The 140,081-nt window shown below is 52.3% G+C and overlaps 4 protein-coding genes across 14 annotated transcripts in view; 3 read left to right on the plus strand and 1 right to left on the minus strand.

Annotated features, from left to right (window-relative positions):
• Positions 1-2,948, plus strand: part of MLC1 (modulator of VRAC current 1) — a 23,997-nt gene extending 21,049 nt beyond the window's left edge. Inside the window, exon 12 of one of the 2 annotated variants that reach the window (XM_044777403.2) lies at positions 900-2,948. In XM_044777403.2, the coding sequence (XP_044633338.1) occupies positions 900-974 (75 nt within the window). In that variant the 3' untranslated portion in view covers positions 975-2,948. The remainder of the gene's footprint in view (positions 1-899) is intronic. The other variant, XM_044777388.2, reaches the window with a different exon arrangement.
• A 1,579-nt stretch (positions 2,949-4,527) lies between these two features.
• Positions 4,528-75,717, plus strand: TTLL8 (tubulin tyrosine ligase like 8). Of its 3 annotated transcripts, XM_044777426.2 has the most exons (13): positions 4,528-4,727; positions 13,159-13,250; positions 16,430-16,568; positions 17,361-17,434; positions 19,563-19,691; positions 21,009-21,123; positions 22,708-22,833; positions 30,283-30,469; positions 45,029-45,177; positions 47,392-47,635; positions 49,302-49,737; positions 50,359-50,854; positions 72,918-75,717. In XM_044777426.2, exons 1-13 carry the CDS (start codon positions 4,661-4,663, stop codon positions 73,076-73,078), a joined length of 2,415 nt encoding a protein of 804 aa, XP_044633361.2. In that variant the 5' UTR covers positions 4,528-4,660; the 3' UTR covers positions 73,079-75,717. The 3 variants fall into 3 exon arrangements, with proteins under 3 accessions (XP_044633361.2, XP_070362788.1, XP_070362789.1); XM_070506687.1 differs by lacking the exon at positions 72,918-75,717 and having other exon boundaries at positions 50,359-54,321; XM_070506688.1 differs by lacking the exons at positions 4,528-4,727; positions 13,159-13,250; positions 72,918-75,717 and having other exon boundaries at positions 16,506-16,568; positions 19,568-19,691; positions 50,359-54,321.
• An 81-nt stretch (positions 75,718-75,798) lies between these two features.
• On the plus strand, positions 75,799-118,628 carry IL17REL (interleukin 17 receptor E like). Of its 8 annotated transcripts, none has more exons than XM_070506690.1 (19): positions 75,799-76,080; positions 80,516-80,543; positions 96,074-96,223; positions 96,417-96,526; positions 96,800-96,914; positions 97,177-97,221; positions 97,432-97,571; positions 97,784-97,855; positions 97,937-97,991; positions 98,534-98,697; positions 98,767-98,811; positions 99,108-99,165; positions 99,341-99,758; positions 100,014-100,071; positions 101,436-108,866; positions 109,637-109,954; positions 110,046-110,270; positions 111,079-111,212; positions 111,407-118,628. In XM_070506690.1, exons 1-15 carry the CDS (start codon positions 75,979-75,981, stop codon positions 101,553-101,555), a joined length of 1,680 nt encoding a protein of 559 aa, XP_070362791.1. In that variant the 5' UTR covers positions 75,799-75,978; the 3' UTR covers positions 101,556-108,866; positions 109,637-109,954; positions 110,046-110,270; positions 111,079-111,212; positions 111,407-118,628. The 8 variants fall into 8 exon arrangements, with proteins under 8 accessions (XP_070362791.1, XP_070362795.1, XP_070362793.1 ...); XM_070506694.1 differs by having other exon boundaries at positions 110,046-110,151; XM_070506692.1 differs by having other exon boundaries at positions 110,046-110,137.
• A 7,371-nt stretch (positions 118,629-125,999) lies between these two features.
• PIM3 (Pim-3 proto-oncogene, serine/threonine kinase) lies at positions 126,000-129,761 on the minus strand. Its single transcript, XM_044777444.2, has 6 exons — positions 129,132-129,761; positions 128,799-128,908; positions 128,653-128,703; positions 128,189-128,558; positions 127,210-127,386; positions 126,000-127,127 (listed from the first exon to the last, which is right to left on the minus strand). The coding sequence occupies exons 1-6, from the start codon at positions 129,214-129,216 to the stop codon at positions 126,940-126,942; spliced, it is 981 nt and encodes a 326-aa protein (XP_044633379.1). The 5' UTR covers positions 129,217-129,761; the 3' UTR covers positions 126,000-126,939.
• Between the last annotated feature and the right edge of the window lie 10,320 nt (positions 129,762-140,081).

A 140,081-nucleotide genomic window follows, 5' to 3' on the forward strand; every position in this document is an offset into this window, starting at 1 on the left:
GGGCCTTCGTACTCGCCGGGCCACTGCCTGGGCTGATCCCCGCTCTTCCTAGGGGTGTGCTCCTGCCACCAACCCTTCCTCAGTGACCTGGATGTTCCCCATCCTTCCCAGCACTGTTCCTTCGTCACACTTCTCAGACATTGTCATTTTCATCCAGCTGTGGTCAGTCTCCTGTGGGGGTGGCTTTGTCCCCAGCCCTATGTGAGATGGACCTGGTTCTGTGTGGGGACACCAAGATGCAGAGTCAGGTGAATGAGTCCTCCCACCAGGTTCCAGAACTGCCACTTCCAGGGGCTCAGGGCCGGGCCCAACAGCTGCCTTAGTGTCCTCCTTCCCTAGGGGTCAGGCCCTTGGCTGCTACCTTCACACCTTCTGGGCCGGGTCAGACCCCTTCTCGGTAGGGTATCCGTCCCCTGCCCCCAGGAAGAGCTTGGAGGTCCTCACCCTGCCCCTCCCCCCCGCCCATTTATTCTCACATTGTGGAGTGTATCATTCCCACAGTCAGTGAGTATTTACTTATTGAGTACCTGCTGGATGCAGACACTTGCTCTGCCACTGCTGGGATGCAGCCCTGCCCACGGGGAACTGGCAGGAGGAGCAGGTGGGGATTCCACTGAGGTCCTCCTCGACTGAGGCAAGTGCCCACCCATGGCAGCCCCCACCCCAGCCCAGCCTCCATTCCTGTGGAGGATGGCAGAGACAAAGTGTGGACGTGGGCAGAGGCACCCGCACCTGTGAGAGAGTGGAGGCGCAGAGGCCTCCATCTCCCTCTCTCTTTCCTCCCCCAGGTCCCTTCTTTCATGGCTGAGAAAAGCTCTCAAATTGATAGAGCTTTCCTCCCTACCCTCCTGCACATGGCTGGCCGCGGAGAAATAACGCTTTGCCTGTCTTGGTCACAGGTGTCCAGAAGCCCCCTGAAGGAGTTTGACAAGGAGAAAGCCTGGAGAGCTGTCGTGGTGCAAATGGCCCAGTGACGCGGGAGGGGAGCCTGAGTGTGGGCCGGCCTGGCCCCAGCACCCTGAGTTGCAGACTGGTGTCCCCAGGCCCCTCCTTTCCAACTCGCCCTTCCCCTTGTGAGGGTGGGCCGGGCTTCAGGTGGTTTTCACTTGTTATTAGTTTAATTTTGAAATAGGCAAATGTTGACCATTTGTGCTTATTGGATGGTGAGTTCAGTGCTCCCAACGTGGCCCGACCACAGGGGCAGTGGCTCCGGCCCCCAGGTGGGAAGGGGCTCAGGGTGGAGCTGGACCATCCAGGCGCTGCTGTTCAGGGAGACTTGGATCTCTGGGTTTCCATTTTGTGGCCGGCTGCCCTGCCCACTTTGGTGAGCACATATTGTATCCAGCCAGTAGACACTCTGTGCTCAGCCCTGTGTGGATGCACCCATTTTGGTGTTTCTCTTCCGAGAGGTGCTCAGATGGAGGAGCCAAGCCTACTGGGCACTGTCTCCTTGACCAGCAGCCCCACCCCCTGCACAGGGCTCTGCCTACATGAATCCATGGTCCCAGCCTGCCCTCCCTTCTTACTCAAGCCGAGTTATTCAGGAAGGACCCCATCTGCTCAGTGGCACTGGTCTGTGTCCGCATGTCCTGCATGGCGTGTGGAGACCCAGCTCAGCAGCTGCTCAGTCTGCACATGTCCCTGGGTCCCCAGCTCCTGAGCCCGTTGTCAACACCCACGCGTAGATGGACCCCTGTCTGCTGTGACAGTGCAGTGTTCTTTGGGTGGGGCTGTGTCTAAGGCTTTGAAAACCAGCTGGACCATTTCTCAGTGTCTCGATGGCCTTGGGGACCTGGGCAAGGCTGGGCCCTCTCTCCTGCCGTGGTGGCTCTGCTCCCACTCCCAGTACTTGGCTAGAGTGCAGGAATCCTCACAGGCGTCCCGGGGCCTTTTCCAGTCCTCTGTCTCCTAACAAGTAGGTACCTGATCCTTACTCACCGGAGATCTATCCCAGACTAGGCGTCCCCTCTGTCTGCCCCTGCCCCCTGCCAGACAGCAGGGACGGTTTGGGTGTGAGAATAACATTTGTTTTGGTTAAAATAATAGCCAAGAATTAGTTTGTGTGCCATCTTCCTGTCCCTGAGTTCACCTGGAATCTTCTAGAAGAACTGTTAGCTGAAAAGGGCTAGTAACTCCAGGAGTCGGGCGCCCTTGTGAGAGCGCAGTGTCCACGGCTGTAGGAGTTGCTTTCGGGCAGCACTTTCATCGCAGGGGTTGTTTTTTTCCTTCTGTAGCAGGAGGTGAGCAGCACCGTGCTGGGAGACACTAACTTTGCTCTTTACTAAGTTGAGGGACATTCATGCAGCCTTGGGCTGGCCGTCTAGACCTGGTGAGGGGATTCGAGGAGCCTCCCTGGTTTCTCACTTTTGAGCAGGAGTGACTGGCTCCAGGGTATCCTCACAGCACTTGTGACAAGTGGGTCATCATTTTCAGTCAGACAGCAGGAGCGCAGGTGAGACACTTGAACGGCGGGTACTCTGACGTTGCTCTGTGAGGGGCCAGATCAGCCCCTCTGCTGTCCTCGGCAGCTGCAGAAAGCAAGGACAGCGTGAGGGGCTGGGCTGCAAATGCCTTCGCCATGTCCCCAGCAATGTGCACGCAGGAGGCGGCTCTCCTGCAGACCCCACAGCAGCAGGGCCACGTCCCTTCCCGTGGCTCCCAGCAGGTGGCAGCTGCTCCGGGGCCTGCGATGGGAGCCCCAGGGGCAGCGCGGGCAACGCTGCATCTTCTTGGGGTCCGGAAAGCCTGAGTCTTAGAGCCAGAATTAGGTGCCCAGGGCTTAATACTGGCTCGCACTTTCTTATGTTAGAGAGAGCTTGAAAACTCCAGACAAATGGCATTTAAAAAACTTATAATTCTGTCTCTGTCAGTTGACATTTTTGTTTGACACAGTTTAACGCTCCGTGAACAATAAATGCTAACATGTAAACGTGGCCGAGGCCTGTTTAATTGTGTCTCAGGTGTCTCCTTGCCTGGGTTCTGAAGAAGCTATGAGGGAGAGCACAGGAGGCCGGGTGGAGGAGAGGGCCACCTTTTAATTTATTTACGATTTATGTATGCCCTGAGGCCAGCCTGGAGGTGGCATCTGGTGAGAGCCAGTGGCTTTCCTTGGGTGAACACGGGAAGGGGGCACAAGGGACCCATCCCCACCCAGGAGAACCGCCCACCCGCAGAGTCTCCACGGCTGCTTCAAAGTGGGAGCAGAACCACACTTTTGGGCTATCTTGGGAAGTTAAATGCAAAATAGAGATGACATCTAGGTTTCAGAAAGTGACTCATGAGCTGGGTGGGTCTTCCCTCCACAAAGATGCCGGTTGAGAGGCGGCGACCAAGAAAGAAACCGAGTGCAGGAGGAGTCGGGGGCAGCTGGGGGGCGGGGTACCTGGGTGCGCTTGGGACACCCTGGCGGTGGCGCGGGCCCCATGAGTGACCCTGGAGACGCGAGGCCGCCCCGAGTCGCTCCACGGGACAGGGAGCTGCCCCGGCCGCCCGGACAGCCCGCAGGCCTCGGCCCCGCATCCCCCCGCGCAGACTGTGCGCGCCGTCTCCGACCCGAGGCCGGCGCGGGATGGGGGCGCTGGGGGGAGGCCCGGGGTGGGGGTAAAGAGGCGGGCGGGGAGGGTGGCGGGCGGAGCCTGCTCGGCGGCCGGGCTGGTCACTGGGGGCCGGTTGTGACCCTCGGGTCTTTATGACTTGGGGGCTCCGAATACCGGGCGGGTCTGTGTAATCTCGACAGCCGGGCGCGGGGCGGGACTGCGGTTCCACGGGCGGGGCCGGGGCGGCCACTGCTCTCCGCGGACACCATGGCCCGCGCGGTCCTACGCCCCGGCCCCCGCCCCGAACCCGGCCCCAGCCCCAGCCAGAGCGCTACCGACTGCGGCCCGTCGCAGCCCGCACCCCGCGCGCAACGCCGCCGCCGCCGGAGCCGCGCCCGCCGCCCCCAGCCGCCCGCGCGCCCGCGCAGCCCCACGCCCCGCGCCGGCCGCTTGCGCCCCCAGCGGCCCCGGCCCGTTGCTCCGGGCAACCGCGGGACGCAGGGCGGCGCGGCGAGGGGCAGGGGCGCAGCGCGCGCCTCGGGGCCGGTCCCGGGTGAGCACGGGTCGCACCTCCCCTCGGAACCGGCCTCTGCTCCCTGCGCATCCCAGACGGGACCCCGCCCCGCCCCGCCCGCCGCGGGATTCTAGTCCACCCCCTTCGGAACTCCAGACCTTCACCCAACGCCAGACCTGCCCACTCCTCCACCCCTCCACCCCTGACCCGCCCTCCCACTCCCCTTGGGGCTCCAGGCTTGCCCACCTCCTTTCTGTCCTTGGAACCCGAGATCTCCTCCTTTTTGGAACTCCAGACCTGCCCCCCAATCCCAGACCTGACTCCCCAATCCCAGGCCTCCCGCCTACCCCAGACTTTCCACCCGCTCTCCCCCAACCCCAGACCTGCCCCACTCCCCTCCCACCCTAGACCTGCCCCCCATTCCAGATCTGCCCCGACCCCAGACCTGCCCTGACCTGGCTTCAGAACCCGGACGCAGCCCTGGCCCACCCTGGGATCCCCAGACCTGCCCCGCCCCACAGGGCAGCTCCCGCTTGTTCCATCACTGATACCCCTCCCTGCAGGGGCCCCCGCGGCCAGAGGGAGGAAAGGCAAGCTGCCGGCGGCCGGAATGGAGCCGGGGGAGAGGAAGAAGCTCCCGTCTGCCTCGTCGGAAGGAGACCGGAGAGAAGAAAATAGTGAGTGTTGTCCTCCCGGCCAGGTGGAGACCCAGCGTCAGGGCTGCCCCCTAGATGCCCTCGGTTTATCAAGCGGATGGGGTGGCCGAATCAGTCAGAGACGGCGGCTGGCCGGTCCAGGGTGCTCATGTGAAAGTCAGGCAGAGGTCTATTCTTGGGTTCTCCATTCTCTCCTATACTACCCTGTTTTAATTCTAGTAGCCATATAACAAGTCTTAATGGTTCCTAGTGTAAGTCTTCTGACTCTTCTTCAAGATTTGTTTAGGTTTTCTTGGACTTTTGCGTTGCCATATAAATGTTAGAATCGAATTGTTAATTTAACCCCCTCATCCCCTCCCCCCATCCTGCTGGGATTTTAATTTTTATTATAATCAATCTATAGATCAATTTGGGTGAGAATTAACATCTTAGCAATATTGTCTTCCAACCCATGAACACTTAGTTCTTTAATTCTTGTCAGGAATGTTTGTAGCTTTCAGCGTATTGCTATGCAAGACTTCTTTTGTTAGATTTACTCCTAGATATTTAATGTTTTTAATGCTGCTGTAGATGACATTTTTGAGTTTCATTTTCTGTGTTTCTAGTATATAGGAATACAATTGATTCTACTATGCCGACTTGGTATTTGGTGCCCTTGTTAAATACACTTACTGATTCCAATGGCTTGTAGCTTCATTTAGATTTGTTACATACACAATCAGCACCTGCAAATCTTTTCAATCTTTATACCTTTTATTTCCTTTTCTTGCATAATTGCATTGGCTAGTACTCTCAGTGTAACGTTGAATAGAAGTGGTGCAGTGGACATCTTTATTTGTTCCCAAACTGAGGGAGAAAGTGCTCAATAGTTCACCATGAAGTATGATGTTGCTATAAGCTTTAAGGGAAACCCCTTTTGTTCCTGGTTTACTGAGAGTTTTAAATGAAGTTATTACATTTTATCACATGCTTTCTTCCACATCTATTGAGATGATAATATGTATTTTTTTCTTTAGTCTATTAATGTGGTAGATTATATTGATGGATTTTCAAATATTAAGCCAATTTTGTATTCCTGGAATAAACCTCATCTGGTCATGTTGTGTTGTTTTGTGCATCACCAGATTTGATTTACAAATGTTTTAAGATTTTATGTCTATTTTTATGAGTGAGATTGACCTGTATTGTTCCTTTCCTATGATGTCCTTGTTAGATTTTGATATTAAATGTACGGCCTCCTAAAAAGAGTTGAAAAGAGTTTCCTATTTCCTTATTCAATGAAAGAGTTTATATAGGTATTTTCTTCCCCTTAAATGTTTGGAAAGATTGATGTGTGAAGCCATCTAGACCTGGAGTTTTCATTGTGGGGAACCTTTTAATTGTGGGATTAATTTCTTTAACAGAAATAAGACTATCTGGATTTTCTGTTTCTTGTATGTCAGTTTTGATAAGCTATGTTTTTCAAGGAAAATGTTCATTTCATATGAACTGTCAAATTATTGGCGTGTGGATGTTCATAATATCTTACATTTTAATATGTATAAAATCGATGATGTCTTTTTCATTCTTGATATTGGTAATTCATGTTTTCTCTTGATCTATTTAGAGGTTTATAAATTTAAAAAATTGTTTCAAAGATCCAACTTTTGGTTTTGTTAGTTTTCTTTAGTACACGTGTTTTTACTTAGTTGAATTCTGTTCTTGTCTTTATTATTTCCTGTCTTCTACTTTCTTTTTGTTTGATTGTTGTTCTCTTTCTAGCCTCTTGGGATAGTGGCTTAGATAATGAATTTTCAATTAGTTTTCTTTTCTAATATATGCATTCAAATCTATAAATTTCCCTTTAGTCACTATGTTAGCTGCATTGTAATGCTTTGACATGTCATATTTTCATTATCATTCAATTCAAATAATGTTAAAATTTCCATTTGCTTTCTCCTTTGATCCATGTATTATTTTAAAAGTGTGCTGCTTAACTTTTTAGCAGTTAGAAGAATTTCTAGTTACCTCATTGTTATGAATTTCTAGTTTGATGCAACTGTTGTCAGAGATTTAATCTGTATCATTTCAATCCTTTGAAATTTGTTGACACTGTCTGTAGCCTAGCATGTGATCTGTGTTGGAAGATGTGTATGTGAAAAAAATGTGTGCCTCAAGTTGTGGGACATGGTGTCCATGCATGTCATTTAGGTCCAATTCGTTAATCCTAATGGTCAAATCTGCTACATTCTACTGATTCTTTGTTTTATCTTTAATTTACTGAGAGAAGCAGACTAAAATATCCCAATATGATTGAGTTTTCTGTCTTTGTTTTTGTTGTTCTGTCAGCTCGTGTATTTCTATGCCTTGAAGCTCTATTATTATAGTCAACTTAAAAAGCAAATTCACCTGTTATTTTAGCCTCAAAATGAGTTTATTCCAGAATAGCTCAAAGAATTGCAATTCAGTATGCATACTATGGCAAACCACAGACAAATCCAGAGAACAAAGGAGGGAGCTGCTTTTATAGAGAAAAAAGGGGAGTAGGGTGGGGCTGTCCTAAAAGAAAGTCCATTGGGGAAAAGTAACAGTTCAGGGAGCAATGGCTTCTCATTGGCTGGGCTGTGGCGCTTCTGATTGGCTGGGCTGTAGCACTTCTCATTGGCTGGGCTGTGGCATTTCTCATTGCCTGAGCTGTGGCGTTTCTCATTGGCTGAGCTGTGGCGTTTCTCATTGGCTGGGCTGTGGCGTTTCTCATTGGCTGAGCTGTGGCATTTCTCATTGGCTGAGCTGTGGCGTTTCTCATTGGCTGGGCTGTGGCATTTCTCATTGGCTGGGCTGTGGCGCTTCTCATTGGCTGGGCTGTGGCGTTTCTCATTGGCTGGGCTGTGGCGCTTCTCATTGGCTGGGCTGTGGCGCTTCTCATTGGCTGGGCTGTTACCGGGCTGGGAGAGAAATCTTCCTTTGGTACCAGAGTGGTGTTACTTGGGGTGGAAGATACAAGCGTTTGTCTTTTCGTGTTTGGTGTAACTGATGTGTGATGGGGCTGAGAGCTCCCCCTGCAGGCCTTCCCCATCCAGTTTAGTTAAGGTTTCTTTTGTTAATTTCCACAGTATGCACACATTTGGAATTTTTTTTTGTTTTCCTGACAAACTCATCTTTTTAAAGTCTTTTTTTTGTAAGATTTTATTTTTCCTTTTTCTCCCCAAAGCCCCCCAGTACATAGTTGTATATTTTTAGTTATGAGTCCCTCTAGTTGTGGCACGTGGCATGCTGCCTCAGCATGGCTTGATGAGTGGTGCCCTGTCCGTGCTCAGGATCCAAACCAGCGAAACCCTGAGCCGCTGAAGTGGAGCGCACAAACTTAACCACTCGACCATGGGGCCAGGTCGAAACTCATCTTTTTAATATTACGGACTATCTCTCTTTTATCTTTAATAATGATTTTATTAAAATTTTATTAATATTTTCTAAAGAAATATTAGTATGTGTCTAGATATTTACTGTATATCTCTAAAAATGACGTTTATTACATAACCAAACTCTTTTTCACACTCAATAAAATGAACAGTAATTCCTTAATAAAACCCGATGCCCAAAATATGTTCATATTCCCCCAGTTTTCCCCCAAATAACTTTACTGTTGGTTTGTTCAAATCAGAATCTGATCAAGGGCCACACATTGCGTTAGGTTGTCTCTTTTAATCTAGAATAACCAGTCCTCTTGACTGGGGTTTTTAAGACATAGACTCCTTGGTGCAGACAGCCTCTTGTTCTGTAGAGGGTCCCACCTTGGGGATTCGTCTCAGCACTGCATCATGGTGGCATTTAGCCTGTTCCTCTGTCCCTCTATGCACCTTGTGACCTGGAGGTGGGATGTAGAGCTCCATGGCTTTGGGTTAAGTCTTGCCAGGACTCCTTCAGAGGTGGGGCTCTCGTCTAATTTTGCCCACAGTGTCTGTCCATCCCATCATCGGTGCCATGACTGGTCACTGGGACAGTGCTGGCCAGCCCTGTATTTCCCGTGGCCACTCTGAAGGGTGGTGCTTTGGCCCCTGGCACCTGTCTGAGTCCCCTGCTGTGGGAGGTTCCCTGGAGAATCCTTCTGAGATGGGATGAGATGCAGGAGGTTGCTTGGAGAATACTTCCGAGTCAGTGCTGGGGTCATGAAGAACCTGGGCCTGGCCAAGGGAGGTGGGAACTATGATGTGATCACAACCCTGCCCACGGCATGGCCACCACAGCTCCTGTGGTGCCCCACCCCCTCCCAGGCTCGGCAGCCTCCTGGCCCTTTGGTGTGGGCCGTCTCTCCCACATGAGGCACTGACTGGCTGCCCTCCTTTCCCACAGGGCTCTGTGGCCTCAGTGGAGTTCAGATCCTTCCGGAAGTTCTGCTTAAGTGCTTGTTTCTGCCATCAGTTACCCATTTCCAGGGAATGTGTTGGCATATCCGGCTTTTCCCACGGCCTTGGGTGAGATTTCTGTCTGTGAGGCTTTCTAACTTTTGAGAATCTTTCTGACATCTGGACTGTGTCCAGTCAGTCACCATCGTGGGCTCCCATGTCCCAGATCAGGAATCACAGTCCTGAGAGCTCTGGTCCCTCCAGTCGGGTGCAAGAGTGGGGTTTAGAAACCAAATCTGGGTGCTGGGGGGATCTCTGCCAGCCTGTTTATGTGCTTCCTAGCCCCCCCAAATTTTTTTTTTTAAAGATTGGCACCTGAGCTAACAACTGTTGCCAATCTTTTTTTTAATCGCCCCCAAAACCTCCCAGTACATAGTTGTATATTCTAGTTGTGAGTGCCTCTGGTTGTGCTATATGGGATGCCGCCTCAGCATGGCCTGATGAGCGGTGCCATGTCCACACCCAGGATCTGAACCGCCGAAACACCCGGCTGCCGAAGCGGAGTGTGCGGACTTAACCACTCAGCCACAGGGCTGGCACCCCCCAAAAGTTTTCAGCCAGAATGGAAATTAAGGTTTATTAAGATATTTCTGTGTCTATGGGGGTAGGTTTTATGATTTTTATTTCTTCTCTTCATGTGGTGAATTATGGTGCTTGGTTTTCAATCCAGCCTTTGGGTAACCCGAGGTCACGGGGACGTGGTGCCCTTTCTGTGTGTCGCCGGTGTACTTTGCTCATTATTTCTGTCTGATTTTGTCATCCGTGTTGAGTCCCATCGGGTTGTGATCTTACTTTCTTGTGAGGTGTTAGGAGCAGACACGCACTTTCTGCTCCCAGAATAAGTTGTACAGGATTAGATGCTGGTGGCATTCACCCATGAAGCCGTTAACTTGGAGTTTCCTGTACGGGAAGGAGTTAAAATTCAGATTTAGTTTCTGTATTATATATATCTTCTAGTTCTTCTTGCATCTGTTTTGGTAATGTGTATTTCTCCAGGAATTTTTCCGTTTCACGTAAATTTCTAATTTGTTGCCATAAAATTCATGATATCCTCTTAGATTTTAAATACATAAAGAGTTTCCCTGTCCTGTTAGTACTTTTTATGCCTTTTCTCTTTTTCACTTGTCGCTCTCACCAGTCATTCATTAATTTATCAGGCTGAAACCCTGGCTTGGTTGGTCCTTTTTATTGAATTTTTAATAATGTCACTAATGTCTCCTCTTTAATAATTTTCATGTAATTTCTTTGGGTTTAAATTTACTGTGTCCTTTCTCAGTCTTGAGATGGATGCTTAACTCACTGTTTGTGTGTGTGTGTGTGTGTGTGTGTGTGTGTGTGAGGAAGACTGGCCCTGAGTTAACGTCTGTGCCAATCTCCCTCTATTTTGTGTGAGATGCTGCCACAGCATGGCTTGATGAGCAGTGCTAGGTCTGCGCCCATGATCTGAACCTGCAAACCGCCGGCCGCTGAAGCAGAGCATCCAAACTTAACCACTACGCCTCTGGGCCAGCCCCTTAACTCACTGTTTTTAGCTTTTATTATTTTCTAGTATATGCAGCTAAAAGCCTCTTTGTAAACATGCTTAGCTGTGGCTCACAAGATTTAATAATTGGTATTTTTTGTTTGTTTGTTTGTTTTGCTGAGGAAGATTAGTCCTGAGCTAACATCTGTGCCAGTCTTCCTCTACTTTGTATGTGGGTTGCGTCTACGGCATGGCTGATGAGTGGTATAGGTCCACGCCTGGGATCTGAACCCACGAACCCAGGGCCGCCAAAGAGGAGTGTGCCAAACCCAACCACTACGCCACAGGCCAGCCCAGATAATTGGTTTTTAATTGTCATTTAGTTAAGAAATATGCAGTACTTTCCATCTTGGTTTCTTCTCCGGCACAAGCGTTGTTTAGAAGTATGTTTGGTAGTTTGTTCTGTTACTGATTCCTGATTCCTGACTTCACGGCTCTGTGATCGGGGACAAATTGGTGTGATTACAACCCCGTTTGAAATTTTCTGCGACCGTCTCGGTGGTCAGTTTTACTGAATGTCCCTTGGGACCTGGGATTCCTGTGCCCAGCGGCTGAGGAGTGAGGTGGTCCGTGTGCTCGTGGCGTGCAGTTCTGACAGTCACGTTTGTATCTTTGTCCTCACCGACCTGCGTCGCCAGTTCCTGAGAGCAGTCTCGTCACTTGGTGTGGCTGTGGCTCTGATTTGCTCTCCTGGTCGCTCTGCTGGCCCTGCTTTGTCTGCTTTGAGGCAATGCTGTTAGGCCATTTGTACCGTCCAGTCTCTGCTCTGGCTTCTGTCTCCAGAGGTAACCTCGTGGGCTCCAGAACTTCACTGACGTGGGTCACTCAGTGCGCGCTCCCTGTGCCTGGCTCCGTCGGACGTCTGCACTGTGAGCGTTTCCTCCAGTCTGTGGCCCACCTCTTCTTCTCATAGTAGACGCAGCGTTTTGATTTTGATGAGTCGATCCACCCACTTTAGCCTGTGTGGTCAGTCCTCGTGTGCGGTCTTGGGACTTTGCCTGACCCGAGGTTGTAGAGTCCTCGTGTGTTTAGCTTTCGCATTAGGCCTGTGGTCCGCTTCACATTAACTGTGTGTCTTCTCAGGTGGGGTTGTCATTCGCTTTCCCTGTGTGGACACGTAGCTGTCATGGCACCACCCGCCTTGAATTGGTTTGGTGCTTTAGTCTCAATCCGTTGGCCCTGTGGACATGGGATAACCGGAGCCCACGGGGTGGAGGGGCTGCAGGAGGAGCAGGTGGTAGGTAGATGGGGGTCTGCTGCCAGCCTGTCCCACCTGCAGGGCTCCTTGGACATCCGGAGACCATGGGTCCAGGAGGTGTGGGGAGGTTGGGTGGTCTGGGCAGAATACGTAGATTCCAGGGCATCGGCACGGTGGAATTAAAAGCCACCAGACAGGATGAGATGGCCCAGGAAGTGGTCATGGAAGGCGAAGCAGGGAGCTCTGAGGTCCAGGCCTGGGCTCCTCCACGGTTAGGGTGTGAGGAGAGAGAAGCGGCTGCAGTGAGAAGGGGTGAGCAGGAGCCCAGGGGGGGAGGGTCTGCTGGCTGCACGTCCACTGCTGCCAGAGGCCAGGACCCAGGGGAGTGACCACAGATTGGTCTGCGCCTGTACAACCTTAGCACGAGCCACGTCTGTGGTGGGCCCAGCAGGTGGGGGTGTGGAGGGTGCCAAGTCGAGGGAGGAGGGTTTTCACTTTTATGTTTTAGGGTGGATGCTACAATGCCTGGTGTATGCTGATGGGAGACTGGTGGCCAGGGTCAGAGAAAGGAACTGAGCAGGGGCTGGTGGCGGGGAGGCTGGCCCAGGTGGAAGCAGATGGGGTCATGGTGTGGCAGCATAGCGGGTGGGGACCCCAGCAAGGAACGAGGGTGCCCCAAGGCCAGAGCTGCCGGAGCGTGGGCGGGGGGCACAGAAAGGGTGAGGCCAGGGGCTTGCAGGCTGGGGAGGGTGTTGAAGAGGTGCAGGAGGAGGGTCTGGGGGCGAGTGGAGGCCGGAGGAGGGCGGGGAGGAGGGCTGCGCGGGTGTGGAGGAGGGCTGGCTGCACCGGCTGCTCCCGGCTGTGGGCCTGGGTCAGCCCCAGGTCTGCTCAGGACAGAGCAGGTGACAGGTGCGTGGCAGGTGGCGGGGAGGAGGGCTGCACCGGCTGCTCCCGGCTGTGGGCCTGGGTCAGCCCCAGGTCTGCTCAGGACAGAGCAGGTGACAGGTGCGTGGCAGGTGGCGGGGAGGAGGGCTGCACCGGCTGCTCCCGGCTGTGGGCCTGGGTCAGCCCCAGGTCTGCTCAGGACAGAGCAGGTGACAGGTGTGTGGCAGGTGGCGGGGAGGAGGGCTGGCTGCACTGGCTGCTCCTGGCTGTGGGCCTGGGTCAGCCCCCAGGTCTGCTCAGGACAGAGCAGGTGACAGGTGTGTGGGCAGGTGGGCAGTGGCGGGGGATGGTGAAAAGTTGATGGGACCCTTGTGATTAGGCCTGGGGTCTCCTCATCCGAATGTCGCTGTTTAGAGCACTCCTGGGTCTCTTTCCTGTGCCTTGATGTCTGTTTCTCTTTTGCAGAGTTAAAACAAGGAATTTCCCGTGACTTGACTTCTTCCCCCAAGTTAGACAGATACAAAATAGCAAAACAATTAACGGAAAAAGCAATCAAGGTAAATGCTCTCCCGGACTCGGACTCTGTAGGGAGGGGTACTTTTTAACAATGAAAATTTATTTTGGAATTTGTAGAGTGAATCTGTTGCCTCTGACACTCCTCGGCCGAGGTTCCTGGCTGTGGACACCTTGGCTCCTGCCCTGGGCCTGGGCCTGGCCCCCAGTGGAGGCTCAGGCCAGACTTACTTTCTATTTTAGCTGTTCTTTTGAAATAGGTAGTACTTTCAAAATTGGAAATGTGCAGACACGTGAATGGTGAAAATCTCTCCCCCAGCCATGAGGTAGGCGTGTGGCCCCAGGGCGATGCACATCCCAGACGAGGTCTGGGACAGACTCAGTGACTCACAGAACCCCTTGTATCAGTTCCCCACGCCCCAGGCCCCTTGGGTGACACAGTGGGGACAGATGTCGCCTGTGTGTGCAGACGGGGTTTGCACCTCAGGAGAGGAGCTGGGAAGTTATGACCCTCGGAGCTCACTTGGGGCAGCTGGCACAGTCACCCCTCCTCAGGGATGGGTATGAACACTGGGGTCTGGGGGAAATAAGGAAGGTGCTTGTATTTGTTAAATGGGAGCAGATGGCTCCACATCTGCTGCCCTGAGAACACGAAGAGCCTTTTCTGGGGAGGAGGCTGCATTCTCGTATCTTTATCATGCTTGGCTGCTCAGAAGCCCAGGCCCGTGTGGGAGCACTAAGAGGTCCAACACATATCAGTGCGTGAGAACGTGCTCATTCCCTTCACTTTCTTCTGAAGCACAATACACACACACAAGGTCCACCAATCCCCATGCAGAACTCGGCTGTGCCAGCCAGATGCACCTGCAGAGAGAAGCACAGCGCATGCAGATGATGTGGTCAGTCATGACAGGAACACTTCATCATCTCAGAGTTGCTTCTGGCCCCTAGTCATTCCCCTCCCCCATCCCAAATCCCAGTGCTTTTTAAGCTTCCTATCACTGTCCTTTCTGGGATTTCATGTAAATAGAACTATACCAGCTCATTAATTTTCAGATTTTCTTCTGAAACCTTAAAACATGTAAACATTTAGGGCTACTAGCGTCCCTCTGAATACTGCTTTAGCTGCATTTCACCAGCTTTCATTTCAAATATTTTTGTTGAAATGTGGTTCAAGGTATTTTCTAATTCATGTCATTATTTTTCATTGATCATGTGTTACTTAAAAGCATAGTTCTTTTTTCTTTTTGAGGAAGATCAGCCCTGAGCTAACATCTGCTGCCAATCCTCTTCTTTTTGCTGAGGAAGACTGGCGCTGAGCTAACATCCATGCCCATCTTCCTCTACTTTATATGTGGGATGCCTAGCACAGCATGGCTTACCAAGCGGTGCCATGTCCGCACTGGGGATCTGAACCGGTGAGCCCCAGGCTGCTGAAGCGGAACATGTGCCCTTAACTGCTGCACCACCAGGCCGGCCCCAAAAGCATAGTTCTTAATTTCTATACCTGTGGATTTTTGTCTAGTTTTTTTGCTATTTATTGCTAGCTTGATTGCATTGTGGTTGAGAATATAACCTGTATGATGTTATTCCACTGAAATGTGTACAGACTTGCTTTCCACGTCACATTTTGTTAATTTATATAAAAGTAGATGTAGATGCCCTATTCCTGGTCATCAAGGTAGAGTTTGTTTTTTGAGTGGTTCAAATCTTCTAGTCTTATTGAATTTTTGTCTGTGTGTTCTGTCCTTCACTGAGAGAAACATGTCAAAATATCCTGTTAAAACTGTGGATTTGTCTACTTTGTAGTTCTGTCAATTTTTGCTTTATATAATTTATAGTCCTCTTAGTGTATCTTTCTGGTGAATTGAACCTTTTGTAAAAATTATGCAATGATTTTCTTTACTTCAGTGATATCTATTTTTCCTAAAGTCTGTTTTGTCCCCATTTAGACTCTTTTATTTCCTCCCCATCTGCAGGCGTGTGCTTTTGGTTTTCTCTTGTCAACAGCATAGAGTTAGGTTGAAAAAACTCTGATCTGTACACTTCCCCTTTTGCTGAAGCATTTGTGTCTGTGTCTATAATTAACCTACTGGCGTTCACAGACATTCCTGAGTGTGCCCTCTCATTTCAGTCACTCGGTTTGTCCTATCTGCTCTGTTTTCCTCTCCTGCCTCCTGTTGACCGATTACTTTTTTAAATTCCATTTTCCCCCTCTCTTAAATGTTAGAAGTCTTATACTCTTTTTATTCTTTTTATAGTTCCCTTAGGAACTGTTTTCTGCTAACTTATTGAAATTAATCAATTCTTCTGAAGTTGTTCAATTCGACTACAATTAAGCAGAGTCTTGGGGATGGCCAGATGGCTTTGCAGGAGCTGCCCCTGCTGTGAATCAGGCTCATTCACATCCCTCTTGTCCCTGTGCATGGCCCTGTTGGGTGTCAAGGGCAGGCTTTGGACCAATTTTCCAAGTAGGAGGAGGCTCAGGGAGGTCTTCTGCCCTGCCAGGTCTTGCCTGGGTGCTGGAACTTGGACTCACAGCTTCCAGCCACAGGCACCAGCATCTTGACGTGTTTCCAGATTCTTGATGTAAGCATGCCCTCCCATTGGGACCTGTGAGCTATCAATGCTGTGTAACAAATCACCTTGAACTTGGCTGCCTAAGCACACCCATTGATTATCTCAGTTTCTGTGGGTCAGGAGTCCAGGCACAGCCCTGCCAGGTCCCCTGCTCAGGGTCTCTCAAAGCTGGAATGAAGTGTTGGCTGGGCTGGGGTCTCATCCAGAGGCTCGACTGGGGAATGGTCCGCTTCCAAGCTCCCTCAGCTTGGTGGTAGAATTGATGGTAGAATTGTGGCTGTAGGATTTGCAGCACCTTGCTTCTTCAAAGCCAGCGGTGGGGAGAGAGTCTCTGCTGCTCTGAATCTTTAACCTCAGGGAAGCCCTGGACCCTCTTTTGAGGGGCTCACCTGATTTGGTCACACCCACCCGGGATATCTGTGTGCAAGGCTGCACAAGGAAGCAGACCCACACACCACAGAGTGGGCCCTGCCCAGTGGCTGCCCCAGCCCTGCGCACCGTGTCTGTGTGTTCTCGGGTGTTCTGGGAGCATGATGTGGGTGTCCTGCTGGTGCAGTCCATTCTGCTTTGAAAACCCCTCTTACAGAGAAAGAATTAGCTTGTCTTTCAATTCTTTAATTCAAAACATGCTCTTCAATTTGAGGAAAAGAAGATTTTCTCCATCTACGGACACTACCCAGTGATCCGGGCCATCCTGCGGAGGAAGGGCTGGGTGGAGAAGAAGTTCCACTTTCTGCCCAAGGTCACTCTGAACGTGGGAGATGAGAGTGCAGGGACGATGGGTAAGGTGTTTAAGGCCATTGTCTTCTATTGTCAGACGCTTGCCTGTTTCTGTCACGAGGACCCAACTGCGAGTTGTCACTGCCCAGGAGGGATGCTGGGATGGTCCTGCAGGTCCTGTGCCTTAGGCCTCCCCCAGCATGTGTTGGGGTCTCCCTTGGGGGGCAGAAGACCCTATTGCCTGCCCCAGAGGTCACCCTCCCAACCTCCCTGACCCCAGGTGTCCACATCCTGGGCAAGCACTCTCAAACCCTGGTACTCGTCACTCCTTCGTGTCCCCACTCTCCACACCCTGATGGTCCCTTTTCTGACCTCAGCTCCCCACAGGTCACTCCTCAGCCTCCTGTAGTGCAACTGCACCCTGGCCCCTTGTCTTGTCCTCCCAGACCCACTGCCCGTGGCCTGGCCTCCTGCTGTGCACCAAGTGTCTGTCCTCTTGGCCCTGGAGTATGCACGGGGCCAGCTCCCACATGATCCTTGAGACCCACAGCAACCCCCATGGTCCTGCATCCCTGTGCCTCTCCACATGCTCACCCCCTGGCCATCTTCACACCCCACACCCAGGGTCCCTCATCCCTGGCATAGCACCTGGCAGATGGGTGGATGTGACCTGAGCCTGACTTGGCCCTGCTCCATCTCAGGACCCACAGAGGCACCTGGAGACAAGGTTGCTCAGAAGTCAGCCAGTGCTGTGCTGGCCTTGAGTGGCAGGGGCCATCATGGAGAGTGTGCCTGTGCCTGGGCTTTTGAGCTGGGAGGCCATCTGATGTCTCTCCTGCGTGTTGTGTTTGCAGAAAATAAACGTGCCGAAGGCAAAGAAAATGAAAACATGGCTTTGGAGAAAACAGACGACATCCATGATGTGATGGTAGGTCCCCACTTGTGAGCTCCCCCAGGGGCCTGTGGCTGAGCCGCGACCTCACCGCGCTTCTTCGCAGGGTTCCCTGCCTCAGTGCCCGCAGCCCTGTCCTGGGGGAGGGCTGACAAAGCCAAAGGCATGCCAGCCTCGCGAGCTGGGCTGGGGAGTAGGACAGCCCTGGCAACAGGCTGCAGAACATACTGTGCATGTGTGTGTGTCCCTGTGTCCACCCCTGTGTGTAAGTTGACAAGCTGTGTCTGTAGCTCTGTGGAGGTTCTGTGGGGGGATCAGAACAGCCCAAGGCCCTCGAAGAGCAGCCAGGAGAGTGAGCCCACCCTCTGCGTGGTTGCGGTGGTGACGGCCGCACGTCCCAACTGCTCAGGGAAGAGAGCGCAGACGGGAGAGTGAGCCCACCCTCCGTGAGGCTGCGGTGGTGAAGGCCGCACGCTCCGACTGTGCGGGGAAGAGAGCCCAGACGGGACCAGCTCCTGTGACCTTGATGTCAGCTGAGGGGCAGGTCAGCTGGCAGAGGTGGACTTGCCAGAGATGTGCTGAGACAGGAGGCGTCCACACAGGGCAGAGGTGGGCCCTCCTCGCGACACACGCAGGTGACACCGTGAAGCCTCCAGAAGATGGCACAGGGTCACTTGTGATTTAACGGGAGGGAGGAAATTTAGAACAAGACCAACAAGCATTCACCGTGGAGAAAATCTGACACATTGCACTACATTAAAAATAAGAGTGCCTGTTCCTCAAAGGACACCATTAAGAAAGCGGAAAGAGAGCCCGCCCTGCTGGTCTAGTGGTGGAGACCCGGCGCTCTCACCGCCTCGGCCGGGGACCTTCTCCGGTCGTGGAACAACACCACCATCCATCAGTCATCATACTGTGGTGGTGGCTCATGCAGAGAACTAAACTAACAAGCAGATGCACAGCCATGCACAAAACCTTCAAAGAAAAAGGCAGAAAGATAAGCCAGAGTAGGGGAGGTATTTGCAGTGTTCATAATCTAAAAGGTCTAATATCCAGACTATGAAGGCACTCACACATCAGTAACAAATGACAGTCAAATAGAAAAACAGGCAAAACCTGAAGAGGCTGATGCTCACGTTATTTTAAGCGCCTGAAGTTGATTTGTTTCTATAAAAGTTGGTGCATGTGACACTGGGCAGCGCCGCATGCAGGGAGGTGGGAGGGAGTGTGGGGGGCCGGGGCCAGGCAGCCATCCCTGGGGGCAGGCAGGCAGCAGCTCTGTCCTGATGCTGTTTCTCATCCGCGGTGCCTGGGCAGCCAACTGCTGCTCTTCGTACTCCCATCTAAGAGAGCTCATACACGCTTTAACAAGTGAGACACGTGGGACAGCGGCAACACGCTACAGATGTCACGCTCAGAGTTGGAAGAAAGGAAGGCTGGGCCGCACACAGTGAGCCGCGAGGACGAGCCTCAGGAGGTGCCCTGGCCATTGGGGCCCAGCTCCCTCGTGGGAGGAGCCCAGTCCTGCATGAGCTGGGGGTCCACGTGGCAGGACACAGGTGTGTCCACGCACGCCAGTCTGCAGAGAATGAACCTGTAGGGTCTCCAAGGTCTTGGATCAGGGGTCATCTCTGGGGTGTAGAATTTTGGAGAATGTTTTCCTTTCCTTGTTTCTCTTTGGTTAGAATTTTGACCAAACGTGTTCCATTGTTTGTAAACACAATCACCAAAGACACCCCAGTCTAGCTTCAGCCTTGCTCCGAGGCCCCTACGTTCTGGTGGGCCTTGCCCCCCTGCTCTGAAGGAGGAGCCCATCTCCCGGGGGTCCAGGTCATGAAGCAGCGCATCCACTTTGTGTCCACACATGGTGTATTCCTGAGCTGGACGGAGGCACCCACGGGGGCAGGCATGTCGGACCCCACTCGCAGCCCCACGTCTGGTGCTTGCTTCCTGAGAGCAGAGACCCTGTGCGGTCACAGCTGCTCCCACGCCCAGGACACATAGGCCCTCGAGGGAGATGTGTTGGGCGCAGTGCAGACCACAGGTCCACAGTTAGAATCTGCGTATCATTTAAAATCTGGTTCCTTCACTCTTAGTTAAATCTTAACTGTCAAAGGATACAAACCTCGAATGCTGGGTGTAGATAAAGGTTTTTTCTTGCCAGTCCAGGTTGGTAAAAAATGAAATGCCGTACTTCCTCTGGACCATCAAAAGGGACGTCATTGACTATCACAGCTTGAACGGTGACCAGATGCTGAATCACTACTGGAAGACGGGCTCCTTTACCACCAAGGTGAGTGGGAGGGCTTGGAGAGGCTGGCGGGAGCAGGTGCGGCCTCCCCTCACCTCCTGAAAGCCAGCACCCTGTGGCTGGGAGAGTCACACGTGGACTGGTCACCTCGGGGCTCCTCCCCAGGACTTGAGCCTCCTCCTGGCCCAGCCAGAGGCCGTGGCCACTACCCAGCATCAGTGCCCAGAGTCGCTCAGCACCTGCGCCACCCACTGCCCCCTGGAGCCCCATGTGCCTCTCACTGCATCCCCAGGTGGCTCTGAGGACAGAAGTACCCTCTATGGGCACACAGGCCAAGTGGGGCGGCCACCACAGCCTGACCAGGCTCTGGCCGGGGAGGGCTCCAGGTCCCAGGGGGCAGGCCACCCTTGGCTGCACTGGGCCTTCCAGCTGCAGGGGCTTTGCTGAGAGCCGTTGACATAGCATCCACCACACCGAGCGCTTGCCACTCACACCTCCTTTTGGCCGCACAGCCCCTCCTGGAGGCGGCCATCCCCGTCTACCCGGAGGGCTGGGGTTCAGGGGTGTGTCTAGCTCAGGATGGTGGGGCCTGTGTGCACTGGCTTAGGAAAGGTTGGGGAGAGTTACTTCCCTGGCAACAGGGGCCATCCCCTCAAGAGGCACAGCTGACGGAGGGTCAGGGCCGGGGCTTGCAGCTGCCCCAGGGCTCCCTGTGGGGGTCTGGCCTCCACACATCCTCACCAGGCCTGGGCTACTGGCATCCTTTCAGGTGTGGTTGGTACCTGTGGGCGGCCCAGTCAGGCCAGGCTCCCCACAAAGCCCCCGTGTGGAATGGTCACCCATGTGCCCGGTGGCCAGCAGGTGCTTTGTTTCCCCGGCTCTTGGCCCTTTTGTTCCAGTTGGGGCGATGAGCTGGACCCTGGGGTCCAGGACTCCCCACCAGGCCTCTTTAACAACTCATATCATGTCCATGGGGCCAGAGTGGTGGGCACAGCCATGCTGTAGACCCTCCTGCTTGCTCTCGCCTCTCCTGGGCCCGAGCCCAGCACCATTTGGGACCTGGAGGTGAACGCAAAGCCTACCACGCTGGGCACCCTCAGACAGTCCCCCGCACCCCTTTGGGCCTGCTGCACCTGCCACTGACCAGAGGATGAGCCAGGGCCCTGGCCTGCAGGTCGGGTTGTCTGGCTGCTCGGACCAGCTGGCCAGGGGCAGGAGGGTCTGGGAGGCTGGGGAGGGGCTCACTCCAGGAGGGGAGCCCGCTGGAGCTGGTGCCGCCCGGCCAGGCCTGCGGGCGTTCAGGCTGGTCTGAGATGGACCAGCTGGCCTGTGGGGCCTGATGTGCCACTGTCTCTGGAGATCGGGCTATGCTTGAACATGCGGAGCCTGCCGTGGTACGCCCAGGCCAACCCTGACTCCTTCTTCCCACGCTGTTACGGCCTCTGCACCGAGAGTGAGAAGCAAGAATTCCTGGGTAAGTGGCTGGAGGCTGGCAGAGCCCACCTGGGGCTGGGAATGTGGGCAGCACCTTCTCTGGTCCACCTTCTGCAGAGGCGGCTACAGGAGCCTTGGGAAGGGGGCTGGGATGGCTGCAGCTGCAGGGCTGGGGACTTGGGGGCGGGTGATGGTGGAGGGTCTGGTCCCATCCTAAGACCTTGGGGCTCAGCTCTGAGGGCTAGTCCAGAAACTTCCAAGCATCTGCGGGAGGGGAGGCACTGGAACTTACAGAGACTGCGGAGCCAGGTGTCAGCAGCTCCGTTCTGATGGGGCGTCTGGGAGAGGCTGGCATGGGGATGGTGCTGACACATACCATCTGGGCCACACTCTGGACCACAGGCTCTGAACGAGGGACAGAGGGGGGATTGCTGAGTCCACCTGCCGAGAGGCTGAAGGTCAGGGCAGGTGGGGAGGTGTCTGTTAGGGGGTGACCGTGTTCCTGAGCACCTGATCTGGGGGCTGTAAAGATGTGGTGTCTGCCCAGGACCCCTGCCCGATGCCCTGACCCCACCACGGGGCTCCCAGGAGCACACAGTATAGGCAGGAGGAGGTGGTCCATGGGGGCTGGTGTGAGAAGTGCAAAGGAGGAAAGGGCTCACAGAGGGGTCACCAGACAGAGACCCAGAGGAGAGGGAACCTGGGGACCAGGCAGGGAGCAGACAGGCCAGCCCGGCAAGGGCAGTGTGCCTGCGCGTCCACAGGGCACAGAGACTAGGGGTCGGGGGGCTAGCTCAGGGGCATCTGTTCTGATGGAGGGAAGAGGCTGGGGTGAGGGGCCAGTGAGGGGAGCTCAGGTTATGGGTTTCCGGGGTGACAGCAACTGCTGGGTAGGCCAGTGTTGGATGGGGTGGCCCGAACTTGGAGGAGGAAGGAGCAGGTTTGGGTGAGAAGGTACAGGCAGCTCCTGCAGAGCCCCAGGAGGGCATGGTCAGCCTGGACCTGGGGTGGGGAGAGGCCTCATGGCATGGGCTCCATCACAGAGGTGCTGGCCACCTCCCCTGGCACACGACGAGTGGTCAGAGCCCAGCTGGGCCCCAAACCCGGGTCTGCAGTACCTACAGCTGCCTCTGTGCTGGGTGGGCACAGGCAGACTCCCGGCCATCCGCAGAGAGGGGAGGTCCAGAGAGGCTCTCGTGAGGGGGAGGGTCCTGGTGCTGTCAGCAGGGGAGCTTCTAGAAGGTTCCCTGTGGTGCAGGGCTGAGGACACAGGAGCAGGGAGAGGTGGTATGGGTGCCCATGGACTGTGGCCCTGGGGGGCAGAAGAGGGGCAGGGAAGGGTGTCTGAGTCCTGCCTCTGGGCCTGTTGCCAGGGTGGGTGAGCGGCCAAGGTGGATGTCTTGGATGTAATTGGACTCACATCTGCAGAGGAGTGGGAGGCAGAAAGGCGAGGTTGTAGGTGGAGTCTGGGGGCAGAGGTGGGCAGCTGGAGGAGTCCTGGCCCCTCAGAGGGCTGTGAGGCCCCTGCAGCCTGTGGGATGCCTGGGCTGAGAATGGCTGGCGCTGGCCAAGGTCCGAGGTCCCCAGTGCAGGCAGAGGGGCCGAGGCCTTGGTGTCCTTTCAGACGACTTCCGGCGCACAGTGGCCTCCAGCATCCTCAAGTGGGTAGTCAGCCACCAGACCTGCGACAGGAGCAAACCCAAGAGCAGGAGGGAGGAGGCCCGTGACAGTGACCCCAGCAACAGGAAAGGTGTGTGGGGGCCAAGGCTGCGCCGCTTTGGGAGAACAGTGACAGGAGGGGCAGGGGGCAGCATGTCTAGGATGGAACTCTGTCCCCACCCCGTCTCTTCCAAAGAATCCCACGGAAGAGGACGCCAGGGAACCGGCTCCTGCACAGTGTAGTTTAGGCCTACAAAACCACAGAAGTTTTTCTCTTGGTTGTTGTTCCCTTTAATAGAGCAGTTTTAGATTCACAGCAAAATTGAGTGGAAGGTACAGGAATTTCCCATATACCCCCTCCCCCTACTGCCTCCCCTGCTATCAACATCTCCACTAGCTTGGGACATTTGTTACGATTGATAAACCTACACTGACACGTCATTATCATGCAGAACCATAGTTTACATTAGGGGTCACTCTTGGTTTTGTACATTCTGTGGGTTTGGTCAAATGTATAATGACACGTGTCCACCATTATGATATCATACAGAGTAGTTTCACTGCCCTAAAAGTCCTCTCTGCTCCCCCATTCATCCCTCCCCCCACACCCAGGCAACCATGGATCCTTCTACTGTCTCCATAGTTTTGCCTTTTCCAGAATGTCACATAGTTGGAATCATACAGCATATAGCCTTTTCAGACTGGCTTCTTTCACTTAGTAATGTATATTCAAGATCCCTCCATGTTTTTTCATGGCTTAATAGATCATTTTTTTTAGCTCTGAATAATATTCCATTGTCCAAATGAACTACAGTTTATTTATCCATTCTCCTACTAAATGATGTCTTGCTTGCTTCAAGTTTTAGCAATTGTGAATAGAGCTGCTATAAACATCCATGTGCAGGTTTTTGTGTGGACTTAAGTTTCAACTCTTTGGGGTAAATACCAAGGAGTCTGATTGCTGGATCATACGGTGAGAGTATGTTTAGTTCGGTAAGAAACCATCAAACTGCCTTCCAAAGTGGCTGCACCATTTTGCATTCCCACCAGCAATGAGAGAGTTCCTGTTGCTCCACATCTTTGCCAGCATTTGGTGTTGTCAGTGTTCCAGATTTTGGCCATTCTAATAGATATGTAATAGCATCTCGTTGTTTTTATTTGCATTTCCCTGACGACATATGATGTGGAGCATGTTTTAATATACTTATTTGCCATCTGAATATCTTCTTTGATGAGGTGTCTGTTCAGATCCCTGCTCAATTTTTAATTGGGTCAATTGTTTTCTTATTGTTCAATTTTAAGAATTCTTTGTATAATCTGGATAACAGTCCTTTATCAGATGTGTCTTTTGCAAATGTTTTCTCCAAGTCTATGGCTTGTCTTCTCATTCTCTTGACAATGTCTTTTACAGAGTAGAAGTCCAGCTTTATTCCACTGGAGTCCAGCTTATCCATTATTTCTTTCATGGATTGTGCCTTTGGTGTTGTCTAAAAAGTCATTGCCATACTCAAATTCATCTTGTTTTTCTCCTATGTTATCTTCTAGGTATGTTATAGTTTTGTGTTTCACACTTAGATCTATGATCAATTTTTGAGTTCATCTTTGTGAAGGGTGTAAGGTCTGTGTTGAGATTCATGTTTTTGTGTGTGAATATTCAGTTGTTTCAGCCCAATTTGTTGAGGCTGAACATACATTTTCCCACTGTATTGCCTTTCCTTCTTTTTCAAAGATCAGTTGACCATATTTATGTGGGTCTATTTCTGGACTCTCTAGTCTGTTCCATTGATCTATTTGTCTATTCTTTCACCAATACCACACTATCTTAATTATTGTGGATTTATAGTAAGTCTTGAAGCCAGATAGTGTCAATCTCCAATTTTGTTCTTTTCCTTCAATATTGTATTAACTATACTGAATCTTTTACCTCTCCATATAAACTTTAGAATCTGCTTGCCAATGTCCATAAAATAAGTTGCTGGATTTTTTATTGGGATTGCATTGAATCTATAGGTCAAATTGGGAAGAACTGACGTCTTGACAGTGAGTCATGAACATGGAATATCTATCCATTTATTTAGTTCTGCTTTGATTTCATTCATCAGAGTTTGTAGTTTTCCTCATATAGATCTTGTACATATTTGTTAGATTTATTTGTGTATTTATTTCATTTTGGGGGAGCTAATATAAACGGTATTACATTTTTTATTTTAAATTCCACTTATTCATTGCTTGTATATAGGAAAGCCGTTGACTATATCACTTACTAGTCCCAGGAGGGTTTTTTTGTCAATTCTTTCAGATTTTCTACATAGACAATCATGTCATCCTTGACAGTTTTACTTCTTCCTTCCCAATTTGTATACCTTTTCTTGTCTTATTGCATTAGTGGGACTTCCCGTATGATGTTGAAAAGCAGTGGTGAGAGGGGACATCTTTGCCTTGCTCCTGATCTTAGTGGGAAAACTTCTGGTTTCTCACCATTAAGTATAATGTTAGCTGTAGGTTTTTGGTAGATATTCTTTATCAAGTTGAGGCAGGTCCCCTCTATTCCTAGTTTGCTGGGATTTTTTATTGTGAATAGGTGCTAAATTTTGTCAAATGCTTTTTCTGCATCTATTGATATGATCATGTGATTTTTGTTCTTTAGCTTGTTGATGTGACCTGTTACATTAATTGATTCTTGAATGTTGAACCAGCCTTGTATACCTGGGGTAAATCCTACTTGGTCATAGTTTATACATTGTTGCATTCAATTTGCAAATATTTTGTTTAGGATTTTGCATCTATGTTCATGAGAGATTTTGGTCCCATGTAATGTCTTTTTCTGGATTTCATATAAGGTAATGCTGGTTTCATGGAATAAGTTAGACAGTATTCCCTCTGCTCCTATCTTCTGAAAGAGATTGTAGAGAATTGGTATCATTTCTCCCTAATTCACCATCTGAGCCTGGTGCTTTCTGTTTTGGAAGGTTATTAATTGTTGATTCAATTTCTTTAATAGCTAGAACTATTCAAGGTCATTTACTATCACTAGTAAGTGAAATGGGCCTATTCAGATTGTCTGTTTCTTCTTGTGTGAGTTTTGACAGCTTGTGTCTTTTAGGAAATTGGTCCATTTCACCTAGGTTATCAAATTTGTGGGCATAAAGTTGTTCACAATATTCCTTTGTTATCCCTTTAATGTCCATGAGATCTGTTGTGATGTCTCCTTTTTCATTTATGATATTAATAATTTGTGTCCTCTCTCTCTTTTTCTTAGTTAGCCTGGCTAGAGTAGTTACTGATTTTATTGATCTTTTCAAACAATCAGCTCCTGGTTTCATTGATTTTTTTCTATTAATTTTCTGTTTTCATTGTCACTGGGTTTCTGCTATAATTTTTATTATTTTTTTCTGCTGCTTACTTTGGATTTGATTTTCTCTTCTTTTTCTAATTTCCTAAAGTGGAAGCTTAGATAATTGATTTTAGATCTTTCTTCTTTTCTAATATATGCATTCAATTCTATAAATTCCCCTCTAAGCACTGCTTTCATTAAGTCCCACAATTTTGATAAGTTATGTTTTCATTTTCATTCAGTTCAAAGTATTTAAAATTTTTTCTTGAGTTTTCTTCTTTGAGCCATATGTTATTTAGATGTGTATTGTTTAACCTCCAAGTATTTGGGGATTTTCCAGCTATCTTTCTCTTGTGCTTTGTAGTATAATTCCACTGTGGTCTGAGAGCATATATTGTATGATTTCTACTCTTTTAAATTTGTTAAAGTGTGTTCTTTGGCCCAGAATGGGGTATATCTTGGTAAATGTTCCACTCGAGCTTGAGGAGAATGTGCATCCTGCTTTTGTGGATGAAGTAGTCTGTAGATTTCCCTTGTATCCAGTTGATTGTGTTGTTGAGTTCAGTGATGTTCTTACTGATTTTCTGCCTGCTGGATCTGTCAGTCACTGACAGAGGCGTTTTGAAGTCTCCAACTATAATACTTGGTTCATCTCTTTCTCCTTGCAGTTCTATCAGTTTTTGCTTCATGTATTTTGGATGCTCTGTTGTTACACACATACATATAGAGGATTATTAGGTTTTTGGAAAACCGATCTCTTTTTCATGTTGTAACGTTCTTTCTATACCTGATCGTTTTCCTTGCTCTGGAGTCTGCGCCTTCTGAAACTAATGCAGCCACCTTGCTTTCTTCTGCTTGGTGTCAGCCTGGCATAACTTCTCCATCCCTTTACCTTTAATCTATATGTGTCTTTGTATTTTAAGTGGCTTTGTTGTAGAAAATATACAGTTGGGTCTTACTGTTTGATCCACTTTACAATCTCTCTTTTAGTTGGTGTATTTAGATCATTGATGTTTAAAGTGATTATTGATATAGCTGGATTAACATCCACCATATATGTTACTGTTTTCTATTCATTGCTCTTGTTCGCTGTTCCTATTTTTCCTTCCACTCTTTTTCTGCCTTTTGTGGTGTTAACTGAGCATTGTATATGGTTTTACTTTCTCCCCTTTCTTAGCATAGCAGTTATACTTCTTTATGTATTTTATATATATATATATATGTATGTATTTAGTGGTTGCCCTACAGTTTGCAATATACATTTACAATGAATCCAACTCCACTTGCAAGTAACAGTACCATTTCACAGTAGTGCAAGTATCTTATAATAACACACTGTTCCTGCTTCTTCCTCCTGTGCCTTGTATCATTGTTTCATTCATTTCACTGATCCATAGCTATAATTTTTGGATATGTTGTTGCTATTATTATTTTTAATAATATGTATTAAATTATTTGTTTTGTCATATCATTTAAGAATAAGAAAAATATGAGTTTTTATTTTATCTTCACTTACTCCTTCTCCAATGCTCTTTCTTTCTTTACACAGAACTGAGTTTTTGATCTTTGTAATTTTCCTTCTCTCTGAAGAACTTCTTTTAATATTTCTTGCAAGGCAGGTCTACTGGCAAAAAATTCCAATTTTTTTGTTTTTTGTCTGAGGAAGTCTTTATTTCTCTTCACTTTTGAAAGATAGTTTCCCAGGACATGGGATTCTATATTGGTGGGGTTTTTTTTCTCAACATGTTAAATGTTTCACTCCACTCTGGGAAGTTAGATGTAATTCTTATCTTTATTCCTCTGTAGATAATGTGGTTCTTTTCCTCTGCCTTCTTTCAAGATTTTTTCTTTTTCTTTGATTTTCTGCAGTTTGAATATGATATGCCTAGGTGATTGTTTTTGCTTTTTGGTCTTGTTTTTGGTATTTTTCCTGTCTGGTGTTCTCTAAGTCCTGGATCTGTTGTTTCTCTGACATTAACTTGGGGAAAATTCTTAGTCACTACAGCTTCAAATATACCTCTCTTCTTCTTTTTCCTTTCCTTCTGGTATCCCCATTACACATATGTTACAGCCTTTGCCATTGTCCCCAGGTCTTGGATATTCTGTTCTAGTTTTTTTCAGTCGTTTTCTCTTTGCTATTCAGTTTGGGGAGTTTCTGTTGAGATATCCTCAAGCTCAGAGATTCTTTCCTCAGCCATATCCAGTCTACTAATGAGCCCAATCAAAGGCATTCCTCATTGCTGTTACGGTGTTTCCTATCTCTAGCATTTCTTTTTGGTCCTTTCTTAGGATTTCTGTCTCTCTGCTTACATTGCCCATCTGTTCTTGCATGTTGCCTACTTTCTCCATTAGAGCCCTTGTCATATTAACCATAGTTGTTTTAAATTCCTGGTCTGATTATTCCAACACCCCTGCCGTGTCTGGTTCTGATGCTCTGTCTCAGTCTGTGTTTTTGCCTTTTCGTATGCCTTGTGATTTTTTTCTTAAAGGCTGGACAAGATGTCCTGGGTAAAAGGAACTGTGGTAAATAGGGCTTTAGCCATGTGGTGGTGAGGTGCAGGGAGGGGAGTGTCCTACAGTCCTGTGATTAGGGCTCAGTCTGTCTGTGAGCCTGTGCCCCTGGACGGTGGACTTCGCCAGCACTTCTGGGGTTTTCTCCCCTGTGGTGGGCAGGCTGACGGGAACTAGAGTTGGGTACTTCCCTTCTCCCAGGCTGGTCAGGCTCTGGTAAGTATTTCTCCTGAGGGCGGCCTTGTTAAGAATAGAGTGTGTTTCAAGATGGCTGTTCTCCCCTCCCCCTGCCCCATCATAAGGGGTTTTTCTCTGATATTCAGTGTGAGAAACAGTCAAGCTCCTGGAGGTAAAAGTGATGAAAGCATAGGGGTCGCCCTAAAACTGACCCCCTCCCCAGCATTTTTAACTATCAGCATTGTCCACGTGAGCCTCCAGCAGTCCGTCAGTTGTGTCCAGGTCCCCCCCCACCCCCCGCTCTGGTTCCCCGGGAGGTTCCTGCTCCAGGAAGTTTAGTCTCTGTATCCGCCTGTTGGTCTCTCCAGTTTGGGGGCAGCAATCTGCCTGTGGCCTCATTTCTCTGATGAATCTAAGAAGAGTTGTTCATTCTTCAGTTTGTCCGACTTTTTACTTGTTAAGAAGGAATGGCAACTTCCAAGCTCCTTACATGCCAAATTGGAAACAAGAAGTACAATTTTTCACTTTAAAATGGTTATGTTATGTGAATTTCACCTCAATACGTTCTTCTTTTTTTTTTTTTTTTTGAGGAAGATTAGCCTTGAGCTAACTACTGCCAATCCTCCTCTTTTCACTGAGGAAGACTGGCCCTGAGCTAACATCGTGCCCATCTTCCTCTACTTTATATGTGGGACACCTACCACAGCATGGCTTTTGCCAAGCGGTGCCATGTCCGCACCTGGGATCCGGGCCGGCGAACCCCGGGCCGCTGAGAAGCAGAGCGTGTGCACTTAACCGCTGCGCCACTGGGCCGACCCTCAATACATTCTTCTAAATGCGTATCATGATCTCTGCAGCCACCATATAAACCTGGCTCCTAATCTCGGGGCCACAGGGTCTGCTCTCCGTCAGGGCTGCCTCCCGGGCAATGCCTGACCCCCGTTGTCTGCAGAGTTGTTCCCAGACATTTTCCATGCAGCCTTGTTCCTGGGTTTACCTCCAGGGTCCTACCCCATAGTCCGTGGATGGGTGCTTGTTCTCAGTCCATTCTCCATGTCCTACCTGGGGCTGGGTTGCTTTGTGTGGGAGCGAGGCCGCTTGAGATCCACCTTCACCTTGACGAGGGGAACCCCCTGGCATTCAGTGCTTCCCGAGACCCAGCAGTGGTCTCACCCCACGGGTTCCAGAAGGAGAATGAGATGCTGTATAAGAGGTCAGACACACAGAGCAGCGATCCCACGTGTACAAGTGCTCCAGAAGCACTAGAAATACAGGGAGATGCTTGTACCAGCCCCCCAGGGCTTGTGGGCACAGAGTGGTGGGAGGGCAGCTTCAGCAGGGAGTGGTACCCGCCCAGACACAGGTGTGGCATCCAGGGTGCCCGCCTAGAGAATCGTGTGCTGTCCCCTTGAAGCCTTGAGACACGAGGGGTGGGGTGGCCTTTGTCCAGTGCACCAGGTGGTGCCACACCACAGGGAGGTGCAGTACACACCCCACATGCCTGTGCTTGGGTTTCAGGTCCTGAGAACGATGAATCAAAGCTCAGAGGCCTCTCCGGGCAGCTTGTGGACACTGCATGCAGAGTGTGTCAGGCCTACCTGGGGCAGCTGGAGCATGAGGACATCGACATCTCCGAGGACGCCGTCCAGGACCTCACAGAGGATGAGTGGAAGGACCTGACCCAGCAGTACTACGCCCTCGTCCAGTAAGTGTGCCTCGTTCGGAGTTCTGAGGGCGTGCCCACTGCTCTGACCAGCAGAAGCGAGTGTGCGCCCGGGGCTCATGTCCATCAGAGGACGTTGGGGGTACTGCAGGAGGTGTCTAGGGAAGTCCAGCCTCTGGGATGTCTGGAGCACTTGTCTGGGCACTGGTTGCCTGTCTGGGTGTTGGGGTGGCTGTCTGGGCATCTGGGGCACCTGTATGGGTATGTGAGGCCCTGTCTGAGCACTGGGGCACCCGTCTGGGTATTGGGGTGCCTGTCTGAGTGTTGGGGATCAGGCCTTCCCACAGGCCCCTGTTGGCTGACAAGATGACATCCCCCTTGGGGGTGCTTTTGGGTAACATCTCCTTAAGCACCTTCCACACCCATTCATGTCTTTTACCTCATTTGAACCCCACGACAGCCGTCAGAGGCAGGCAGGGCAGGCACATCTGTCCCATTTCGCTGCCAGGCCACCTGGCTGGCTCAGTAATGGTGCTTGGCCCTGGCCTCCTGACTCTCCACAACCTGGGTTGCGCCTCGATGCCCGAGTTCCTGAGGTCAAGCCTGGCTTTCCTCCCCTCTCTTGAGGGCGGAGACCTTCCCAGTGCCATGGGTACAGCACCCGCTTCCCAGCGGCCAACAGAAAGAAGGTGGGGTACAGGCGGTTAGGCCCTCCTGCAGTGTGAGCGGCTCGGCCAAGGGAACAAGTGGAGAAAGTAAGAACCCTCATTTTGGAGGGTCTGCCCGCAGGGTTGTTCTGTTCTTCTGGTCTTTCTTTCCTTCTTTGGGATTAATGAGCATTTTCCTCTTTCCTTTTTTGTGGAGATGTAAATACAGTAAGAACATGCTGGGCACTAGTTGTGTTTGTCCATGGATGAGATTTTGCATATGTGCTCACCTGTGTAGCCACCACCCAGATCAAGACAAAGAACACTGCCAGCCCCTCTCATCAGGCCCCTAGTAACCTTCCCAGGCAGAAGCCCCATAGAGGTCACACCCCTTCTGGTTCCTACAGCCTCAGCCAGTCTTGTGGCTTTCATATGCATGGAATCATGCAGGCTGTGTTCTCTCATTTATGCTTTTGCTCGACATGAAGTCTGTGAGATTCACCCATGTTGGTGCACGTAGCAGAAGCTGGTTCTTTTCCATGCTGTGTAGAATCCCGTTCTGTCAATGGACCACAAGGTATTTACTCATTCTGTTGTGGAGGGGCAATTGGGTTACCTCCAGCTTTTGAAGATTTTCCAAAGTGGTTGTACAGCTTCACAGGTCAACAGCCATGAGTGTGCTCCGCCGCCTCCACCACGCACACGATGCTTGGCATTGTCCATGTTTTTAGTTTTCTCTTCTTGCTCATCTCATATGGTCTTAATTTGCATTTCTCTGATGACTGAGGGTGTTGAACATTGTTTGATGTGCTGGCTGGTCATTCAGATCTCTTCTCTTGTGATGTGCTTGTTCACACTTTTGCTCATTTAAAAATCAGATTGGAAAAAAGAATCAGATTGGTTGTCTCTTTTTTTATTGACTTCTAAGCGTTCTCCATATATTCTTCATCAAGTCCTTTGTCCGATATATGCATTGAGTACCTTCTTCCAGCATGTGACTTGTCTGTGTACCTCTTAGTGGTATTTGTTGATGAAATCCAGTGTTTCGATTTTTTCTATTACAGCAAGTTGCTTAGGGTCCTGTTGAAGAAACTTTTGCCTACCCAAGGTCATGAAGATGTTCTCCTATGGTTTCTTCTAGATGTTTTACTGTTTTCCTTTTGCTTTTAGCTTTTTATGATTAATTAATCTTGAATTAATTTTTGTGTAAGGTAAGAGATAAGGATCAAAGTTCTTTTTTGTATATAGACATCCACTATGGATAAAGAAAGAAGAATTTTGTTGAAACTTGCTCTTGGCCCAGCATGTGGTGTGTTTTGGCAAATGTTTCACGTATACTTGAACACAGTGTGTGTCTGCGTTGCTGGGTGGTGTGTTCTAAAATGTCAACTAAATTGGCACTGTATCCTTCCTGACTGTTCTGCCGGCTCATTCTCTGAGGTACTGAGAGAGCTGACTTAAGTCTCCAGCTATGTTTGAGGATTCTTGTCTTTGTCTGTTTAGTTCTGTGATTATTTTCTTTATATATTTTGATGTATATTTCTTTATGTATTTTCCTTATGTATTTTCTTTATTCAGTACATCTAATTCAAGATTTTTTGTCTTCCTTTGATTGGACCCTTTCATCATTATGAAATGTCCTCTTTATCTCTATTAATATTTCTTGTCTTAAATTCTACTCTTTATGATGTTAGCACAGCCACACGAGCTCTCTCTTGGTTAGAGTCTGCAAGTGTATCCCTTTCTCAGCCTTTCGCTGTCAGTCTTTCGGGACCTTTACATTTTGAAGTGGGTTTCCTTTAGAGAGCGTGTGTTAATGGCTCAGTCTTGCCACCTCTTCCTATTAGTCAGAGTTCTTTCCATTTACACTGAGAGCCCTTGTTAGAACAGTGGGCTAAGTCCACCGGCTGTTGCTATTGTCCTATAATGGATAGAAAGTGGCTGTATAAGCCTCACAGTGGTTTAGCTCCATTCATGCCCGTCTTCCCTGCTGTGCTACTGTTGTCACATATTTGCTTCTGCAGAGGTGGAAATACCACAAGACATGGCTAGTATGGTTGCTTTAAACAATTAATATTCTTTCGCTTTTATCCTGAGGTTTACCCTTTCCAGGGTTTTTCATTCCTTTCTACAGTTCTCTGATTCCTTCTGAGATCATCTCCAGAATGCTTTTTTAAATTTTTAAAAATTATTTTATTGAGGTCATATTGGTTTATATACATTGTGAAATTTCCGGTGTACATTATTATTTATCAGTTTCTGTATAGACTGCATTGTGCTCACCACTGATAGTCTAATTTTTATTTGTCACCATATATATGTGCCCCTTTACCCCTTTTGCCCACCCCGAACCCCTCCTTCCCCTCTGGCAATCACTAATGTATTCTCTTTGTCCATGTATTTGTTTATTTTCCACATACGAGTGAAATCATGCGGTATTTGTCTTTCTCTGTCTGACTTATTTCACTTAACATAATACCCTCAAGGTCTATCCATGTTGTTGCAAATAGAATGATTTTGTCTTTTTTTTTTTGAGGAAGATTAGCCCTGAGCTAACATTTACCACCAATCCTCTTCTTTTTGCTGAGGAACATTGGCCCTGAGCTAACATCCATGTTCTCTTCCTCTACTTTATATGTGGGATGCCTGTCACAGCATGGCTTGATAAGCAGTGCGTATGTCTGCACCCAGGGTCTGAACTGGTGAACCCCGGGCTGCCAAAGTGGAGTGTGCGAACTTAATTGATAACACCACTGGGCCAGCCCCTGATTTTGTCTTTTTTATGGTGGAGTAGTATTCCATTGTATATATATATACCACATCTTCTTTATCCATTCCTCAGTTGATGGGCATGTGGGTGGCTTCCAAGTCTTGGCTATTGTGAATAATGCTGCAGTGAACATGGGGGTACATAAGGCTCTTCAAATTGTTGATCTCAAGTTCTCTGGATAAATACCCACTAGTGGGATAGCTGGGTTGTATGGTATTTCTATTTTTAGTTTTTTGAGAAATCCCCATACTGTTTTCCACAGTGGCTGCACCAGTTTTCGTTCCCACCAGCCGTGTATGAGGGCTCCCTTTTCTCCACACCCTCTCCTACACTTGCTATTTGTCGTCATGTTAATTATAGCCATTCTGACAAGTATAAGGTGATATCTCATTGTAGTTTTGATTTGCATTTGCCTAATGATTAGTGATGTTGAACATCTTTTCATTTGTCTGTTGGCTATCTGTATATCTTCTTTGGAAAAATGTTCATATCCTCTGCCCATTTTTTGACCAAGTTGTTTGTTTTTTTGTTGTTGAGTTTTACGAATTCTTTATGTATTTTTAAATTAACCCCTTGTCGGATATGTGACTTGCAAATATTTTCTCCCAGTTGGTGGGTTGTCTTTTCATTTGATTCATGATTTCCTTGCTTTGCAGAAGCTCTTTAGTCTGATGAAGTCCCCTTTGTTTAGTTTTTCTTTTGTTTGCCTTGCCTGAGTGGACCTAGTATTTGAAAAGATGCTGCTAAGACCAATGTCAAAGTGTGCTGCCTATATTTTCTTCTAAGAGTTTTATGGTTTCAAGTCTTACCTTCAAGTCATTGGTCCATTTTGAGTTTATTTTTGTGTATGGCGTGAGATAAAGTTCTACTTTCATTCTTTTGCATGTGGCTGTCCAGTCTTCCCAACACCATTTATTGAAGAGACTATCTTTTCTCCATTGTATGTTCTTGGCACCTCTGTGGAAGATTAGCTGTCCATAGTTGTGAGGTTTTATTTCTGGGCTTTCAGTTCTGTTCCATTGATCTGTGTGCCTGTTTTTGTACTAGTACCATACTGGTTTGATCACTATGGCTTTGTAGTATGTTTTGAAGTCAGGGATTGTGATGCCTTCAGCTTAGTTCTTTTTTCTCAGGATTGCTCTAGCTATTCTGTGTCTTTTGTTGCCTCATATGAATTTTGGGATTCTTTGTTCTATTTCTATGAAGAGTGTCATTGGGATTCTGATTGGGATTGCATTGAATCTGTTGATTGCTTTGGTAGTGTGGACATTTTAACTATGTTTATTCTTCCAATCCGTGTGCATGGAATGTCTTTCCATTTCTTTATGTCATCATCGATTTCTTTCAGTAATGTCTTATAGTTTTTATTGTATAGGTATTTCAGATCCTTGGTTAAATTTATTCCTAGATACTTTATTCTTTTTGTTGCGATTGTAAATGGGATTGTATTCTTAAGTTCTCTTTCTGCTAGTTCATTATTAAAGTATAGAAATGCAACTGATTTTTTGTAAGTTCATTTTGTACCCTGCAACTTTGCTATAGTTGATTATTTCTAATAGTTTTCTGAAGGATTTTTAGGGTTTTCTATGTATAGAATCATGTCATCTGCATCCGGAACTCTTTTGTCTTGTAAAGCTGAAACTCTGTCCCTATTAAACGTTAATTCCCATCCCCCTCCCCCGGCTGCTGGCACCCACTGTTCCACTTTCTGTCTCTGTGGATGACTCCTCTAGGAATGTCACATGAGTGGAATCATCAGTATTTGTCTTTTTATGGCTCCCTTCTTTCACTCAGCCTACTGTCCTCAAGGTTCATCCACGTTGTAGCACATGTCAGAATGTCCTCCCTTTTTAAGACTGAATAATATTCCATTGTATGTGTAGGCCACATTTTGCTTTTCTGTTCATTCATTGATGGACCCTTGGGTTGTTTCCATATGTTAGCAGCTAATAATGCTGCTGTGAACGTAGGTGTTCAAATAGCTCTTTGAGACCCTGCTTTCAGTTCTTTTGAGTATGTACCCAGGAGTGGAATTGCTGGATCCTATGATAATTCTATTTTTAATATTTTGAGGAACCTCCAGACTGTTTTCCAAAGTGGCTGCACCATTTTACATTCCCACAGACAGCATACAAGTGTTCTAATTTCTCAACATCCTCCCTAACATTTGTTATTTTCTGGGGGTTCTTGGTGAGGAAGATTGGCCCTGAGCCAACATCTGTGCCACTCTTCCTACATTTTCTATGTGAGATGCCACCACAGCATGGCCTGACGAGCAGTGCTAGGTCCATACCCAGGATCCAAACTTGCGAATTGCAGGCTGCCGAAGTGGAGAGCAAACCTAACCCAGTTATTTTCTATGTTTTCGATAGTGTCTATCTTGAGTGGTGTGAGGTGGTATCTCATTGTAATGTTTTTGTGTGTGTGTGTGTGAGGAAGATTAGCCCTGAGCTAACATCTGTTGCCAGTCTTCTTCTGTTTTGTATGTAGGATGCTACCACAGCATGGCTTGATGTGCAGTGTGTAGGTCCATGCCCAGGATCCAAACCCACGAACCTCAGGCTGCCGAAGAATGTGCAAACTTCACCACCGTGCCACCAGGCCGGCCCTCTTGTAGTTTTGATTTGCATTTCCCTAATGATCAGTGATGTTGAGCGTCTTTTCATGTGCTCATTGGCACTTTGTATATTGTCTTTGGGAATAAGTCTATGCAAGTCTTTTGCCCATTTTTGAATTAGGTTGTTTGTTTTCTGTTGTTGAGTTTTAGGATTTCTCTCTATATTTTGGATATTAATCCCTTATCAGATATATAAGTTGCAAACACTTTTTCCCATTTTGTGGGTTGCCTTTTTACTCTGTTGATATTGTCTTTTGATGCACAAATTTAAAAACTTTTCTTGAAGCCCAATTTGTCTATTTTTTGTTTCGTTGCCTGTGCTTTGGTGTCATATCCAAGGAATTATTGCCAAAGTCAATGTCATGAAGATTTTGCCTTATGTTTTTTCTAAGACTTTTATAGTTTTTGTTCTTATACTTAGGTCTTTGATCCATTTTGAGTTAATTTTTGTAGATGAAGCTAGATAAGGGTCCAACTTGATTCTTTTGCATGTGGATATCCAGGTTTTCCAGCACCATTTGTTGAAAAGATTGTTCCTTCCCCATTGAAGAGTCTTGGCATCCTTGTGAAAATCATTTGACCAGATATGTGAGGGCTTATTTCTGGGCTCTCTATTCTATCCCATTGGTCTATATGTCTGTCTTTATGCCAGTACCACACTTTTTGATTATTGTAGCTTTGGTAGTAAGTTTTGAAATCCAGAAGGCTAAGTCTTCCAACTTTGTTCTTCTTTTTCAAGATTGTTTTGGTTATTCAGGGTCCCTTGAGATTCCATATGAATTTTAGGATGGGTTTTTCTATTTCTGCAAAAAATGTCCTTGGGATTTTGATAGGGATTTCATTGAATTTGTAGATTGCTTTGTGTAGTATTGATGTCAACAATATAGTCTTCCAATCCATGAACATGGGATGTCTTTCCATCTATGTTTCTTTAATTTCTTTCAGGAATTTTATGTAGTTTTCATTGTACCTTTCACCTCCTTGGTTAGGTTAATTTTTAGTATTTTATTCTTTTTGATGTTATTGTAAATGGAATTGTTTTTGTCATTTCCAGTTCAGATTGTTCATTGTTAGTGTAAAGAAATGGAACTGATTTTTATTTGTTGACTTTGTATGCTGCTTCTTTGCTGAATTCATTTATTAGCTGTAACAGGTTTTTTTTGCAGAATCTTTAGGAACTTCTACATATAAGATCATATCTACAAACACAGATAATTTTCACATGTTGAACCATCTTTGCATTCCAGGAATAAATCCCACTTGATCATGGTGTATAATCCTTTTTTTAAAAATTAAGATTGTCACCTGAGCTAACCTCTGTTGCCAATCTTCTTTTTTTTCTTCTTCTTCTTCCTGTCCTCAAAGCCCCCCAGTACATAGTTGTATATTCTAGTTGTGAGTGCCTCTGGTTGTGGCGTGTGGGACGCCACCTCAGCATGGCCTGATGAGTGGTACCATGTCCGTGCCTGGGATCCGAACTGGTGAAACGCTGGGCCACCAAAGTGGAGTGTGTAAACTTAACCACTCGGCTGCGAGGCTGGCCCCTGGTGTATAATCCTTTTAATATGCTACTAAATTTGACTTGATAGTATTTTGCTGAGGATTTTTGCATCGTGTGCATAAAGGATATTAGTCTGCAGTTTTATTTTCCTGTTAGGCTTTGGTATCGAGATAATGTTGGCCTCATAGAATGAGTTAGGAAATGTTCTCTCCTCTGCAACTTTTTTGAAAAGTTTGAGAGGGACTAGTATCAGTTCCTCTTTAACTTTTTGGTAGATTTCATCAGGTCTAGGGCTTTTCTTTGTTGGGACATTTTTGATTATTGATTCAATCTCCTTGGTAGTTATACATCCATTTAGATTTTCTATTTCTTCATGATTTAATCTTGGTAATTTTGTGTTTCTAGGACTTCTTCCACTTCATTTAGGTTATCCAATTTGTTAGTGTACAATTGTTCATAGTACTTTCTTATAATATTTTTTATTTTTGTAGAATCACTAGTAATGTCCCCAATATTATTTCTGATTTTAGTAATTTGACTCTTCTCTCTCTTTTTCTTAGTCCATCTAGCTAAAGGTTTGTCAATTTTGTTGACCTTTTCGAAGAACCAACTTTTGGTTTCATTAGTTTTCTCTATTGTTTTTCTATTTTGATTAACTTTGCTCTAATCTTTATTATTTCCTTCCTTCCTCTAGCTTTGGGTTAATTTGTGATCCTTTTTTTGGTTCTTTAAGTTGTAAAATTACGTCGTTGATTTGAGATCTTCCTTATTTTTTCATGTAAGCATTTATAGCTATAAATTTCCCCCTTAGCGCTGCTTGCATGCATCCCATAAGTTTTGATATGTTGTATTTTCATTTTCATTTGTCTCTAAATATTTTCTAATTTCTCTGTGATTTCTTCTTTGATCCATTGGTTCTTTAAGAATATGTTGTTTAATTTCCACAAATTTGTGAATTTTCCAGTTTTACTTCTGTTATTGATTTCTAACCTCATTCCATTGTAATCAAAGAAGATGCTTTTTATGATATATATCTTTTTAAAACTACTGAGACTTAATATGTGGCCTAACATACTGTCTGTCTTGGAAAATATCTCATGTGCACTTGAGAAGAATGTGTATGCAGCTGTTGTTGGCTAGAGTGTTCTGTGTGTCTGTTGGATCTAGTTGGTTTATTGTGTTAAGCTGTCTGTTGCCTTACTGATCTTCTATCTGGCTGTTCTATCCGTTATTGAGAGTGCGATACTGAAGTCTCCAACTATTATTGGAGAACTGTCTATTTCTCTCTCCAATTCTGTCAGTTTTTACTTCATATATTTTGATGATCTGTGATTAGATGCATAAATGTTTATAATTGTATCTTCTTGTCTTGCTCTATTGAACATTTTATTAATATATAAGGTCCTTCTTTGTCTCTTAAACTTTTTTATTTCAAGTCTATTTTGTCTGATATTAGTGTAGCCATACCTACTTTCTTTGGTTACTATTTGAATGAAATTTCTTTTTCCATTCTTTCACTTTCAGTCTATCTGTGTCTTTGGCTCTAAAGTGAGTCTCTTGTAGTCAGCATGTGGTTGGATCTTGTGTTTTTATCCAGTCTGCAAGTCTCTGTCTGTTGATTGGAGAATTTAATCCATTTACATTTAAAGTAATTACTTATAAGGAAGGACTTACTTCTGTCATTGTGCTATTTGTTTTCTATGTGACTTGTAGCTTTTTTGGCCCTCATTTTGTGCATTACTGTCCTCTTTTGTGTTTAGTTGATTTTTTTGGTAGTGAAATATTTAAATTCCCTTCTTATTTCCTTTTGTGTATTTCTATAGCTATTTTCTTTTTGGCTACCATGGGGATTACGTTTAACATTCTAAAGTTATAATACTCTGATTTGAATTTATACCAACTTAACTTCAGTAACATACAAAATCTCTGCTCCTTTATAGCTCTTTCCTCACCTCTTTCTGTTGTTGATGTCACAAAATTATATCTTGTAACAATGTGTCCAAAAACATAAACTAATAATTCTCTTAAATTATGTAGAAAACAAAATGTGAAGTTACAAACCAAAGTTACAATAATACTAGTTTTAGACTAATAATTGTTTTTAAAATGTGTTAGTCTCTTAAATAATGAAGAAAACAAAAAGTGAAGTTACAAACCATTGTAACAGTAACACCAGGTTTTATAGTTGCCCATCTATTTACTTTTACTGAAATCTTTATTTTTCCATTCGGCTTTGAGTTAGTGTCTAAACGTCCTTTCATTTCACACTGCTGGACTCCCTGGAGTGTTTCTTGCAGGGAAGTCCTTATGGTAACACAGTCCCTCAGCTTTTGTTTATCTGGAAATGTCTTAATTTCCCCCTCACTTTTGAAGGACAGTTTTACTGGATGTGGGATTCTTGGCTGACAGTTTTTTTCTTGCAGCACTTCGAATATATTGGCCCCCTGTCTGGGGGCCTCCAAAGTTTCTGATGAGAAATCTGCTGTTGATCTTATCTGCTGTTAAGGATCCCTTGTATGTGACGATTTGCTTCCCTCTTGCTGCTTTCAAGATTCTCTCCTCTTTCGAAAGTTTGACTATAATGTGTCTCCATGTAAGTCTCTTTGGAGTTCATCTTATTAGAGTCTGTTGAGTTTCTTGGATGTTTATATTTATGTCTTTTATCAAATTTGGGAAGTTTTTGGCCATTATATCTTCATGTGTTCTCTCTGCCCCTTTCTCTCTCTTGTCTCCTTCTGGGCCTCCCACGATGCATATGTTGGCCCACTTGATGGTGTCCCAGGTCCTTTAGGCTCTGTTCACCTCCGTATTTTTTTTCTCTTCCTCAGACTTGATAATTTCCATTTTCCTATCTTCAAGTTCACTGATTCTTTCTTCTCCCTTCTTAAATCTGCTTTTGGATCCTTCTAGATAACTTTTATTTCAGTAATTCCAGGAACTCAGTTTGACTTAACGTTCAAAAGTCAATCAGTGGACTATCATTCAGCCTTAGAAAGGGAGAAAGTTCTGACACACGCTGCAGCGTGATGAAACTTGAGGGAGTGTGCTGAGGGAAATGAGGCCATCACAAAAGGGCAAACACTGTATGATCCCATTTTACATAAGGTGCCTAGAGTCGTCAAATCAGAGACAGAAAGTAGAACGGTGGGTGCCAGGGGCTCGGGGAGGAAGAAATGGGCAGTTAGTGTTTAATGGGGCAGAGTTTCATTTTTAAAAGATGAAGAGTTCTGGAGATGGATGACAGTGATGGCTGCACAGTAATATGAGTGTCCTACTGAACTGTACACCTGAAGATGGTTAAGATAGTAAATTTTATAGGTGTATTTTACCACAATAAGGAAAAAAAAGTCAATTGGTAAATTTAATCACATTTATAGAAGAAAGAAGAAAAACTATAAGATCATCTCACTACATGCAAAACATTGATGAAAGTCAATACTTGTCCATGTTATTATTTTTTTAGCAAACTAGGAAAAGAAACAAATTCCTTAATTTGGTGAAGTTTATCTACAAAAATCCTAAAGCTAATATGTTTCTTTACAGTTACGTATTGAAAGTGTTCTCCTTGAAATCAGAGTGAGACAAAAGTGCCCACTATCGTGACTTCCATTCAGTATTGACTGAAAGGTCTCTTTAGTTTAATAGTACAGGAAAAAGAAACAAAAGGCATAACATCAGAAAGGAAGAAGTAAAACTCTTTATTTACTGATGATCTGATTGTGCACATAGAAAATTTTAAAAATCATAAAGAAAGTATCGTAATTAAGTGAGTTTAGCAAGATCACTAGGTACCAGATCAATATACAAAAGTCCATTGATTTCATTGTACTAGCAACAGCCAGAAAGTGGAATTTTAAAAATACAGTTTACAGCACCATCAAATAACAAATATCCAGAAAAAATATGACAAAATACTTTGAAGACCCTAAACTGAAAATTATAAAATGAAAGAGAGAAATTAATGACCTAATAATTGTTTGTGTGCATGAGACCATGCTCATGAATGAGAAGACTGTGACGTAGAGATGTTTGTTCTTCCCAAACTAATCTATAGGTGCGATGCAATTCTGATCAAAACCCATGCGGGGGACTGGGATGGGAGGAATTAACAAGCTGATTCTGAAATTTATTTGGAAATATGAATGATTTAAGAAGAGCCAAGACAACCTTGATCAAGAAAAACAAAATTAGAGGACTTACACCCCATATTTTAAGACTTACTCTAAATATACAGTGATTATGACAGTGTGGTATTGGGGTCAGGTAGATAAGTAGACCAATGTAGCTGGATAGGGTCCTGAAACAGATCCTCATATGTGTGATCACACAAGAGCAAGATGCCGCCTCACTCGTCAGGGCAGTGAGGAACAGCCAGACTTTCCCCTAAATGGTGCTGAGCAACACGCATCCTTACAAAAAAAGTTCCTTGAATCCTGCTTCACAAATAGACAAAAATCAATTTGAGAAAAACATAAGAAAACACTGGAATGTATCTTCATGATCATGAGGAAGGAAGGGTTTCTTAAATAGTTCATTAAAAGCAGTAATCATAAAGAAAAAACTGATAAATTGCCTTTTATTGACACTGAGAACTCTTTTATCAAAAATCGCTACAAAGGCAAGCCACAAACTGGAGGAATATATTTACAACACATACATCCCAGAGTTCCCATATGTAGAATACGTAAAGAACTCCTGTAGATCAGTAGGAAAGGAGAAACAAGTGCGAGAACCAAAAGCCTTGAGCAGACACTTGACGAAAGAAGCAGCCACATGACCAACAAGCGGGTGAGTAGATGCTCACCATCAGAGGATGCAAATTCAGACCACACGGAGATACCACTGCAAACCCCCCAGAATGAACCAAAAACCAAACACCAAGTGCTGCCAATCCTGGAGCAGCTGGGGCTTCGATGCATTGCTGGGTGGAGTGTAGACTAGATGACCCGGCGTCTACATACCCTACGATGCAGCTAGGGTCTTTATCCAAAAGAAATGAAAACGTTATGTCCTCAGAAAGACTTCATTCGTAATAGCCCAAATCTAGAAATTTCCAACGATGTGAAAGAAGGAGCTGCTGGTCCAGGCAATGCCCGGATGCATCTCTCAGTCGTTCTGTTGAGTGAAAGAGACCAGACACACGAGTACGCATTGTGCGAGTCCACCCACGTGCAGTTCAAGCAGCCGAGTCTGCACAGACAGGAGGGCAGAGGGCAGAGGGGGCCTGGGATGGAACACAGGCAAATCTTTTGAGGGGCTGCAAGTGTTTGTATCTCGATCTGGGTGGCAACTGCACAAGAGTACACATGTAAAAGTTGCCACACTTTACATTTTTCTCTGAGTGAGGCACTATGCCCCTGCCTGTTTTCTTAGACCTCCGCAGAAAAGACAGTCCCGGGATTGACCACGAGGTGGCGGCAGTAGACCTGTGGCCACGGTGGCACCTGCGAGCTTGCTGAGTGCCTTAGTGCTGTTAGTTCAGTCTGTGCTCTTACTTGTTGGGGCGCACGGGGTCCCCGAGTGTGGTGTGCGTGTCGTCAGGACCAGAAAGGCAGGTGCTGTATCCCTCTCTTGTGCTCAGCATCTGGGGGGCGGTGCCTGTTGTCTGATGATCATGGTCGTGTCTGGGACCTGAAACTCCAGACCTGAAACTGGGCTGGTGAACAGCTCCTCCGTCCTCCCATCCTCTCCTCCAAGGGGGGCGAGGATGTTATTACCATGATGCACAAGCCCCCCATGGACTGCGACCCTTTGAGGCAGGGCTGGGATGCGTTGGGGAAAGACCACGGGGATTCCTTCCCGAGTGAGGACTAACTGCTTGTCTTCTTCCTGAGCCAAAGTCGAGAGAGTGTTTGTGTCACATCCGCTGGTCTCGTGGGCAGCTGTGATCCTGACCAGCATGGCAGACACTCTTGGCGACCTGCCTCAGTTCACCACGGTCTCCAGGGCCAGCCTCTGCAGCCAGACAGGACTGTCACAGAGCACACAGGGACTTGCGCCTGTTTCCACCACGTCCTCCTGTCATCTTGGGGTCAGATAGGGCATGTGTGCTGCAGAGGAGGGCCTGGCAGGCCTGGGGGCTCGCCTTCAGCAGGTCCACTTAGAACCAGGGGGCAAGGCCCTCTCTGACGTGTCACCCACGTTCCCTGTGCCAGGGAAGGGCCTGTGCCACCCTGAGGCTCTTGCTTTCTCATGCCCTCACGCACAGCTCCACAGTTTGGGGGGCTCTCCCACATCATCAGGGACACCCCCACTCCTCACCTTTCCCTTCCATGTGGTCCTCTCTTCCTCAGCATGTGTGAATAGAATATTGTACGTAGATGTACGGGTCCCCAAAGGCTTTGCCCCCACCTCCCAGCCATCACCTTGCAGCTCAGTGCAGCCCACCCTCTGCTGCAGTCCACCTGTATGTGGGGGGTCCAATGCGGCCCCAGGGGAAGCGTCCCCCTTGCACGCTTCAAAAATGCACTGCTGAGCTCTAAATTCTCTCAAACGGTTCTACTGTCAGCCCTTCATTTAGTCCCTTAAATTATGGTGACCTCCTGAGCTGGCCCCATTGCCACCATGACTGTGTGGCCACCAGCAGGTCTGACTGACATTCAAGTCTGCGGGATGTTAAGCTGGCATCCAGCCCTTGGTAGCTGTAGGACACGGGGCGCCACCAGCATGGGCAGGTGGCTTTCCCATCACCACCTCCCGCAGGCAGATGTCATCCCAGGTGCCACCAACCACCAGACACATGGGCCTGCGAGGCCACCCTGATGAGGGGCCCCCGGCACAGGAACCCCGCCTTTGTCTCCCTGCAGCTTTTCCTGGGCCCTGGGCTCGGTGCTCCTGGGGTGTACATGCAGTCTAGACCCACAGTCGGGGTCCCCGTGTCTCCACAGGGCCCCAGCCAGGAGCAGCCTGGCAATTGCACATCCCCAGGCGCCCCTCGGGTGGCAAGAGGAAGCTCTAGGCCCGCCTCTCACCTTTTGTGCCAGGTGGGCCATGGCCTGGCACCTGGTCGGCGGCACCCGCGCATGGCCCTGGGAACCTCACGCACTCTCTGGATCTTGCTTTGTAGAGGCGATGCTTTCATCTCCAATTCAAGAAGTCACTTTTCGCAGTGCCAGGCTCTGCTGAATAGACTCACATCCGTGAACCCTCAAATAGAGATCGACGGGCTTCGGAACATCTGGATCATAAAGCCTGCAGCCAAGTCCCGGGGCCGAGGTGAGTCCTGAGGCTGCAGGCGGGTCGGGACGGCCAGCTGGGGGAGCAGAGCCCACACATGGGACTCGCAGGCACCCGGTGGCCCTGGTCCCAGGGCACGGGCATCTCGACAACCCTGGTCTTCACGCTTTATGTCTGAGGTTTGCTGATTCATTAGGATGTTCCCATCTGTATCCCTAAGTTAAACTGGTCTATAGTTTTCGTTTTTTATGTTACCTCCATCGATCTTGGTGACAGGCTTATGCTAGCCGCTAAAACCAAGTGAGGGCCTCCATCTCAAGCAGCAATGGACTTGTTGGAACAATGGAACTGCTGCTCCTCAGATATACTACGAACTTGCCTGGAAGCACCCGGCTCCTCTCTTAGAGGCACATCCTTGGCACCGTATGCGTTTTGTCCGTCTTTGCCAGCATTTCAGGTTTTCTGCCCCAGCTTCCTCTGTCCCAGCAGCAGCCCTGTGCTCCTTTTATTTGTAAGGGTGGATTCTACATGTGCTTTTTAAAAACAGGATTTCAGGGTGTTTCGAATCTTATTCGCGCTTCCAAAGAACTTTTGGTTGCCTTTCTTCCATTTTCCTGTGAGGGATTTTTCTCCCTTGGCTCTGACTTAAATGCTCAGCTTATTTATTTCCAATCTCTCTTGTGCAACAATTCAAGCTTTAATGCTATGAAATTTCCTCCGAATATGGCCTTGGCTGCACCCTCTTGTTGAAGTTCTACAATGTTCTCATTTTCCTGAGCAACTCAATAGGCTTCTTTTTTTGTTAGGCTAGTCTATTTGCCTCTGGAGTTATTTGAAGAGTTTTTTTGTTGTTGTTTTAAATTCATAAGTTGTTAATTTTTATGTGATTAAAAAAATCTTTATTAATTTGTGATGTTACTGCATTCAGTCCTAAACATCTTCCATCCTGAAACATTCTCTTTCCTGGGCTTCTGCCTGCCCTCCTCTGAGTGTCCGTCCTCCCAGCTGGGGCCAGGGCTCCTCCTTGGGCTCTGTTCCCAGCCCGCTCCTCTTGACGGCAGCATCCATCTGCTGGCAGCTCCCTCCTCTTGTCCATCAGGCCAGCCCTTCTCCCACTGCAGACACCTGCATCCCCAGGGATGCTCCACAGACACCTCAAACCCACTAGTTCAAAACCAAATGCAACGCACCACTTTCTGCCCAGTCACTGGCCATGCCCCTGCCTCGGTGCCCGTCCCTGCTGTTGGCCCAGGATAACTTCAGTGGCCTGTTGCTTTATCCTAGACTTTCATTTTAGGATGGTAAGGTCTCAACTGACCATAACTGGAGAAACTAGTCTGGTATTTTTGTGGTGAAAGCTCACCTCGTTTCTTGTGATGCCTTGTGCCTCTGGGCCTCTGCAGATAGTGTCCGCCTGCACGCCTGTATCTGTCAGGATGGGCCAGATTGTGCTGTGTAACAAACATCCCCCAAGGCTCAGTGGCTCTAAGACCAGTTCATCTCAACTCATGCTTGTTGTCCATTGTGGGTTGGCACAGGAAGATGGGGGCACTCTGCCCATCAAAGCCCCCCCACCATCTTGTAACACCGCTCCTTCAGGCTTCAGGGCTGTCATGGCAGAGAAAGAGAGGGCTGGAGGGTCTGTCAGTGACATTAAATGCTACAGCGCAGAGAGATGCACGTCACTTCTGCTCAGATGTCACTGGTCACCACTAGTCATGTGGCCTAACTTTGAGGGTTGAGGATGAGAAGCTGTAAATCCTCCTGCAAAGTGGAGGTGCGCCAGACATGGGTGAACCTGAGTGTGCCCAGCCCCACCCTTCCCCTGGCTCGCCCCGTTCGTCCCGTCACCCTTCGCTGTGAGGCCTCACTGGACCCTGGGGTCCCTGGGTGTCTGCCCCTTGCAGCCTGTGGACACCCCACCCCCCTGGCCTGCTGGTTTTCCTGCAGCCTGCGGAGCCAGCCCTGCTCCCCTGTTCACCCCACACCCAGCACTGGGGCTCAGCCACTGCTCACTGGCTGACTTTTAAAACTGCCTCTGTCCTCACCCTTCTCCCTCCCATTCTTGTGTCCTGTCTGGAGTCCCGGGGGTGGGCCTCGTGGTTGAGAGCCTGGGGGGCTGCACTGGCTGCAGCCTCCATCCTGAGGATGAAGCCTTTCCTGCCAGGCCCTGGACCCAGGCCGCGTTGGCTCCCGGGGCTGAACCTCGACTGGGTGTGCTGTGCTCTGGAGCTAAGCAGTGGCCTCTTGCAGATATAGTGTGCATGAGCCGCGTGGAGGAAATCCTGGAGCTGGTGGCTGCAGACCACCTCCCCACCAAGGACAACAAGTGGGTGGTGCAGAAGTACATCGAGACGCCACTGCTCATCTACGACACCAAGTTCGACATCAGGCAGTGGTTCCTGGTCACCGACTGGAACCCCCTGACCATCTGGTTCTACAAGGAGAGCTACCTGCGGTTTTCAACACAGCGCTTCTCCCTGGACAATCTGGACAGGTCAGTAGCAGGGTCAACTTGGTGCCATTGGGCACGAGGGTGCCTAGCATGCTCCCACCAGCACCTGGAGCAGGAGGGTCCGTCCTGCATGCATGGGTGGGACACGGGTCTGTATCTGTTGTCGCCCATCACCACGTGAGGCACAGATGGGGAAACTGAGGCTCAGGGAGGTTCAATGACCTCCTTCCCTGAGGGACAGGCCCAAGCCCAATCCCTTCAAAGCCAGGGCTCTGCACTGTCACAATGTGTGTCTTCTCCAGAAAATTCTAAAAGCCCCTCTGCCATGTGCCCATGAAGCGCCAGGCCTGTCCCAGGCAAAACACATCTCAGCGACAGGCCCAGAGCCACCCTTCGTGGTGGGTGCCACTGCCCCCTCTAGCAGGAGGCCGGGCGGCCGGCCATGTTCACAGGCTGACCCACCGAGGCTGGGCCTGGGTGTGCACACACCACCCACTGTGCTGTCCTGCTCCCTCGGGGTCCACTTGGCACATGGAGGGAGCAGCACAGGCTAGGGCACCTGGCTTTGCAGGGGCATCAGTGAGAGTCCCCAGAGGGCTCAAAGACACCCTGGGGAGGTTAACTGTGCCCCCAGGCTAGGGGGTTTGGCTACACCTGGCGTCACACCTGGCAGGAGCAGACAGCTGGGGAGAAGTGGTCCTAGCAGGCAGCTCAAGGAGCAAATTTGTCCCTACCAGGCCATGAGGGCCTGGAGGAGGGGTCCTGGAGCTCACTGTGCAAAAGGAGCCTCCTGGGCACTGAGAAGTCCATGGAGCCCCTTGCAGCCCTCCCACCCGAGCCTGCCTGGCCCCATGGCTGTGAGGGTGTGCCTGGTGGATGTCTCACCCTCTCTGAGCCCCGTTTCTCCATCTGGGACCACAGCCCTCACCCCAGGCTGACGGGAGATTCCCTGAAATCGTTTCTGAACAGGCGTGGCCCAGCCTGGTGTGTACCGACAGAAAGAACCAGGAGATGCAGTGTGCGCCCTGTGGGCCCACTAATACCGCTGCTCTCCTTTCCAAAATGCTCCTGGTGCCTTATCCTGTTTTCTTATCTGTCTCATGGAAGTATAAGTCACCCAGATCACAGGGGCGGGTCTCACCCCCCCCCGCCCAAGATGGAAAACCCCCAGGCCTTGTGGCAGGATTAAGTGAAACTGACCTTGACAGGATCCATAGTATTTGATAACCTCCTTCTAGACTTTGTTCGTTTTAAATCCTGTTTAGAAAAAGGCAAGAGTATAAATTAATTAAAACTTTGCAGTGAATCTTTCTCATCTTGTCTCACCAGACCATCTCTTTAAGGGCCCCATCTCTACTGTCACGTGCAGATGGGGAAACTGAGGCCCAGGAGGGTGGCCCCAGGCTGGGGGGCTTCTGCTCCCCGTGCCCTACAGTCAGTCCATGGTGCCCCCCAGGCTGGACGGAAGGCTGTAGAGGCTGCCTCTGGGTGGCAAGCTGCCAGAGCCCCTCCTGCAGCCGCCCTGCGCCAGGGGGCAGGGTCGCTGGGGAGTGTGGAGGTTTCGAGGTGGTCAGCGGGGGCGTCGGGGTCCGCGGGGAAGGGGTCTAGGGACGTGATTGTGGGTCCCAGGGCGGGGTCTTGGGGGCACGTGGGCTGGTGGGCGCAGCGTCCGGCCGGGCGCTGGCCTGACGGCGGCCTTGTGTCACAGCGCCATCCACCTGTGCAACAACTCCATCCAGAAGCACCTGCAGAATGACAAGGAGCGCAGCCCGCTGCTGCCCGGCCACAACATGTGGACCAGCACCCGCTTCCAGGAGTACCTTCGCCGGCGGGGCCGCAGTGCTGTGTGGGGCAGCGTGGTGTACCCGGCCATGAAGCGCGCAGTGGTGCACGCCATGAGGGTGGCGCAGGCCCGCGTCGAGCCGCGCAAGAACAGCTTCGAGCTCTACGGTGCTGACTTCGTGCTGGGGCGCGACTTCCGGCCCTGGCTGATCGAGATCAACTCCAGCCCCACGATGCACGCGTCCACGCCGGTCACGGCGCAGCTGTGCGCGCAGGTGCAGGAGGACACCATCAAGGTGGTGGTGGATCGCAAGGCTGACCGCAGCTGCGACACTGGCAACTTCGAGCTGCTGTGGAGACAGGTGAGGGCTGCAGACGCTGCTGTTCTTGTGGCAAGGGCCGGGCAGAGCCCCCAGCCCAGCCTGGCGAGGAGGACCACGGACCTGGTGCCTGCCCCCTCCCACCCTTGGGCGCAGCCGCGTCCGCACATGAGCGGGTAGCTCTGGTGGCCCTGGAGATCTCACCCGGCCCTTGCCTCCAGCCTTCCTCCCTTTTGTCCCTGGCCAGCCCCAACTCTGTGGCCACCGGGCAGGGGTCCCCCTGGCCTGGGCTGGCAGGATGTCCACTGCCTCCAGGCGCTTATGGGCTGTTCCTTTCCAGACCTGCAGTGTCCTTCCTCCTCTCCGCTGGTGAAAACCACATCCTCCTTCGGGGTCTTTCCAGGGGCCTGCTCCCCCAGGGGCCTTCCTTCTTGCAGGCCCGGTGACAGGACTGGGTGGCGCTGTGCCCCCAACTCTGGCTCGTGGGTGGGACCCTGTGCCCGGGCCTCCTTGGAGGAGGGGCCCGATGGGCAGCCCAGCCATGGGAAGTGTGGCTGATGCTTATCTTTGAGACCTTACTCCTAGCCAGCAGACTGGGAAAGGGGAATGCAGGTCCGTGGCAGCAGCCGCCCTGGCACCCCTAACCTCCCCCTGTCTCCCCAGCCTGCGGTGGAGCTGCCACCATTCCACGCCTCTGACCTTTGCGTGGAAGGCGTCAGTGTGAGAAAAGCCAGGAAGCAAATGCCGCCCATTTCCAGCTTCAGTTGCTCATCTTCACTCTCGGACAGTCAGCCCCTAGCAGTGAGGTGCCCCTCGGCCACGCCAGACCCGGCACCAGGACGCCCACCGACGGCCCCCCAGCAGGACTTGAAACTTAGAAATGAAAAGGTACTTCCTTGCACCTTGCCTGCACCCTTAAAGAGGCCGGCCCAGAGAAGCCATACCGTCCAGTCCGTCCACGCTGAGTCTGGCGGCAGGGTAGAATTTCCCTCCTGTCATTTTCAACACGCAGACAGTAAGGCCCTGAAAACCGGTCTTTCCAAAGCTGAGTCCAACCCACCCTCGGATTCAGACTCATTAGATGTGCACCCACTGCTGCCCGTGCTTCCGAGCGTGAAGACGGTGGAGGGCACTGTGGCTCAGCCGCCCAGACCACCAGGTAACAGCACCTGTCCCAGTGTCTGTCTGCCTGGGGCTGCCTGCTCCACGTCCTCTGGGCCTCTGGTCAGGGCAGAGAGCGAGCGCCAGCCTGAGCCTGGACAGGGTTGGGGGCATCCTGTCTCTGTCCTTGGCCGGCCAGGTTGTCAGGATAGTGGGGGTCCTGGTGCAGCAGTTCCAGGGACCGGCTGAGCACCGGGGTCCCCTCCTCAGGACCAGGTGGGTGATGGCCTTTGTCTTGCTCCCTCATGGCAAATGGGGGATTGAGTTCGAGATTTGAACAGCGCCAAGTGCCATACGTGGGCCGTGGCCGGCAATCACTGGGCTCCTGCATTCAGTTTTCTCAAGTTCCTGATGGAGCTGACCATATGTGGCCTGGGAACCTGTCCTGGCCCGGGGCTTGGAGCACAGATAGACAGGTGTGGGGCAGCCCCGAGTCTCTGGGGGTGGCCAGGCCACGTCGACCTACACCCCAGTGCAGCTTCCAACGGTGTCTGGCCCCCAGCAGAGGCCCAGCGAGTGTGTGTGATGAATAGACACAGGCCAGGCCCACGCCTCTGCCTTGCTCTGCCCCAGTGCACACACTCACCTCCCTAGACACACCCGAAAATCTGTACCTGCTGTTCCCTCCGCCCCCTCTCCTTGGCACCAATAGCCTCTCTGCCCATCTGTCTGCCTGCCCTAGATGGGAGTTCCTAAGGGCATGGTTCTTACTGCTATTTTCGCCACTGCATCACGGCACCTGGGACACAGCAGGGGTTCAGTGGACGTTTGTTGGACCATCGCATGCATGGATTGCCCCTCAGAATTGCGAGCTCCCGTCCTGCCCACCTCCTCACCTGTCAGCCCTATGGCTTAACAGCTTGCCTGTGTGGGGAAATTCCAGACTTTTTGCTTTTATGAAACAATGTTTCCTTTTTCCTAATATTCTGTGCAGCTTTCTGCAGACATCTTCCTAGGAGTGAAACATCGACAGGGTATGCACACTTCAACTTGATTAGGTGTATTGGCTGCTGTAACAAAGTATCACCAACTTGGTGGTTTAAACAACTGAAATGTATTCTCTCACGTCTAGAGGCCAGAAGTCCAAAGTCCGGGTATTGGCAGGGCCATGCTCTCTCAGAGGCTGTAGGAAAGAATCCTTCCTTGTCTCTTCCAGCTTCTGACGGCTGCTGGCAGTCCTTGTGTTCCTTGGTTTGTGGATGCATTGCTCCACCTCTGCCCTGTCTTCACATAGTGTTCTCTCTGTGTGTCTCTGTGTCCAAATTTCCTTTTTTTTTTTTTTTTTTTGGTGAGGAAGATTGTCGCTGAGGTAACATCTGTGCTAGTCTTCCTCTGTTTTGTATGTGGGGCGCTGCCACAGTTTGGCCCGATGAGCGGTGTCTAGATCCGCATCTGGGATCTGAACCTGTGAACCCTGGGCCACCAAAGCAGAGAGGGCGAACTTAACCGCTACGCCACCAGGCCGGCCCCAAATTTCCCTCTTCTAAGGACACCAGCTATTGGATTGGGGCCCGCCCTCCTCCAGTGTGACCTCATCTTAACTTGATGCATCTGCGAAGACCGTATTTCTAAATGAGGTCACATTCACAGATTCTGAGTGGACGTGAGCTGGGGGACGACTGCTGAACCCCGTACGCAGGGTGCTGCGCGTGTGGGCGGAGGAGTGCACCTTGACCACGGTCACCTGCATGGCCACTGCTCCCGTTGTTGCCGACGCCCGGCCTTGACAGAGGTCTCACGTTTGCCTCTGGAGAGGGACGGTGGTGCTCGCTTGCATTTTTGTCCTTCCCAATAAAATGGCATCTTTTGCGGTGTGACTGGCCGTTTGGGTTTCTGCTCCTGAAAAGTCCTCTCAAATCTTCTGTCCAGGCTTCTTCAGCCTCATGGTCTCTTTCTCTTTGATTTGCAGGAGTGACATCTATTCTGGATTCTTCTCCACTTTCAGTTGATTGTGTTGCAAATACTCTCTCCCAGTCTGTGATTTGTCTTTTCACTCCTTTATGGTTTCTTTTGATGTAAATCCACCTTAATTTTCATAAACTCAAATTGGTCAACCTTTTTGTCTATGGTTACTGCTTTTTGCAGCTGTGTCCTCACCCTGAGGTCATGAGGATAATCTCCAATGGCATCTTCTGGAAGCATTGTTGTTTTTCTTAGGTTTCAATCTTGAATCCTGGAATGGATTTGACATGTGGTGTGACACATGGGTGCCCAACAGGCCCCTTATAGAAAGTGCCTGCCCCACTCATCTGCAGGCCACCACTGTCACATAGCAGTCTCTCTGGATGCTCTGGTCTGCTGTTGGTCTAGTCATCAGCCCTGGGCCACAATGTCTCTATCACTACCCTGGGCTGATCCACAATGTCTCCATCACTGTCCTGGACCGATCCACGGTGTCTCCGTCACTACCCTGGGCTGATACACAGTGTCTCCATCACCGTCCTGGACCGATCCACAGTGTCTCCATCACTGTCCTGGGCTGATCCACAGTGTCTCCATCACTGTCCTGGACCGATCCATGGTGTCTCCATCACTGTCCTGGGCCGATCCACAGTGTCTCCATCACTGTCCTGGGCTGATCCACAGTGTCTCTATCACTGTCCTGGACTGTTCCACAGTGTCTCCATCACTGTCCTGGGCTGATCCACAGTGTCTCCATCACTGTCCTGGACCGATCCACGGTGTCTCCATCACTGTCCTGGGCCGATCCACGGTGTCTCCATCACTGTCCTGGGCCGATCCACGGTGTCTCCATCACTGTCCTGGGCTGATCCACAGTGTCTCCATCACTGTCCTGGGCCGATCCACAGTGTCTCCATCACTGTCCTGGGCCGATCCACAGTGTCTCCATCACTGTCCTGGGCCGATCCACAGTGTCTCCATCACTGTCCTGGGCCGATCCACAGTGTCTCCATCACTGTCCTGGGCCGATCCACAGTGTCTCCATCACTGTCCTGGGCCGATCCACAGTGTCTCCATCACTGTCCTGGGCCGATCCACAGTGTCTCCATCACTGTCCTGGGCCGATCCACAGTGTCTCCATCACTGTCCTGGACTGATCCACAGTGTCTCCATCACTGTCCTGGACTGACCCACAGTGTCTCCATCACTGTCCTGGACCAATCCACGGTGTCTCCATCACATCACCATGGACATCTTCATGCTGCTCAGGCAAGACCCACAGTGTGGTTTCTCTTCCTTGGAAATGGCTGTGCCGTTCAGCCCTGTACTTCCATACAACTTGTAGAATCTGGTTGTCAAGATCCACGAAAAAAACAAATAAATAAAAATTAAAAGGTCTTTACAAGGCAAAGAGGCACCGTTGCTCTCCAGCCTGCTAGTCCTTCTGCCGGTATAACTCTTCTAAAAGATTATTTTAAAATGTGTTTCATTCCAACCTACTCTGTGTACCAAAATCTACTCCCACTATGGTTTTCAAGACAGTGCTACCTGCTCTGGGAGTGTCAGGCTTCTCTGGGACAAAATCCACAGCCTCTTCCTAGGAGCCTTCTTGTCCAGCTGAAGGCACCAAGTCAGTCCTGTCCAAGCTCCTGACAGAGGAAGGCAGCCAGCCCTTGGCCTGGTCAGGATGCCAGGCCCTTGTAGACCTTTCTGACTGCAGGTGTGTCTCAACTTCATGTCACTGGATTGAGATAAGTACGTGCTAAGGTTTGGCTCTGTGAGTTCTGGTGTTTCTCCATACTCGCCTCAGTCCTGCTGCTCTCTGCTGAGCTTGCCTCTTTCCCCTGGTACCATATTCCCAACATGCTCAGGTTCTTCTTAAGGTTCCGCTAAACATTTTGACTCACGGTACTTCCACAGGCAACACTGGGCCTCGGTTCGCCAAGAAGGATGCTGGACAGGAGCACAGCCTGGCAGCATGGCAACATGGGCCTTCCTCGCACGGAGGGGTCCTCACAGCTGTGCGCACGGCGGGCCTCGCTGGGTGCCGTTATCTCCCTGGTGCCAACTCAGGTCGAGGAGGTGGAACTCCACTGGGCCTGGGAGCCTCCTGCCCCGTAGGAGCTAATGTTCCTCCTGCAGCAGTGCCACAGACGAGGCGTCCAGGTCCCCTCAAGCGCATGCCCAGTTTCGAGGGTCCCTCAAGGAAGGCCCTTGGTGTGGCACCCCCGCACGGCACGGGGCATTTATAACTCCCCCAGTCCCCACGCAGCCTCCCTGCCACGGGTCATGTTTGCTGTAAGCAATCGATGTTGCCTACCGACAGAGTTCACGTTGACCTTGATCGAGTTACCAGTGGGGGAGAGTGAGAGGATCAAGCTCGTGTCAAGTTCTCATGCGGAAGGGGAAAGGTCTTGTTAACCTTCTATCCAAATGAACCAGCCCTTCTCGTCTCCATTCTGCACATTCCTTCTTGCCCAGGACCACGAGTGACAGCACGAGTGATACTGGGCACCATGGGTGACGTGTGGATCTCCTGCTTCCGCGTCACACCGGCACAGCTGCACCCCTCCTTACTCAGGTCTCCTTTTTCCCAGAGCTCTAACATTTCCTCGCCACCTCCAGCGGGTTCTGAAGTCAACACCTCTTTCAGGTTTCTCTCTGTTCTGGGTGCCACTGTCTGTGTTTGAGTCAGGTTTCTGCTGCAGAGCAAAGGCCTCTGGTACTGGGGCTTCAGCAGGCGTTTCTGGGTCACGAGGCTGGAGCCTTCAGCAGGATTAGCTGCACTTGCTTCCAGGCTACCGGGTGGGTGCGGGCCAGCTCCATGTGACCCCTCATCCTCGAGCCAGTGGCTGCCCAGGGCGGGTTTGTTCCACGGGAGCCTGCCAGCCCTGCCAGTGGACTCAAGGCCTTTGCTGCAAAGTGTCTGTGGGTGACAGCAGGTCACCTGGCCAGCCCCAGCCAGCGGGGCGGGAAGCACATTCTGCACGGGCAGCTCTTCATGGCCCTTTGCATTTCCACACATGTTTCAGGATCAGCCTGTCAACTTGGGAAAAAAAAGAAAACACTGCTGGGGTTTTGCCTGGGATCACCTTGAACCTGCAGATGGCCTTGAGAGAACTGCCGCCTTGTGTATATCGAGTCCTTGAGACCCTGACATGGTCTGCTCCATTTCATTAGGGCTCCCTTGATTTTATCTCAGCTGTGTTTCTGGTTTTTAGGGTAGAGGTCTGGCACGCCTCTCATTAGCTTTCCCCTGGGAGTTTGCTGGCTTCAGTGCCGTAGTAAGTAGGGTCTCTCTTACACTCTGTTCTGAGGCATGACTTACTTGGGGCAGATCTTGAGGAGACACAGCTTGTGTGTTAACCGGCACAACCACCACCCAGGTCCAGACAGGTGCCCCTTCCCACCCCACTCTGGCCCGTGGAGATAACCACTCTGTGCCTTAAATCGCCACAGATCGCCTTCTCTGCCAGGCTCGCACGCAGGTACCTCAGTGTCGACCTCTCACCTGAGGGGCAGGTGCACTCAGTGCCAGCCAAGTGTGCTGCCCTTGCTGGGTGGTGTCCGTGTCCCAGGCGTGCCACATCACTCCAGCACGCTGTAGACAGGGGATTGGGTTGCTCCCCGTTCAAACTGTCCTAAATAGAGCTGCTCGATGTTCCGTCCTGGTGTGGACGTGTGCACTCATTTCTCCTGGTTTTGTGCCGGGGGTGGCATGTGGGTCATGGGGGTGCTTATACTTTGCTGTAGAGGAAATTGCCAGTTTTCCCAGGGGATGGGATGTTTATGCCACTAGCCGCGCGTGAGAGTTCTGCCTGCCGCATGTCCTCGCCAGCGCTCAGTACTATAAGATCTCATATTTCAGCCATCCTGGTGGGTATGTCATGCTGTCTCATTGTGGCTTTAATTTTATTTCCCTGATGGCTTGTCCTGCGGATACTCTGCCTTATTTTTATCAGCCCCTCAGATCTCTTCTTTGTGAAGTACTTGTTTACATTTTTCACCCATTTCTAAATTAGGTTGTCTGTCTTTTTTTATGCATTTGTGTGGTTTTTATATAGTCTGCATATTTGTCAAGTGTGAGTTTGGGGAATATTTTCTCCTGGTCTGTGGCTTGCCTTTTCGCTTTTTTAGTGATTCCTTTTGAAGAGGAGGAGTGTTTCCGGAAGTCTGACTTATCAGCTGCTCCTCTTGTGGCTGGTGCTTTTGGCATCTTGCCTACCACAAGGTCATAACGATGTTCTCCTGTGTGTCCTTGAAGCTTTGTGGTTTTGACTTTCACAGTTTGGTCTCTCATCCATCCTGAACTAATTTTTGCTCATCATGTGAAGGGGTCAAGGTCCGTTTGCTCTCATATGGATGTTCCAGGCAACCCAGCCCTGTTACTGAAAAGAACTGCCTTTCTCCCGTTGAATTGCTTTGGCATTTTTGTCAAAAATAGACTCTCCAGAATGAATTCTGATTCTCTCTTGTGTTCCATCGATCAATTCACATGCCCTTATGCCAATACCACACTGAATTATCATCTTATTATTGCAGTTTTGGAATAAGTTTTCAAATGCGATAGTGTAAGTTCTCTAACGCTCTTTCCTCCTCAAGATGGCCTTGACTGGTCTCTGTCTTTTGAATTTTCCTGTAAATTTTAGAATCAGCTTGTAGATTTCTACAGAAAGACCTCGGTGGAATCTTGATTGGATCGCATCAAATCTATAGATCACGTTAGGGAGAACTGACATCTGCAATATTGAGACTTCCGATCTATGCACATAATGTATCTCAATGTTTATTTAGGTATTCTTTAGTTTTTCTAAGCAATATTTTAGCATAATTTTTTTCATCAAATTTGTTCCTACATATTCGATGTGTTTCTGATACTTTTATAAATGTATTTTATAAATAAATTTTGATTTTTTATAAATGCTGTTTAATTTTAATTTTTTGGGGGGGAGAGCGTTTATGCTGTATTCTTAGCAAATTTCCGTGCTGCAATACCATGTTATCAGCTCTAGTCATCATGTTTTACATTCGGTCTTCAGACCTTATTCATCTCATAGCTGAGGATTTGCAGCCTTTTGCCAACCTCCCTGATGCCTCCACCCCCAGCCCCTGGCAGCCACTTTTCTGCTCTCTTGTTTCTGTGAATTTTTCTTTCCCTTTTTTTTAGATTCCACATACAAATGATATAAATGGTGTTTTAAATTTTATTTTCCAATTATTTGCACTAATGTATAGAATATTCCATTGATTTTTGCGCATTGACACTGTAGCCCATGGTGTTGTAAATTCACGTCTTGGTTCTAGGAGTTGTGCCTTTGGATTTTCCACAGACTCATGTCCCCTCAAGTAAAGTCCATTTTACTTCGTGTTTCCTGAGCTTCATGCCTGGCTGCTTGTTCCTGCCTCGCTGGCCCAGCTGGAAGCTCATGGGTGAGGGTGGGCAGGAACCCACTAGCCACCTCAGCTGTGAACGCTCACAGACTCGCATCAGACAGAGGACGTTCACTCTGATCCTTGTTTGTGAGAGCTGTTTTCTCTCTCTCTCTCTTTTTTATCATGAATGACACAGAATTTATCATGTGTTTTTCCTGCATCTGTTGAGATGATCGTGTTATTCTGTTAATGTGGTGAAGGCGTTGATGGATTTGCGAACATGAGATGAGCATGGCATCCCCTCCTTATCATTCAATGTCTGTAGTCCATGAGGCGATGTCTTCATTTTATTTCTCATATTGGCTAGCCCCAGTCTTGATCTGGCTCACCAGAGTTCTGTCTCTTTATTCAGCTTTTTCAGAGAAATGACTTTAGGCTGTTGAACTTACTGTATATTTTCCATTTCACTTGCTTTTGCTCCTATATTATTTATTTGTGTTTGTTCTTTTTCTAACTTCTTGAGCTAGATGGTAGCTCATTAATTTTCAGTGTTTCTTCTTTTTAATACATACATTTAAGGATGTCAATTTCTATTTATTTTCTACATTAACTGCATCTGAAATTTTTTGAAGTGTAGTATTTTTGGTATTATTTAATATCAAAATTAATATTTGTTTAATATTTTCTAATTTTCATTACAATTGATCTCTGAGTTATTTAGAAATTGCTTTCCTGTAAATGCATTAGCATCAGCTTTTATAGTTAGTTTTTATTTTCTTGTTAGTATAATTGTGTCTTGATCAGAGACCATTGTCCACAACACTTTAATGCTTAGACATTTGTTGTGAGGTGCTTTATGTGGTCAGTACTCATTAGCACTTGAAAAGAATGTGTGCATATAGCAATACAGGCATACCTCAAGAAACAAGAAAAATCATGAGTAAACAATCTAACACTACACATAAAAGAACTAGAAAGAAGAACAAACAAAGCCCAAAATCAGAAGAAGGAAGGAAATAATAAAAATCCGAGTGGAAATAAATGAAATAGAGACTAAAAAGTCAATAGAAAGGGTCGATGAAACTATGAGCTGGTTCTGTGAAAAGATAAACAAAATCGACAAACCCTTAGCCAGACTCACTAAGAAAAAAAGAAAGAAGGCTCAAATAAATAAAACTAGAAATGAAAGAGGAGAATTACAATGGATACCACAGAAATACAAAGGATTATAAGAGAATACTCCAGAAAGCTATATGCCAAAAAATTGGGTAGTCTAGAAGAAATGAGTAAATTCTTAGAATCATATAACCTTCTAAAACTGAATCTAGGAGAAATAGAGAATTTGAATAGACCAATCACTAGTAAGGAGATTGAAACAGTAATCAAAAACTTCCCCCAAAATAAAAGTCCAGGACCAGATGGCTTCTCCGGTGAATTCTACCAAACATTCAAGGAAGATTTAATACCTATCGTTCTCAAACTATTCCAAAAAATTGAAGAGGACAGGATGCTTTCTAACTCATTTTATGAGGCCAACATTACCCTGATACCAAAACCAGACAAGGACAACAAAAAAAGAGGAAAATTATAGGCCAATATCACTGATGAACATAGATGTAAAAATTGTCAACAAAATATTAGCAAACTGAATTCAGCAATACATTAAAAAGGATCATACACCACAACCAAGTGGGATTTATTTCAGGGATGCAAAGATGGTTCAATATCTGCGAGTCAATCAATGTGATACACCACATTAACAAAATGAAGAATAAAAATCACATGATCATCTCAATAGATGCAGGAAAAGCATTTGACAAGGTTCAACATCCATTTATGATAAAAACTCTCAATAAAATGGGTATAGAAGGAAAGTACCTCCACATATGAAAGGCCATATATGACAAACCCACAGCCAACATCGTACTCAATAGTGAAAAACTGAAAGCTATCCCTCTAAGAACAGGAACGAGACAAGGATGCCCACTCTCACCACTCTTATTCAACATAGTATTGGAAGTTCTAGCCAGAGCAATCAGGCAAGAAAAAGAAAAAAAAGGGATCCAAACTGGAAAGGAAGAAGTAAAACTGTCACTATTTGTAGATGACATGATATTATATATAGAAAACTATAAAGCATCCACCAGGGCCAGCCCCGTGGCCCGTGGCCCGTGGTTAAGTTTGGTGCACTCCACTTTGGCAGCCCAAATTCGTTCCCCAGGCGTGGACCTACACTGCTCATCTGTCAGAGCCCATGCTGTGGTGGTGGCTCATATACAAAAGAAGAGTAAGTTTGGCAACAGATGTTAACTCAGCCGAATCTTCCTCAGGAAAAAAAATCCACCAAAAAACTATTAGATATAATTAGCAAATACAGTAAAGCTGCAGGGTACAAAAATCAGTTGAATTTCTATACACCTAACAACAAACTAGCAGAAAGAGAAATCAAGAATACAATCCCATTTACGGTTGCAACAAAAAGAATAAAATACCTAGGAATAAATTTAACCAAAGAGGTGAAATACCTGTACACTGAAAACTACAAAACATTGTTGAAAGAAATTGAAGAAACAAAGAAATGGAAAGATATTCCATGCTCATGGATTAGAAGAATAACATAGTTAAAATGTCCATACTACTTAAAGCAATCTATAGATTCAATGCAATCCCTATACAAGTCTCAATGACATTTTTCACAGAAATAGAACAAAGAATCCTAAAATTTATATGGAACAACAAATGCCAAAATAGCAAAAACAATTCTGAGAAAAAAGAACAAATCTGGAGGCATCACGCTCCCTGATTTCAAGATATACTACAAAGCTATAGTAACGAAAACAGCATGGTACTGGCACAAAAAGAGACAGACAGAACAATGGACCAGAATCCAGAGCCCAGAAATAAAACCACACATCTATGGGCAGCTAATTTTCAACAAGGGAGCCAAGAACATTCAATGGAGAAAGGAAGGTCCCTTCAATAAATGGTGTTTGGAAAACTGGACAGCCACATGCAAAAGAATGAAAGTAGACCATTGTCTTATACCATGCACAAAAATTAACTCAAAATGCATCAAAGAGTTGAATGTAAGACCTGAAACCATGAAACTTCTGGAAGAAAACATAGGCAGTACACTCTTTGACATTGGTCTTAGCAGTGTCTTTGAATATCATGTCAGGCAAGGCAAACAAAAGAAAAACAAACAAATGGGGCTACATCAGATTAAAAAGCTTCTACACAGCAAAGGAAACCAACAACAAAATGAAAAGACAACACACCAACTGGGAGAAAATATTGGCAAGTCATATATGCGACAATGGGTTAATATCCAAAATATATAAAGAACTCATACAACTCAACAACAAAAAACAAGCTGATCAAAACATGGGCAGAGGATATGAACAGACATTTTTCCAGAGAAGATATACAGATGGTCAATAGGCACATGAAAAGATGTCCAACATCACTAGTTATTAGGGAAATACAAATCAAAACTACAATAAAATCTCATCTCACACCCATCAGAATGGCTATAATTAACAAGACAGGAAATAACAAGTGTTGGAGAGGGTGTGGAGAAAAGGGAGCCCTCATACACTGCTGGTGGGAGGGCAAACTGGTGCAGCCACTATGGAAAACAGTATGGAGATTTCTCAAAAAATTAAAAATAGAAATACCGTACAATCCAGCTATCCCACTACTGGGTATTTATCCAAAGAACATGAAATCAACAATTCAAAGACATCTATACACCTCTATGTTAATTGCAGCATTATTCACAATAGCCAAGACTTGGAAACAACCTAAGTGTCCATCAACTGATGATTAGATAAAGAAGATGTGGTGGGGCCGGCCCCATGGCTGAGTGGTTAAGTTCACGCACTCCGCTTTGGCTGCCCAGGGTTTCGCTGGTTCGGATCCTGGGTGCGGACATGGCACCACTCGTCAGGCCACGCTGAGGCAGTGTCCCACATGCCACAACTAGAAGGACTCACAACTAAAATATACAACTATGTACTGGGAGAGTTTGGAGGGGAGAAAGCAGGGAAAAAAAAGATGTGGTATATATATATATACAATAGAATACTACACAGCCATAAAAAAGACAAAATCATGCCACTTGTGACAATGTGGATGGACTTTCAGGGTATTATGTTAAGTGAAATAAGTCAGGTAAAGAAAGACATTACCATATGACTTCGCTCATATGTGGAAGATAAATAAACACATAGAAATGGAGAAGAGATTGGTGGTTACCATAGAGTATGGGAGTGGGGGAGCGTGATGGAGTAAAGGAACACATATGTATGGTGACAGATGGCAACTAGATTTTTGGTGGTGGACACCATGCAATCTATACAGAAACTGAACTATAATGATGTCCATCTGGAATTTATATAATGTTATCAACCAAACCTCAAAAAAAAAAAAAAGAATGTGTGTCCTTCATTTGTTGGGAATCATAAGTGGGGTCAGGTTTGTTTGTCGTGTTGTTCAAATCTTTCATATTCTTACTGATTTTTTTTGTCTGCTTGTTCTATCAATTACTAAGCAAAGTATGATAAGAATCTTTGGGAATGCATCAGTTTCTTATAATTCTGTCAATTTTTGCTTTATTTTTTTCAGACTCTGTTATTTTGGTTAGAATTTGCCTGGTGTACCTTCCTTTCAATCGTTCTCTAATCCTATGTGTTAGATATCTCCCTGCATAAGATTTGATGTTTTAAATCCGGGCTGACGAGAGTCTTTTAACCAGTGCATTTAACATTTACACTTGTGGGGCCAGCCCCAGTCAGCTGCAATCCTGAGTGAGCTGACAAGAAGCTTGCAGGCCAGAGGCCTACAGCACTTGTAAGCCCCGGAGCCACGCTGGGGCCCTACTCACTCAACAGAAAAACTGCAGCAGGAATGTGCTATTAGACCATGCAGCCAACTGTGCTGGGGCTCCCCGCACCTAATAAAGTGACTGAAGGGACGATGGCAGCCACACTCAGCTGAGCATTACAACCAACTGGCCAGGGGGACAGCCTAGTCTCCTCAGGCACCTGCAGCAAGAACAGCCCTGCCACAACAGAAGGACACACGTAGCCCACACGGGGGTCATTCCTGGAACATTTGGAACTGGTGACAAGAGGAAAGCACACTGCTGGGCCTCATAGGCATGTCTTACATAAGGCCACCTCTCTGAGATTGGGAGATGTAGCTTACCTACCTAATACATAGATAAAATACAAAGATACAAAGAAAGAAGCAAAATGAGGAGACAAGGGAATACATTCCAAGTAAGGGAACAGGACAAAACCCCAGAAAAATAACTAAATGAAACAGAGATAAACAATCTACCTGACAAAGAGTACAGACTAATAGTCATAAGGATGCTCACTGATCTTTGGAGAAGAATGGATGAACTCAGTGAGAACTTCAACAAAGAACTGGAAAATATAAAAAAGAACCAATCATAAATGAAGAATACAGTACTAGAAATGAAAAGTTCACTACAGGGACTCAATAGCAGAGTAGATGAAACAGAAGAATGGATCAATGAGCTGGATGAAAGACTAGAGGAAATCACCCAAGCTGAACAGATAAAAGAAAAAAGAATTTAAAAGAACTTGGACAGTCTGAGGGACCTCTGGGACAAATAAAGCATTATATAATATTATTAATAATATTAATAATATTATTAATAATATATATATTATTATACTAACATTCGCATTATAGTTGTCCCAGAAGTAGAAGAGAGAGACAAAGGGGCAGAGAATCTATTTGAGGAAATATTAGCTGAAAACTTTCCTAACCTAGGGAAGGAAACAGACATCCAAGTACAGGAAGCACAGAGAGCACCAAACAGGATAAGCCCAAAGAGGCCCAGACCAAGACACATTATAATTAAAATGTCAAGAATTAAAGATAGAGAGAATCCTAAAAGCTACAAGAGAAAGGAAACAAGTTACATACAAAGGAAACCTCATAAGGCTATCAACTGACTCCTCAGCAGAAACTTTTACAGGCTAAAAGGAAGTGGCACAATATATTTAAAGTGCTGAAAGGAAAAAACCTACAGCCAAGAGTAATCTACCTGGCAAGGTTATCATTAAGAATAGAAGGAGAGGGGCTGGCCCCATGGCTGAGTGGTTAAGTTCACACACTCTGCTTCAGTGGCCCGGGGTTACACCAATTCAGATCCCGGATGTGGACCTAGCACTGCTCATCAAGCCATACTGAGGCGGCATCCCACATAGCACAACCAGAAGGACCTGAAACTAGAATACACAACTATGTACTAAGGAGGCTCTGGGGAGAAGAAGGAGGGGAAAAAAGAAGATTGGCAACAGATGTTAGCTCAGGTGCCAATCTTAAAAAAAAAAAAAAAGATGGACGGAGAGACAAAGAGTTTCCCCGACAAACAAAAACTAAAGGAGTTTATCACCAAGAAACCAGCCTTACAAGAAATACTAAAAGGACTTATTTAAGTGAAAAGACCACAAATAGGAATAAGAAAATAATAATTTTTAAAAAGCTATAAAATCACTGGTAAAGGCAAATATACAGTAAAGGTAGCAGATTAACCACCTATGAAGCTAATACAAAGGTCAAAAGATAAAAGTGCTCAAATTACCTATTTCCACAATAAGAGGGTAATGGATACATATGCACAAAAAAAGGGGTTAGATATGATATGAAAAACATAAAATGTGGGAGGAAGGGAGTAAAAGAGTAGAACTTGTAGCAAGAGGTCAAACTAAAAGACCATCAACTTAATATAGATTGCTATATACATAGGTTATTATATATGAACCTCATGGTAATAGCAAACTGGAAACCTATAATAAACACATGAAAAATTAAGAGAAAGAAACCCAAACATAATACTAAAGAAAGCCATCAAACCACAAGGAAGGAGAGCAAGAGAAGAAGAAAGGAACAGAGAAGAACCACTAAAACACCAGGAAAAAAGTAGCAAAGTGGCAATAAGTACATTCTTTTTTTTTTTAAAGATTGACACCTGGGCTAACGACTGTTGCCAATCTTTTCTTTTTTTTCTGCTTTATCTCCCCAAACCCCCCCTGTACACAGTTGTATATCTTATCTTAGTTGCTGGTCCTTCTAGTTGTGGGATGTGGGACGCCACCTCAATGTGGCCTGACGAGCGGTGCCATGTCCGCGCCCAGGATCCAAACCCTGGGCCGCCGCAGTGGAGCATGCGAACTTAACCGCTCAGCCACAGAGCCAGCCCCAAGTACATTCTTATCAATAGCTACTTTAAATGTCAATGGACTAAATGCTCCAATCAAAAGGCATAGGGTGGCCGAGTGGATAAAAAAACAAGACCCATATATATGCTGCATACAAGAGACACACTTCAGACCTAAAAACACCCACAAACTGAAAGTGAAAGGATGGAAAAAGATACTCCATGCAAATGGCAATAAAAAGAAAGCTGGGGTAGCAATACTTATATCAGACAAAATAGACCTTAAAACGAAAATTGTAACAAGAGACAAAGAAGGGCACTACACAATGATAAAGGGAACAATCCAACAAGAGGATGTAACATTTAAACATCTACGCACCCAACATGGGAACACCTGAATATGTAAAGCAATTATTAAGACGCGTAAAAGGAGAAATAGACAGTAACACAATAACAGGAGGGGACTTTAACACTCCACTTACTCCAATGGGTGGGTCATCCAAACAGAAGAGCAATAAGGAAACATCGGCCTTAAATTACACATTAGACCAGAAGGACTTAGTAAATATATACAGAACGTTCCGTCCAAAACCCACAAATACACATTTTTTTGAAATGCAAGTGGAACATTCTCCAGGATAGATCCCATATTAGGCCACAAAACAAGTCTCAATAAATTTAAGAAGATTGAAATAATACCATCCATCTTTTCCGACCACAACAGGGTGAAACTAGAAATCAACTACAGGAAGAAAATTGGAAAAGCCACAAATATGTGGAGATTAAACAAAATGTTCCTGAACAACAATTGGGTCAACAAAGAAATTAAGGAGAAATAAAAACATACCTGGAGACAAATGAAAATATGACATGCCAAAATTTATGGGATACAGCAAAAGCAGTTCTAAGAGGAAAGTTTATAGCAATATAGACCTACCTCAACAAACATGAAAAATCTCAAATAAGCTGTCTAGCACTGTACCTGAGGGAACTGGAAAAGGAACAAACAGGGCCCAACATCAGTAAAAGGAAGGTATTCCTTCTGTTCTACAGCTATTCCACTATTGGGTATTTATCCAAAGAACATAAAAACACAAATGTGTAAAGATTCATGCACCCCTGTGTTCACTGCAGCATTATCCACAATAGCCAAGACTTGGAAGCAACCTAGGTGCCCATCAAAGGACGAATGGATAAAGAAGATGTGGTATATATGCACAATGGAATACTACTCAGCTATAAAGAAGGATGAAATCTGGCCATTTGCAGATGGACCTTGAGGGTATTATGCTAAGCGAAATAAGTGAGAGGGAGAAAGTCAAATACAGGATGTCACTCATAAGTAGAAGATAAAACAACAACAAACAAACACATAGAGACAGAGATTGGATTGGTGGTTACCAGAGGGGAAGCGGGGAGGGAGGAGGGCGAAAGGGGTGATTAGGCTCATATATATGGTGGTGGACTGTAATTAGTCTTTGGGCGGTGCACATGATGTGATCTACACAGAAATTAAGATATAATGATGTACACCTGAAATTTATATAATGTTATAAACCAATGTGACCACAATCAAAATCAATTAATTAAAAAAAATGTTTAATGTATCATACGTATAATGGATATAGATTCTGTAGTAGTCTATTGCTACATAACAGATTACTCCCAAACATAATGGCTTAAAACAACAAACACTTATTATCCCACAGTTTTTGAGGGTCAAGAATCTGAGAGGGGCTTAACTGTGTGATACTGGCTCCAAGTTTGTCATGAGGTCCAGTCAAGATGTTGGCCAAGGCAGCGTCATCTGAAGGCGTGGCTGAGGCCGAGGGGCCCACTCCCACGAGGGTGCACTCACACAGGCTGGACTGGAGGCCTGACTTCCTTGGCCTGAGGACCTCTCCACAGGGCTGCGTGAGTGGCCTCGGCGTGGCGGCAAGCTTCCTCCAGAATGTGTGATTCAGAGGACCAACCACTAGAGTCACAGTGTTTTGTGTGGCCTAGCCTAAGGAGTCACATACCGTCACGCCTGCCCTAGTCTGTTCGTCACACACGCCGATCCTGACACAACGTGGGGGCAACTACACTAGGGCGGGGGTCACTGGGGACACCTTGGAGCCTGACAACCACAGTGTCTGTCATCTGATTAAATTTCATTTCTGTTTATCCCATCCATTCCATCTTCCTTTTTCTCTTTTTTTTTTTTTTTGAGGAAGATTAGCCCTGAGCTAACTGCTGCCAATTCTCCCCTTTTTGCTGAGGAAGACTGGTCCTGAGCTAACATCCGTGCCCATCTTCCTCTACTTTATATGTGGGACGCCTACCACAGCATGGCTTTTGCCAAGCGGTGCCATGTCCGCACCCCAGATCCGAACCGGGGAACCCTAGGCTGCCGAAGCGGAACGTGCGCACTTAACCGCTGTGCCACTGGGCCGGCCCCTTCCTTTTTCTCTTTATTCTTGCCTTATTTTTTTCTCATTTCAGTTTTCCTTCTTCTAGTTTGGAGGTTATCCACTCTGTTTCTGGTATTTTGGTGGCTGCCTAGAAATTGCTAGTTACATGCTGAAGTTATCAGAGTGTAAAGTTAGGAAAATCATGCTTTTACCCCACCCAGACAACACACTGACTCTCAAGCTCAGAAAGCTTGCCGTCCCCCCTCCCCTGACCTCCTGCTATTGTTGTCGTGCAGTTTTGTTCTGAATTTTTTAGCCCCCACTCAACATTATTATCCTCACTGCTTGTACAGCCAGTGGTTTCTCGATTTACCGCATACCCACATACATTCCTCTTGGCCCTTTGCCCCTCCCTGTGTCTCAGACTTTCCGTCTGGGCAGAAGGAGCCCAGCTTGACGGCCGTTTCCTCCCAGCACCTTGAAGGCGTCGTTCTGCTCTCCTGGCTTTCCTTGTAGCTCCCGGAGCATCAGCTGAGTCTATTGTCGCTTTCCAGAAGTGAGCCGTCTGTTTTATCTGCCTGCTCTTAAGACTGTTTAATGTGATGCGTCTGGTGTGATTTTATTGTATTTACTCAAACTGGGATGCTTTGGACTTTTTTAATCTGCACACTGGCGTCATTAGTCAATTATGAGAAGCTTCAGCCATTCTCTCTTAAATATTGCAGTCTGTCCTCTCTCTCCTTCCCTTTGGAACTCAGATGGGCTGTTTGCTAAACCTTCTCCCTCTCTCCCCACGTCCCCAACCTCCCATCTGTTTGTTTGGCTTATTTGGTTTCTTGTGCTGCATTCTGAAGACGTCTCCTTATCTGTCTTCATCAATGTCTGTCTTCTTGTTAGTGCTGTCGAGTGGATTCTGACTCCTGGCGACCCTGTGGACAGCAGAACGGAGCCCTGCCCAGTCTTCTATGTCAGCCTCTCACTTTCTGCTGCTCTGTCAGACAGCGCTCCGCTGACATTCCTAGGGTTTTCATGGCCAGTTTTCTCAGAAGTGAGTGGTCAGGTCCTTCTTCCTAGTCTGCCTAGTCTGGAAGCTGCGCTGACACCCGTCCACCACAGTTGACCCTGCTGGTATTTGAAATCCCAGTGGCATAGCTTTCAGCATGACAGCAACTTGCAGCCGCCACAGTAGGACAGCCAACAGACGGTGGTGCGGTCCCTGAGCAGGAAATGAGCCCAGGCTTGGTGGCGAGAGCGTGGAGTCTTAACTACTGGACCCCCAGGGCTTATCAGTGTCTAGTACACTATGAATCCTGTCCATTGACATTTTAATTTTAGTTATAGTTTCATTTTTTAGAAGTTCTTCTTTTCCTTTTTTTTTTTTGAGGAAGATTAGCCTTGAGCTAACATCTGCTGTCAGTCCTCCTCTTTTTGCTGAGGAAGACTGGCCCTGAGCTAACATCTGTTCCCATCTTCCTCCAGTTTATATATGAAACACCTGCCACAGCATGGCTTGGCTGAGTGGTGCGTAGGTCTGCACCCAGGATCCGAACTGGTGAACCCTGGGCCGCTGAAGCGGAATGTGCAAACTTAACTGCTGCGTCACCAGGCGGGCCCCAGAAGTTCTAGTTTTTAATAAGGCGATTTGGTCATTCTTTATAGTCTCTTTCCCTTGCCTGTAATTGGTAAGTTGTACTTGAAATTGGGTAGTTAGTGCATATACTGTATTTGACGATTCTCAGAGGCAAAGCCTTGGTGGCCCTGTGCTGCTGTACCTGCTGACACTTTCTCGTGTTTTATTGTAAACGGCTCATTTTCTTTAAGCAGTTAATTGAAGATTCTTTGCATTCCTTCCAGAATGTAGGCACATCCCTCAGAGAGTGGTCTTTGCCCCGCCAGTTGCCCAGGAGGCCCCTCAGGCATCACTTTAAATCCATGCCTGGTTGCTCCTGTGCCCCTCCCGCCCCAGCCCGGGGATAAGGATCTGGATGCACATCTGTTTGGGGCCGACCGGGGCTGGTGTCCTCTGGGCTCCCCCCCACACACTGCCCGGCGCCAGGAATGGACACAGTGCCTGGGGCCAGTGGGCCGGACGATGTGCTTTGGGTTCGTTCTTGCCCTGAGGGTATAGCCCTTTGGGGGAGCTGCTTTATTGAGGTGGTCTGTGCCCCTCGCCCCACGAGGCTTTGGAACCTCGAGCCCAGGTGGCCCTGGTTGGCAAACTCGAGGAGGAAGAGCCTCAGAGACCGTCCCCCCCGGGGCTCACCTTCCCCCGGCCTTGACCTGATCGTGCCTTGCTGTTTTGCCAGCTTTTCGTTGCTTTTAAGAAGAAGCTTTTTGTATTTTATGCCCCTGGTTTGCTGGTTTTCCCTGGAGGGTGGTCTGGATCCCAGACTCCCAATTCCTGAGCACACCCGCTCTCTTCAGGGCTGCCCCCACTCTGTGTGCACCCTGCACCTCCCCGTCTGGCCCGCTTCACCCTCAAGGTGCCTGGGTCATGGCTGTCCTGCTTCTCAGCCCCTCAGCCCCCAACGCCTAAACAGCCCCGGCCTCAGGGAAGTCCTTCGCGGGCATCTGTGCTCGGCCTGGCAGGCGCTCCCCGGCTCAGGCACCTCACCCCTCACTACAGATGCCTAGTCCTGCCCTCCTTGGCTTGGGGCTGGCCCAGCCTCCAGCCCCTCACTGGGCCCTGTTTATCCCTGGGTGCATCAGTGGGCGAAGGGCTGCCCCCAGAGCTGCCACCCTCAGCCACTGTGCCTGCTTACACCAAAGACGTGGCCTCCCCACCCTGCACCCAGCACCCAAGCCCCAGCCTCCTGCCTCCTACACCCTCATGTGCCGTGCAGGCCCTGGCATGTCCTGTGGGCCAGGCTGGCCCCAGCCCCTCAGGGAGGCCCTGTTCCCAGGTTCTGGCTCAGCATCTGCTCCAGGCTCCAGGAAGCTGTGGGTTGTTTGGCATAGGTGCCGGGTGGCCCCGCTCCCACCCACCCCACCCAGACCCTACCCGGACCCGGGGGAGGAGTGACTCAGCCTAGGCAATTGGCAGTGGGTGGCTCTGGCAGGTGTGGTGTCCCAGCCTATGGTGCTCCTGGGCTGGGCCATTGCTGGCTGGGGAGTGCCCTGGCCCCGAGGCTGGGAAAGCCTGGGAGCTCCCATCCTCTACTGCCCACACAGGCTGCAGCATGCATACTGGCTGGCCTCCCGGGGCCTGGGCAGCCCCAGGGCTGACTCACAGGCCCCAGCACGGGGAAGCGGAGAAGGCTCGGCACAGGCCCACCCCACTCCGTGAGGAGGGCTGGCCAGAGACCAGCCTGGGGGTGGTCACGGAGCAAGAGCAGTGGCCAGAGGCCTGGAGGACAAGGACGGAGGCCTGTGGGAGCCTGGCCAGGCCCTGGTCTCTTGGAGGGACACACGATCCCACCACCTGCCTGCTGGCCTCACCCATCTTGGGGTTTCAGAGGTTCTGCGTGAAAATCTTCATGAAGCAGCAGCTTCCACGCAGGCAGTGGCCGCACAGATGGTGGCCTGGCAGTATACAGTGCCTGCCCACTCTCGCCTCTCATGGCCACTACTGGGCTACCCATCTGCAGACCCGCTGGACACAGCACCCTCCCTCGGCAAGGTCACCACGTCCTAGACCTGCAGGCCCGTGTCCTGGAGGGGCGAGCACTGAGCCCAGCCTGCCCGTGAAGTCGTCGGGTCCCCCAGGGTGCCAGTGCACTCCAGGAGGCCAGTGGGCAGAACACCCTTGCATGGGACCCGGGGCTCATCCATCAGCTCTTGGTGGAACCCTGGCCCTGATACTCCAGTTTCCCTACTGAGCTCCTCCAGCTGCTGACCTGCTGGAGTTCTGGGTCGTGGTCCAGCACACTGGCAGTGGGCACAGGTAGCTGCAGCCTGACTCTCATCTCCTGGCATTCAGCCCCATGCCCATGGCCCATCTTGTTCCCGGCCCAGGGGGGCAGGGCCTCAGTTCCAGGGGTCTGAGCTCAGGCCAGCCGAGGCGGGTGCAGCTGGGTCCTCTGGGCATCGCCTGTGGTGAGGAAGGCCGGGGTGGTTTAAGGGCTAGGGGGGGAGCTGCATCAAGCAGCCCCTATTCAGGCACCAGGGGAGGCCCAGGGGAGGAGGCGGGCTGGCGGCCAGAGGGCTGGGTCCCTGCAGTCTGCTCCCATGCCTGAGCCCTGGAGACACGTGCCCCTGCGGGTCTGCAGGTGTCCTCCACTCTGGCCTCTTAAGCAGGGGCTGGGGCACGGTGCAGGGGTGCTGGGGGTGCTGCTGGCCCTGCTCCTGAGAGAGGGTGCCCAGGCTGGCTTTGGGGAGAAGCTCATGGGTGGTGATGGGGCTGTGGGCTCCAGGGAGCTTGAACTTGCTCATGATTCCCTACAGCAGGCCCTCTGCCTGCCTCCCCACAGGCAGAGGACCAGGGCCGCTGCCCCAGGACCACCTTCCACCCTGCTGGGACCACCCCTGGCCTCGGGGTTAGGGAGCAGGCAGAGAGGCATACAGGCAGATGAGCAGAGCAAAGGGGACCTCGCTAGTCCCCACAGCCTTCATCCAGAGACACGAGGCTCTTGGGAACCCACCTCTTGGCCTTGAGTGGAGGTCTGGGATTTCCTGAGAGCTAGGGAAAGAGGAGTGGGGTCTGTGCGGGAGTAGGTGGGCTTAGGAGCCAGCTGGGGCTGGACTTCCAGCTAGTTGCTGGCCTTGCAAGGGGTGAGGGCAGCCCTGAGGTGGGCATGCCCTGAGGTGGGTGTGCCCGAGGGAGCAATCTCCTCCCAGTGGGCATAGTCTCAGGGACTGTGAACGTGGTTGGAGACATGGTTTTGGGGCAACAGGCACGATCTCTGGGGTCAGTGGGGCTGATCTGGGGTGGTGAGTATGATTTCACGGACTGATGGATTCAGTCAGGGGGCCTCAGTGGGTGTGATCTGGGGCAGGTAGGGGAGGTATGAGCAGGTGGGAGGTCTGGCAGGCGTGGTCTCGTCGCTGGTGGGCATGGTCTGGGGCAGGTGTGTGCGGTCTGGGCAGGTGGGCATGGTCTCAGGTATGGTGGGCGTGGTTTAGGCAGGTAGGCGAAGTCTGGAGAAGGTGGGGGTGGTGGGAGTGGTGGTTGTGGTCTCCTGGCTGGTGGGCGTGGTCTGGGCAGGTGGCGCGGCCTCCGCCGGTGGGCGTGGTCTCAGTGCCTCTCTCTCCCCAAGGGCTGCCAAGGGACCCCCCAGCTCCGTGCCTAGTGTGCTGCGGCTCGCTGCCGCCCGCCCGGCCCTGCAAGCGCTGCCGCTCCTTCTGCGTCGCCGTCCTGCAGGGCACCTGCTTCGTGCCCCTGGGCAGCGGGCCGGATGGCGGCCCGTGGACCCCGTGACCCGAGGACCAGGACGGCCCGAGGACCAGGATGGGAATGGACGCGCCCAGCCCCGCAGCGGCCGGAGCGTGGCTCGTTTCTTTGAAACCTACGCGTGGAGAGGAGCCTTGTATACAGAGCTACTGTAGCTAAACCGTGCCACCTGCACCATGCTATTTCTTGTGGAGCCCCGCCCCTCCCGGGGCCTGCACCCCTGACCGCATCCAGTGCCCACACCCCGTAGACCCGCTCCCCTCACCCCACCATCCGAATCCCTCACCCGGTCTCCCCCCCAGCCAGAGGAGGACGCCCGCCGTGGGCAGGCAAACACGAACATCGATGCCTCCTGGCGCCCGCTTCTCCCCAGCGTGCGCTGCCCCTGAGCCGTCCCTGCTGGAAGGCGCCCTGCTCACCCCCAGCGGGGGTCCCGGGCAAGGCATCATTACTCACTCGTTTCCCCGGCGGAAGTCTCGCTGTGCTGGTCCAGGTTCTGTGCAGCCAGGTGTCTCCTTCCAGCTTGGCAGGGGGTGGGGAATGCCCACCCTGGTCAGACACCCCAGACTCCACCGCAGCTGGACTTCTGGGCCCTCTGGCCATCAGTGGGCCACAAGAGCTATGGAGACCAGGGTGGGGGGAACCCCTGTGTCCTTTTGGGCTCAGGCTGGGGTGGCCCAGCCACCACAAGCCTGCATGGAGCAGGGGGGCCTGTGAGGGGTCACAAGGGCCAGTTTTTTGTGGACACTGGGAGGGTCTGTAGCCCCAGCTCTCAGGGATAAGACAGGAACCCCCCCGGGGACATCCCCATTACACTTGTCCCTCCTGTGAAGTTGTGTGGTTGGGTCTGCCATCCACTTCTGATCATCTGCGGCCCCTGGGCACTGGAATGTCAGGTTCAGGGCGCCAGGTATGTCACCTGGTCGGTGGGCCTGTCCTAGGGTGACCACAGAGAGGGGCCAGGGCATGGTGGAGCCACGGGGGTGTCTCCGGGCTGTGTGGGCCTCCTTTCTCCAAGGAAAGACCGTGCCCATGGGCTCATTCGGTACTGCACTTCCCACTTGTCACCTCAGTTATAAGAGAGGAAGTCACGGTGCTTGCTCCAGGCCTCAAGGCTGCCAGAGCGAGGCCACGTGCCCCCTACCTGGCCAGGAGGGCAGCTCCTGAGCCCGTGCGACATGAGCCCCTTTGGCAGCACATTTCTTTGAATCACCCCATCTGCCTGATCCAGAGGCCAAGGATGGTCTGAACCTGAGGGCAGACCGGGGAGAGCAGGAGGACCAGTGCTGGCCTTCCTGGGCCACCCCTCAGACACGCCAGCCTGCTGCCACTATGCTGCCCAGCGTGGAGGGGTGTCAGGCTCTCCCCTGGGCAGTGGCCACAGGCGAGCACTGCCGGGGCAGGCTCCATCCCGTTTGCTTTTCCTCCCTGGCAGCGTGGGACCGGGTGTCTAGAGCCCCGCAGTGACCACAGAAGTCCAGCCCACATGTGCTCTAGACCAGATGGGGGCAGACCTGAGGGCTGGCTGGGAGGGAGGGAGGCTGGGCAGTGGGCTCTGGAGCCTGGGCCGGGGTGGCAGGAGGGTTGGGTCCATGGTCGGGGGCGATGTCTGGGGTGGGTTCTATCCTCTGGGGCTGAAGTGCCCTCGGCACTTCCTGAGGCGGCTCCTCCCTCGGGCCCGAGTCCGCATCACGGAGCACTTGGGCTCCCATAAGGGCCCAAAAGGTGGCCAGGCAGCCAGTGGGGCTGTATCTGCACCAAGGGCCATTCCAGGGACCTGCCTGCCCAGGAGGCCTGACTTGGGGACAGTGCCACCCTGAGTCTGCCGCCCTCCACACTTGGGTGCCCTGTTGGGGTTCCAGGCAGATCCCCAGCGCTCCTCAGGCTCCCTATCCATACACCCCTCTCTGTGCTCCACACTCATGGGACAGTGTTCTCCTGGGCCAGAGGCGTTCACACCTGCCTGGCAGGTGCAGGAAGAGTGCTGGTCAGGGACTCTGGGCCTGCCCGGGGAGGGAGGTGCCCCAGGGGCCCCAGAGCCACACCTTGGTTCTTTCCTTCCCACTGCCCTTCCCCTGGCCAGGGCTGGAGACAGGCGGGAAGCATGAGCCTCAGCCTGGAAACTTCTCCTCCACATAGGACGATTCAAGTGAGAAAAAAGGAGCACGGAGTGACTTCCCGAGCAGGAGCCAGGCCCGAGTTACAGGCCACAGGGCTCCACGCTCTGGAGAGAGGGACAGCCATGAGAGGCCTCTGCAAACGAGGGAGCCTCTTGCATCTGGAGGGGGGATGGGGGCACCCAGGTCTTGAGGTGGAGTCCCAGATCCCATTCCAGGAGAGAGCTCTCCTGTGGGGCTCAGGGCTCCCAGGTGCAGGCACCCAGGATGGTGCCTGCTCCTCTGCTAGCCCACTAAGCTCGAGGACCAGGGCCATTGGCCACCATCCCTCCTCCACCATTGAGGTGGGTGCCTGAGAGACAGGGGTACACCCAGGAGCCCTGGGGTATGCAGGGCAGTCAGCACTGCTGATCTATCAGGCCTGCAGCCAGCACTGCTGTAGCAGCTAGCCCCAGGAGAAACCCATTATCTGGGACCCCAAAGGCTCAGAGTTCCAAGATGCCTCCTTCGGCAGCCTAGAAACCCCAAGGGCATCTGGCCAGAGTCCAGCCTCCCAACTGGAGGGGGAGCCAGGGCGCGGGGGAGGGGGGGGGCGGGGCGGGGGGGGGGGGGTAGTTGTGGCGCTGTGGTTGCAGCCAGCCCACTTGGGCTGTGTTCCACCGAGAGGGGGCGTGTCCGCCCTAGGAGCAAACTCAAGACTCTCTTGTCTTTGGGGCTGGAGCTGTAGGCTGAGAAAGCAGAGAGCAGCAGCTACGAGGCATCCTGCAAACTCACCCAACACACACGGGCAGTCACTGTCAGGCCGGCCCGATGCTGACTGGGCAAGCAATGGCCTTCCTTTCCCTGACCTGGATTATTTACCGGGGCCTTGCCATCCCTCGGATTGCAGAATGTGGCCTCTCGTGTTCTCAGGTGAGTCTCTACCCCCTCCTAGGCTCTCATCTTGAGGGGCCTCGGTTCCTCTGCAGGTGGGCACCAGCCTGGCACCCTTGGCACACGATGAAAGCAACAGGTGAGGGGGTGCAGAGGCCCGGGGGCAGTGGGTGACAGGAGGACCTGGTAGCCTGGGGATCCCTGCCAGGCCCAGCCGGCCCCTGCAGCACTGCTCTGGGAATGTTTGCTGAGAGCCTGAGGGTCTCAGAGTGATCCGTCCCTGAGCAGCCATGTGAGGGGGCAGCCTGAGAGCCCCCGTCACCCACGTTCCCTGAGCCGTGTTGCATCATCGGGGCGCTGGGCTCCAGGCGGCAACTGGGTTTGTGTGGACACTGCCAAGGAAGTGCTGCGGGGAGCATGCTCATCCGGGCGGGAAGCAGCCGCGGGAACTTCTCAGGAGGGCAGGCTGACTCAGCCTAACCCCAGGGAGGCGCCAGCATCACCGACATAGTGTGCCGTGTCCACGAGGTGCGCCCAGTGCCGAGACTGGCCTAGGCTAGGGGGACACAGTCCAGAAGGTGTGTGGGGACAGTGGGGGACACAGCAGGGACACGGGCACAGAGGGAACACGGCAGGTGTCACAGGGATGGGGGGGTCTTACTGAGCACCTGCTGTGTGCACCATTCCAGGTATGGGGACAGTGGGGAGAGAGATGCAGCCCTGACCTCAGGGACTCATGTTCTAGTGGGAAAAAATGCACAACGCAAGGTTTAGGTGGTGACAACTGCTGTGGAGAAGGCGAGAGAGCAGTGGGCAGCCAGGGCGAGAGCTGGTGTGTGCCTTTCAAGGGCAATGGCCGGGACCCCCATGGGACACTTGGGGACAGCTCCATGAGGCCTGGGAGTATGTCCAGCAGAGGGTCCAGGGAGCTCAGCGAGGGACAGAGGGGGCTCAGGGTGGCCAGAGTGCCTGGGGGCTCAGGTCAGAGTTGCAGGACCCACGGCGGGCGAGGAGATGCTCCCCCTCGCTGCTGGTGGGAACAGGTGGGTGCAGAGGAAACAGCGGGTCCAGGCAGGAGGGGCTGGCGGCCTGGACCTGCCCCACAGGAGAGATGGGGTACAGGAGGGGCTACTTTGGGGTGTGGTTTGGAGGTGGCGCTGTCAGGACTGGGGACAGTTGAGGGAAGGAGAAATCAAAGATGGATCTTTGAGCAGACTTTAGTGTCTGGGCTGACGGAGGACGCGTTTCCTGAGATGGGGGCCGGGGCGGGGCACGTTTTCAGGGAGGAAACTTGTGTTTGACATACGCGATTTGAGAAACCCATCAGACATGGAGACTGATGTTGGGGGCAGCTGGCATCCGAGTGGAGGCCAGGGTGGCCTGATCTGCAGTGAGTGGAGCCGTCACACGACAGGATGAAATGGGACCAGAGGGTCAGGCTGAGGACTGAGCCCCCAGGGCCCAGCTGTGAGGAAGAGAAAGGATCTTCCAAGAAGGGGAGGCAGGGGAAGGGGAGAGGAGGCTGGAGGAGGGACCAGCGCAAGAGGCGAGAGGGCAGGCGTTCACTGCCCGGGGCTGCTGCCCCCAGCAGGTGGCTGAGGCCCGGGCACCATTTTGGACTTCACAGAGCTCTAGCCACTTCGGTGCCCTGCTGGGCAGTGGGGTTAGGGGAGCAGAGGGACATTGGAGGTGGAGGTGTCCAGCTCAGGAGGAGAGGTATGAACTCGAGAGGACAGAGCAGGAAGCCCACCCATGGTGGGAGCAGCCACCGTGGGAGCTCAGGCAGGACCGGGGACACCAGGGGACACGCGTGCCCACTGGAGGTCGGTCCTGGGCCTTGGCCACTCTTTAGTGAAAAACCATCCTTGCTGACCAGACAGTGGGGGCTGGGGGGACGGCAACAGATGACCATAGCACCCCAGTGCTGAATGAGGTGATCAGGGGCGTGCCTGGAGTTGGCTGGTGGAGGTGACCTGGCCCTGGAGGAAGCCCTGGGGACTCCACCCCCTGGGCCTCACCCTGGGACCCCCGCTGGCCCTTGGCCCCCTCCCACCACTAGGAAGCAGAGCCTGAGATGCTGGGTCCTTTCCTCGCTGGAGCTCAGGCCCGGGGGGGAGATGTGGAGTGGAAGGCGGGGACCCAGACCCCACCCCAAAGATGCACCTCAGGGTCCCGCCCCACAGACACCCCCATGCCCCCGGGAAGTCCCGAGAAGCCCGCTGGAAACCCCCGGGGGAGGGGCACTTCTCCATCCCTGCCCTGCCCTGCCGGGCCCCAGGGCGCTGGCCGGCCAGCCTCCCCTCCATGCTCCAGACAGCAGGGTCCCTGGGCGGCGTTGCCCTCAGCTGTTCTGTGACCTCGACCTTTGCCCCTGCCACACCATCTCCTGCATCCCTGAGGGGAGAGGGGATCTGGGCCCTGAAGGGTATACCTCCAGACCACATCCACCCGCATTTCCCAGACACCCACGGGCACAGCTCCAGCCTGTATGGGCATCAGGCACAGAGAGAGAAGGTGGTCCCCAGTGGCCAGGACACAGGCATGCCCTTCAACCTCTGGAGCTTCCGAGAGCCCCCACCAGGGCCTTTTTCCTTCCTTGAGGTCTTGGGTGGGGGGTAGGGCTCGGGCAGGTAGGACTGAGGTTGCCAAGGGGGCGTCTGAGCACCTGGGGCTGTAGGAGGGAGTGAGGGGGGCCACTGCCCCCTCTTTGGCCAGGCCCTGCTGCTGCTTAGCCTTGCTGGGTCACCTCAGTGCTCTGCTGTCTCCTGTGTGCTGGATGGGGCCGTCCACTCCTGCCCACCTCCCATCCGCTGCTCAGCCATGTTCTGGAGGGGTACCCAAGTGGGCTCAGCCCCTTTGTCCGGGCAGAGCCCTCTTGCCGCCCCTGGATCAGGCCCCCGGGGCAGGTGGTTGAGGCTGTGCACCTCACCGGGGGGCCGTGGGCAGGCTGGGAGGGTCCAGGCGCTGGTCCAGTCCCCTCAGCGGGTTTTGTGGTAGCTGGAGATTGAGGACGGGGACATGTCAGCCGTCTCTAGGAAGATATCGTGTGGTCGGAAGACAGGGACGTGACAATAGGCTGAGAATTAAGAGTGGAGAGGCTGAATGCAATGAGGAACAGAAAATGGACATTAGGGAAAGATGAGTGAGCTCCCGACAAAGTCTGGAGTTCAGCTAACGGGAAGGCACGGTGCTGGTCTCCTGGCTTTTACAAATGCACTGTATTACATAAGATATTGGCATTGGGGGACGCTGTCTTTGCATCATTTCTGTGAATCTAAGATTACTCCTAACTAAAGTTTATTTAGAAAGGGGGTGGAGTGGGAGATGGAACCACCAGTCGTGGCTGCTCCACAAATTCAAGGAATGGACCTGACTTCTAGTCGCCCTCTCCCCACCTGTGCTACCAGCAGGAGGCCCAGGGTCTCCATCTGGGGGCCCCCAGTCACAGCTTCTTGGGACCCTAGAGGATCAAGTCTGCCCTGGGAGGGAGGAGAGCCTCGGCCTGCTGTTGCTCTTTGCTGCCACGTGGTGCCGCTGTTGAGCACGGGCTGCTGCAGCCCTGTGTCCCGGGACAGTGACCGCAGGCTGGTCTGGATTCCGGCAGCTGGTTCGGTCTCTGGGCTTCCAGAGCCGCAGTCTTTGGCCTCCTTCTCCCAAGCGCAGCTGTGGAGCCCCATGTCCCACCCACTAAAGCGGGGTCCACAGGCATGGCCTCGAGCCCCTTCCCCTACAGGCCCCTGTCTGAGCCCAGAGCACCCGTCCTGGGCCGAGTCCCCTTCTTTGGGGGCTCCCTCCGTCGGGCAGGGTGTAGGGGTTGGGGGTGAGAATCAGCTCTGAGTTGGGCCTGGAAAGGCAGCTTGCACAGATCCCCGTTGGCTCACACCCCACGTAAGTCACCCTCTCAGTGGGGTCTCCCCTGACCACCCCCGAGCAGGTTTACAGCCCCCACTGTCCCCACCCCTCTGTCACTCTCCCACGTCACTTCCCAGCATCCAACATAAAACATAGCTCACCGATGTCTTAGGGTCGCGGTGTCTCCCATCTCAGAATGCAGGCTCCTCGGAGGCAGGGACCTCTTTTTTCTCTTTTATTCGTGAACTCAGCACCCAGCCGGTGCCAGCACGCGGGAGGCCTCAGCCAAGGTTCCCCTGACGAAGACCAGGTCGGGGCGGGCCTGCGGGGGCTTTGAATGCCAGCAGCAGAAGTGGGGCATGTAGTCGGGGGGGGAGGGGGTCTGAAGGTCCACAGGGGCCGGGTCACACCGTTTACTGAGTGGCCACTGCATGTGGGGCATCAGGCCGGGTGTTCTCAGGGTGAGCACCCCTGGGCACACAGGAGGAACCAGGAGATGCAGCGCCCCCAGGTCCCAGAGGCAGTAAAAGGCAGGACGGGGGCCACGTGACAGGTCTGGGTGCAGGCGGTGGGACAAGAGGTGACCAAGCTGACCTCTCACTCCCTCTCCTTCTGTCCGCAGGGCTTCACCTGCAGGAGCCACATGAACTGTGAGTACATCCCAGGCAGAGGGGACATGCTGCCCTCCCAGTCCTCAGGCCATCAGGCCCCCAGGGTCACCTTGGCCTCCCCAGGGGCCAGGTCTGTTCTGTAGCTGGGGTCTCCCTCCGCAGTAGGGACAGCCGACACTGCCCTGGCCTCCCCCACCCCCTCACAGAGCAGAGCCCCCAACGTCCCTGTCCAGGGCCTGGTGCATGTGGGCAAGGCCCCAGCTCGGGCCGGAAGTTGTGCGCTCCTGTTTGTTGGACGACCCCACCTTGCTTTCTGAAGTGGCCACACCTGTTTACATTCCTGCCAGCGATATGTGGAAACCCCCATTTCCTCTTATCAAACTTTTTCATTTTTGCCCAATGTAAGATGACACCTCGTTTTAAAAATAGCTTTATTATCTTTGTAAACACTTCTATGTTTATTAAAAGGAATAAGTGATACGAAATATCTAAGAAGGAATGTTAAAATAAATCTCGCTCCAAAGCCCCCATATAGAAGTAAATATTATTTACGTTAGGAAAACATTGTTCTAGACATTTTTGTAGGCAAATATACAATTAGTAGGATAAACAGATAAAAATATAAAAATGAAATCACCTTATGCTATTTAAAATATGCATTTTATTTTATTTGACTTGAATTTAATAGTAAAAGTAAACTGAAGAAATGGCTCAACTTTGTTTCTTCACCTTGAGATAGCATTCCTCAAGGACCCTTCCGAGGTTAAGACAGGAGATCACGAAACACTCAGAGAAGTGGGAGGACGACTGGCTGCCGGGCCGGGCAGTGGCTGCTGGCATTTAATGGCGTCAGGTCGCCCCACGGGTCATTCTGCTCCCCGGTGTTCCCTCCTGGAGGGTGGAAGCCATTGCTTTGACGCATGTGCCACGTCCTGTCTGCGCCCTTCCAGGGTCACACAGGCTTCCTGCACAGACCCTTGTCCCCATCACTCGCGGTCGCCTGGCAGTACCTGCAGAGAAGGCTGGTGCCAACCTGGGCTTTGGCCTAAGGACTCTTCCTGTCCTTGAACGCCACCACTTACCCAAGCTCATCTCGGTCCCGGTCCTGCTGCTCTGAGCCGCTTCTCTGGGATCCCGGCTCCTTTTCGGCCCTCGAATGGGGTTCTTTCATAACATCAGAGAAAGTTTTAGTTACTCCTCTGAATGCTCCTGTGAGCTCTCTGCCTCGGGCGCCCCCTTCTCTTTATATTGGATGATCTCCATCTCCCGACCTGGTTCCATTCATTTTGTCTTTCTCAACTGCTTTTTCCATGATTATCTCAACCATCTAAGCCAGCAATTTAGTTTTCAGTTGGGGCCAGCCCTCTGCACATTTCTCCTGTGCATGTCAGCCCTGAGATGGGGCTGCCTGGTCCTCGACTTGCTCCTCGGGTCCGCGCGCCTCCTATTCTGATTGTGCGGCTGTCTGGGCATCTGTCTTTGACCCCTTGTTGTATGGGATCTGCTTCTCTGTTAAGATGCTCTGCTGTGGAAGCGCCTGAGGAGCGTCGTCTCCCTCTGTATACTGTCTTCTGTCACCTGTTCTTTGTCTTTTGAATTCTATGTTCCTTTCTCCCTCCAGCTGCCTTTCTTCCCTTCGCTCATATTTTAACTTCTTCCCCATTATCGTGGTGACGTTCTTTCTGTCTTGGCCACACACAGCCCGAAGTGACTTGTGCTCCCTCACCCCCATCTGACTGTGTGATGTCAGACTTCCAGCCGCTGTGGTTGGTCCTCTGACCCGCTGTCCTTGTCTCTCATCATCCATCTCCATGAGGTAGGGGTTTCTGGTGGAGCGCATGCCCTCTTTGTTCCTTTCCTTCCTAAATTGTCCCAGGAGGTGTATCACCTCCCTGAGTCCTCAGATGCAAACAGAGCAAGGAGACCGTGAAGGAGAAGTGGCGCACAGTGCTTTCAACAACGCGGGGTGCAGGCTCCAAAACCGCGAGGATGAGCTGGAGCAGCAGGGCGTGTGGCAGGAAGCAGAGGGACGTCTGACAGACGGAGCGCAGTAGAACCCAGACAGACAACCGTAATCACACGGAGGCACGCAGCCAACTAAGAAAAGCAGAGGAAGCCAGGATGGCTGTCCCCACTCGGCTCCGTGGCGGGGGGCTGCGCCGGCAGGGAGCATCCTGTGAGGAGCCCTGTGAGGCGGCTGCACATGGAGAGGCTGGTGGTGGCATCAGGTTGAGCAGAGTGAGGACAACAGAGGCAGGAAAAGAGGAGGCACAGACGAGGGGGAAGCAGGACCTGAGGAAGCAATCCGCCGTGTTAACATCACCCAAAACAGCAGGAGGGGAGGGAGCTTTGCGTGGTCAGGAAGGCGGTCAGAACCAAGACAGCTGCAGAAAGCTCAGGGAAACTGAGCTCTCGTAAATATAAGCCACAGAATAGCATCAAGGACAAGCTCCAGACAGGTGATGGTGATAGAGCAAGACTGAGGAACGCCCTGGAACCTGCTGTCCCCCCACTTCAGGGTGGTTTAGAATGCTCAGAAAATGATCTGAGACGTGAAAGTGACATGAACAGAAACTAGAAATATTCAGAAATGAGGTGGCAACACTCAGAACTAGGAATAAAGGAGAAGGCCATTTTATTTATTTATTTATTTTTTGAGGAAGATCAGCCCTGAGCTAACATCTGCTGCCAATCCTCCTCTTTTTGCTGAGGAAGACTGGCCCTGAGCTAACATCCGTGCCCATCTTCCTCTATTTATACGTGGGATGCCCGCCACAGCATGGCGTGCCAAGCGGTGCCATGTCCGCACCTGGGATCTGAACCAGCGAACCCCGGGCTGCCGAGAAGCGGAACGTGAGCACTTCACCGCTGCACCACCAGGCCAGCCCAAAAAGCCGTTTTAGGAGTGAAGGCTGCATTAGAAGAACACAAGAGTAAGTGGACCCAACACTGAACACCTTCAGAGAAGTAGAAGTTGAAAGGAGGACATTTTTTTTTTAATTGAAAAAAAGAGATTGAAATGATGTGTGAATAACTGGTAAATGTTGCCATAGGCAAAGAATGTCGAAACCACAGATGACAGGGACCCTGGAGATGAAAACAGAAGCAACAGCACAAACCCCAAGAACTACAGCTCAAGAAAACTTTTAAATTTGTTTCTTGAAACTAGTTATCGAAGGGGCAAACTACGTACCTGAGAATACCCAACCTATTCTAGTAAGATGACTGGATTTTAAAGAGAAAGAGAAAAATCTTTTGGGTATTCTGCAAAGAGCGTACAGCTGACCCTGGAGGCAAAGGACATGACGTCAGACTTTCCATCAGCAGCATTCAGACGGGCAGAAGGTGTGGACAGCCACAGCGCACAGTTGAGTGTAGACAGCAACACGGCACTGTCATCACCACACTTCTGAGGGACCCCATTCTTCCCACCCCAAAAACGGAATGGGAATTCTTCGATACAGGTGCTAACCATCGCCACAGTGGCAGTCATATGACAGCATACAAATGTGTCAGATCCACGACATCATACGTCAAATATCCTCCAACAAAAGCAAAGCTGACGTCCAGGTGTGTCGTCGGCACAGGCCCCTCTGGAGAACTCTACAGGAAACAAGCTTCAGGCAGCCCGAAGGACTGGCGAGGCCCCCATGGAAATGGGAGAGAATCAAGTACATGGCTTTGGGCAAAACTGAGACCACACGTTAAAAGGGAGATAGTGTGGTGTGTCCCAGCTCAACGGTCTGACCCTGTAGATAGGGAACGGCCATAAAAAATGCAGAGAGAATGAGAAAAGTGGATGCCAAGACAGACTGTTCGATTGGTCCTGGTTGGTAGTCCTGTGACTCTGAGACCCTGTATTATGTGGAACGCAGCAGAGGACGTGTTTTCATTCTATCATCCCCGTGTTCTTGAGAATCAGACTCTCCGCATGCAAAAAGAGAGAAGCAGGTTCATACAGAAAAGGTGAAGTAAAACCTTTACTCTGAATTGGTAACATAAATATCACCTCATGAGTCACACTTGTTTTATATAAATATATTGCAGCTTTGCCCACACAAATATCCTAGAACCAACGACTACCTCATAGCCACGAGCCCCCTGGCCAGGGTCTTGAAATACCATTTCCCACCGGAGGAAACCAGGCAGGGCTTCTGACCACAGTGACTGATTCCCGGTTTGGGGCAGAAAATGTGCAAGAGCCTGAACATCTTGTCTTACCAGCCGGCGAGAGGGCGCTCAAGGCTGTGGTGACATGTCAATAGGCTTGGGAACCAACCCGAAGAAGCTGCCATTAGCCAAGAGGACATCATTGGAGCTTTAAAAAAATAAGAATTGCAGTGAATTGCAACCCATGCATTCATAATGATATTGTTAAAAAAAAAGAGTCATTGGTCTTTGGTGGATGAGAAGAAACCAGTCATCATCTTGAAAACTGGGAAAGTGAAAGAAAAGAGTCAAGCCTCGATCCTGGCTCTCTTCTATGAAAGCTACCTTGGAGTAAGTAATTATTCCAGCTAATAAATGGAAATGAAACAATGGAATTATGATACCGCCATTTTGCACCTCCCACTGAATTGGGAGCCTCGGTACCAGCTGACATCAAACACGGCCAAGATCCAGACACAACACACCTCCTCATAAAGCCATTCAACAGCAGCTCGAGTCCCGTCAGAAGACTCGACCCTGAAGGTGGTCAGGCCTCCGGGCCCCACTGCTGATTTGCCAGAAATGCAGGGCCCAGAGATCGCACCAGGAGGAAAACAAATGCCAGTGGAGGACGCCTGACCTCTCAGGAGCCTGGTCTTCATCTGAACAACTGCAAGGAGCACCGGTTGACTAAGAGAGACCAAACAGATAGCCAGGTTTAAAAAATGAGCAAGATTCAACAATATGTCTGGAGAGGCATGTTTGGGTGATGAAACCGTAAAGAAATGCAAAACAGTCGTGACTAGAAAAGTCAGGACAGTGGTTGCTTCTGGAGTGAGGGAAGGAGCTGCAATGGAGCTGGGGGGCCACCTGGGCGTGGAGCAAGGCTGTCTGCTCTGTAATAGTTCACTCAGCCATGCTTCTTTTGAGGGCTTTTCAGGATCTACCTTTCATCTTTACAATCGCAAGGTTTTTAAAGGGTCTTAGCATTTTGTACATCTTCAGCTCTTCAATGTGAATTTTTGATTGTCAAGTTTCCTGAAAATTTCAGCAGGCATTTTCCAGTGTGTATGTTTTTCAACATCACCAAGCAGTGAACTCTGTTCTGACACGGTCTAGCTGAGGATAGCGTCAGATCCCACAGGTTAAGGACTCGGTCCCACGAGACTGTCCCCCACTTCAGACACCAATTCCAAGTCCAGGTTGTCGCCTGTGCTTCTGACTAACTGGCTATAGATCAGAGGCTCCCATGACTCCCTCCTCTGGTTCAATTAATTTGCTTGAGCGACTCACAGAACTCAGAGAATCATTTTACTTCCTAGTTGACTGGCTTGTTATGAAAGGATATAACTCGAGAACAACCAGAGGGAAGAGATGCGTAGGGCGGGCATGTGGGGAGGGGTGGAGCTTCCACGCCCTCTCTGCACACCTCTCTCCCCACATCTTCACGTGTTCACCGAGCTCTCAGAGCCGCATCCTTTTGGGTTTTTATGGAGGCTTCATTGCCCAGGCACGATTGATTAAATCATTGGCTGTTGGGGATTGAACTCAATCTCCAGCCCCTCTCCCCTCCCTGCAGGTCAGGGGTGGGGCTGAGAGTTCCAACCCTGTAATCACAGGGTTGGGTCCTCTGGCATCAGCCCCATGTAGGTGCTTTCCATAAGTCACCTCATTAACACAAACTCAGGTGTGGTTGAAAGGGGCTTGTTATGAATAGCAAAAGACACATGTATTGTTCTTATCACTTAGGAAATTCCAGGGGTTTTAGGAGCTCTGTGCCGGAAACGAGGATGAAGACCAAATGTATATTTCTTTTCTTCTTTTTTTTGGTGAGGAAGATTATCCCTGAGCTAACGTCTGTGCCAATATTCCTCTATTTTGTGTGTGGGTCACTGCCACAGCATGGCTTGATGAGTGGTGTGTAGGTCTGTGCCCAGGATCTGAACCTGTGAACCCCAGGCCGCCAAAGCAGAGTGCACAGACTCTTCTACTATGCCACCGGGCTGGCCCTTATATTTCTTACTGTAAGTCACAATATCACACATTTTGATTGGAATTGCATTGAATTTATTGATCAATTCGAGACAGAAATGACATCTTATCAGAGTTGTGTGTTCCACCCATGAACATGGTATGGCTTCCCATCTGTTTAGGTCTTCCTCAAGCATTTATTTATGGTTTTCTGAGGTTGAAGGATACTGTGAATGGTTTCCTTATTTTATTACATTTTCTAGTTGGCTTTTGCTAGTAAAGCAATGCTATCTTTGTATATTGATCTTGTATCCAATACATTTGTCAAAGTCTCTTTGTTATTTCTAATAGATTCCCACTGTCTCAAGTTTTTGTACATAGATAATCACATATCCTGCAAATAGTGACAGTTTATAAACCTATGTTTGTTGGTTGGTTTTTGGTCTTATGGAACTGGCTCAAATCCACAGGACAACGTTGAATGTGGAACCCTGGTCTTAGCCCTGATATGAATGGCAGTGATCCCCAAGGCTGACCATTGAGTGTTGCTTTATTGGGAGTTCAGAGTAGATGTCCTCAAAGTAGACAAGGAAGTGCCTTTCTTTTCTTATTTTGCTAAACATTCTTTTAATATGGATATGTGTTGCCCTGTATGAAAACTTTCTGCATCTATGAAGATAATCATGTAGTTTTCGTCCTTTAATCCATTAATGAGGTGAAACTGACTGATAGATTTTCTAATGTTGACCACATTGCAGTCCTGAAACAAATCCTATCTGATCATGTTTGATACATCAAGTCAATTTGCTAAAATTTTATTTAGGATTTTGCAACTATATTCATAAGTGAGACTGGCCTATATTTTTACTTTCTTGTGTAAGCTTTAGAAAAGTTAGCTGTCATATCAATATTGCCTCTGCCCCTTCTCTCTCTTCCTTCTGGAACTCGAGTGGGCACATCTTAGGCACTTTACTTCTTTCTGCACATTTCTTAATCTCTCTTCTGTATCTTCCATCTTTCTGTCCTTTTGCTGCCTTCTAGATCATTCATTGTGATCTTTCTTCCACTTTACTAATTCTCCAGTGATGTCCAACTGCTCTTAAAATCATTTATTGCATTTTAAATTTCTGTTTCTCTGAGTTTCATTTCTAGAACTTCTGTTTGTTTCTTTCAAATGTGCTTTGTCCTTCTTTATACTTTTTCCCCACTGCACGTGTTTTCGAGCTTGTCTGTTTAGCACAGTTTATCTGTAGTTCACGGCTGGCACTTCCGTCATTGGAGAACTCTGTTGGGTTGTCTGTGGCCCGTTGTTTCTGCTGGTTCTCCCTTTTGGCGCTTTGTTTCCTGGTGTGTTTGTTTATCTTTAAGTACATCTGCTCAACGCCCTCAAGAAATGATTCTTGGCATTTCCTGAGGCCTAGGATGAAGGGGCCTTCCCCCAAACCAGAGTCACCTTTGTTTCTGAGTGGTACCCAGGAGTAATGCAAGACTGTCAGGACCATTTCTGAGGCTTCTTGGATCTTCCTGGAGGTGCAAACCAGTGCTGGTAACCAGCACCCAGACCCGCTAGAGGCTGCAGCTCCCCAGGAAGCTCTCCACTTGGCCCTGCCGGCTCAGAGCAGCCAGCCCGCAGTGCCCAAGAGTTTCTCCGGACTCCCCCAAACCGGGTCAGGGACCAACATGTCACCAGGGCAGCTCTGTGGCTCCCTGGTCTGCCCTGTGCCTGAAGCTCTCAGCTGCACTGGGCTGGGAGATGCCCCGACAGACGTGGCTGCCTGTGCTCTGCGTCCCAACTTGTTTTTAAACATAGTCTTTCTTTGTCCTCCTCTGTCAATGAAATTTAAATTAACCACCTGTTTACCAACTCCTGTGTCCACTGTTCCTTTCCGTAAGCCACTTCTTCCTTTTGAGTTCATATTTCTCCTTTTTAAAATACATCTGTTAGGCCTTCTTTTAGTAAGGCTCTATGGTAGTCTTTAAATGTTTGATTAAGATCAAATATCTTTACTTCTCCCCAAGTCTTTCTGATGAATCTTGGGTTCACAATTATTTCCACACAGCAACAATGAGCAGCATTCCCCATTTTGAACCACAAACACTCCGCATATTTCTGCCTCACTCGCTCCCTCCTCTGCTTGCTCCTCTCTCCTGTTTTCGTCAGCTTAACTTGGGACAAGAGCCTGTTCTTATTTTTATACATTTTCTTTTACAAGAGGCAACTTTTCCTTTGCATCCATCCTGCTTAACTCTACATATGTCATCATTTCATGTTCCTCTGAGTCCTTCTACTGCTCTACCATTTATTGCCTATATTCTGGCTTTGACCCTGTTCTTTTTGGCTAGAACAGGTCTTTGTGTTTCCCAGAAAAGGTCAGAAGATGCAGACCCCTCATGTCCTGGTCGAGGAGGAAGTTTTCACTGTGTGAAGCTGGAGAGAGAATCCTGAAGCCCAGTCTCATCCCTTAGGACCGCTGTGCACCGGGCTCCACATGTGACCTCCACACAAGGGGACATCAGGCCTGGGGACAGAGTTCTGCTCCCTGCACATTGCCCACTAGCCCACCGGGCTGTCCCACGGAGCTGGTGGCCAGCCAGGGGTCCGGGTGCCTCCTCAGGTTCCAGCCGCCGCCCTTGGGTGGAGTCCCTCTAAAAAGCCCCACATAGTCTGTTAGATCCCACGAGCTCCAGGACAGCGGCGGCCAGGATGCTTGGCGCAGGCCACGCCAGGGGCGGGCGGGTGATTAGAACCTGGAGCAACTGGGAGGAGGATTTTTATCACTGGCACTGTTAGAACTGCCCACACACGGTAATCATAGAAGGCAGACCAACTTTTCATTGGTTTTGTGGTTTTCTAAGTCTCCATCGATCTGGTGGGGGGGAGCCTGCGGTCCTCCGCCCCTCCCTTGGTCTACCCCCTCCCACCACTGAGGACATGAGGGCGCGCTGGTGAAGAGAAGCTCCCAGGGGTGTGAACTCAGTTGTATCCCTGGTGTTTAAGACATCTTTTTAAAGTTGTCTTATTGTTTTCTTTTTCCCACTTCTGATCTCGAGTAAATGTAAACTGAGTTGGGAGAGACCCCCCTCCCAAGGGGCCACCAAACCTGGGCAGGAATCTGGACACTTGCTGCTGGCTTACACACATCACAGATGGATGAGGGAAGGAAATGACCTTTTTGGCCTTATTGATGTGTGATTGACATAAAGTGAACTCTACATATTTTAAGTATTCGACTTGCTGACGTTTTGCGTATGAGTACACCTGTGAAACCATTGCCACAGTCAGCATAATGGAGAGTCTCACCATCCCCAAAGTTTCCTCGGTCCCTGTGACACCCTCTCTCCAGACCTCCCCCTCCCCTCCTCCCCAACAGCCACAGATCTGCTTTCTGTCCCTAGAGATTAGTTTGCATTTTCTAGAATTTTATATAAATGGAATCATGCAGTGTGAACTCTCGTGTCTTTCACTCAGCATAATTATTTTTGGATTCATCCACGTGTAGCACATATCAAAAGTCCATCCTAGGGCCAGCCCAGTGACTTAGGGGTTAAGTTCAGTGCACTCTGCTCTGGTGGCCCAGGTTTAGTTCCTGGGCGCAGACCTACACCACTTGTCAGTGGCCATGCTGTGGCGGTGACCCACATATAAAACAGAGGGAGATTGGCAACAGATGTTAGCTCAGGGCGAATCTTCCTCAGCCAAAAAAAAAAAAAAGTCCAGCCCATTGCATGGCTATACGGCTATACACAGTCTGTTTACTCATTCACCTGTTGATGGACATTTGAGTTGTCTCCAGGCTTGGCTACTAAAAATAAAACTACAGTGAACACTGGGAAAGTCTTTCTCATTACTCGTGGGTAAATATCCAGGTGTGAATGGCTATATCACATAGCAGGTATATGTTTAACTTTTAAAGAAGTTGCCGAATTGTTTTATAAAGTGGTTGTACAATTTCACATTCCCAGCAGCAGTGGATGAGGCTTCCAGTTCCTCCACACTTGGAGTAGTCATCCCACCAACACTTGGAATAGTCAGTCCTTCTCATGTTGCCTGTTCCCATAGTGACAGCAGCTCATCATGGTTTACTTTTGCATTTCCCTAACGTCTAACAACGTCGAGCACCTCTTCATGTGCTTATTTGCCATTTTCTTCTTCTGTGGTGAAGTATCTGTTCAAATCTTTTGCCCATTTTTTATTGCATTGCTGGTTTGGAAAGTTCTTTATAAGTTCTAAATACAAGTTCCTCATCAGATAGATGATTTGCAAATATTTTCCCCCAGTTTGTGACTTGTCTTTTCATTCTCTTAACGGTGTCTTTCAAAGAGCAGAAGTTTTTAATTTTGATGAAGTCTAATGTTTTCTTTTATGCATCGTAATTTCAGTATTGTAGCTAAGAAAAGTTTTGCCCTACCCAAGGTCACAAAGATTTTTTTTACTATGTTTTCTTTTAAAAGTTTTGATCTCCAGTCCATTTTGAGTGAACTTTGTATTTAGGGCAAGGCACAGATTAAAGTCCACATTTTTGCACGTGGATGTCCAGTTGATCCAGCATAGTTTGTTGAAGACTCTCCTCCTTCAGCAGCTAGTGTATTGGTTGACATCAATTGTCCATATCTGGGCAGGTCTGTTTTGGGACCCTGTTCTGTTCCATCCATTTGTCTGTCTTGACACCAATACCACACTGTCCTGATTCCTGTACCTGATTACTTTATAAGAAGTCCTGAAATTAGGCAGTGTTAGCTTCTGATTTGCTCTTCTTTACCAAAGATGATTTGTCTATTCTAGATCCTTTGCATTTCTATATGAATTTTAGAATCAGCTTATCAGTTTATGGGGCAAAAAAGGCCTTCTATGAAAATGTTTTTGATTGTGATTTCTTGAATCTACACATCAATTTGGGGAGAACTGACATCTTAACAATATTAGGTCTTCTGACCTATGAACCCAATTTACCTCTCAATTTATTTAGGTTTTCTCAAATTTCTCTCAGCAATATTTTTTAGTTTTCAAGGCATAGATTTTGCACATCTTTTGTCAGATTTGTCCTTACGTCTTTCATATTTTATGTTACTGTAAATGATATTTTTAAAATTTCAATTTGCAATTGTTCTTTGCTAGTACATAGAAATATGGTAGATTTTCACATCTTGATCTTGTGCCTTGCAATTTGCTAAACTCATTCTTTAGTTCTGGTATCTTTTTTCTAGATTCCGTCAGATTTTCTATAGCGACAACTATATCATCTGCAAAGGAAGACAGGTTTACTGTTTCCTTTTCTTGCCTTATTACATTGACTAGGATCTCTAATACAGAAGATTGAATAGAAGCCATCAGAGCAGCAATCCTGGTCTTCTTCCTGATCTTAGGGGAAAATAATCCATCCTTTCACTATTAAATACAATATTAGCTGCAGGTTCTCACAGAGGGCCTTTATCAGATCAAGGAAATTCCCTTCTATGCTTATTTTGCTGAGAGTTTTTATTAGGAATAGATTTTAGATTTTGTCAAATAATTTTGCTGTGACTATTGAGATTATATGTGTTTTTAAAATTTGTTAACATAGTTAATTATAGGGATTGATTTTTGAGTATTAAACCAACCTTGCATTCCTAGAACAAACCACACTTGGTAATTATGTGTTATCCTTTTATAGATTGTTGGATTCAATTTGCTGAAATTTTGTTAGAGTTTTTAGTTTATGACCATGAAGTATATTGCTCTGTAGTTTTCTCTTTTTGTAGTATTTTTGTCAGGTTTTGGTAACAGAGAATGAGTTCTGAACTATTCCCTCATCTTCTCTTTTCTGGAAGAATTGGTGTAGAACTGGTATTATTTCTTTCTTAAACATATGCTTTCATTGATTTTCTCTGTTGCTTTTCTCTTTCCTATTTCATTAATTTCCACTTTGATCTTTATTATTTCCTTTCTTCTGATTACCTGGGGTTTTGTTATTCTTTTTTTCCCCAGTTTGAGATGTAATTGACAAATAACATTGTATTAGTTCACAGTGTGTATTTCTCTAGTGCCTTAAGGTGGAAGCTGAGGTCACTAACTTGAGGTCTTTCTTTTCTAATATAGGAGTTTAGTGCTACAAATTTCCCCTTAAATGCTGCTTTAGCAATATCCAAAATTTTAAATATATTGTCTTAAACAATCACTTGTCTTTTAAACAGGTTTAAATAGTAATAAAATATCTTTTATATTTAACCACGTGATTACCATTTCTGGTATTCTTTATTCTTTTGATAAAATTTCCATCTGAAATCATTTTTCTTCCTACTGAAAGGACTTTCTTAACATTTTTTGTAGTGTGGGTCTTCTGATGAGCAATTCTTTCAGCTTTTGTATGCTAAAGAAGTCTTTATTTATCCTTCATTTTCAAAGAGATTTTCAATGGTATAGAGTTCTGGGTTGTCAGGTTTTTTCTTTCAGTACTTTAAAGGTTTTTCTTTTTGTCTTATTTGCTCTGCTTCCAACAAGGAATTTGCTGTCATCCTTATCTTTGTTCTTCTGTACATAACATGTCAGTTTTCCTCTGGTGGTTTTTACAATTTTCTGTTTATCTCTGGCTTTGAACATATTGGTCATGGTGTGCCTTGTAATTTTCTTCATATATCTTATACTTGATACTCATTGAGCTTCTTGGATCTGTGAGTTTATAGTTTTCATCAAGTCTGGAAAATTTCTATCATTTCTTCAAGTCTTTTTTCATTCACCTTATTCCTTCAGGGACTCTAATTATACATATATTAGGTCACTTGAAGTTGTCCCACAGCTCACTGATGCTTTGTTCTACTATTATATCATCATGAACATCATCATCACCAACATCATCATCATCAACATCATCATCATCATCAACACTTCATCATCATCATCATCATCAACACATCATCATCATCATCAACACATCATCATCATCAACACATCATCATCAACACATCATCATCATCATCATCATCATCATCTCATCTCTTTCCATTTACTTTTGGATAGTTTCTATTGCTATGCCAAGTTCCTCAATCTTTTTTTATTCAATGTCTAATCTGCTCTTAATCCTATCTGATGTATTCTTTATCTCAGACACTGTAGTTCTTATCTCTAGAGGTTGGATTTGGGGTTTTCTTTATATCTTCCATGTCTATAATTAACTTTTTGAACATATGGAATACAGTTATAATAATCATTTTAATGTTCTTGTCTACTAATTTTAATATCTGTGTCAGTTTAACTGATTTTTCTTCTCATTATGGGTTGTATTTTCCTGATTATTTTCATGACTTGTAATTTTTTATTGGATGGTAGACATTGTGAATTTACCCTCTTGTGTGCTGGATATATTTTCTTATTCCTAGGAATATTCTTGAGCCTTTTCTGGAATACAGTTAAGTTACTTGGAAATAGCTCAATCTTTTTTGGGTCTTGCTTTTAAGATTAGTTAGGCAAGTTGAGAGCAGTGCTCGGTCAAAGGCTAATTATTCTCCTACTGAGGCAGGACTTTCATATACACTGTGCCCAGCGCCCTGTGAATCATGAGGTTTCTCGTCTGGCTGGGAACAGGGACTGTTCCTGACCCCGTGTGACTGCAGGATGCTGCTCCCTCACACGCTTTTGGCTGGCTCTCCCCTGCCTCTGGTAGTGCCCTCGCATCATGTGCTGATCGACGCTCTGCTGAATGTCCAGCGGACTGAATATTCTCCAGTTCTTTCTGAATCGTTCTTTCCTCTCTCATACTCTGTCCTGCAAAGTCTGGCCACTTTGTTCTGCCCACACTCTCGGTCCCATTTCCTCAACTCGGGGATGGTGTCAGGCTCCGCCTGAGCTTCCCCTCCCTCTGCTGCTGCCCAGAAACGCTCAGACAGCGGTGTCTTCACGGAGCTCACCTTGCTTGTCTCCGTCTCTCAGGCATCACTGCCCTTTGTTTCTTCATATCCGCTGTCTTGAAACCATTGCTCCACGTATTTTGTCTGGTATTCCAGGCTGTTTCAGACAAGAGGGTAAACCTGATCCTCATGCCTCCGTCTTGGCCAGGGTGGCATCCACAGAGTTGCATTTCTTTCCCATGAACATATTCAGACCTCGCAGTCCCATTACTCCTTTGAGTCTGTTTCTGAACTGTTTAGTGTGGGCTCTGTGAGTGGTGGGCTCCAGTGACTCAGCAGCAGCACCTCTGTGCCTCAGGGGCAGGGCCACTGCCTCTCCTTCCATATGCAGAGCTGGCTCTGCGGCAACCTGCCTTCCAGGCAGGGCTTCTCGATTGCACACCTCTTTGTGTTTTGGCTGGAGAAAGGTCCCCGAGGGGAGCCAGCATGAGACCCCCGGCCTGGGGAGGGGCGACTGCTCTGGGCCCCTCAAGTCACAGCCTCGCCTCAGTTCTCAAGGCCCTTGGGGGCTTTGATCCCTGGGGAGCATTTGTTTCTGCTTCACCTTCTCTGCCAAGAGGTGTGTCTTTGGTGTCTGGCCATCTTCCTCTGCTTTCCTTCCTTTCACTTGAGCTGGTCTTATGGGTGGTCCCTCTCCTCCTGACACGCGGTAGGGCCGCAGGCCGGACACCTTCCTTCACTTCCCTGGAGTTTTAGCCCCACAGCAACCTCCCGAGAGAGCCCTAGGGTTTGCCTGGGGGCCCCTGGAGTTCTGGGTCCCCCGGAAGCACCCACTAAGCACCTTCCCCTTCCTGGGCGCATTGTCCCCCTGGGGTTACTCCCTCCACCTGACGTATCACCAGGCCTGAATGCCATCTGTCACACCTGGGGACAAGCCATGGCCCTGAGCACAGGAGGGAAGCTGGGCTGCTGGCTCCATGGGGCGCAGGGCTCCCCAGGGCTCAGTGGCTCGCATGGGGTCAACTCTTACTGGCCTGAAAGTCTCTACCTGCACACCTGGCCTAGTGAAGACAGCAAATACCTCTCAGCCCCCAGTGCCTGAAAGTGAGACCCCAGCTCCACTGACATCAGGCCAACTGCCCTGCGTGGCACTTAGTCCAGCCATAGTGGCCCGGGCCCTGACCAAGGCCCACCTGTGCCAGTGCAGCCACTTGCCTGTACAGAGCCCTGGGCTGCCATGACCTCAGGGTCATGCCCAGGGGCCCCCAGCGTGCCTTTTCTGTTGCTCATCTTTGAAGAGGGTGATGGGGCTGCTGGCTTGCCTGAGGAGGGGCTCCCCTACCCCTTTGTTGGCCAGGTGGGACAGCAGCTGCCCACACTCAGGTGCAGCCTGCTCCCCTGACCTGGGCCCCACTCTTGACGCCCAGCAGACAGTTCTGAATGTGGCTCAGCAGTGGGCCCACCACTCACCAGGGGGCTAGTTCCCTGACTGAACTGGGGCAAGATAGTGAGGACCCTTCCCCAGACTGTGCAGCTCCAGAGAACCACCCCCCCCCCACGCGACCTCCCACAAAGCCTGACCCCGTGCCAGGGGACCCTGTGGCACTTGCCCTCCTTCCTCTCCCCAGGGAACATTTTCAGCAACTTCTGCCGGCAACCCCCCGCGTCCATGTCCAGGTCGGTCCTGGAGACCCTGACGCTCTCCACTGCCATGAAGTGTGCCCCCCATGACGGCTGCTCCCTGCTCCTGCGCGTGCATGCCTCCCTCACGCTGCATGGTGAGAGACGGCCTTGAGGGCCGGGCTGACCGTGATGGTGGTAACACCCAGGGAGTGGGGCGCTGGGCTCGGGGCTCCACAGCAACCTGGGAGGCTGGGCAGGATGGGGACCCTGCTAACTGCACTTGGAAGTGGGGGGGTGGATCTCATCACCATGGTCTGACTAGCCCTGCTGGCCCCTCCCTTCACCCAGAGAGCCTGCGGGGCCTAGAGGCCTGTTCCATGACCCTCGACACCCAGGAGATCCAGTGTCAGATCGTGCGGGTCTCCAGGGCCTCCCGCCAGCTGCAGGTGGGGCAGCAGGTGAGGCCAGGGCCTGACTCAGATCTGCTGGTCCAGCCCCAGGCTTTGCAGGGCAGCAGAAGCTGTCCCGGCCTGCTCCTCACTGCCCTCACCTCCTGGCCACCTGCTTCACAGCCTGGCCTGGGGTTCTGCCATGCAAGCCCCAAGGAATGGGTGCCCCTCCTGCTCTGCCCCCAGACTCTGGGTTCCACCTGTGCAAGGTGGAGCTGGCCTGTCCAGGTGTGGGTGGGCAGTGGCCCCAGGTCCACCCGGCTCACACCTGTACCTGCCCAGCTCCAGGTGCACTTTGACTGCTTCGAGGTGAGCGTGGCCCAGAGCCTCTACGTCACCCTGAGGACTGTCCCCCACTTCTGCGGGGTCCAGCTAGACCAACAGTACCACGTGGAAGGTGGGAGCCCATGGAGCCATCCTGGGCACAGCTGCCATCCAGCCTCTAAGGACTGACTTGGGGTGGGACTTGCCCAAGGCAGGGGGCAGGAGGCAGGGCCCCGTACTGGACAGCTCCCAGCAAGCATATTTGGCTTAATTCAGGGTCACAGCCTCCCTGGAGAGGAGGAACTTCTGGAAACCACATGGACAGAGGCCCAGCTGTGGGGATAGCCCCTGGGGGTAGAGCAGGGTAGGTCCACCATTGTCTCTGTCATTTGCAGACTGCAGAGATGAGGACATGAGGAGGAACGTGCCAGACTGCTTTGGTGAGGCCCAGACCTGGGAAGACCCTCGGCTTGCTCCCACTGGGGTCTTCTGCCTCCACTTGGGAAATCTTGATAGGGTCCTCTAGTGGGAAATGCCTGGGTCTAGCAGAGGTCACCACCTGGAGAGTCTCAGGTGGAGCCCTGTGTCCATGACCCTGTGTCCGGTGACTTCTAGTCCCACCTTGGCCCCCACTTGCCGCCCTCCTGCAGCCAGGAAGCTCTCCTACTGGGTGGACCGCAGCCGTAAGGTGGTTCTGGTGCAGGTGCCGGAAGCCCCTGGGGGTCCCGACTACTATGTGCGACTCTGCTTCAAGTGGTTCATCTGCGAGGATGCGGGCGCCCTGGTGCAGGTGAGCCCCACCCTAAACCGCGCCCCAAACCACGCCCCGCCCACCAGACGCCCCGCCCGCCCAGAGCGACGCCCACAGCCACGCCCCCGGCCCAAACCAGCCTCGACCACGCCCCTAGCCCCGCCCACTCCCGTCCCAGGCCGTCAGCCCCAGACCAGGCCCCACGCCCCGCCCACCGGGCCCCAGCCCCTAAACCCTCCGCTTCGCTGCAGGTGACAGCGAACAGCGTCTCCCAGACCATCTCTCTGCCCTACAGCCAAGAGCTGCCATGTCTGTGCCTTGAGGTCAGTGAGGGTGTGGCCTCGACTGCTGGGAGGGGACAAAGGAATGGGCAGGCCCTGCGCTGACCCCAGCCCCTCCTGCAGGGCTGGTCTGCCACCCCTGACGCAGTGCGGACCCAGACCTGCCCCTTTGAAGATGGCAAGTGCCTTGTGGTGCTGAGGGAAGGGGAGGAGGCAGGGAGGAGAGGAGTGGGAGATGCGCGGGTCAGAGTTGCCCACACGATCTTCCCACCCAGTCTGTCTGGGAGGGCTGACACTGGGGGATGAGGCCTGGGGGCAGGCCCAGCCTCAGCTCTTGAGCCTGCTGTGGACAGCATGCGGCCAAGGGTGTGTCCTGGGCAAACCCCTCCAGGTGGCAGAACCTGTGCATGGACCTGCGTGTGCACAAGTGTGTGCGTGTGTGTGCCTGGTGTACGTGCATGCACATGTGATGGCCTGGCTCACCTGGAAGACCCAAGTCTTGCTGAGCGGGGCTCTCTTAGGGGTACAAGAGAGACACACTGCACATGCACATGCTCGCACACACAGGTTGGGTCCAGGGCCCAGACGCCCATGGGAGAACTGCACCTGAGTCCCTGGACCTGGCCCAAGGGTCTCTCAAGCAGGTGTCAGGTCCTGTGGCCCACCGGCAGCTGAGGTAGGGCCCAGCTGACTAGAGCCTTGGGGGGAGGGTCCCTGCAGACACGGAGGCACTGTGGGATGCCATCCACTACGACCCAGGGAGCCAGGCACTGAGCTGGGAGCCCGCCTGTCCTGTGAGTGGCCATGTGAGTCTGTGCTGGCGCCCAGGGCCAGGGGTCCACTGCCACGAGCTGGAGCACTCGGGCCGGCCTGCACATGGTAGGGTGAGTGCCCGCCAAGGGGGGATGGGGGTGGGCATGGATGGCCAGGGCCCTGACTTGAGCCCCCCTCAGGTGCAGTACCCACTAGTGGACACACAGCCCCAGCTCTGCCTGAAGGTGAGTGGGCCGGGCCACAGCTGCCATGTGCACTACCTGAGCTTGGGTAGGGGGCGAGCAGGCACACAGAGGGGCATTGGGGCAGGGGGCTGTAGTCACACACCCCTATGCCTTGCCCGACCCTGGGGTCCAGCCTCCCAGTGGCCCCTCTAACCCCCTCCTGGTCTGAAGGTGGATAGAGCTAGGACTCAGGGTGGGGAAGCCTCACAGAGGGCAGCAAACAAGGCGCAGCTTATCCCAGCCCCCAACACCCCTACCCAGCCTCCACATGCATATGTCTCGTGGCCTCTCTGCAGTTCTCCACCAGCCTGGGCTCCTGGGTGAAGTGCCCTTTTGAACAGCAGCGCTTCCCAGGTGAGCTCTCCACGGGTCAGCGGGCAGGGGACTGGTTCGGTGCCTTTGCTGTGTGGATGCAACAAACAACGCCCTTTTCTTTGCGGTCAGGGAGTCAGGACAACGGGGTGCTGGGTGAGTGGGAGGGAGGAGGGGAGGCAGGTGGGGTGCTTGCCTCACCCCTCCATCTCTGCAGCCTGGAAGATGGCCGTCCAGCCAGCGTCCTCTCCGAGCCACCTCCGGATCACCTTCTTCTCACCCAGCCCCGCCCGCTTCCAGGTGCACCTGTGTCATGGAAGGAAGATGTGGCCGCCTGCCTGCCGCCCAGCACTCCCGGCCATCCCCCTCCCTCCAGCCTCTGTGAGAGCCGGGTGGGGTGGGCGCCGTCCTGGGGAGAGGGCTGACCCCTCACTTCTCTGCAGTCCTCTTAACCTCCCTGGAGGCCGCCTGGCAGGGATGGTGCCAAGAGGGACATGGTATAGTCTGGTCTGCCCCTCCTGCTCCACCTGTGATAGACCCCTCTCCCGACCCAGGGTAACCTCACAGCTGACCCTGCAGTTGCCTTCGTGGACATTCCTGGGGACGAGGCCTGTGCACCTGACACCTGCATCCAGGTGGGTAGTGCTGCCCCACCCAGCACCCCAGCCCCCACCCACCTACTCCACTCTCAGACCTCAGCTTCTACACCCACCCCTTCCCGTCATCAGCCGCCAGGGGAGCTCCCACCTCCCTGAAGCTGCCCTAGGGCCCTGGCCTGCTCCGGGGGGCCCCTTGGCACAGCAGTCTCACTGGGCAGTCCCTCTGTGGGCTGCAGCAGGGTGCAGGAAGGGGCTGCAGGCCGTGCTGACCAAGCTGTCCCACGTCTGCAGGGCCGGAGGACCGATGTGCACTTCTCTGCCCCCCAGCAGCTGTGCGACCTCCAGTGCAGTGAGTGCTGGAGTTGGGCCTCGGGCTGGAGGGGTGCAGGGACAGGCAGGCACTCAGGGGCTGCGGGAGGCCAAGGGCTGGACCCCAACTTCTGCTCTGAGCCTGGCCCCTGGTGTCCCTGTCTCCCACTGTCAGGGTGGGTGTGGTGTGCACTGCACAGGAGACTGGGGGTAGGTGGGGGACAGAGGGGCCACCAGCCTCGGAGTTAGGCCAGGTCTCCAAGCCAAGGTGGAGGCAGGCCAGACAGGAGGCAGAGGCCTGGTCCCACCTCTGACATGGGGTCTTGGCCCCTCTGGCCTCCCCAGCACCCTTCCCTGGTCTCACTGTGTCAGTGGTGCTGTTTCCTGATCCCTGAGTGTCTACCACCCTGACCAGGGCTCTGGTTCTAACTGTCCAGGAACTCGGGATGTCATTCCATCCACCGTCACTCTGCCAGCCACTGAGGCCCAGACTCCTGGGGCCTTGGCTTGGCAGGAGACAGAACTAACCATGGGGGCCTGGGTGTGGGCCTGGGTATGGACCAGGAGGGTGGCCTCTGCCTGGGAGCCCAGGAGGCCAGTGGGGTGTGAATGGGAGCAGGCGTCCTCCCTTCTAATGCAGAAGCTCTCCTGGCTGCTGGGTGGAGGGTGGACTGCAGGAGCCAGGCAGGAGGGGCCGCGGGGTGAGGTGGGCAGCATCCAGGGCTTCTCATGGCCCTTCACTCTGATGGGTGCCAGGGTCTCAGAACCGCCTCGGAGCTCAGCTAGGTCACAGCACCTCCAGGCCAGCTCCAAGCCTACCCTTCCCCTAGAAATGCCCCAGGGCCTGCAGAGGGTCCAGCAGAGGGTCCAGCAGACCTGCACCCTCCATCTCCCCTCACCCCACAGCGGAGCTTTGCAGCCAAGTCTGGGTCCCATTCCCCAGCAAAGGTCACCTCCAGCAGCTCACAGGCCAAAGGGGTGAAGGTCATCCCTGGGGGCCTGGTGTCTGGAGCTCCACTACCTGCCACCCAGGTGACCACCCAGTAACCAGCCACTGCCCAAGCCCCACTGCCGCACTGGGCAAGTCCCAGGGTCCCAGGGATAGGCCTGTGAGCTATAGGAGAGGCTGGGCCCTGCTTAAGTGAGAGGCATCTGGGGGTGTACATACTCCTCTTGTGGTCTGGGCAGGCTGCCCCTGGAGACAGGACATGTGCCTGCTGCCATGGGCACTGGCTCTCCAGAACCAGGTGGCCAGGGAAGGGCCTGCCCAGTGAGCCCTGCATTGGGGTCAACAGCTCCCTGTCCTTCCTCTGGCCCCACAATGGTCCCGAGCTGGGTACAGGTGTGTCCCCAGACAAGGTCAGTACTGGGCCACTGAGCCAGCCTCCATCCTTCTCTCCCCAGCTGCCAGCCGGCGAACAGCAGACTGAGGCTGGGTGTTGTGTCAAGAACAAGCAAGCAACAGAGCTGGACTGCTGGGGTGCGGCAGGGGGCCAGCTCGCATCTGGGCACCCCAAGCTCTAACAGCAAAGGCCACACCTCATGGCGTGGGAATGGTCTCACCTGGCCCCAGGTGTGGGGCCCAGGCACCTTCCAGTTCTCCAGAGGCGTGCAGCTCCACGGGAGCCCTCAGGCTGGGCCTGCAGCCCCTGCCTGAACCCCCTGGGTGGGGACCAACAGAATGGCTGGGCAGGATGCCCTCTGCCCCAGACAGCCCAGACCCTGACCTGCCCTGTCTCAGCTTGATCCAGGCTCCCTCTGGACAGCCCATGGTCACAGCCACCATCCCTAGCCCTGAGGTCCAGCACCTGGCCCTGCCCCCTGGGTGTGAGAGCTGTCCCCGGCCTCTGGAGTGCAGGTGTGACCCCATCCTTTCTGTAGGGGTCTCAGGACCGTCTCCAGCTCCTGCTTGAACACCCCCTTGCTGGTGGGGGTCCACAAGCTGGGCACTTCCTGCTGCCCAGGCTAGGCTTTCACCCAAACCCCACCTCACAAGGCCCCCAGCTCTCTCTCCACTGTCCCTTCAAGGACTCTGCTAAGAACCCGGGGCTGCCTGCCACCTGCAGCACCCACCCTGACCCAACCTCCCCAGAGGTCAGGCCACCTTCCACGCCCCAGCCCCCAACCTGGCCGGTTCAGTGAAAGCTGGCCACTTCCACTGGCCTCCAGGGCCACCTGCCAGGACATGCCATTCTCAGACATGTCACACTCACTGAAGGCCACCATGTGCCATCTGTGCTCAAGGACCACAGAGGGACCCTTGACCCTGCAGTATGACTTTTGGACCCCAGGCCAGGGGTCACTAGAAGTTAGCCCGCCAGCTCAGCCCTCACAGAACTCTCATGCCAGCTCACAAAGACCACCCAGCTGCCCGTCCAGAGTCTGGGCATCTCTCTACCTGTCTGCAAATGCACTCCTACCTCCAGGCCCTGGGTCACCTGTCCCTCCTTCAGCCGGCCACAGGCCACTGGGCCTCCGGTCCCTCCCTCAGTGGGCGCCTGCCCCGGCAGACGGGGGCGTGGGAAAGCCAGCTCGCCTGCTCACTCAGTAAACACCTGTCCACCTGGCTCACCTCTTCCCTTGAGGACAGAGAGGGGGTCTGCAGGGCAAGGTAGCCCCTCCGGGCATGTGGTGGGGAGGATTTCGGGGCCAGGTGTTAAAATGGAGCCAAGGTCGTGCCTGCCGCCAGGGGCGGGGGCGGAACCACAGACACCAGATGGAGCCTGCCTCCCCCTGACGTGGGAGCCCTCTAGGCTGTACCCAAGGACATCTGGGACCCCAACGCCCCCCCTACTGTGTGTGTGGGAGGGAGGGGGTGTCTGTCCACACAGAGGCCACCCCCTCCTGCTCAGCCCAAAGCCCCCCCCCAAGATTGACTGGGGGGACCCGCCCCCCCCATGATTGACTGGGGGGGACACGCCCCTTTCTGGAAGCCTTTTCCCCTTTCTTCCTGCACCTGTGTGCCCATAAAGAGGCTGATGAGGGGCACTCTGGGTACCGAGGCCAGGGGCTGGAAAGCGAGGTGGGGCTGGAGCAGGGAGGCCGCACCCTTGGACATCAGGCGCCCCCACCCCTGCCCAGGTCAGGGTGGTGGGGCAGGCTACGGCTCTGGGCTCACCACGTGTCCTCATTGTGTGGGACAGGACGAGGTCCTCTGGAAGCCCCTGTCCACTCCTGGTGTCTCCTCTTCATCGAGGCACAGGGTCTGGTGGGGGACCAGAGTCCGGGCTCTGGTTGGGTCGCCCGCCTGGAGTTCCTGCTCCCATGCCTGTACCATCCTGGGGCAGCCTGGCCAGGCGTGTAGACCCCGCCCTGACCCAGAGCCACCCTGAATCTTGCCCACTGGAGGTGGAGAGCGGGGACAATTTTCAGGAAGTGGTCACAGGAGCTGACCGCGTGCAGGCTCCTTCAAGACTTCAACACAGCCCTGGCCATCCACAGATGCAGGAAACTGAGGCCCCAACAGAAGCAATGACTTCCCTCCTTTCCAGGACTGAGGGTGTTCAGGGCTGTAGGCAATGGGGTGAGGAGGGGCATGCTTGGGCCCAGCTACCCACGTCTGCTGCCACCAAGTGGTGCTTAGTGCCCGGCTTTGACGACCTCCATCCCACCTCCACTCAGGATCTGGGACCACACCCTGTGTCCCACAACAGACCCACTCACTTGGCCAGTAACTGCCCCCACCCCAGCCAGAGACCCCATCCCCATCTCAGGCCTCCCCTGCCCAGGAGAAAAGTGCTGGTGAACTGGGGCCCAGGATGGGGAGTGACTAAGGGAGGTGGCAAGGTGGCCCAGGCCAGGGTTCGAAGTTTGACTGACACTGTGTGCCTTGTTCACATTCATTCACTCAAGCAGGTGCTGAGCACCCACAGGTGCCGCACTGACCTGGCACCAGGACCAAATGCTGACGAAGATCCTGCCCCTGCAGCTGGGGACCGAGGCTGGGTGTGCTCGTGACTGAGTGGTTCCTGGGGTCAGGATTCCCAGCCCTAAAGCCAGGCACCTGGAGCTGACCTCTGCATGGGGGAGACAGGCCACAGACAGGCAAATACAGAAATTGTGTGGGGCGAGCAGGGCCGGTGTCAGGCTGGAAGAAGGGGGCTGGGAAAGCAAACAGGAAGTTGGGGGGGCCATGTAGAGCAGGGTGGTCCCCGCCTCTTGTGAACAGACTGCAGACTCGAGGGGCGGCAAGCTGTCTGGTTCTAACAGCATGTGAAGGTGAGAGGTGGGGTGTGGCAGGCAGGGGCCACAGGGTGACCCTGCACAGGTCGGAGCAAAACAGATGTTTTGGCCTCCGTGACTGGAGGATGGAGCTCCGCTGGCTGAGATGGGGATGCGGCAGCGGGAGCTGGGTTTGGATTTTGTAAGTTTGAGCCATCTGCTAGACATTCATTCATCCAGTCACCAATGCTTACATAGTGCCTGCCGTGTACCTACTCCCTCAGTGATCAAAACAGACGCAGATCCCTGCCCGAAGCAGAGGACAGAGGCAGAAACATAAAAAATGAGTGAACTATCTAGGATGTATTCAGAAAGAAAAAGCGGAGCAGAGAAAGGGAAGGAGATGGTTGTGGGGCAGCACGGCAGGGTGGGTCCATGCAAGATGTGATAGGGATGTGGGAGTTAGTGGACACAAGTGGAAAAACAATTCAAAATAAAGATTCCTGCCAACCCAGTGAGTCCTCTCCACAAAGGTCGAAAAGAAACAGTTTTATTTTTGAATAAGCATTAAGAGATGGCAAAGACAGAAATCCCCCCCTTTCATACAAGCCAGGTGCAACCCGTTCCACATGTGATCTCAAGAGAAGTGATAGCTTGTCCTCAAGAGCACTTGACATAGAGCCTGTTTCGTGTGCGGATAGCATCTCCCAGCTCTCTCTGGTTACATTTGCAGAGAATGTCCTATTCCATCCTTTCAACCTCTTTGTGTCTTTGTATCTAAAGTGAGTCTCTTGTGCACAGCATGTAGATGGGTCGTGTTTTTTAATGCACTCTGCCTGTCTCTGCCTTTTAATTGGAGAGTTTAATCCATTTACATTTAAAGTGATCACTAGAAAGAAAGGATTTACTTCTATTTAGTCTCTTGTTTTCTCTATTTCTTATATAGTTTTTGTTCCTCAATTCCTCCATTACTGCCTTTTTTGGTATTTAGTTGATTTTTTGTAGTGTACCATTTTGATTTCCTTCTTTTTCTGCATATTTTTTCAGTATTTTCTTAATGGTTTCCTTGGGAGTTACAATTAAAATCTTAAACTTATAACAACCTAGTTTGAATAATACCAATTTAGTTTCGCTAGTATACAAACACTGCTCCTATACATTTCTATCTCTCCCCCATTGTCACAGATATGTCTTTATATACTGTGTGCCCGTTAACATAGATTTAGAACTGTTGTTTCATGCATTTGCCTTTTAAATCATATAGGAAACAGAAAGAGATGTTACAAACCAAAACTGCAATAGTACTGGCTTGCATATTTTCCTGTATAGTTACCTTTACCAGTGTTCTTTATTTCTTCATATGGCTTGGAGTTACTGTCTGTTGTCCTTTCATTTTAGGTTAAAGGACTCTCTTTAGCATTTCTCATCGGGCAGCTCTACTTGTAATGAGCTCCATAAACTTTTATTTAGCTGGAAATATCTTACTTTCTCCATTTTTGAAAGATAGTTTTACTGGATATAGAATTTTGGGTTGACAGGTTTTTTTTCTTTCTTTCAGGACTTTAAAGCTGTCATCCCACTGCTTTCTGGTCTCCAAGGCTTCTAATGGGAAATCTGCTGAAAATCTTACTGAGGAGCTCTTGTATGTGACAACTCAGTCACTTCTCTCTTGCTGCTTTCAAGATTCTCTCTTGAGAATCTTGGCTTTTGACAGTTTGGCTATAACGTGTCTGGATGTGGATCTCTTTAACTTTATCCTACTTGGAGTTTGTTGAGATTCTTGGATATATAGATTCATGTAGTTCATCACATTCGGGAAGTTTGGGGCCATTATTCATTCAAATATTTGTATATCCCTTCTCTCCCCTCTTTCTAGGATTCATATGATGTGTATGCCAGTACTCTTGATGGTGTCCCATAGGTCTCTCTAGCCTTTCAATTTTTCTTCATTCTTTTTTATTTCTGCTCCTCAAACTGGGTAATTTCAATGGCCTTATCTTCAAATTTGCTGATCTTTTCTTCTGCCTGCTCAAATATGTTATAGAACCTCTCTAGTGAATTTTTCATTTTGGCTATCATACTCTTCAGCTCCCGATTTTCTATTTGGTTTCTTTCTAAAATTTTTCTTTATTGCTAGTCTCTATTTGTTTGTACTTTGTTCTCCTGATTTCCTTTAGCTCAATGAACATATTAAAGGCAGTTGATTTAACATCTTTGTCTATCAGTTCCAATGTCTGGACTTCTTCAGAGATGATTTCTGTAAAATTCTTTTTTTCCTGTGGGAAAAAAAGTTGAAGAAAAGGAAACACTTCCTAATTCATTCTACAAGGCCAGCATTACCCTGATTCCAAAGCCAGAATGACACTACCAGAAGAAAACTACCGTTCAATATCACTTATGAGTATAGATGCAAAAATCCTCAACAAAATACTGGCAAGCTGAATTCAGAAGCTTATTAAAAGGATTATGCACCATGACCAAGTGGGATTTATTCCAAGAATGCAAGGGTAGTTCAACATGCAGAAGTCAATCAGTGTAATACACACATTTATAGAATGAAGGAAAAAACCATATTGTCATCTCAATTGATATAGAAAAAGCATTTGACAAAATAAAAATGCTCAATAAAACAGGAATAGACAGGAACTTCTCTAACCTGATAAAGACCATATACGACAAGCCCACAACTGACATCATACTCAGTGGTGAAGGACTGAAAGCCTTACTCTTAAGATCAGGAACAAGACAAGGACGCCCACTTTCAACATTCAAAAGGGTACTGCACATTCCACTTGGGCGGCCCAGGGTTCGTTGGTTCGGATCCCGGGTGTGGACATGGCACCGCTTGGCACGCCATGCTGTGGTAGGCGTCCCATGTATAAAGCAGAGGAAGATGGGCATGGATGTTAGCTCAGGGCCAGTCTTCCTCAGCAAAAAGAGGAGGATTGGCAGCAGATGTTAGCTCAGGGCTAATCTTCCTGAAAGAAAAAAAGGTACTGCAAGTGCTAGCCAAAGCTGTTAGACAAGAAATAGAAATAAAGGAGAATTATCTCTATTTGCAGATGACGTGATCTTATTTGTAGAAAACCCTAAAGAATCACATGAAAACACTTTTAGAGCTATCAAAACAAATTCAGCAAAATTGCAGGATACAAAACCAACACATAAAAGTCAATTGCATCTCTATACACTAGCAATGAACGATCCAAAAAGGAAATTAAGAAAAAAATTCCATTTGCAAGATCATCAAAAAGAATAAAATACTTAGAAATAAATTTAACCAAAGGGGTGGAAGACTTGTACTCTGAAATGTGACTGAAAGAAATTAAAGAAGACCTAAATAAATGGAAAGACCTCTGTGTTCATGGGTTGGAAGCCTTAATGTTGTTAGGATGTCAATATTCCCCAAAATGATTTACAGACTCAGTGCAATCTCTATCAAAGCTCCAACGACATTTTTTGAAGAAATAGAAAAATCTATCCTAAAATTCATATGGAATTACAAGGGACCTGAATAGACAAAATAATCTTGAAAAAAAAAAAAAGTTGGACTCACACTTCCTGATTTCAAGACTTACTACAAAGCTACAGTTATCAGGAGAGTGTGATTCTGGCAGAAAAATATAGCTCAATGGAAAAGGACTGAGACTCAAGAAATAAACTCTCATATATTTGGTCAATTGACTTTCAACAAGGTGAAAATACCATTTCAATGGAGAATAGTGTTTTGAGCAAATGGTGCTGGGAAAACTGGATATCCACGTGCAAAAGAACGAAGGTGGGCCCTCACCCAAGTGTCCATCAAGAGATAAACGGAATATGGTTTAGACACAATGGAATATTAACCAGCCATAAAAAGGAAAGAAGCACTAACACGTTATAGTGTGGACAGACCTTGAAAACAGCAGGTAAAGTGAGATAAACCAGTTACCACAGGACACATGGTCTATGATTCCACTTATAGGAGCTTTCCAGAAGAAAAGTGATAGCCATGTGAAGTAGAGTAGAGGTTCCCATGGCCTGAGGGGTGAGGGAAAGGAAGTTATTGCTTCATGGATACAGAGTCTTTGGGATGATAAAAAAGTTCTGGACGCAGATAGTGTGATGGTTGCACAGCACTGTGAATGTGCTTAATGTCACCAAATTGTACACTTAAAAATGGTTAAAATGGAAAATTTTGTCTTACGTATATTTTGCCACAATAAAAAAAATTTGAAGAGGACTTGACAGCGCCATGTATGATTTATAGTTCATCCTAAATTTACGTAATTGTGGTGGTCATTGTGTTGGCTATTTCTCTTTATTCAAAGGAAAAATTTTAAAATTCCCATATCTCTGTGACAAGCAGGAGTTACAGCTCGGCCAGGCCCCAGGTCACAGTCCCAAGACAAGGAGAGAGGGCGCCGTCTTCCTTGCTGCTTACATTTCAAAGAGACGGATCCCAGACTATGAATGAAAACATTCCTGGGTCGTAAAACTGGCAAGGGATATTTTAACTTTTCAGAAGGTTTACATACATCTCGAAGGGACAGAAAGAATTTTCAAATTTTCTAAAGGAAATGCTCTAAGAAAACGCAGGGTGGGGCGTCTCCATCTTGGATTTGCATTTACTCTTATAACACCTAGAGGAAAGGTGTCCTGGCCAGAGGCAAGAGCCGGCGCAAAGGCCCCGAGGTGGGTACCGTGGATTCACGTGAGTGGAGGGTCCGGCAGAGGGACAGAGAGCGGAGAGGTGGAGGGGGCCTCCTAGCCATTGAGAAGAAGTCGGCTTTTGGCCCCAGTGAGGTGAGGCCGAGGGAGAAGTCTGCGGCGAGGACGGGAGCGGGTGGAGGGCGGACGCGGTGAGAGCGGGTGGACGCTGCTGCGATAGCCCAGCGAGAGGCCGGCGGCAGCCTGGAGGTGGCGAGGCTGCTTGGGTTGGGCAGATATTCCAGAGGCAGGGCCCACGGGATCTCCCGGTGGAGCAGGCTAGCAGCGGAAGAGGAATAGGAGCTGGGCATAACCTCGGCCTTTGATCTGAGCACCTGGGAGCATGGCCCTGAGGCCACCCGCGATGGGGAAGGGAACAGGGAGCGCCCTGGGGTGGGGCGCCCAGGAATTCTGTCCGGGGCACGGTCGGCTGCGTTTTCGTGAGGAGGCCAGAAGAGCTGTCGCGGCGGCAAGACCCCAGCGTGGGCCCCGTGGGCATTCCGCCGAGGTGCTGGGTGAGGCCACCGGGGAGGGAGGACGGCCAAGTTCCGGGCCACCAAGGATGAGCAGCCGGAGGTGGGGACGGGCCTTGACGAGATGAGCTCTGGGGGAGAAGCCTGACCCGAGAGGGTCTGGGGAGGGAGTGGACAGGGAGGGCGCGCAGACACCTCCGGGGTTAGCTGGGGAGGAACAAAGAAATGGTGGTGCCTCGGAGGTGATGCGCGATCAGAGGGTTTTGGGGTTGGGGTTTCTAGTTTGCAGGAATGACACGTGTGTACAAGCCGGCGGGCGGCCGCTGCGAACCGGGTTCTGCGGTGAGCGGGGCGCCGGGGCTCGGCCTGGGGCCACCTCCGCCTGGGGACGTCGTGGAGAAGCCGGGCTCCAGGGCCCCAGCCCCGGCCGCCAGGCGCCATCGCAGGCGGGGCAGGGAGCCGGGGGTCCCCGGCAGCGGCGCGCGGGCGTGGGCGGCCGCACCCCCTCCGGCCCGGGCCGCACGGCCGCCAGCACTTGCCCTCTGGCGGCGGAAGCGCGCAGCGCGTGTCGAGCAGGGAACCTGGACCCGTTCAGCTTCCGTAAGACCGCGATTATTTCAACGCTGGTTTTGAATCTCTCCTTGTTACTTTGAGACGACTGGATTTTCCCCTAAAACTCTCCATCGTGTAGATTTCAGCGTGCTGCTGTCTGGGTCTCCTTGGGCACTGCGACGAACAGCGCGAGGACAGGACGCAGCAGACCGTGTGGCGCGTCGGGCAGCGGTGCGCGCCGTGCGGTGGGGACCCCGGGGAGCCGGGGCGCGATGAGGCGGCGGGCCCCGGGCCCGGGCGTGGGTGTGCGGGGAGCGCAGGGCGCTCATTCCCGGAGGCGCGAGGAAGGAAAACGGGCTGCGAGGTGCGAGAAAGAGTCACCCGGACGTGGGGTGGGCGGCCGCGGGATGGCGAGATGCGGGAGGCCCAAGACCGTCGCCGGGCGTTCTGGTCACGGCTGGCCGGGCGGGGACCAGGCAGTGACCACTGGGGAGGGCGTGTGCCCCAGCCATTTGGGGAAGGGGTGCTGGGGGCAAACGAGCCGAGTGCTCAGGGCGGTGGGCACCTGTCTCTCCAGCGAAACCACCGTCACTCGGCGCCCTGGGAGAGCGTCCTCCTCGGTGGCTCCGACCCGCCCCGGCGCCCCAGGAGCAAGGGGGGTCTGGGGCAGGGGGCTCTGTTCCAACTGGAAGGGGCGGGACTGGGCGGGTCCGGGGGCGGGGCGACCGCGTGGTTACCCCCCCAACACCCCACTTCTGCCCCCACGCCCGATTTCGAGGTCTGCTGTCCCCCAGGTCCCTGTGGGCGGGCTGGGGAGGGTCGCGGTTCCCCTAGGCGGTCGGCAGCGGGGACCCAGGTGCGGTAGTGAGGGGGAGCAGCTGCAGGGGCGGGCCCGGCGACCTCGAAGTCGGAGGAGGGAGCTGCCCCGGGGCACGGGGCTCGGGCTTGGCAGAGAGGCCCTGGAGGGCGAGGGGAAGGGGCCGCGTCTGCTGTGGGGAAGGGCGGCCCTGTGGCTGGAGGTTAGGGAGGGGTTGAGGAGCTTAGCGCCTCCTCCACCGGCAGGGCCAGGGAAGGGGCTCAAGGCCTCCGGCTCCCCTCCCCTCCCACTCCTTGCTTTGGCCTTTATTCGGGGGAAATTCTTTCAGGACACCTCCCTTGTCTTGGGCCCCCAGGTTCCCAGTGCAAGTGTCTTTTGCTGCTGACCGACCTCAGACCCGGCCCTCCTGGAGATCTCCTCTCCCTCGGGATCCCTGTGGCCTCCTACCCAGTTCCCACGTAGCCTGACCCACCAGGACCAGGTTGGGAGGTGAGCGGGGTGCATGCGCAAGGCTGTGCGCGGGTGGAGTCGGGAGACCACAGAGGAGGCGAGCGGGGAACTCACCCCAGAGAGAAAGCTCGGGCGAACGCAAAAACTGCCTGAAATATATTTTTTGAAGTATTTTATTTATCTAATTTTTAATTATCATACAGTAAAGTTGACTTTTTTGTTTTGGTGTACAGCTTTATGAATTTTAACACGTTAGGATATCCGTCACTACAACAGGATACAAAATGTTTCCATCGCCCCAAAAAACTCCCTCCTGCTGGGGCTTTATAGGCACAGCCCCCCGCCTGAGCCCCGGCAGCCACCGCTCTGCCCTCCGTCACCACAGCTCTACCTTTTGGAATGTCGTACAAATGGAACCAGACTGTGCGACCTTGGGGACCAGCTTCTTTCACTCAGCGCGATGTCTTCGAGATTCGTCTGGGTGGTTGTGTGATCAATAGTTTGTGTCTTTCCGCAACTCCCCAGTGTTTCCTGGTGTAGATGACCACAGTCTGTCTGCCCATTCATCCATGAAAACATATTTGGGTTGTTTCCAGCTCTTACAAATAAAGCTGCTGCCAGTATTCACTACAAGTCTTTGTGTGAACAGACATCTTCATTCCTCTAGGCTGAATGCCCAGGGGTGGGGTTGCGGCATCCTAGGATAAGCATGTAGCTGCAGTCATAGGAAACTGAGAAACCGGTTTCCAGAGCGCCTGCCTCATGTTGCACTCCAAGTCTCAACATGTGAGGGTTCCAGTTGCTTCACGTCCTTGTCAGCACTTGGTATTATCAGTATTTCCTCTTTTAGTCATTCTGATGAGCGTGGTGATATCTCCTCAAGGTTCTAATTTGCATTTCCCTAGCGGCTAACTAACGGTGTTGAACACGTTTTCATATGCTTGTTTGCCATCTGTACATCCTCTCTGGTGAAGGGTCTGTCCAAGACCTTTGCTGTTTGTAAATTGTGTTGTCTTTCTTGTGTTGAGTTTCGAGAGCTCTTTTATGTTCTGCATACAAGTCCTTTTCAGATATTTGGTTTGCAAGTACTTTCTCCCAAACTGTCTCTTCTCCATCATTCTCTTGACAGTGTCTTTGGCTGTAAAAGGGTAAAAGTTTTTAGTTTTGATGAAATGTAATTTAGCTATTTTTTTCTTTTATGGGTCATGCTTTTGGTGTCATTTCTACAAACTCTTTGATTAACCCCATGTCATGAAGATTTGCTCCTACTTTTCCTTGTGAAAGTTTTATAGTCCATGTTTGACATCGAGACCTGGACTCTCTCTGGGTTTGTCTTTGCACAAGGTGGGAGGTCTAGGTCAAGGTTCATCTCTCTGAATGTGGATGACCAGTTGTTTCAGCACTGTTTACTGAAAACCCTTTTCTTTCTCCACTGAGTTGCACTTGCACAGTTGTCAGAGATTTTTGTGGGTCTCTTTCTGGGCTATCTTCTGTTCCATTGATCTGTGTTTGCACCTGTCACTTCACCAACACTATGCTGTCTCAAGTCCCGTGGCTGTGCAGGAAGTGTTAAAATCAGGCGAGATTCCTACGACTTTGTTCTTCTTCAAATTGTTTTAGTTATTCGAGTTCATTGCCCTTCCACAAAAATTTTAGAATTGGCTTGTCCACATCAACAAAAAAATCTTTCTGGAATTTTGGCTGGTAATGCGTTAAACCTATAATCACTTTCGGGAGAACTGACATCTTAACTATGCTGAGTCTTCAAATCCATGAACACGGTAAGTCTTTTGATTTATTTAGATCTTTGATTTTTTTCCAACAGCATTTTGTAGTTTTCAGCACACAGATTCTGTACATGTTTGGCTAGATTTACACTTATACATTTTGGGGAGCTATTATAAATGGTAACATTCTTAAAATTTTGTTTTCCAGTTTCTCATTGCTTGCCTATAGGAATACAATTGATTTTTATGTGTTGACCTTGTGTCCTACAACCTTGCTAAACTCACTTATTGGTTCTAGGAGTTTGGTTCTTTTTTTAATATACATATAGATTCCTGGGATTTTCTACATAGACAATTGTGTTGTCTACAAGTAAGGACAGTTTTATTCTTCCCTTCCAATTGGTATGCTTTTTATTTCTTTTTCTTGCCCTATTTCACTGGCTGGAACTTCCATGATAAGAGGGCGAGAGTGGCATCCTTGACTTGATCCTGCTGTCAAGGGGAAGCATTCAGGCTTTCGCGTTAAGTATTGTGTGAGCTGTAGGACTTTTGTCAATGCCCTTTATCGGTTAAGGACGTTTGCTGGATGTAGAAATCTGAATGGACGGTTCTTTCAGCACTTGAAGAATGTTGTATGACTTCCTTCTGGCATCTGGTTTCTGATGAGAAATCAGTCATTTGAATCCTTGTTCTTCTATACGTAACACATCATTTTTCTCTGCCTGCTTTTATGATTTTTTCCTTTGGTTTTGGTTTCAGCGATTTGCTTACGAAGTGTCTTGGTGTGGGTTTCTTCCAGTTTACCTAGATGGGATTTGCTCTGCTTCTTGGATTGTAGGGTTATGGCTTTCACCAAACCAATAGTTTTCAGCTATTATTCCCTGAAATATTTTTTCAGCCCCATACTCTTTCTCCTCTCCTTCCCAGACTCCAATGACACAAAGATTGGCGCTTTTACTGTTGTCCTACAGGTCCCTGAAACTCTATTCATTTTTTAAAATCTTTTTTCTCTCTATTGCTCAGATTAATTTCTATTGATATGTCTTCAAGTTCATTGACTCTTTCCCCTGTCATTTCCATTCTGCTACTGAATCCACTCAGTGAGGGGTTTTTTTTCAGTTATTGTATTTTTCAGTTCCAAAATTTCCATTTCTTCTTCTCTATATCTTTCTGTGTCTTTGCTGAGTCACTCAATTTTAATATTTATGTCAAGACTGTTTGCAGTTTCTGGTTCAAGCATTTTTATAGTAGCTGATCTAAAGTCTCTGTCAGGCAACTCAGACGCCTGTGTCGATACATCCTTGGTGTCCGTTGTCTTTGCTCATGTCACATTCTTCATATGCCAAGTGATCTGAGTTTCTATCCTGGACATTTTGAGTACCATGTTATGAGACTCTGGGCCTTCCCCTGCCCCAGGGAGAGGGGTGAGCTTCTTGTTTTAGTCCCTTGGGCTGTGGCTTCCGTGTCTGTTCAATGTTCAGTCTTTGCCGTTCTCCGCAGGTCTGTCCTGCATGTGCACCACCTAGTGGTCACTCTGAGACGTAGGTGAAGTCTACCTGTCAGATGGGTTCTCAGAGGGTTTGATCTGCTCATGAGGGTCAGATTCACCCTGAGGAGTTGTGTGAACACAGGAGTCCACAACTTAAACCTCTGGGGTCATTTCCCCGAGCTTCTTCCTCTCCATTATTTTCCTGGTACTTTCCAGTTACCTGACGTTCCCTTTTCATTCACCAGAAACCGTCCACTTCTGCATTTGTGATGCATTTGTGGACAAATGGCAGGAGGATGTAGAGGAAAAAAGGCTGCCAATAAGCGAGTTCACCAAGGTTCCAGGATCTAAGATCAATACACAAAAACCAACTGCATTTCTATATGTCAGCAATGAGCTACCCGAAATGAAATTGAGAGAACAATTCCATTCACAACAGCATTGAAAAGAATAAAATACTGAGGGGTAAGTTTCACAAGAGGAGTGCAAGACCATACACTAAACCACACAGCATTTCTAAGAGCTATGAAGGAACCTCTAAGTGAACGGAGAGACATTCGATGTTCGCGGATGGGAGACCCAGTACTGTTAAGAGGGCAATACTCCTCAAGTTGATAATGCAATCCCTACCAAACTGTGAGTGGATCTTTGGGGGGTGGGCAGAAATTAGCAATCTGACTATAAAATTTCTATGAAAATGCAAGGACACAGAATAACCAAAACAATTTTGAAAAGGAACCAAGTTGGAGAATTTACAGTTTCCAATTTTAAAACACTATAAAGCTACAAGAATAAAGACAGTGTGTTCTGGCACAAGATTAACATATAGATCAATGGAACACAACTGAGTCCAGAAGTAAACCCATAGACTTTTGGCCAATTGATTTTTGATAAAGGTGACAAGGCTTTCAAAGGGGAAAAGGATACTCTTTTCAACAAATGGTGCGATGACAATCAGATGTCCACATGTAAGAGGAACTGGACCCTTACCTCACACCACACACAAAAATTAACTCAAGGGGGCTGGCCTTGTGGCCGAGTGGTTCGGTTCGTGCACTCCGCTTTGGCAGCCCAGGGTTTCACCAGTTTGGATCCTGGGCATGGACATGGCATCACTCATTAAGCCATGCTGAGGTGGCGTCCCACATGCCACAACTAGAAGGACCCACAACTAAAATATACAACTATGTACTGGGAGGATTGGGGGAGAAAAAGCAGGAAAAAAAAGAAGATTGGCAACAGTTGTTAGCTCAGGTGCCAATCTTTAAAAAAAAATTTTGACTCAAAATCAACAGTAAACCTAAATGTAAGAGCTAAAGCCATAAAACTTTAAAAAGGAAACATAAGAGAAAATCTTTGCGACCCTGCGTTCTTCGGTGTTCTTAGGTGCAACACCAAAAACAGGATCTGTGACAGAAAAAATAGACATGCTGGACTTGATCAACAGTAACAATTTTGTGCTTCAAACAACAGTAGAAAGAAAATGAAAATTGGTCTAAACCATTTCCAAATCATGTATGTAAAAAAGAACTTGCAACTCAAAAATAAGATAAACACACACTTAAAATTGTCATGCATGCTTTACCACAATAAAAAATAAATATAAATTTTAAAATAACAAGACAAACAACCCAAATACAAAAGAGGCAAAAAATTTGATTAGACATATAATCAAAGAAGGAGGGAAGCTGGATACATTCTTTGGCGAAATTTCTAATCAAATTTGAAAAGATGCTCAACATCATTAGTTATTAGAAAAATTCAGATTGAAACCAAATGCCACACCACTTCACACCCACAGGATGGCTGCAACAAAAAGACAGTGACGAGCGTTGACAAGGATGTGGGGACATTGGAACCCTCATACGTTGCTGGTGGGAATGTAAATGTGTAGCCAATTTCGTCAAACCTTAAACACAAATTTACCATATGGCCCAGCAATTCCATTTCTAAGTATCTACCTAAGAGAAATGACAACATATGTCCACATATGTACGTGAATGTTCACAGCAGCTTTATTCACAATCGCCAAAATGTGGAAACAACCCAAAGGTCCATCTACTGGTGAATGGATAAACAAAATGTGGTCCTCCCATACACTGGGATATTATTATGGGAACCAACTCCTGACACAGGCTACAACGTGGATGAACCCCAACATTATTGTGTTCAGTGAAAGCAGCCAGACACCAAATACTACAAGTTGTAGGATTCCTTTTTTGTGAAATATCCAAAAATGGTGAGTCTGTGAAGACAGAAAGCAGCTGAATGGCTGCCTAGGGCTGGGGTGGGAGGGGAAGTGATGGCTAATGGGCACAAGAGATCTTTGAGGTGATGGAAATTTCTAAAATTGGACTATGGTGATGGTTGCACAACCCGGAAAATTTACTAAAATCATTGAATTGTGGGTGGCTCACTGAAATCGTTGAAAGTGGGTGGATTTTATGGTATGTAAATTATACCTCAATAAAGCTGTCTTAAAAATACTTTTCATGGATTTTATTAGATTTCCATTTAACTCTCTGAGAAATGTTTAAAGTGGCTCCGAGTATTAATTTAAGAGGAACTTCGTTTTTTATTAAACACTTAGTTGGCTGAAAGAGAAAGCCTGCCCCGGACCCTGACCCTGGGGCTGTCCCCTGGTGGGGCCCCCATCACCATCCCTCCACACAAGGCCTGGAGCCAGCGCTGCCCCTCAGGAGCTGGGGAGAATCACAGCGCGTTTGGGGACCAAAGGGAGGCTGGGGGACTATCTGGGGGAGACGGAAGGACCACAGGGAGGTGCTGTGGCAAGGCTGGGCCAGCCCCACAAGTGTCTCCCCACCCCACCGCTGGGCTCTGCCTGTCCATGAGACCCCCGCCCCCAGGCCAGGGCTCCTCCACTCTGTGCTCTGATCTCCCCAGAGAAGAGACCACTGAGGAGTAGCCAGGGTGAAAGATGGCACCACCCCTTCCCACCGGGCAGTGCACACCTACTGCGTGCTGGACCGAGCTCAGCCCTTGCCTTCCTGACACCTGACGCGCCCCATGGCCCTGGGGACTGTCCATCTTCAGCTCCTTTTTGTCCAGGAGGAAGTGAGGTGAGGAAACCAAGGCCCGTAGATGGAAACCCAGCCCGGGTACCCATGGTCTGCAGTGGCCCCAGAGCAGCCCACCCAGGACCGGGCTCTGTGGGCTGGGAAGCCCCCACAGGAGCTTGGACCTGTGATCCTGGAGACAGTGCACCTCTGCTCCAGGGCCCTGGCGCCCTCTCTTCCCTCCTCCCACCCAGGGCCATGGTTACAGCCCAGTCTCCCTTGGCCCACCAGCTGCTGGAGCCAGCGTCCCAGCCGGCGGGCTCAGGGTGCCCACAGCTAATCTGACCGTTAGGGCACAGCGGTGCCGGCAGCAGCCAGGCATGGGAGTCAGGTGCCGGGCAGACAGAGTGGCCGGGCCTGGTGATCATGTGCGGCGAGGACAGGGACAGAATGTCCCAGAGGCTGGGCCAGGGTGTGGGGGCGGGGAGGCCAGTGGACCACAGCTCTGAGTCCTCAGTCGCCTCCAGGCCCCGAGCTCCCCCCTCACCATAGGGCAAGAGGCGACCTCAAGACCAGGGTCAGCACCGGCCCGGCCTGCTCTCCTGCACTAATGGGGGGATGCTTTGGAGAGAGAGGACTCACTGTGCTCTCCCTGGGCTTGCTGGGTGTGTGGGCAGGGTCCTGTCCAGCCTCCATTCCTCCTTGGGGCCGACTGACCTTCTACCTCCCAAACCATCCGGAACTGACCCCCTCGTGGTCTTGCAGGACTCCCCCTTGCCTGGGCACTGAGCCCCCCACCAGACTCTGGCCCCAGGGTGGCCTGCCCCTGGGCACTCCACATCCCCCTCTGACAGCGTCCACCCTCCCCCTTCCTGGGAGATCTGGCCTGCTGGCCTGGCGGCCTCTCCAGGACCTCTCGTCACTCCAGACATGCTCACCTCTCTGCAGCTGCCCTTGGCTCCTAGACTCCCTCCAGCCTCAGATCTCAGCACCAGTGGCCCTCTGGGGACCCCTCACTTCCCGATGCCCTCACAGTGGCCCCCTGACTGTGGGCTCTGTGGGGGCCCAGGGATATTCTTGACCCCCCTCCAGGGCCTCAGGCAGTTCCTATACATGGGCCGACGTGTCTGTGTGCCCTGACACCAGTACACATGTGTGACTGCACTGCCACCATGGCTGGTCAGTGTCGCAGCCGAGCAGTGGGAGGGACAGGAGGGCTGGTAGGCACACCCTTCCTCCCTCTGCCCCCTCCCAGCTCCGAGCTCCTCTTCTGTCACCAACTTCCCCACCCCCCACTCCCCACAGCGCTGAGTCACAGGGACTCCCCCACGTGCTGCTGTGCCCTTCGAGGAGGCGAGTCACACAGCAGTGTCAGCCACGGCATGTGCGGAAGGACGCCCAAGTCTTGGCACCAGGCTCTGCTTAGACTGGGCCCTACATGGGCGCACACACTGGAGCAGCCATGCACAGACATACACAGATACACATGCATGCACACATATGCTGGATCGCACATACATGTACACGCATACTGATCTACTTGTGTGGGCACACACGTGCATGCATGTGCAGACACAAACACCTTGACACACGCGCGCTTGGAGCGCATATTTACACCCCACACATCCCTACTCGCACACTCTCAGGTACACAGAGATGTGCGCGTGCACACACACACTCAAAGACAAGCACCCTTTCCATGGCCGCGTGGGTCCTCCGGGCCTTTTCTGGAGGGAGACTGAGGTGGCTGCTGAATGGCCGGGACTGGGCAGGGGCAGAGCTGACACTACAGGGCCCCACAGCAGCTCGGACCTGCTCCAGGGCCGGCACGGGTTACCAGGCTAGCAGGGGGGCTTCCTCTGGCCCCTAGTGTGGGATGCACTCCTGTTCTGGCCTGTTGAGGTCACTGAACCAGCCACTGCACCAGGGTCCTCGACCACCCACACACTGCAGATTTGTGACCCTGCTCTGTCCCAACCCCTGTCTCCCAGTAGGAGGAGCAGTGGAGGGCCAGGAGCTCTGTGCTCAGGGCCTCTGAGGCCCCTGCCTCCCTCCCTTCAGCCCACCGCTGGGGAAGTCAGGGCAATGGGGCAAACCAGGAGAAGAGCCCAGAAGACGTGTGTGCTAAGTGGAGACTGCAGGCCTCCCGTGCCTCTCCTCCTGTTCCTCCTTTGAGTAAGCTGGGCCTGGGCTCCTCTGCCTGCCTCAGGGCCTTTGCCTCTGCTGTTCCCCCTGCTGGAGCCCCCTCCCCAGATCTCTGCAGAGCTGCCTGTGCCATCTCTCAGGTCCCACTCAGAAGCCCACTCAGCAGAAAGGTCAATGGTGACCCTAAGAACACCACCTCCACGTCTCTGTCACATCCTGAAACTATCATGCCAATTTGTCTGGGTCACTGCCCATTGGCAGGGGTAAGCCCGAGGGGTCAGGACTGTCTGGTTCTCTCCAGAGTGAAAAGGGCCCTTTGAGCTCCATGAGACAGCTTGGTGAGCAGAAACCAGATGGCAGAGGAGAGTCAGGGGCCTTGGGGCAGACCCCTCTGTTTGCTCCCTGGGGTGGGTGTGTAGACCCCCTCTGCACGTGCTCCATAGGATGGAGGTGCCTCTGTGGGGAGCTGTTGGGCAGGCCATCCCAGGTTACAGACCGCAATCGGGGTATCTCCAGGTCCCTGGCCTCCTGCACTGCCCGCCTGTGAGATGAGAAGTCTCCTAAGGCTTTAGGGTCACACGGCCTAGGGCAGCACCCCAGTGGTCTAGGATCCCTGACCCCCTGCCTGGCCTGGCCCAGTGGGTGGAGCCTCCTGGCCCTCCTGGTCACTGGGTCCCAGGACCTAGGGCATCTGCAACCCAGAGAGGCCCCACAGCCTGACAGGAGCGTCACCTAGTCAGCCTCATGGTCCAGCCCTGCCCCTACAGCCCAGGTCCCACTGAGGGCCTCAAGGGCCACAAGGAGTGGGGAAAACGGCTCTGGGCTGGGCCTGGCCTGACGCTTCTGGTGCCAGCTCCTCTCCTCTCCATCCCTCTGCCCACTGCTGGGGTGGCCACTGGGGTGGGGGTCACTGAGCACAGTATTCCTGCGTGAAGAACCCAAGGAACCCGGCTCAGGGGCAGCAACTGCAGGGTGGGGCGGAGAAGCCCAGAGGCCCTGGGCCAGGTGCCAGCCTCCCCAACAGGTGGATGGGGCCAGTGACATCAGGGCCTGAGCCTCAGATCAGGGTAGGCAGCCTCCTGGTAAGAGGGTGGGCAGGAAGGGCCAGAGGCCAGGTCAGAGCCAGCTCACCTCCCCGGGCCCCATGTTAGGAAGATCCCCCTCCCCAGGTAGGGTGGGCCCCCTTGGCTGCTTGTGACCTTGGGTGGGTCCCTGACTTCCCAGAGCCTCAGTTTCCCCCACCTAGCTCATTCAGGGCTAGGTATGGGTAACCCACCCCCAAAGAAGACCCCTTACTCATTCATATAGGAGTGGACCCCCTACACCACCCTATCCTGGCCAACATCTGGGGCCCAGGCCCCGGGAAGGGCTTTCCTGCAAGGATCAGGCCAGAAGGAGGGCTGTGGACCAGTGCTGGAGGGGCAGGCCCTGCCTCCACCCTACCCAGCCAGGCCTGACTGCCAGGAACTCTGGGGGGTAGAGGGGGGAGTCAGTTGTGTAATCAAAGCTCAGGGCTTTGCCAAGGCTGCCTGGAAAACTGGCCGGCCTGGAAGTCATGTGCTGGAAGCTCAGGCAGACCCCTCCTCCCCATCAGAGGCCTCTGTATCAAGGGGACTGGTCCATTGAGAAACCCCAGGGCCGGCAATTCAGCTTGGGCCCGGCACCCCCTTGGCCATGGCCAAGGGTCAGGGATACACAGGGGCCCAGGGAGCTCCTATCCATCCACTTGCTCCATGGTCAGGTGCCAGACCTGGCTGACACCTTCACAGCCACAGTGCCCATGATTGCAGGTCACACGGGAGATTGCGGCCCCTCAGCCCTGCCTGTCCAGGCCTCCACTGCCCACCTTGGACTGTCCAGACTTCTGCCTGGCATTTCCTTTTAGTGCTGATTTTGCCAGCACAGGGCTCCCTGGCTGACTGGGGTCTGGATGCCCAGAGGGGCGGAAGGGATCCCGGGGTCCTGCCAGGGATCACTTCCCTTTTCCGAGAAGTGCTGGCACCAAAGCAACGCCAAGGTTTCGTTTCTGGGGCTGTGTGGGAGGAGGAAACTTAGCAGGGCTCTGACAGCTGCAGAAAGTCAATTTCGGATCTGTGTCCCAGCCTCTCTCTTCCTGGGGAGCCGGGCCAGCCTCAGTTGTAGGTGAGGAGGCCAGGAGAGGCAGTGTTGAAGGGCGCCTCGCCACCACGTGGGCATGACTGGCACCCCACAGCCCTCAGGGGGGCCTGGCCTTGAGCAAAGCAGTCAAAGTGCAGACCCAGATGGGGTACAACATGAGGCTCCCGGGAGGGCAGCGGCGCCAGAGGGAGGCCAGAACCGGCGGGCCGTGGTGGGGGCATTCTGGCCGAGGCCACGTGCCACCAAGGCCGCAGTACATTCACGAGCCTGGTTCTTTCCACGATGGTTTCTGGGTTGTGCATAGCCCCGAGGAAAGTCCCTGAAGGATGGACACTGTTCAGAACTTGAGCGAGTGGTTAAATTGTAAAGATAGTAAGGATGAGCGGAGTTGGGGGCTAGCCCAGCAGAGAACAGCCAGAGCCTCCTGGGTATGGGGCGGTGGGTGAAGGGGAGGGGAGAAACCCAGGCCTGTCCCAGAGCGGGCAGCCTGGAGGAGGCCAGGAGAGGGTTTTGGGGGTCGTGCATTCCACACGGTCTTAGGCAGCCTGTCCCCTCTGCTCCAGCGCCAAGCTGTCCACATGGCCAACAGTGCTAGCCGCAGAGGAGTTGGGGGTCCTGCCGGTGGGTACAGCCTCATCCGGGCCTCAAGAGGCCCTGGGAAGAGGAGTCCCCTCGCTCAGGCCCCAGCCCCCAGCCCACAGACTCTGCAGACGGGGCTGGTTCTGCTGAGAACAGATCCTGCTCCAGCAGAGGAGGGTCCTGTAGACACGGGGGACCCACAAAGCTCAGCACGAGTGGCATAGACCCTTGGGGACGGCACAGCTTGGGGCAGCTCCCAGCCCTGAGGAGTGGAACAGTGGGACAGCGGCTCTGCGGCCGGCCCACCCCAGGTCCCACAGGCACCACATCCAGATGGGCGCCCTGCCTTGGCGCACACGTGTGATTGCTTGGCCCTGAGTGCCTGAGGAGGGGCTGCAGCCCTGGGGGCCAGTCCAGGCAGGGTGGGATGGGCCCAACCTGTGGGAAGGGGCCTGAACACCCCCCGCCAGATCCCACCTCAGAGCCGGGAGAGGCCCCTGTGTAGACACAAAGCCTGAGGAACTGAAATGGATTCTGCTGGCCTCCCTCCCCCAGGGAGGGGCCAGACCGGCAGGGCTGGGGGAACCTGGAGGGGCAGGGCCCCACTCGGATCCTGACGGAGCTCCAGGTTTGTGGGGCAGGAGGTGGGGGCACCCAGACATAGAGAAGAGAGCCTAGGGGCTGGAGTGGCCTCAAGGAGAGGACAGGGGATCTGCGTATTTTGTCCCATCCAGCGCCCCAAGCCGAGTGGCCCAGCGGAGCCCCACAGAGCCCGAGGGGCAGCATGCAGGGCTGGGCCAGGGCTGCAGGTGGGCATTCCAAAGGGGATCCAGGCCTCACAGCCAGAGCTCTGGAATTCTGCTGGGTCTCTGAAACATGGGGATTCTCTGAAATCTGACTGTGGGGGCGCCCCAGGGTCCAGGAAAGCTACCCTTCACAGTGTGCTGTGTCCTGGGCCTCTCCTGTGGCCTGCACCCTGCGCCCACAGCCAGGTCCTGGATGCAGTCTGGACCCAGCCCCCCACCCCCATGGGCCTCAACCACCAGGAGGAATGTCCAGGCTGGCCCTCAGCAGCTCCCTAATCTGTGAGGCACAGCACTCATGCTCTGGCATCTGCATAAGGTCCCTCCCTTTCTGGGCCTCAGTTTCCCCAAGGGCAACCTGGGCAAGAGCCCTTCCCTGGTGGCGCTGGGGCTGGGGCATGTGCACATGTCCAACCCAGGACGGCAGCTGGCAGCGCCCAGCAGCCAAGGCTGGGCTAGCCCTGGCTGACAGGGTGGGAAGGGGTGCCTGTGGGGTGCCCAGGCTTGTGCAGTCAAGCTGAGACAGAAGGGGTGCGTGGCCGTCGGGTGGCCACCTGCTCCCCTTGTCTGTCTCCTCTCTGTCTTTTCCCTCTTGCCCTGCAGGGCAGGCTCTGTGAGGGGAGCTCAGCCCTCCACCCTGGCTTGCATATGCCACGTGGGCTAGCACATACCAGCCCCCCAGACCCTGACCTCGGGGCCCAGCCTCTGGCCCCAGCCCCAGTCCACTCGCCCCGCCGGCCCCGCTGCACACAGGCATGGGCTCCCCCTACACCAAGTGGGGCCCTCTCCCTGCTGACCCGTCACTCTTGTCAGAGCCAGGCCTCCCACCCCCAGGCAGGAGAGGAGCTGTCACCTGTGGCAACAGCTTCTGCGTCCCTCAAACCCACCAGTGGTCACCCCCACAGACCTGTCCATCCACTGCCAGAGCGGCCAGCGCCACCTGCACAGGCGTCACTGGACGGGGGCCCAGGGCCCAGAGGCCTCGGGTGGGCTGGCAGAGCCTCTGACCAGCGGTGATTCTGAGGAGGGCCTGGGCTGGAGGGCAGCATTTCCCAAACTGCCTCCATGGCAGGCCTTTGCTGACAGCGGGGGCTGAGCTCCCCTTCCAGGGGCAGACCTCGGGAAACACTGTCCTCTGGGCTGCTCTTAAGACACAGACACTCAGCCTGCAGTCAGGTGGCCAGTGGCCTTGGGGGAGCCTCTCAGCCTCTCCGCACCTCTGCTTCCCCATCTGTGGAGCTCACGGAGTTGATAAATGTGAGAACTCAGGACCCCGCTTGTGGTGCTGGCATGCGCTCAAGACCGCACGCGCTCACCAAGGCTGCAAGCCTTTCCCCACCTGTCCTGACCACTTCCCTCCTGACTTTGCACAAGCACTGCCCTTCGTCCCACTCCAAGAGCCCCTGTGCCTTCCCAGGGCCTGACTCAGGGTCCCACACAAGGACAAGCTCAGTGAGTGATTACCGTATGGCCTGGTGGGTGGACGGATGGAAGGACAGATGGATGGACAGATGGGTGGATGCAGGAGTGCCCAAATGAGCCCAGCACACTCAGCTGGCAAGGAGGGGAGCTGGGATCACTACATGTGGGTAGCTGTCACCAGAGTGGGGTGCAGGGGCCTGAACTTGTCCTCAACCCTCTCTGACGGCTCCCCCATGGAGCTCCAGCCCATGGCCTGGGGTTGCTGCCTGAGGGCTCCATTCCTGGGAGGGGGCAGGGTAAGCTAAGGAGAACCCCAGCCGGCCAGGGTGGCCTCTGGGCAGGCTGGTCAGCCCAGGGCCGTGGGAACAGGTGGGCTGTCTCCCGACAGTCCCCCAACTCCTCTGAGGCATCTGCCTACAGTGAGTGGGGCCACCCCTGGAAATTCCTGGCTCTCCATAGCAGCTCCTCAGGACGTGTTCCAGGCCCAGGCCAGCCACAAACCCCACTGACTCCGTGAATGGCCGAGACTGAACCAGGAGCCCCCTCAGCGCCTCCGCCTGTCATTTTCCTTCAGCATCACTTTCCAAAACTTCCTGTCTCTGCTCCTGCCTGTGGGCTCAGGACACTTTGTCTGACAATGTGGTCCCGAGGGCCATTAGCAAGTTCATGAGCAGGCAGGGGTCTGCGTGCTTCGCAGACAGGCATGTGGCCAGACACCTGGGCTGTGGAACAGAAGGACAGGTCTCTGGAGACTCCAGGCCATGTGTCTGGGCCCTGCTGGACCCAAATGGCCTCCTTGCAGGCTCAGCAGGTGCCCTACTGCCCCACCCTGGGGACCAACCAAACAAAGGACCCCATGGGGGCTATAGGGCACACCATCTCCACCAGGCCTGCCCTTCACACAGTGGCCTGGTGCCCACATTTCCACACCTGGACTTGGCCGTGACCTCCACCTACCACCTTGCCCTACACCTGTCAGGCCTGGACGACCACTGGAGCATTTTTTGACCACACCCACCCCAGTTCTCTACACCTGAAGTGCCCTCCACGTCCTCTACCTGGCAAAGCCCTCGTCCTTCAGGACCTCTTTCAGCCATCTGTGGGCTTCACAGATCCCTCCATGCACACGTCTGCCTCAGTGACCTGAGCAATGGTCCTCTGCTCTTCCCACCCTGATGGGGCCTCCCTGAAAACAAGGCCACAGAGATGCTTTTGAGGCCACCCCCTAAGCCTCTAGACTAGTGGTGGGAAGGCCAACCCCTGAGCCCAGCTCCCTGCTCCTCTCCCACATGCCCCTGATGGTGAGGCCTGCGGCCCACTCCCCTGGGCAAAGAATGGGGGGCAAAAAGGCCAAGAGCCACACCACACGCCAAACCCTCCAGCCTGGGAGGGAAGAGCCTGGGCCCCTCACGCTGCTGGCTCCCCACAGGAGACCCAGAGGGGGCTCCCCAGCAGCTAGAGGCTCCATCTCCCAGAACTCCCTTCTCCCGCCCCAGACCACCCAGCCCAACAAACATAAAAACCCATTATATACAAAACAATTTAATTGAAATACCATATAAAAAAATATGATCTCCAGACATCTCACTCTTGAGCTGAGAGAAACCCCCAGCTGCGATGTCTACACACCCGGATCATAGGAACACAGCTGCTAAAATAAATTAAAGGCTTGAGACTCTGTCCCCCCTACCCCCCAGCTTTCAGAGCCAACAAGCAGACTGTACAAGGTCAATAATTTAAAACCCGCCCCCTAGGGCACAGAGCCTTGAAGTGGCGGCATCACCAACTCCCTTTAAATTAGCCACTGTACAAGTCCATCTTCCGACAGACACAGGTGGGGGCCTGGGTCCACAGCACTCTCCGCCCCCCGGGCCTGGGGGAGGTGGGGCTGCTGGGAGGCAGGAACCCCAACAAATAAATTAACAATAAATAGCCCTCTGCGGAAGTCACACCATAAATAACAGACGTCCGCACGCACACAGTGTGCATGCGGGCAGCAGAGGCCTGAACGTTGCATTGCTTGTGCATGGACACGCCCAGACGAAGACTGAGAGACCAGGGCGGGTCGGGGAGGTGTCCCCGGGGAGATGAGGCCACAGGACATGGGAGTGCTCCGGGTCCAACACTGTCACACAGGGAGGCGCTGAGGGCCGGCAGGGCTGCCTCCTGGAGCACAGGAGAGGGACAGTCTTGGGTCTAAGCACCCGCCCAAGGCAGGTGGAACCTCACTGGAGGGGAGCGTCTTTGGACGACAGAGCTTGAGAAACCAAGTCCGTGAGAGCAGCGTTCGAAAAGGCACTCAAAGCAAAGGAAACAGCCCAGTGCCCGAGGCAAAGGTCACCAGGGGTCAGAGATCACTGCTTTCGCAAGGAGCAGGCAGCCAAGCAGAGTCGTCTGCGGTCTCTCGCAGAGCTGGGCTGGGGAAGGCGGTCCTTCTGGCTCCCACAAGCCAGGCCAGGCCCGGCCTCACAAGCTCTCGCTGCTGGAGGTGGTGCTGGCCCCGTCCTCCGCGTCCAGGGCACAGAGCCGCAGGTCGCAGCTCTCCGGGGTGCCCCCGTCTGCTCCCAGCATCCAAGGGTGGGCGCAGATCTGGTCCAGCGAGGGCCGCTCTGAGGGCCGCAGGGACAGACACCACTGAATGAGCTGCTGACACTCTGAGGGGAAGGAGAGAGGGTCAGAAAGGGCCGGCTCCGCTGCCCGCCCCACACCGCGGGCAGGCCCAGTGCCCCCACACACCTGGGGAGACCCTCCTCCGGAAAAAGAGGCGGCCCCGAAGAATCTCCTCGTCCTGCTCAAAGGGAATGTCCCCACACACCATGTCGTACAGCAGCACGCCCAGAGACCACACGGTGGCCGAGCGCCCGTGGTAGCGGTGGTAGCGGATCCACTCCGGTGGGCTGTACACTCGGGTGCCTGTGGGACACGTGAAGATCAGGACGCCACTAAGGGACCAGCGCCCCATAAAGCTGGTACCAAACACAAACACCAACACAGTGTTCCCGGCTAATCATCTCCACAGCCGGAGCTGGAGGAGGGAGCCGCCTCCAATTCCTGCTGGTCATCACCCTGGAAAAACGCCGGGGCGTGGCCTCCCCAGGGCCGCCGGCCCGCCCCGCCCCCCAGCTGGCCCCGCAGCGACGGAACGGGTCACATGAGCTAGAGCTCGGGTTTCACAACAAACAGATGTGAGGTGAGGATACGCAGAGGGCGGGGAAGGGAGAACCCGGGAGAGAAAAGAAAGGAGGGAGGAGGGAGGAGGAACGTGGGAGGAGGGAGGAGGCGGCGCGCGGGCGGGGAGCCCCGGCTTCCCCGCGCTCCGCAATGCGGGGATTTCTGCCGCGGCGCCCCCAGCTCTGCACGCACGCACGCAGCGCCCGCCCCCACGCAGGGGGAGGCCCGCGGTAGCGCCGGCTGCGACATCGCGGGGGTCCAGGCACTCCCGGCGCCGACCCCACCGCCCTCCACCCGCGGTCGCACCCCGACACAACCGGAGGGGGCAGTCTCGAGCCCTCCCCTCGCCCCCACGCCACGATCCGGCTTGCGATCCCGGGCTCTGCCCTCCCCAAGGCAGCGCGTGGCCCACGCCCCCCACGCGAGCGTGCCCCAGGCGCGGCGCGCGCGTCCTCCAACAGTCCCAGCTCCTCCGTGGGTCCTCCGCTCCCCACGGACGTTACCGGCCGCCGCTGGACCGCTCCGCCACCCCGCCCGTGCTCACCGTCAAAGTCGGTGTAGACCGTGTCCTTGAGCAGGGCGCCCGAGCCGAAGTCAATGAGCTTGAGCTCGCCCGAGCGCAGGTCCACGAGCAGGTTCTCGTCCTTGATGTCGCGGTGCACGACCCCGCAGCCGTGGCAGTGGCGCACGGCGGCTAGCACCTGCGCGAAGAAGCGGCGCGCCAGGGGCTCATCGAGCGCGCCGCGCTCCGTGATGAAGTCGAAGAGGTCCTGGGCCGGCTCGGGCCGCTCGAGCACCAGCAGGAAGCCGTCGGGCCGCTCAAACCAGTCCAGCAGGCGGATGACGCCGCGCGCGCCGCCCGCCGCGCCCACCTTGCGCAGCAGCACCACCTCGAGGGGCACGGCCGCGCCGCCCTGGGGGACACTGCGGTCAGCGCGCACAAGCCGGCAGGCGGCCCCCCGACCCCGGCCGATAGTGCCCGCCGCCCGCCCGGCCACCCGCACTTACGATGCTGCCCCACTCGGTCACCCGCTCCTTCACCACGTGCTTCACAGCCACCTGGAGGGGGGGGACGCGAGTGGTCAGGCCCTGCGAGGCTGCGACGACGCGCGCAGTGGGCGAGAATCCCGGGTCCGCCCGGCTGCCCGACTCACCGGGAGCCCGTCGGCGATGCGGCTGCCCGCGTAAACCGTGCCGAAGCCGCCGCTGCCCAGCACGGCGCCGACTTGGTACACCTTCTCGAAGCTCTCCTTGTCCGCCTTGGCTGTGGGGACCGCGGGCGGGGTTGGTGCGGCCCGGCGCGCCCTGGCCCCCGACGCCGCCCGACCCCCAAATCCTGACTGCCGAGACCCCGGACTCGCCCCCGGCCCCCAGATCTCAGCCACCGATCTCCCGGTCCCCGAGACCCCCGTTGCGCCCCCGGCCCCCAGATCTCAGCCCCTGATCCCCCGACCCCAGGACCCCCGACGCCCCCGCCCCGCGCGCACCTGGCTGCAGGATCTTCACCGGGAGGTGGTCCACGCCGCCCGGCCCGCAGAGGTGCGCCAGGGAGCCGAACTTGGAAAGCAGCATCGCGGGCGGCGGCGGGAGCGGACTCGCGGCCTCCGGGCTCTGCGCCGCCTCTCGCCGCCCGGCTCCCCGCGCGGCCGCGGACACGGGAGGGCGGCCTCCCCGGACCGCGCGGAGCCCCGAGCTCAGGACGGCGGGCGGCGGGCGGGCACGCCGGGAGCACCGGCCCTCGAGGCTCCAAGAGCGCTCGGGCGAGGCCGTCGGCGCGGCGCGGCGCGGCGCAGTGGCCCGGCCAAGCCCGCGCGGACCGCGTGGACGCGCCGCAGGACAAGCCGCTCACACGCCGCGGCCGCCTCGCCCCGGGGTTTTGGGCCGCGGCCGCCCGTATCCCTCCGCGGGGGCGGGGCTAGTCGAGACCCCGCCCCCTTCCTCTGGGGTCCGCGTGTCCGAGTGGCCCCGGGGAGCCCGCGCGAGCCGCCGAGGGACGGCGGGAGGCCGAGTGCCCCGGCCGGGGCGGGCGGAGGCCGGTGGACGAGGGTCGCGGAGAGCCGCCCGGGACTAGCTCGCTGTGCTGGAGCCGCGGAGGTGCACGGCGCGGCGTAGCCCCTCCTCTGCTCGCAGACGCCCCGCGCATGCGCAGCTTCTGCGCGGGCGGTGGCCGAGGCGTCGGGGCGGGGCCGCGGGAGCCAATGGGCGCGGGCTTCCCGGAGGGCGCCGGGGCCCAGCCAATGGCGGCGAGCGCGGGGCGGGGACTCGTGGGCCCCGCCCCAGGCCGCGCCGGGAAGGTCACCGGTTACACGCGCGCCTTCCCAGCAGGTCCGAAGTGGGCGTCTGGAGCTGGGTGCTGGCACGGGGTCCCGGGGGCGGGAGTCCAGGAGGCCACCCCCGGACCTGCGTGTGCGCGTGCGTCTCCGGCCGTCCGCACCCCAGGGCGCAGGTGACCCGGCGCGGGGAGGCGGCACCGCCCCCTTGGGGACCCCGCTCGGCGGCAGCGTCCCGGGACTCAGAGCCCCGGCGCGGGCGGGGGGCCGACCCTGCCCACCCCTGGGCCGCCGTTCTGACCTGGCTTGACCTCACGCCCGCAGCCCGAAGTCCTTCCCTGATCACGCCTCCCCTCCCGGAACCTTTGCCCTGCTGTCCTGGTGCTGGAGCGCCCTCGCCTGCTCTCCACCCACTTGGCTGCCGTCCAGGCCCAGCTCCTGTCCACCTCCACCAAGGAGTCCACCTTCACCGCTACAGTCAGGCCCTGAGCTAGCTCGAGTCCACATGGCCCTGGTCTGGCCCTGAGCCTGCCCTCAGTCTCCTGTAGTACGCAGACTCACCTGTGTGGCCGATCCAACCCAACGTGTTGCCGACCTCAACCCAAGGTCACTGGCCTGAGCAGCTCAGGACTGTGAGGTGCGAGCAGCCCTCTGCCAGCCCCGAGGGCTGAGCCCTGGGCGTCCACTGTCTCTCACATCAGTCCCAGAGAGGGCTGAGGGAGCCAAAAGGCCATGGTGCTGATCCTTCTGGCATTGCAGGTGCTCCTGGTGGCCTGTGGAGGCCAGGCCAGGATCTAACCATTGCAGCCACATCCCTGGGCCTGTCTGGGGTTGCCTTCATGTGTGACCCCCAAGCATGCACACTCACCTGCCTCAGAGGCCTGGGCTGGCCTGCTGGCCCTCAGCACACCCAACCTCCCCCAAGTCACACCCCTTCACTGCCACTGTCACTGTCCCAGGACAGAAAGTGGACCCTCCACTGGTGCTGCTCTTAGGTTCTTGCCTTACTGGAGCTCTGTCCACCACCCTCCTGCAGTGTGGGTCCATGAGGACAGGGCCAGGGCTGGCAGGTTAATCATGGGTCCTAGCCCACTGCAGGGATCCCAATGGGGTCAGATCCAAGATAGGATGCTGGAGCCCACCCCTTCAGCGGAATCCACACAGCACCTGCAAAGGAGGAGGGGCTGTTTTCCACTTGTAGGTCCTTCCAGAAGGCCAGCAGGGGGTCCTCAGAGCCTGCCCTCTCCCAGACAGTGGGTGTCTTCAGGTCAGGCTGTTAAGGTTCCTGACCTTACAGCGTGTCCTGGAGCTGGGAAGGATGGGCGTGCTGGAGAGTGTTCCGGGTCTAGATGGTGAGCACATCAAGATGTGGCTCTGAGGGCAGATCCGACTCAGCTAAGAGGGGCTGAGGTCCTCAGTGGCCTCCCCAGTGGGCCCCTCAGCCCGGTGTGTAAATCTCCAGGTCAGTCCTCCTCGGGTGTCTTGGCCCGTGTGCCCAGCTGGTCCCTGGCCTTAGGGGTAGCCTTGGGAGGCCCACGTCCTGGGGGAGGGCACCCCCCTTCGCCCCACCAGCTCCTGAATCTGATCCGATGACCTTGAGTCTCCCCAAACTCAGAGTAGTGTGCACGCACTCCTTCAGAAAGTGGCAGGGTGTGTGTCCCACTGTCAACAGCTCCTCCTTTCCCAGCCCTGGAGGTAGGCTGGGCCATCTGTGGAGGCCTCCAAGGGCTCTGGGAGTGGGGGGTGTCCCCCTCCTGATCTGGGAGTGGAGGACGGAGCAGAAGGCAGCCTTTTTCCTGTGGGGAGGATTTCCCTAGAGCCCCAGTCTCTCCCAGACTCTTGTAGCTGTGCCATTGTGAGAGCCTGTGTGTCTGTGCATGTCCTGCATTGACTGTGTGCTCCACGAGGGGTCAGAATGGACCTGGACCCCCCCACTAGGGGCTGTCCTACTTTGGGGGTCTCTTTCAGGCTCCATCCAGCCCAAGGAGGCTGAGCAGGAGGCCTGCTGTCTCTGCCTGTGCGGCCACCCAGCCCCGTGTCCACGCTGGCCTTGGGGGCCCCCAGCACTCCAGACGACCCTGCCCAGGGTGCGAGACTCAGGCAGGGTGCCACATGTCGCAGTCTGCCCCTACCCTGCAGGTGGGCACAGCTCACCCCATTTCTGAGCTTGGCACAGTGAGGCTCTGAGGGGTCCTCCCAGCTGTGGAGCCCCTGCCCTCCTTGTATGGGGGTGGGGGCTGCAAAGCTGAATTTGAAACCCAAGAGTCTTTTGCCCTTCTTCCCTGGGCATGGCCTGTGGTAAGTGACCCCAGGCCACCCCTTCTCTGCAAGTCTGACCCACCCACCCCCAGCCACGTCCCCAGCAGTACAGGATGCCAGTCCCTGCCTGTTTTTTCCTGGTTCCTGGAAGGCCCATCCGGTGGACCTTAAAAATAGCTCTGGGACCCACAGGCAGGCCCAGCCCAGGTCAACACCTCCACGGGCAGCAGAGCTGGGGCTGCTCCTGCAAACAGCAAGGAGAGGCCACCAGGAGGAGGGCTCAGCTGGGGTTGAGATGCCAGGTCCTTGTCCTGCTGCCCCACTGACTGTCCTTTGGCCTTTCACCACCCCTCTGGGTACCCGAGGCTCAGGCCAGCATGGCGCGGGCACCTCTGGGCATTGTGCTGTCCTGCTGAGAGGAGTACCCTCACGCCAGGGCCAGGGGCCTCTTCAAGTTCCTGTCCTCTCAAGGCAGATGTTTCCCAAATGGGGAGCAGAGCAGATCCTCCCAGAAGGGCCGAACCCCCACCCCACCCCTGCCCTGCACAGCTAGCCACACCAGGGCACCCCATCCTGCTGGGAGGAAGGGTGCCTTGTTTCCATGGTGACTGGAGCCAGGCTGGCCTCCCCAGATTAGGGAGGAAGAAGAGAGTGGACAGATGGTGGCCTGGACCACTCACCCTCTATCTCCAATACTTACACACGTGTGTGCATGTGTACACACGCACCCTTCACAGACACACAGAGACCATCAGACACTTACAGACACTCCCGCAGAGCTGGGGCATCACTGCCAGGAACAGGGGTGGGCACATACTCAGGGGCATGCTCCCACAGTCCCCTGGCTTCCTGGGCCTCTGCCTGTCCTGCTGAGCCCCCTCAGGCCTGTCCTGGGCCCTCTTCCCTGTGTCCACCCCAGTCCCCATGCCAAAGACCAAGGCCTTTTCACTCAGCCCTTTTCCAGGGGTAGCTTGACCCTGTCCTAGTCGTCTTGGTGCACCCCAACCCAGGCCATGTCTGGGGGACCCCCACCCATCCTAGCCCCTCGCCCTTCCTGCTCCCCCCCTCATCTCAGCCCCTCTCCATGCGCCCTCAGCCTGCCAGGTCTTCCCAACTCCTACTGTCAGCACGTCACTGTCCTGCCTCCAATCCTCCAAGGCTGCCCTGGGCCATCAGGGTCAATCCCAGTGACTCGGCCCGCAGCCACAGCCGTCACCCTGAGTCTCCTCGGGCCTCTGCTCCCACTGTAGGAACTCCTGGCCCTCCGAGGTCTGCCCCTCTCCAGTCCAGCAGCCTGGCTCGTATGCTCCCAGACAATGCCCAGCTTGGCACTGGCACCCACCTCTGCCCTGACCCCATGCCAAGCCCTGGGAGCTCTGTGACCCTGGTCCAGCCTGCATGCAACAGAGCACAGGCACCCCTGTACCCCTCCAGGGCCCGTACAGGGCCACAGCCTGGCCGAGGCAGGGAGGGGCCTTCCCTCTGACCTCCACTCGCCTCCGTTGCAGCCTCTCACCCGTCAGGGAGGAGAGCCAGCAGAGCTGGGCCAAGATTTTGCAACATTCACCAAAGGCTACCTAGGGTGGGGCCTGGGCTAGGTGGGGCACAAATAGCTGGAGCCAGTGGGCAGCGACCTGTATGAACTCTGGCCTCCCTGCCCAGGAGGCCCCAGCCTGGCCTGCCCGAGGCCAAGGCTGGCTTGTGTTCGAGAGCTGCTGTTCCCTCTCGGCACCCCATCTTCTGCCCCTGTAGAGCCTTCACCCCACGAGCCACCTGCAGCCTGGCAATGGCCACCTGGACTCCTGGCCAAGAAGGCCCAGAAAAACCAAAGAAGATGCCATGGGAGCATCCAGACCTAACCCGGGGAGAAGCTGGGAGCTTTGCGGAGCTGACCACAAAGGCAGCTGGACTGGAGCCCCCAAACCCAGCCTTGGTGTGGCAGTGATGGGAACGTGACCACCTACCCTATCAGGATCTGTCTGGGCCTGCAGAGGTCCTGACCTCACCCAGGGCCTCTGGCCTGGAATCGGGGCCAGGCTGCCCCAGGCGGTGGGCACAGTGTGTGCCCTGGACCAGCTCCCCAGATACTCTTCTGTGGCCTCACACCCCCTTTGCCATCTCCCCCTCCCCTGTTCCTTCTCCCTGCGGTGCCTTCTCCCACCTTCTCTTAGGACCATCCTCTAACCTAGCCTCAGTACCCCTAGCCTGGGCCCCCCCGACCTCCTGGCCAAAGCCTCACTCTGCCACTGACCCACAGAGCCATGGGCACGTCCCTGACCTCTCCCAGGCTAAGTCTCCCTGTCCGTGGACTCTGGTCGCCCCTGCAGCTGGGAGGAGGATCCCATGTGGTGTCTGTGAGTGCTTCTTGCCACACAGTAGGTGCCCCCTAGACGTGGCGGTGGGGGCTCTGGCTGTCCTTCTGGGCACAGCCCCCAGAGTTCAGCGATAGAATCTGAGGGGCTCCCTGGGAGGGGGAGGGCTGGGGCAGGGCTCATCAGACCCTGGCAGCTCCACCGGCTCTGTGCTGAGACCCTCCAGGTCCAGGAGTCCAGCCTGGATAGGACTGGGTGGGCTGCCCCCTTGTACCCTTCCTGCTTGCCCTGGAGGCCAGTCCACAGGGGGCTGGTACATCCAGGCTGCCCTCTGCAGGAGTCCCACACCCTGACCCCAGGAGCTGGTGCAGCCCCTCAGACCCAAGGCAGGGAGTCAGGCGGCCTCTGTAGATGGTGCCCAGGCTGGACAGGCCCCTCGCCAGCTCTGCCCCAGCCCCCAGCATGCAGATGAAGATGAGATGTGGATGGGGCAGAGGAGGGGGATCCCCAGGAGCCGGAAGCTGGGCAGGCCTCTGTTTGCCTCTGATTTGCATGTGACTCCCACAGGCTGGGCTCCAGGAGCCGTGCAGACAGTTGGTCCCACGTGAACCAGAACAAGGGAGGGCATAGGGGGCTCTCAGCACCTGTGACCACCAGGGGCCGGGCTGGGGCCACAGCAGGGCCAAGGATCAGGGCTGTGCCATTTGGAGCCAGCCAGGAGGTCTCTCTAGAGGGGAAGGGGCTGATGACCAGAGTCCCAGGGGCTTTGGGGGCCTGGGGCAGCGATGATGTTGTCTGAGAGAGTTTCATTCAGTCCCAGGGCTGGCCCAGGCCACACTTAGACCACACTTAGGCCATGGAGGAACCGCCCCTACAAATGGATCCTCAGGGTCTCCAGAGCATGGACCTCCGGAGGGCTTGGTCACTGTAAACATGGGCTCAGGATGCAATAACGGCCTTGGAAACCTGCATTTAGTGAATACTTACTGCATACTGCCCAGGACACTCATGTACCTCCACCTCCGCCTTTGTTGGGGTATTGCTTTCACACCATGTCACAGAGAAAGCAATGGCCCGCAGGGATGTGGGGGTGAAGGATTAGCCCCCGGGTAGCAACTGGACTAGACAGGCAGATAGGAGAGTGTCGCTGCCAGGGCATGAGCCCTGCCAAGAATAGGACAAGTTTGGACAGAAGCAGGGCAGGATGGCTTCAGGTCAGGCTTGATCTGGCCCCACTCTGCCAGCCCCAGGTAGCACCCACACGGCTCAGAGCCTGCAAGCCTGGGTGCCCCAGTCCCTGTGGGTCCCCTCCTTTAATGGTTCAGAAACAGAGAGCCGTGAGGGGAGTCGCCCACGCCTGGGCAGGGGGTGGGGGTGGGAGGGTGTCAGTGGTTCCAAGGAAGGTCCAACATGATGGAAAGTTCTGCTCATGGAGAAAGGATGAGAACTGCATTGGCCGAGGTCCATCTGTACTCAGCACCCTGGAGGCACACGCTGGTGCGCGAGGCTGCCCAGCCCCGGGCCTCAGCTGGCCCTTTCCTGCTGGGAGTGGACCCAGGCCTGTGGGCAGGGGCTGGATCCTGACAGCCACAGCCTGGACATGGAGCCAGGCCAGGGCAGGAGGCAAGTCTGCCAGACGAGCCCCAGGAGGCCGAGGCTCCCCTCCAGCCTGTGGGACCTTCTAGACTCTCTTCTCTGTGGCTTTTGCCAGAAGGACCTGGTCTGGCTCCCAGGAGCGTCCACAGCACCAGCCTGGGCCGGGCGCTGAGAAGCACCCGGGCATTCAGATCCCAGGATGTAGCAGGGGCAGGGCACAGGGGCTTCAGGGCCCTCAGCCCAGGAAGCAGGGTGATGTCAACATTCAGAGGCTAGGCCTGTGGGGGAGGAAGCAGGGAGTGTGGTGACCCTGAGCCATGACCCCAGGCTGGAGGCCTTCTTGGGGGCGAACGGAATCCAGAATGGCTAAGGGAGGAGGGGTTTAGGGCTGCTGGAGCTCAGGGCCAGCCCCCTGAGTCTAGGCTCCATTGCAGACTAGAAGAGACCAGAGCGCCACAGAGGCCCAGGGGAGGGACCCTGCCCTGTCCCGTCTCTGCCAGAGGTTCTCCCAGGTGTCCTGACCTCGGAGCCATGAGGTGGCCAGTGCAGAGCATCCGGTTCAGAAGAAGTGGCCAAGCTAGTTTCCAGCCTCAGAGCCACTTCCCTATTCCCTGGAAGGGCTGGGGGGGGGGGTGGGGGCGGGGCTGGGGGCGGGGGGCAGCCCAGGAGCCGAGTGGGGCTTTGGCAAGGAGATTGTTGCCTGGTTCATCCCTAAATGCCCCAGACTTGCTCCTACTCTCCCCCAAGTGGGACTGTGCCACAGAGGGGCTTCCTGAGGAGGTGGTGGTGCCATGGGTGCTCCAGGGCCCAGGAGCGGGGTGGGGCCCAATCTGGCTGGGAAGACATCCCAGAGCTCCCCAGTGGTTGGTCAGGGCCCAGGCAGCAACACACCTGTGTGCTCACCTGTGAACACACCTGTGCGCTCACCTGTGAACAGGCACATGCACCCACAGCCAGCTGGCCCGTGCGAGCTGGGCAGGTGGTATGCAGATACACACAGGGGCGCCCTGGCAGGCACGCCCTTCCTGCCACCCCTGGTGCATGTGCTGCCCTGGTGCCTCCTTCCCCGTCCTCCCAAGGGCCATCCCACCCAGATGAGATACCACAGCCATGGCTGGACGGCCTCTTGACTTGCAGCCCGGGCCCTCTGGTCCCCCAGGGTGTGGGGGAAGCCTTCCCACTCCTTCTGGAGGAGGGAGTCCAGTGGGCTGCACTGAGTGTGGCCAAGGGCTGGAGGCCTGGGGTCTGGCCTAGTTGTCCACTGTCCAGGTGGGGAGCCTGAGGCCTGGGGAGGCCATGCTGTCTGCCCCACCCACACTACAGTCAGGCACACTCCTGGGCCTTCCGCAGGACTGCGGTGCAGGGTGCAGCTGGTGGAGCTGCTGAGTCATCACAGAGAAATGGGAAGAATGGAAAGAATTCTGCACTTTCACTCTCTGGCTGGGCTCCCCCACCCCCAAGAAATTCCTGAGCCACTAGCACCTCTCTGCGCAGACCCCCTCCGTTTCCCACTGCCCAGCGGGGGCCTGGCTCCCACCTCCAGCCTCTGCCTTGGACCTCCACCTCTGCCCTCAGAGAGCATTGGGGCCCTGCCACACCGGACCCGGGGCGCTAGGCGATGCAGAACACAGGTCACCCTCCTGTTGACTCGGCCCTGGTTCCCAGGGGGCTGTTTCCTCCGGCACCAGAGAGGACCCTACTGGCCTGGGTGGGGGTGTGCAGTAGCTGGGGTGCCAAGGGCCAGCCCAGGTGCCAACCTGGCTCAGAGCAGACCCTGTGCCAGCCTGCTCTGCCTCCTTCTGGGGGCCTGGGCGGGCTCAGAACAGGGGCCCAGAGTGAGCTGTGCCTGAATGTCCAGGCTCAGACACTCGTGTGTCTCCTTGATCAACAGCATGTTGGGCCCTGGGGGGCAGGGCATGGCCGGGGTCCCCGTAGAGGCACCGAGCCATCTTCCCATCTGTGAAATGCAGCCTCAGTCACTCCCCAGTGCTGCCAAAGAGGATCTGACGGGGGCGAGGGGACCCAGTGTTTCTCCCCAGGCCCCCAGGCACTGGCCCTCTGCCCTCCCCTGCCATCTCCCTGTCTCTGCCACACCCCGTTTGTGTGATCCTATTGTGGCTTCATTGGCCCTTCAGCTGGAGGGGAACTGCTGACTCCCGGTTTCTGGGACGCGCCAGCCAGCACAGTTTCGACCCGGCCCTGGAGTCCCTCCCAGGCAAGTCAGCTGCTCTGGGACCATGGCTGAGGCTGCCCCGCAGGCAGCAGGAGATGCAAGCTCACCCAGGGCCACCTGCCCTGCACTGACTCCGGTGTCCATCCTGCGCCCCTAGGCCCTCCTACTTCTCGATGTCCTCAGGAGCCCTCTGCACCCCTCCCTCTGGTGCAGCTTCTGGAACCTGCTTCTAAATGTACCACTCCCCTGCTCAGGAGCCTCGCGTGGCTCCCTCCTGCCTGTGGAAGAAAGGCAGAGCTGCTGGGCCTTTGTTCTCTTAGCTCCAAAAGGGGTCTCCAGGGAGCACCTCCTGCCCCCGCAGGACTTCTCAGGGAAGGTGTGAGTGGCAAGGAGGTGCCTGCGTGCGCCAGGCAGTGAACGGGTGCCCGGTGGGGCCTCGAAGCCCAGTGTGACCTGTTCCTGCCTCTTCCACCCCTTCCCAGCATGACAAACCCTCGGCCAACCACCCTTCACCTTTAGGTGTTGGCATGCACTCATCCCTGTGCCACCTCTCAGCCTCGTCTAGGCTTTGCCTTTTCCAAAGGCCCAGAGTCTCCGGGCTAGGTCAGGGCTGGCTGGGCTAGCGATGGGATGTGTACCGGACTGTGCTGACCTTGGGGACAGCTGCAGGAACTAGCTTAGGCCCGGGGGTGTTGTTCCAGGTCCTGGATCTCAGTCGCTAGCATGCCTCCTAACGCCGTGGCTTGTCCCATCGGGGAGCAGGAGAAGGACAGGGAGGGGAAGGGAGAGAGCCCACCCTCATGCTCAGGACCTGCCCACCACCCCTGCCCCCAGATGGGGCTCTAAGGGCAGAGGCAGGCCTGTGGTCCTCCTCTTGATCCTCATTTACAGATGGGGAAACTGAAGCTCAGAAATGCAAAGTGGCTGGCCAGGCCCCAGCTGCCAGCTCAAGTTGGACAGCACTGCCCAGCTCACAGGCTAGAAAACCAAGGCTGGGTGTCACCAGGATGGGAGCTGGTGTGGGCAGGGAGGTAGGGGAGCTGGACTGGGCGGCCCGGAGCCCAAGACCAGGCCTGGGCTCAGTCCAGGGCCAGGAGGCCAGGCAGGAGGGGCAGGGCGTGCCCACTCCCTGTGCAGGCACTCTGAGGGCAGAGGTCAGGGTGTCTCTTGTGGGGAGGATTTGAGATCAAGGGGGTGGGGAGGGGAGGGGAGGGCAGAGGGACTGCACCGGCCAGGCCAAGGGTGCACGGAGAAGCCGAGCCTCAGAGGAGGGACGGAACAAACACGGGGGACAGGAGGATAGGGCTGGGCTGAGTGGGGTCAAAGGGGCCTCGGCAGATGCTCTGCTCTCCTGAAGTCCCACCTGCCAGGACCCTGGGGCTCCCAGCAGAGGTGACTCAGCTGCCTGCCCAGGGTGGAGCCTCTCAGAGGTGGGGCTAGGGGCCAGCATCAGGCTGGCCTGGCCACAGTCGCCCTGGATGTGCTGGAGCAGGGAGCCTGTCAGACCAGCACACTGAGATGGGCCCTGCCCTGGGCAAGCTCAAGGGCTCTGGAGGGCACTGGCCAGGCTGCCCGTGGGCTGAGGGTGAGGTGGGCAGACGTAGGTGGGGCCGCAGACCTGGGTCTTGGCACAGCCCAGGGGCCAAGCCTGAAGCCAAATTTGGCCTCCCATGTCCCCATCTCTGTGTCTGTGAAGAGGAGAGGAGCAGCCCGCTGGTCTGCCCATCCCCCACCCAGTGGCCCAGACTTCGAGGCTCTGTCACTGGTACCTGCTCTGCCACCCGCTGCTGGGCAGGTGCCCCAGGGTGCTGCCTATGACGCAGGCTG

Source organism: Equus asinus, chromosome 4 (genome assembly GCF_041296235.1).
Source record: "Equus asinus isolate D_3611 breed Donkey chromosome 4, EquAss-T2T_v2, whole genome shotgun sequence".
Classification (NCBI taxonomy): Eukaryota; Metazoa; Chordata; class Mammalia; order Perissodactyla; family Equidae; genus Equus; species Equus asinus.

What these genes read in the sequence shown, in the direction of transcription:
- IL17REL (XM_070506689.1), top strand. Translation starts at nt 75,979, where the DNA reads ATGCTGACTGGGCAAGCAATGGCCTTCCTTTCCCTGACCTGGATTATT. An exon ending in GACCTGCCCCTTTGAAGATG is followed by an intron (nt 97,992 to 98,533) that starts GCAAGTGCCTTG and finishes GGGTCCCTGCAG; the next exon opens with ACACGGAGGCACTGTGGGAT. An exon ending in TGAACAGCAGCGCTTCCCAG is followed by an intron (nt 99,166 to 99,340) that starts GTGAGCTCTCCA and finishes CCATCTCTGCAG; the next exon opens with CCTGGAAGATGGCCGTCCAG.
- PIM3 (XM_044777444.2), bottom strand. Translation starts at nt 129,216, where the DNA reads ATGCTGCTTTCCAAGTTCGGCTCCCTGGCGCACCTCTGCGGGCCGGGC. An exon ending in GCATCGCCGACGGGCTCCCG is followed by an intron (nt 128,704 to 128,798) that starts GTGAGTCGGGCA and finishes CCCCCCCTCCAG; the next exon opens with GTGGCTGTGAAGCACGTGGT. An exon ending in CCGGAGGAGGGTCTCCCCAG is followed by an intron (nt 127,128 to 127,209) that starts GTGTGTGGGGGC and finishes CCTTCCCCTCAG; the next exon opens with AGTGTCAGCAGCTCATTCAG.
- TTLL8 (XM_070506687.1), top strand. Translation starts at nt 4,661, where the DNA reads ATGGAGCCGGGGGAGAGGAAGAAGCTCCCGTCTGCCTCGTCGGAAGGA. An exon ending in TAACGGAAAAAGCAATCAAG is followed by an intron (nt 13,251 to 16,429) that starts GTAAATGCTCTC and finishes CTTCAATTTGAG; the next exon opens with GAAAAGAAGATTTTCTCCAT. An exon ending in CGGGCTCCTTTACCACCAAG is followed by an intron (nt 19,692 to 21,008) that starts GTGAGTGGGAGG and finishes CTGTCTCTGGAG; the next exon opens with ATCGGGCTATGCTTGAACAT.